The 123,371-nt window shown below is 39.2% G+C and overlaps 1 protein-coding gene across 2 annotated transcripts; it reads right to left on the reverse strand.

Moving 5' to 3' along the window:
- Positions 1–27,524: 27,524 nt before the first annotated feature.
- TMEM245 (transmembrane protein 245) lies at positions 27,525–121,422 on the reverse strand. 2 transcript variants are annotated; one of them, XM_063326269.1, is made up of 18 exons: positions 120,678–121,422; positions 109,056–109,173; positions 107,677–107,778; positions 106,656–106,763; positions 100,476–100,688; positions 95,252–95,421; positions 90,317–90,340; positions 83,847–83,951; positions 82,479–82,561; positions 80,175–80,265; positions 79,307–79,405; positions 75,829–75,960; positions 64,646–64,768; positions 57,893–58,038; positions 40,904–41,004; positions 38,974–39,148; positions 36,273–36,467; positions 27,525–35,260 (listed from the first exon to the last, which is right to left on the reverse strand). In XM_063326269.1, the coding sequence occupies exons 1-18, from the start codon at positions 121,305–121,307 to the stop codon at positions 35,212–35,214; spliced, it is 2,664 nt and encodes an 887-aa protein (XP_063182339.1). In that variant the 5' UTR covers positions 121,308–121,422; the 3' UTR covers positions 27,525–35,211. The 2 variants fall into 2 exon arrangements, with proteins under 2 accessions (XP_063182339.1, XP_063182340.1); XM_063326270.1 differs by lacking the exon at positions 90,317–90,340.
- Positions 121,423–123,371: the final 1,949 nt, after the last annotated feature.

Here is a 123,371-nt window from a genome sequence, read left to right on the forward strand (position 1 = left end):
CCACGGAGAGCTGACATTCAATTTTCTTTCAGCCCGCTCTGTTGGATTCTTTACTCAGAGCTGTGGTAATTGCTGTGCAAAATCTAGAATGGATCTTTGCTTCCCTAGACGTCTACTCTACCCTTTCCTCCCCACCCCCCAACTCCCTGCATCTCTCTGGCACACAGACAACATGGTTGAATCCTGCAATTTAGAAAAGGCTATGAAAACAGAACAACTCGGGGGGTGGGGTCCAAAGTGCAACGCTCACACCATTGCAACCAACCGGGGAATAAGCCAGGCCAACCAGAGCAGTGACAAACGTTCCTTAGCTGTGTCCCAAGATGTGAACCAGAAGACAAACCACCGCCCAAAAGGCATGCTTGCACATTTATGTATGACAGTCACATTTTCTAGTTAATGTTCTTCCACAGTACTATCAAGAGGACATCTCTTACCAACATTACATCTGTTAAATAAAAAAGGATGGGTGGTGCTGTGTGAGAGAGTTATCATTAGTGCAAGATGGGTATTATCTTCTGATTCTTATACCATTTCACACACACAATTGCACAGTACCTGGCAACCAGCTTACTCCAGGAATATTATGCTGGGGCTTCAGCTGAATAAAGAGGCCCCCAAGCTTCAGAGAGGTTACGATGAGAACCGAAAAAGAGGGGCCATAAGAGAATACAACAGTTAGAAAATACATCACCTAGTAAAGATATATGCAGGCATTGCAGGTTCACCTTATCTGTAAAATCACTGCAGACAGCTTTTTAAAAAATATAGTTTGGCCCACAAAAAAGCTTTGTTTCTTTCATAGGATCAACCAAAGACAGGTCACAGCAAATATATTCATCCTTCTCTCCAGAAAGTTAGATGCAATCAAAAATAATAATATATATTAAAAAAAACCATAGTGTAGGTTGTAAAGAAAATGTCTAAGAACTGCCATGTTTTAACCTAATTTATTTATGTGGTTGTTAGTCATAAGTTAGACTATCTACCATCCCACCAGTGATCTTTATTCAGCCCGAAACACTCCAAAGCCTCCAGGAATACACAGTTGGGTTTTTATATTTAGTTTTTAATCTATTATTTAAGCTGTGAGGTGGTTGTGAAAACAGAGAAGTTACATTTCTACTTACAGGTACAAATTGCTTAAACATGTTGCAACACTTTCAGTACATTCATAACTGCTCCCAGGTATACATGATTTAGAAGTGATGTGAAGTTCATTCTCTCACTTCCCTTCAAAAAAATTGAGGAAAAAATGTGAGAAAAAATACTGTACCTCAATGGATGATTGGTGAGTGGTTCACTAAGGGTCGTTGTAGTTAAATTGCAAAAGATCAGACTTAACTCAAATTCAAACACTATAATTGAGAAAGTAAACAATATTGATTTTAGCTCAGTATCTTCTTTCCATCAAGGACAGAGAAAAGTGAGACTTGAAACGTTCTGACCAAATCAATTTTATGTAATTAGCCTTGAAACATTTCTTTGCCATCGTGATTGTATCATGACAGTGGGAAAATAAGACTGCAAACACAAAAGCATATCATAGAAAAAGATGGGCATGCAATACAGGTATTTCCACCACAAATAGATACAGCACTCGTGCACACACTTTTTAACAGCCTCATGGGTATCTTATCAACCTGTCAGGCTTCTCCGGAAGTGTTTCACAAATACCTTTGGAAATAGTACAAAAATATCTACAGAAAACGCTTCCAAAAATTGATGCCTCACCTGTCAAATTTGCCGAGTCTCAGAAATAAATACCCTTATATATATATACATATATATATATAAAAAAGACAATATTTTGTCATTAAATATATATAAGACAATAATGTATGTTCCCTCATTCTGACCTTGGGGGAAAGCTGCTAGTGTGACAGAGCATTATTTGTATGGCAATTAAGCCTTAAATAAATGTGTGTAAGCAACTTTCTTGGTGAGCAAGTTTTTTTCTTTTTTTTTAAAAAGGAAAAAACCAGAACACTAAAGTTGAACTTCTCAGAGAAAGTCGAAACAAAATCTCCCCTGATCATGCCAAAATTTTTGTCTAAATAAAATACTTCGCTAATCCACATAAAGTGTGAATAAAATGAATAAACAACTTCCGAGTTCTCCACCATGTAACAAAATATACAAGAGTGATGTTTCTGAAGGTGACATGGAGAAGAATTTATTTGGAGTTTCTGAAAGCTTTTGATAATGATCATCACAGAAGCTTTACTTGGAAAAGTCAGTCAGTCAAGCCTCCTCTCATTAGCTCACAATATGGAACAAAAGTAGGAGAGTAACAGAAACCAAACAGATAAACAGCCAACTTTTTAAACTTGAGCAAAGTCAACAGCAAGGCACGCCAGGATGGCTGCAGGAACAAGAGGTAATTTATATACTTACTAGTCAATCACAAAGAACATCAAATTAAGTTTTTGGATGACATCAATGTTTTCTAGTTGTTAAACACTGTAAGAAGCTTTGGAAAAAAAACATATTGCATAACAGAACTGAGCAGAAAAGTGGCAGAAAAAATTGCTTTTTTTATACATGTATAGTAATTAGAGCACTAGCAAAGAACAAGCACTCTTCTCAGACATTAACACACTTGGAATTTTCTGACAATCTTCAAGACACGACTGTGATGGCAGTGGTAGGTAATAAGAACTTTTCAGTGAGAAATGTGTACAACTTTGCAGCAGCAGATGAACACAAAGCAATTGGGACACTTAAGTTGGATAAGTGCACAATCAATGCAGTATCAGAAACAGTGACATGAGCAAGGAAAGAAATATCACAAAACATGTTCCTAGGGTTTGTAAGAGCCAACCCTCACTAGAATAGCGAGATAAAACATGTGAGTAAATAGCAAAGGTGATCAAGTACCATTTTTATTAACACTTCTAAATTTACTGGATTAGAACTTGTTCATACCTAGATGATACACACAGCAGAGGGGCAATGAATAAACAAAGGAAAGAAGTCTTATGAAGTCTGTCTGCAGAAAAAGAAGCCTCTGACTGAGCACAGTACAGGTCTGAACAGCAGGAACGGTGCTTGCATTGGGAACTGCTGTTCAACAGGAAATAAGAACATCTGTGTGGTGAGAAACATATTAGGGCTCTCCAAACATTCAAGACAAAAGAGATAGGCGAGAGAAAAGCAAGTCACTATAATTTGGAGTCCCATGAGCTGCCACCAACTCAAGTAAGTAATACTGAGCACAACTTGCAGAGGAAACAGCAGTTATAAAAATAAGCCAGATAACTAGGGTACCCTGTAAAGGTGTCATCAAAAAGGGACATACCTGGAGAATCAGGTGACAACCCAAATGAAAGATAAAGGGCTCTAAGACTCAAAAAGTTCTCAAACAAGCAACAGCCAGATCTTGTGAACTTGTAAACAAAGAGAAGCATTGTTGTTGCAGGAAAGCCTAACTGATCCATGGAAAAGCATATGAGCCATATACAGATTGAAATATGCTGATTAATTTAAGGACTCCTCATTATAATTCCTGTATTTTATTAATTGCGATGTTGCTTGTAAATTCTCATTATTATCACTGTTTGCCTGGGAAAGGAAGACAGGCAGAACTGTGCTTGAAGATGCTCTATGTAGTCAACTGGAAGCAGCCATTATGTTACGCATATTCCCCCTAGATACAGATCAAACATGAAGGCAAGGGTAGACTGCATGGCATATTTACAAATATACAGAGAGGAAGCTCATCACCTAACACTGGTGCCTAAATTATCCAGGTCCCTTTATTCACTGTTATACATGTACAGGGCATTTCCACAGTGTTCTACCAAAAGCAGAGGGAGTTTTCGACACCACGAGGGATAGAAGTCAGGCTACTTCTACACTTGTGAAAAAATTACAACCAATACTCATTCCATTTTCCTACTCACTCCTGTATTCCTTTTAATCTGTAGGCCATTAAGCACTCCACAGCAATAAATTTGCTGATGGAAAAAAAACAAACAACAAAAACCCAAACCTTGCACATGAAATTGTTATACCAGCATCACCACCTAGCAAAGCAACGGCAGAAATGGAAATTAAATTCAAGTTGAAGGAATCTTAGTGAACCAACACAGTAGACACAAAGATGTATGCCACCCTGCCAACTTTAAGTTCTTCAAAAGATCATTAAGTTAATATAGGATGGTTTTACATTCCTTATGCCACAAAGCTGGATTCAGTTAATAACTGCCATTATCTAGGTTCTCTAGGTCACTTTCAAGCATACTTTCAAACCTTATCTTTTTTGTTTTCAGCTGCTGATGTTTTAAAAAGCAAAGCAAAGCAAAGCAAACCAAACCAAACCAAACCAATCAACCAAACCAAACCAAAACCAACAACCACTGTGACACAACAATCACAATAATGGGTAACAATGCCTGCCTTAGGAATGGAAGAAATGCAATTGCTTGAGCTGGGTCTTTCCTTATTGACCGTTTTTTTCTTTTTTTTTTTTACCTTAGATCTGTTACATTCTACTTCCACGACTATCTCTATTTCTGTCAACTCTATTACAGAGATATTGTACATACCAGGTTTTTTTTACTATAAGGTCACAAACTCAATCTGCTTCTGAGACCTCAAAAGAGCAGTTCCACAAACTCTCAAAGGCCTCGCCCATTCCAAGCTACTGTTGCCTTTGAAAAGGTGTATCAAATGTCATCTGGTAGCATTTCCCGAGGCACGCAAGTCTACCTGTTGTGCAGAAGTGGAAAAATGAGGCACTGATCACTCTGTTGCGGATACAATCCTGCAGGCAAGGACTAACCCAAACTCATACCTCCTCCCCTTCTCCCTCCCCCATCAGCACCTCTTATATATTCTGATTCATGGGATACAGTAGTTATTACGTGGTTCTACACGACTTTCCCTCCCCTTCTGTTTCCAGCAGTGGCATAGCTGCATCCAGCCCTCTATACTTATTAAAATGCACTTGAATATTGTATTTGGTACTACAACACAAAGAGATATCACAATTTATGACAATTTTTTGCTTGGGGCTCAATATTGGTTCCAGAAAACTTCACAGCGCCAAGCATTCTTGATGGTCCTAACTCCTCCAGCCTGTAACAGAAAAAAAATATTCCTCTACCATATAAAACAGAGAATTGCAAAAGGCGGATTCTTTTATTCTTTTCAGCAAGGTACTGGTCAGTTTATGCTGTTGCCAGAGATATGAGGCAGCTGCTCCCCTAATAAGACTGGCATATACAACTACCCTAGGCACATCCTGTAAACTATTCATGATTAGCACTTATTTGAAGTTTGTTGATATTTATTCTTTCTCTCCCTCTTTAAAACATGCGAAGTATTTAACATGTCAATCTTCCCCTTTTCTCCTCCCTCCCCCCTGGAAAATTCAGGAACCTGGAAGTTTAGAGGTTCACCACACTGAAACTTGCTGTACACAAAACCTGGATTTCACTTTACTCAAAGAACATCTGTATGTCACATATGTCTTTAAAAAAAAAAGAACTTTTTATGCTGAAGGATATAAATATCCTACAAACTTTGCCTCTGTTCTTCAGCTCTAAGGATAACTAAAAAATGGTCTGGTATTATGAAATACATCCCTTTTCCATTTTCCACCCCTAAATCCTTTATTTGTCTCTTGCTCTGTATCTACCTCCTCCTTACCAATCTCCACACCTGTTTCACTCCTATCTGTCTGACTTGCTCAAAATAATCATGTACAGTGATTATCTCCCCTGCCACTGCTGCTACATCACTTCACTCCTTGAACTCCCTTATCAAAGTGCTTTTGCAACTTTCCCGGCCTTAATTACTCATACAAGGCTCTCCAGTTACACCATAAGTGTACGAAAACTCATCTTCCAGAAAGCATTCACATTTTACTCACCCCCTTCAGTCTCCTCTGCTGCACCCTCGGGTAGCGCTCTCAAGGCTTCAGTTCACCTACCCTCAAATCCTACGTACTCAGACTCTTTTAAATCATCTTGATCTGAACAGGGGCCATCACAACACCTGGCAGACCAATAGGTTTGGAATGCAAAGCAAAGGGGGGGAGGAAAAAAAAAATGCAAACAGAAAAGCCCACGTTCAGCCCACTGAGTAACAGCCAAGGAACAACACTGAAAGGAGGTGAACTAAAGAAATGCTTCCTCCTGAGTTTACTTCTGTCTCTGCTTTCAGTGACACTGTCCTCACCCTCCACAAATACATCATTGCCTTGTTCCAGCTGCACAAAACAGACTGAAGAGGCCTCAGGGATGGTGCTCATCTTGCATCTGAAAAATGTCAAGCAGATCTAGACTGCAGTAGAAGGTGAGAGGTGACAGAAAAGGTTGTATTTTTATTTAGCTCTAATTTAAGTATCTGAAGACCAAATTAACACACAAGTTCAAATACATATGCATGATAAGCTGAGAAGTCACTCTTCTTCATAAGAAAACCTGGCACCAATCACTTGGTTTTCCTTCCCCTTGCTAATACCTCTCTCAGCACGCATTTCAAACGTGCTTGCCATCCCAGTATGCCAGCATAAATGCAGCATGCAAAGAACATCATCCCGGTGGTTGATGTGGCAGAAGCTGGGCTGCTGAAAAAGTCAGTTTGAAGTCTAGGTAAGGTCTGTCCATAATGATTCCTATTTTTTGCCACACATCTTCAGAGCAGCAGCAGACCAGGTCTTCAGACTTGAGGGTCTGGGGGTGCTGGAAGAACCTGGCACACAGCTCCTGCCATTGGGCATCTTACTCTCTTGCAGAGCTGCGCTCTGACTCAGTGCCCTCAAAGCCCCTGCTCACAGTGGCAGAGCCCTTCTGAGAAACAGACATTACAGCCTTGTGTCTGTACACGGGCTAACATGCTCTGCCCATTTCTCCCAGCTGAGCTCATGAAGCTGAATTTGCAATCACACGCGAACAGCAGCAGCCTTTCTCCTGTCAAGGGCAGGATCACCCTGATGACAGCAGCGCTTGCAGACCCCAGGGGAAGTGCTCAAACCCTTCAGATGCTGCAGCATAAAAAAAATCAGAAACACAATTGATCACAGAGGTTGCTGTTTAGTTAAATATTCTCTTTCTTCACATTCACTGGACTGCAAAATCACTTCCCCTTGCCTTGAGCTCCTTTATCAAGTGTTTCCCTAAGGAAATATTTCTTATTACCCAAATCAATATCCACTGAAGTGGATTTAAGAATTTTAAAGGCCTTGATGTTTGCTATTAACATCAGCTTGGGTAGCTACTCTGTTAAACACACATGCTTTCAGTGGTGATTCATTTGCAAGAGCCTGTGTGCCCTGGCTAGTGAATTTATTTACCATCAGAGTATTCCGTACCAGCTTCTAGAAGGCAGCACTCGATTGTCACTGTTTGTGGCAGAGAATTGCTTTATTAGTAACTAGAGTGTTTGCCTGAAAGCATTAGGCTTCTTCCACCTATCCTACCTACACCATCACCCTGAGACTCCTACCTACTTTTGAGATGTTGGCATGAACGAATCATCCACACTGCCTATTGGATCATCATGAAGCATTCAGAAGAGAGAACAGTCACAAACACTTTGCAGAATGTAAGCATCACATTTTTCCAGATTTATGAAAATGTACAATTATTTTCGTTGTAAGCTTTTGTTTACCTAACAAACTGGATTTGTGCCTACATTTGCTCAAAAACTAAACAAAGTTTTGTAAGAAGTTAGAGAGCCTCTGCTCCCCAAACTAGTATGTCTATTAACTACGCATACTTATGTTAATAATACACAATATGACTAATACCTAGCTCTTAAATACTTTCACATCATATGCATGCTGTGTTCACATATTTGTGCATTTTTCTTCGTCAGTGAAGAGACCTAGCCACAGAAGGCTTGACCTCCTGAATGCCAGACACTCCTGGCTGCTACTGAACTTCCACATTTGCAGGTGCTCAACGTGTCACAGAACTGAGATCTACAGCTGTATAAAAGGTTTCAACAAAAATAAATGCACACGCAACAAGGCATCAAAGACTAACTATATACAGGCAAGCACACACTGAGGCCACTCGATAGCTACAAAAACTGCATGAAGCTGTACACATGAATACACACAATACTAAAACTAAAAGTATACCTTAAGAGGTTTTTTTTCATTTCTTGTGACTCTACTGAACCCTTTCTCCTACAGTCCAAGGCAAAGCAGCAGGCTGGATGAGAGGGTAGCCTGTTGGTTACAAAAGGGCCGCCACGCTGCATTCAGCTCACAGCCTTCTGCATCACGTACCCCAGGCAGAGATATTTCTGCAGAAAGCGGCTCGTGACTGAACCAAGGTGCAACCCAGCCTAATTCAGAATGTACAAGCAGATGGTCACCGGAGCTAGATTCTTCTCAAGACATCTTAAAATTTTCGTTCTTAAGGTTCGTTTTACCAGGGAGAGACCCCATCTCAGCTGTTATTTACAAAAGTCTGAAGGGGGAAAAGTGGCTAACTATGCAAAAAAAAAGCAAAGCCTGTTCCTTATGACAATTAGTTAGGCCCAGATTGTCAAAATACACATGCAGACTTAACTTACACTTGCAGACTCTCAGAAGTGTGGAGAGGCTTGCTGTGTTTCTCTCTATGTTTCTTAAACCTACTAGCTTTAATTGATTCCAAAGAAAATCTTACCAAAACCAAATCTCATTTCCCCCTCATATATACCTCCTCCTTCACAATGTATAGAAAAATCAAAGCTTAAAGACAGCATAAATGCAATTAACCTAAATTCACCTATCTATTCTGGGCAACAGAAGTTCTCGTTTATCGAGCTGAACGTATTTAAATTGATGGACTCCTACGCGGTTTTAAACTTTTAAAACTTCCTAAGTTGTTCTTAAATGGTAAATGAATTATTTACTTCAATCTTTATACAAATTCCTGTCTGACAAGTACTCATGTAGAAGAAACTGCAGTTTTAAAATTAAGGAATCTGATAATCCATTCTATATGAATCATTCCAGCTGTGGAATGTGTTCGCTGTGTATCACTGATGCTGCCACAACAGAGTTTCTAACTCAGATAAAATTTGCAGAATTTTACATCCTTAAGTTTTATGGTGGAGGTTTTTCTGGCTTTTTGGTTGGCTGGGTTTTTTTGATTTTTTTTTTACATTATCACTTAAGTTACTTAGATCTTTCAAATTCTTCTTGTGTATTTCCTTATTTAAGTTTTACTGAACATTTTAAAATCGAATATGAAATAGTAATTGCATTATACCTAGTTAGGCAAAATGCACCAACATATTTTACACTAAGAGAAAAAAAATTCTTTAAATAAGAAAATAGATCTTGTGTATTTACATAGCCTCAATTATACTTTGCACTTGTGTAAAAAAAAATCTCTAAAGGAAGTTTAACTCTTCATGAAAGACATACTGAACAGCGACTTGGTTGTTTTCCACAGCACCTCATAAAAAATCCGTGCAAACCATTCACAGAAGTGTAGCATGAAATATTTTGGGATATTGTTTTTTCTCCCTACTGTACTGCTTTTACACAATTTTTCAGGCAGAGCAAGAGGGAAGCCGAGAAAAGTCCATTTGTGTGCCTTCATGGATTCAGAACCACAGTTTGCTAGCTATATTTTCCTCATGAACTAGGTTCACCTTAAGAAATCCATGCCAGCTTCATCTCCCATGCTCCACAAGCTTTTGACTGGAACATACTGCAGACTGTGTTTACACAGCAGCTCACCAGCACTGAACCTCTTTGCATTATGCAGTAATTACAATTGTCATCACTAACCAAAAACTCCTTTAATTCATCGATTGCACCTTGAATTCCTCCCTCTCCTTTAAACTGAAAGCTGCTGACCCTCATTTTAAAAGGAAGGGAATTTTAAATTTCTGCTCTGACACAATGCTGGTAAATTACTGCGAACGGATCACTTAAATCACAGCCAGATGACAGGCAGCTTTGGACCAATAGCTTATATTAATGGAAATCAAATCAGCTGAGGGAAGACGAAAGACATTTGAGAGATACACATGTAATAAATGTTTTGAAAATTTACAGCAGAGTGGGGAAACAAAAAACACAAAAAAGTATAAATTAGTGGAATTTGTACCATTTTTCCTTTTTTACTAGTTCCATTATATAATCTCTAGTGAAGGAATATTTGTAACTTACTCATATAATTCTCAAAACTAAAATCTTTACATAGAAAATGTCAACACAAATTTCATTATCTAGGTGCAACTTGAGTAACTTAAAATTAGGAACAAATCAGTCTTCTTCAAATGCATCGATCTACTCCTTCACTTCAAAACCTGTTCTAAATGAAGAGTCAGGCTATTCAGTAAATAGATTAAGACAAAATAACAAAGACCCTGCTTGCAAAAACACAGTTTCTTATATCAAAAGCAAAGCTCTCAAGGAAGGAGAAAAAAATTCTGGAGTGATTGTGGGTGATTCCCCACCACAGAGAAACAGCAGCACTGAAGTACCTTTTGGTTGATGTTTCGGCAGGCAGCGTTTAACTCGGTTAGTTCCACAACAACAAACTGTATTCTTATACTCTAAAAATCTAAGCTCTTCATTACACTGATTCAGAGGGATGATTACAAATAACCAGTTGTATGCACTGGCTGCATTCACCAAAATGGAAAAAAATTGCAGATGTTTGATAAACACACAGATGTAATTATCACTTCAGATTTTTCAGCTAAAGCTGAAGAAATTCTTTACTCTGCAATGCAGGCACAAATACACAATAGCTATGACATTCCTTGGACACTGCCCTCCAGCTGTTTGCTCATACAATACAAAAAATTACTTTAATTATTATTTTGGATAAACACACTTGATATTTAAAAAAAGCTTTTCTTATTTATTTCACTGCAAGGACTGCAAAAAATCATCTGATCCCTGTTGTCCTCAGATCTCTTGCAGTGGCATAACAAGGCAAGAAGAAACTAAGACAAATTAACGTCTCATTCAATCGGGTTCCCCTTTCTCCTGCATCTCAGAACAGCCCTTTGCTGAAGTACAAGCTGAATTGTATCTTTTCTGAAAGCATTACTGAGGCCTCAAGATTATCACACACAAAGGATATATGTCAGCAGCTCCAAGTCAGCTCTCACAGGCCATACCACACATTTTCTAAATAACAGCATTTAGACTCCATGGGCAGCGTTGCAAACAGTATTTAGAAAATGCAGAATTTTTAAAATTTTACACTTTTATAATCTAGCTATTAAGAAGTAAATCCAGTGGTTTCTTAACTTTTCCCCTTTATTCCTGTTAAAACAGAAATTATAATGCAAAGTTACAGCATAAACTATTTATTTCTGTGCTTCGCTACACATGCAAAATGTATTTTTCTCCTATTTTTTCCAGAGGTGACACCTTAGGGCTCAGACACACAACCAAGTTACCTTGGGCCCTATGAGCACTAAAAATAGCCGACGGGCATGCTGTAATACCAGAAAAAAATGCAAAGTAAGGCAATTGTCCTGGTTTCAGCTGGGATAGAGTTAATTTTCCTTCTAGTGGCTGCTGTGTTTCAGATTTGGTATGAAAGGAATATCAGTAATGCATATTGTTTTAGTCGTTTCCAGGTGATGTTTATATTAGTCAAAGACTTCGCATAGAAGCTGAGAGGAAGCATAGCCAGGACAAGCTGGCCAATGGAATATTCCATGCCGTAGATGTCATGCTCAGTATATAAATGGGGGTTGGCCGTGGGGCAGGGATGCACAGTCACTTCTCTGGATGGGCTGGGCAACCAATTCACCGGGTGCTGAGAGTGGCTCGTGTTGTATTACTTCATGTTGTATATTCTATCATTATTATTATTATTATCATCATTATCATTATTATTTTCCTTTTCCATTATTGTTCTATTAAACTGTCTTCATCTCAGCCCATGAGGTTTTTTTTCCCTTTCCCCTCTTTTCCAGCTGCCAGCTGGGATTAAACCACAACTGCAACTCTGCTGAAACACTTTATTAAATCAACTTCCCTTGCATTTGCCCTGGGCTAAGAGCACACACGGAACGGTGACATGCAGAAATGTCGTAACTCGGTCCCATGCCTGAACGAACGCTTGGCCTTGACAGTGTGACTATCAGACGACTCCACGTTACCTGGAGTCAGAGACTGAAGAAAAAGGCAAATATCTATCCCTGGCTTCCACCTAAAACCCAGTCATCAAACAGGCTAGGGTCTCTGTAGCTACAGCATTTCTCTACTGCTCAAATTAACTGTTAGACACAATAGCCGAAATCTGTACCCTGCCTCTAAAGCAGAGACGCACCACACTCCCTACCTGCACAAGAACTTCTCCCCTACCACTAGGCTCAAGCATAAGCTAAGACTCTGCTCAGGGTTAGGAAAACTAATGGGTGAAGAGCACTCCTCCTTCCTTGTCTCAGGTGGATCTTTCTTGAAGGAAACATATAACCGTGCAGTCAATGTTGTCTTTTATATCTCCTTGTTATAAATCCAACTAAATCACATTTAGACATGTACCATCTTGCTCTGCCTTGTTTTCCTCATAGGGCCATCTATAGCCTCTGGATTTCTAACTTGTCTTCCTTGGGATGCAGCTAAGCTCTCCAAAGGTAACTGGATAGTACACTGTCAAAATGAAGCTCTCCTATACCATTTCAAAAACACGTACCAAGCAGTTCGTGTCTTCTTTCATTTGCCTCTCTTCCTTTCGTTTGGCCAATGACAAGACAGACAGTATAAAACACAGCAGTAAAAAGTTACAGCAACACCTGAAAATCCAGTGAAAACTCTAAGTACCCTTTCTTTGACAGACTTAAGAATGAAACTGGAAGCAGTGTCACATTTTCTATGAAAAATGTACGGCTTAGGGTAGAAATACTCAGCTGCCAAGGGAATATACGTGTCTATATGAAAAGTTGCATAAGAGTTGACTGAACAGCTGCCAGCTCCATTATGTATGTGAAAGCCATAGTTCAGATTTTAAAAAATATTTTTATTAAGACAAGAAATAAAAAAAAATGATTCAAATGCATGCCGGCATTATCTGTTAAATGCTAAAGATTTCAAGTGACCTTTACTTTCAGATGTTAATTATGCATCAGACAACATAGTCTTCCAAGTTCCTGCTAAGACAAAGCAAATCAATATAGATACTTTCCCCACGAAATAACAGCTGTAATTTAGAACAGCGTAAATCTGTTGACAGCACTGCATACTAAAGTCTGAAATAATCCACTGGAAGTAGCAGTTTCTCCAATACTGTTGGCTTAAGAGTTAACCAGTAATTGCCCCTGATGAGAACAGGATACTTGACTGTTCCCAGGAGGAAACTATTTGCTGCTGCTGAAGACCATGAGGTTATTATTATTTATCGAGTGTCAATGAGATAAAACTGTAATATATGCATATACAACACATATCTCCCAAGGTATTTACAGTACATACTAGAAAGATAATACAGTTTATCACACCACAGCAAGTAATTAGATAAACTCACTTCAAATGAGGATGTTTTCCTTGGGAGTCACTGTTTGTTCTAACGATGCTAAGAGACCAGTTTTGCAAACCACACTTCTCCTCAACCAAAGGAACTACCTTTATTTTCTAAGGTCACTGCCGAGTCCCTATTTTACAAAGGCTTTTGGATTAAAGAAGTATATTCAATATGTAGTAGATTTGGAAATTCCTAGCTTGGTAAACTACTACAACAAACAGTATTTTCAAATACTTTTTTTTCCAAATCATCTGTTTGTAAGCTAAGGGTAGGATTGATAACAATGCCTTTATGCAAAAATACTTACATTTACAAAGTCAAAAGCTTATTTGATACTTTTCTGATTTAGTGTCCTTTTGCTTCCAAGATGATGTTGGTTTCCCTGGCAGCACTGTTCTTTTGAGGAGAAAAATATATCACAACTGCAAACTAAGGCAGGCTTTGATTAACATTATCAGAAAGCGGTAATATTGACTAGCAGTAAGGACCCTGAGTGTTAAACACAAGCCTTAAGAAAATTCTTATAACATCATTTGTATCTGTTTTTACTTACTGAAGTCTGCGCATATTTCTCAAATACACCTTTCTACAACCAATCATATTACACTATTTTATATCAATCATTGCACTAATCATATGCTGTGCCTACAACCTTTGCTTACAAGTAACTCCACATAACATACATAACTATTCAAACTAAATTTCTAAATTTTTTTTAACAGTTTGCCTAAATACTTATTTCAGCTACTATTCCAGACTGGTCTGAGAAGGAAGGTAGTCTTGATTGAATTTATTGCTTCTTAATAGGCAGGTATTCCTCCTTATAATTCATGACATTCTAGACCAGCATATTTTAACTCTTTCTTTACTTGACCACACAGTATTAGTCTGGGTCAAAAGTATCAAGGTGGAATAAAGAAAGCGTAGAGTCTTGAAATTTCCTTCTTTCTTCAGACTCTGCTTTAGACTGTTGTTTAAGCACGAAGCTGTATGGAGAGCATCTCTCCCATGGTCAACAGCCACTATAGCAATAGACAGCAGAACTGCCTGGGGCTGGCGTTGATACTGTTCCCTGAGCTTATGGGAACATTCCCCTAATGGAGCCATCATAAGGGCACACAAAGTACCCTGAAGATCAACAGACCCAGAATAATCCCTTGGATCTTCCTTATCAGAAAGGACTTTTCAGAGCAGAATCAATGAGAGCTTTGACTTTCTGCTTCACGAAACAAGCAGCCTATTAAGAAACATTCTTCCCCATCTTTTGTCTGTTGTTGAAGATAAGACAAGGTTTATATTTTAATCTGGTGCGCCCCACAACTTGCCAGCAGTACGTTTTTCTCTGCTGGACTTCAGTTATTCTCAATGATCCTCTGAACTTGGGATAAATTTTGCATAGGTAAAACTCCTCTTAGAAGCTTCTTAACTGACTTTTTTTCCCCACAGAAATGTGACAATTCCATCAAACATTTCAGATAACTGGTGAGGAATATTCAAGTGATAATTATGGGTTCAACACAAATATTTCTTCAATATTCAGCTTGGGAAAAAAAAATTCTGAAACTTGGTCAATGACAGATGAAAGCAACTCTAAATTTAGTTTTTAGGAAAAACACAGTTTTAGTTTGCCATTTCTGGTGGGGGAATTTTGCGTTTTCATTTTGAGCTGTTTTCCTATGGCTTCACTTGCTGTTTTAATTAAAACTTTATTTTGAAACATCAAAATTCTTTGCGAGATGATCATATTTTCTAAAGAACTGCAGCTCCTAGAGAGAACATGGTCAGCAGCACAGCTCAAAGAGCAACATCATAACCTGCTAAACATGAAGGTCTTGACAAGTTTCTATTACGTAAGCTGTGAAGCAGATGTTCATGAGGAATTTCATTTTCAACTGTTCAGTCTCACTCTGCTGTAAGAAGGTTTACTCTTCCATGAAAACAGATCTACTGCTGAAAATGGAGTATACTGCACTGCCAATGCTATGCTGTATTTGCTTTTTGGAGAAATGGCTAATATTTGAAGAGCAGCATCTGCTTTTCATGTAGTTCTAACCCATTCAGGAACCTACTAAGCAGATGTTCTGGAAATGGAAAGTTAAATGGACAACTGCTACAGAATTCACAATCGTACCCTCAGGATTTTTTCTTCCATTCTCCTCCAACACAGACAGACATACTCTGAGCACTACCTACTGGACATTCATGGCAATGATGCATTTTACATGCATTTTCAATGATGCTTAACGAACCTTGCTTGGCAGCATTGTGGCAACACTCTTTGGATTAGGACCAAAAGCTTGGGACCTTCTGAACCTTGACTGGATGGTTGTGCACAAAATGTTGAGTTAACGGCTCGATGCACAAGTGGCAAGCAGTGATGAGTGGTATTCCTCAGAGGTTGGTACTGGAACCAGTGCTGTTTAACATCTTTGTTGGCAACGTGGACAGCAGGATCGAGTGCATCCTCAGCAAGTTTGCAAATGACACCAAGCTGTGTGGTGCAGTCAGCACACCTGAGGGATAGGATGCCATCCAGAGGGACCTGGACAGGCTTGAGAGGTAGGGCCGTGCAAACTTCATGAAAGCCAAGTGCAAGGTGCCGCACATGGGTTGCAGAATTCCCAAGTACAAATGCAGGTTGGACAGAGATTGAGAGCAGCCCTGAAGAGAAGGACTTGGGGGTATAGGTGGATGAGAAGCTCAACATGAGCCGGCAATGTGAGCTTGCAGCCCAGAAAGCCAACTGTATCCTGGGCTGCATCAAAAACAGCGTGGCCAGCATGTCAAGGGAAGTGATTCTGCCCCTCTGCTCTCGTGAGACCCCACCTGGAGTACTGCATCCAGCTCTGGAGTCCCCAACATAAGGACATGGACCTGTTGGAGCGAGTCCAGAGGAGGGCCACAAAGATGATCAGAGGGCTGGAGCACCCCTCCTATGAGGACAGGCTGAGAGAGCTGGGGGTGTTCAGCCTGGAGAAGAGAAGGCTCCAGGGAGACCTTATAGCAGCCTTCAAGTATCTGAAGGGGGCCCTACAGGAAAGATGGGGAGGGACTCTTTATGAGGGATTGTAGTGGTAGGACAAGGGGTAATGATGTTAAACTAAGAGAGGGGAGATTTAGATTAGATATGACAAAGAAATTCTTTACTGTTAAGATGGTGAGACACTGGAACAGCAGAAGTTGTGGATGCCCCATCCCTGGAAATGTTCAAGGCCAGTCTGGATGGGGCTTTGAGCAACCTAGTCTAGTGGGAGGTTGGAACAAGATGATCTTTGAGGTACCTTCCAGTTCTAACCATTCTTTGATTCTATGATTCTCCTAAAAGCACTTTTCCGATGCAGACCGGCAGGGAATAATTCTTTTCTTATAAAGCAGACAAAACAAAGCGGGTTGCATCCGGCCCCTTTTTACCCAACTGTTTGAACATTTGCTTAGGAGGGTTCGATACTCTTTTCCGCCTAAAGAAACTAAAACACTACTCTTTCCTCCTCACTGTTTCCTTCATCTAGAGCTGGGAAGGCAGTTTCCTTTCTCAGCCAAAGCTGAATATTTAAATAGCAATTAAATCAGAGTGAGCAGCAGCCTCTACCCAAGGTATAAAAATAAGTTCACTTATTTCATATGAAGCCACTACCAGCACAGCAGCAAGGAATCAGGATCCTCTTCCACACAATCTGCTCTCAGTAAGAAGAGTAAGCTGAACTTGCATCCCCAATGAATATTTAACTCACCAGGCTAATTTACAAGGGGAAAAAGAATCCCATATATAATGCTGATATTGGCTATGCTTTACAATACAGTGTCACTCACTTCTCTGTTGGGCCGACAGCCCAAATTCAGACATGCAGAGTAGGTCTACTGAGAGCACGTGCACTTCACAGAAGCAGAGGAACAACACCCAGCTACAGTTTCGGGAGAGCTCAGGTCCACGTCTGTTGCTGAGCTGCTCAGCTCTGCCGAGCCAACGGGCTTCTAGGCTCATCCAAGAATAGATTTTGATGAACACAGTAATAAAAACAGTAATCCTACAAACTTTAGCTGCCTTAAGGATTAAAATGAACTCAGTAGTTCATTATAGCAATTGTGGTACTGGGCATATAAATCCCAGTTCCCTTTCCAGATCTGACCATTCTACGTCTCTGTGTGAATGTGTACCGACATACGCTGTATGTACACTGTAACAGCTTCCCTTGCTTGTCAGTATCTTATACTTGTTGGCAAACAAAAGCATAGGGTTGGCTGTAAGAAAAAGGGGAAGGAAACCCCAAAGATAATTAACACCACCCGTGGCCAGATTGAGAGCCCAAACCTTCAAATGTGTGACAAAGCCTGAGGAAACCCTGATGCAGCAACACTGCCAGAACCATCAGCAGAGCCATGATTACCTTTTAGCCTTGCAGTGGGGAAAAGGCAGCTGTAAATGCAATCTGCAGTGGTCAACAAAGGCTATTCAGTAGTTTAGAACTGCTGTGAACATTAAGTAAGCCCACAGAAGTTATGAGGGTGCCCGATGGGCCACAAGGTGAATCCAGACCAGATCCAGGAGGGGGGCCGTCCACTTCCCACCAGCTGCTCCCATTCGACGAGGCCACAGGGAAACGCGATGTCCCGGGGACGCTGGGCAACCCGCACGCACGCCAGATCCCCCTTCCCTCAGCCCCTGCCCGAGGCACAGCCCCACGCAACACGAACGTCTCAGGCCCCACGCAACCCCACAGCGGCCGGTTGTGGGTTTACACAAACCTCAAAAGGCTTTAATCAACAGAATCTAACTGAGAGCTAATTAGAAAATTAACTAGCCAATTAGTTCAGGCAGCGGAAGCAGCCGGGAGGGCGGGGAGGGTGCTGAGGCCTGACCCCACCCCCAGTCTGAGCAGAGGGGCCCGGCTGGTGAGGGAGGCCCTGGGCACTGCCCTGCCATGGGGAGGCCCAGTCAGCCACCTCCACCCCTGGCCCAAGGAGGGGAGGAGAAGCGCGTCTCCTGCCACACACCTCAGGGAGGCAGCAAGCACCATTCTGGGACTCGGGAGGTGGCATGGGGTGAGACGGGAGAGTTTCAGGAGGTTTCACATCCAGTTACACCTAAGGACCCCTTCGGGCCCTGTAACACATCTATCCAAATCGCTCGGCTTCATCTACGCAAATCCACATTATCTGCTGGAGAGGTAACGTTCCAAACTCTGTTTCAGATGAAGCAGCTTTGATGGTAGCAGGCAGGCATATACGTAACAAACACACGGTGTATCCTGTATACAGGTAGAGAGCATTGGAAAACAAAATCCCTGATCCTTCTACTACTGTGCCACTGGCTTCCTCCATCTTCAAAGCAAACCACGCAGGGTGGGATGTTTTCACAGTCACTCAGTGCTTTGGTTCAACTCCGGTGCCACTGAAGTATCTGATTAAACTCCCACTGTTTGTAGTGAAAGCACAGTTATACCAACACTGTTTATCCCACCCTGAATTTCCCACTACCTCATTTTATCTGTGAATAATAAACAATTATAAACAGTCTCCCACTTCTCAGTAGGCTGAGATGTGCTGTTAACAAGTTACCCAAACATCCTCGCCTGGAAAGAAATAAAAGAAAAAGAACTGTCTGGCGGTAGGAATATTCATCTTTTTCCACAAAGGACTCTTTGCATCGGCAAAAATGTTCCTTTTTTATTATTATTATTTTATAAAATACTTGGATTATGAGGGAAAAAATGGTTTTAAAGATAAAAATCAGTCATGAGCAAACAGTACATGAAAAGAGTCAGTCTCTACAGAAATAGCACCAATGCTTCAGTATCACTTAACCATGATAAAAAGGCTGCAGCCAGCACCAGTTTACCCAGTTCCTCTTCTGAACTGGAGTTCATGGGGAGAAAAAAAAAGGCAACAAAAACCCAGTCAATGCCAGTGTGACTTTCTACACTTTTATCAACTCAACATCATTCTTGTGCACCCTACGGCACTATGGAATAGATTGCTCCTTCACTAAAGAGCAATTAGTACTTTGAGGAGAGGTGGACACTACATGTCATTCCAGAAAACTTCGTGACTCTGGAATAAAATGAAGAAGTGCCTAAGCAAGCCAGAAAACTTGACAGAATTTTCCAGCACCACAAGCAACAAATGTTACTGTTAAGAGAGATCAAGGCAAGGCATCATTTTTTTAAAAAAGAAGACAAAAAAAGCAGAATGTTTTTTCACTCAACATCACAGATCTTTATTTGGAAAACATAAAAGTCAACAAGCTAACATCAAAGTAAAACCACACAGAACTGAAAAATTTATCTGGCTTCAGCATGACTCGAACCTATTTCCACTCCTGAATCCCCACTAAAATGCCTTTTTGCAACCACCCTTTTTCTGTTACAATAAAAAGATGCATTAAAGGACAAAGATCAGTAGAACGCAAGGAACTATCATGAAATTTCAGGTGCTGATCTCTCGGCTGCCAAGACGGCAGGCCTTGCTTATCTTTGCAACAACTGCAGATGCTTTAAGTACATCAGGGGATTTAACTGAATGAAACATTCCCTGTTTTAAGCATTCACAGAATTTTGCGAAAAAGGGATTGTTCTAACCCCTGTTTTCCTATGGCCTCTGTTGTGTAGGATGGATTTTTTCATTCAGAAACTCATTTGTCCTAGACAGTGTAATGAGTGATTTTAAATCCTCAAGGATGATTAATACCTTCATCAGTGAGAATTTTCCATTGGTTAATTAGTGTTAAAATATGTGCCTTAAGTCTAGTCCAAATTTGTTTAGAATCAACTTCCAGCCATCTGATACTGACGTTTTTTCCTACTTGAAAGGAGGACACTCTGATTTTTAAATTTACTCTTCCTTAGAGTTTGATCAATTCACTGTCAATAACCCTTTTCTTAGCTAAACTCCGAAGGTGGAGTTTCTTTAATCTCTCATTAAAAGGAAAATTTGTCACGCCTGAATCACCCTTTTTTCTTTTTTCAGAACTTTTTCTACTATCCAACATGCTTTTCAATGCACGAACCTCATGACTAGCCCAATTATTTTCTGAGTTCTCCCATTAATGTCATAGACATATACCTGGTGCTATCATTTTACACCTCCAAGGATCATACTTGTTTTAACCATCATCCAACACCACGAATTCTCATCCTGTGAGAGATCTAAGATGAACCATAAACACTTTAAGGATGCATTGGCTTCCAAAATAAAATCCTCACAACAGATGTATAATTCCAAATGCATCACCTTGCATTTGGACCATTAACATATATATTGTTCAAATGAGACCAGTTTGACAAGTGACCAAGATTTCTCAGAAGAAATTTCTACCCATCATTGCAAACGCTGAGATTTATTACATTTAACCTTCTAATAATAACAATTTTTCTTCCTATCTCAATATACATCAAGAATATTGCGATAGACCAGTAACAGTTTTTCACAGGAACCTACAATGCTTTCTAGAACAAGTATTCTCATTCATGCTTTCTACAGTCACTTGACTAGTGTATAATCCATCTAGTTTTCATGTGTGGTACCAATTTTTTAATCTTGATGCTATTTTGAAATCATGTTTGTCAGCTCTCACAGGAGTCTACCAGGTCAACAAAATTCTTCATGGTCAATCAAAGTGAAAGTATTTCCTTAGACAAGACCTGCCGTGTGCATGACTGCCCAGAAGACAGGAATCCCCTTAACCAAAGGATCATTTCAGTTTAGCCAAAGAATTCTTTTTTCATGTTTTATTTAATTCATATAAATATTTAGAGCACTTCTACTTTGAAAGATGGGACATAACTGTAGAAATAAGCTGCTGTATCTAGGAAGAAGTGTCTTTGCTCTGTGGCTGTGGATATAGTGGATTTTTCCCAGCTGGCAGAACTTAACCTCAGAATCATTTTCTTCAAATATTCATTCCTGAGAGACAGAGTAATGACATTTGGAAGTGCACAGGCAAATCAGATGTTCTCCTACAGGTACTGAGAAATTTTCATTTAGCTACTTGGTAACTACCAGTGCAAGCTAGTTCATTCTGACCAGAAAATGAAATATATTGAAGTTTTTGTCACCTCAGGACATTGATTTGCTCTCATAAGAGAGCAGAAGTGCTCCAAAGGCAAGCTTTTTAGTGCTTGTAAACCAGTGGTAATGGCAAGCAGAGAGTTCAAATTAATTGCCAGCTCCGTAGTTATATTAGGAACACATAGGCATAAGGTTGACACTTTCTTAGATAAATATAGCTAGGAAAAAATATAGGACTTCATTGATTTGCAATAATTGGCAATACTCGAAAGAGAAAATAAAATTTACTTCATCCTTGAGGCAAAAAAAATCTTTAGTTTTGATCTCTCCAGGGAAATTGGCTTTACAGCGTACAGGCAGCTTATGGTTTGTCAGGATGTATCGAAAAATGGGAGGAGACTAACCACTGCTAGAACAATTGTAATAGTACAGCAGTGACAGTCTACCTACAACTATCCACTAGCTGTATTCCATTAAACAAATAACTTATTACATGTCAGTTACAGACCACTGAGAAGCAGACAAGTTCCCAGTGTGTAAGCTTCTGAATTCCCCTGCCGCTGTCTCAGTTCTTGAAGGACTACATTAAAACCAGCATTTGATGAAAGCCAGCAGCCTTGCTCTTCACAGAACAGAATATCTTTGAAAAATTCTGTAGATTATTAACTTAAAGAAAAAAAAAATCTAAAGAAAATCTGCCATTGCTGCCTCCTGATGGGGTTATATACTGGTTATAGGCTTTTACTCAGACATCTGAAGAGGAAGCTGTGATTTTTTTACCTTGGTTGAATTGAAATGAGTAGAACTGAACTGTCTTGACCAAGAAAAAGTTCCGTAACACCACGGGGAAACATGATTTTTTTTCTTTGACAGGGATCTAAGCAACTACTTCCTTTGATAACAATCAGATCTAGATTCCCTTTCTGACTTGTACAGACTGTTTTTTTGAAACGCATCACATTTAAGCAAAATCTTATAACAGAAGCCCATACCACATAGTCCTCTTGGAGCATTGTACTGTTCTCTCTGCAAGACCGATATCCCCATTGTCACAAAACGCTGCAGCAAACGTCCAACCAGAAAACATAAAACAATTAAGTTACCCTTTAATTATCAATCAGTGTCATTCAACAATTTTGTCCTGGTTTTGAGGATCCAGAGACTTGTAACCTGCATGTGGGCACTGTTCGGGAACTGCTATGCATTAACACCTATCTTGATATTTAGCTTATAAAGCCTCCCTGTCATCAGTCCAATGCTAATATCCCTGGGACGGTTCTGGCTGGCACGGCTGCCGTCTCCTAACTTTGCCATCATTAATTTGAGTTCTAATGCTACTGAGGGCAAGTCTTTTCTTGAAAATCCCCCTAGTTCAATAAAACTACCTGGATATAGTCTCCCTTAAGTAGTACTTACAAACATACACATCGTTACAACTCATTGACTGTGGCATCTTAGAAAAGATTAATTATTTAAACTGCAGCAGGTAATCATCTCTGTTGGTAAAACACAGATAGAAGAAAATTATACGGAAATACTTCTTTGCCACAATACTTTTTGTTAATTTGGCAATCATTAACCTGTTTGTATCATTAGTTACTCATTAATTTCCAAATCTCCATATCAAATGCTCTTAGCCTTTCAATCCATAGTCCCACACTGGGGGCAGCAATTTAACTCACTAGCATAAGGGTGTATGCCTCCAGAAACTGCTGAAGTTCAAACAAGCCCAAATTACCAAAGTATGCCTTTTCTAAACAACCCCAATTACATTCACAGACCTGACAATGAAGAGAATTTTATTTCTTTGGAAAACTGAGAAACACAAAGATGCAAAGCTTGCAACCTACAGTGCTTCGAGCAAGCACAGTGTGGAGTCAGCAACAGCAGCGCTGTAAAAAGGATGTGCTCAGTAGGGTCATACGAAGGTTTTCAATTAAACTTTTTTTCCCTCACGTAAATAAAAAACCAAGAAGGCGTTAAGTCAGGCCAGCCAAGATTATGTGAGAGTTTTTCTAAAACTTGTCAGACAACTTCAGCTGAAAGATACTTATCAACAAATTATGAAAGCACCAAAAGGTTCTTACAGCTTTTATCACAATGGTCTTTGCTCTGCTGTTCATCTTCTTGAGTAAACAAAAGCAGGTGTTAGCCCGAGATAATTTTGTTTTTATTTTTTATTAATAAAAAAGATTAGATTCTGGTAAGAAAGGCAAAATCGAAGCAAAGAGCCTGTTTTAGTTATCTAAGTAATAAGGATTTGATTCCACCTCTGAACCAAGAATGCAAGTATGTGCAGTGTTCTAGATCTACAAGAAAAAAAATAAAACACACACAAAAACCCCACAAAACCCACCCCACGGAGCTCAGACCCCAGCTTTCACCTTTATGTATTGCAAATGGCTTCAGTGTTTAAAACTAAGTGATACCGAAGGGAAAAGGAACTAGCTGAGGGAATGGATGGAGTTTTTTTATAGCTATTACTACAACACAAAGAATCTTGTAGAAACTGGTGAAGAGTCCAGTGTGTGTCATTTTGGTTGTGCATTGCACAGGGGACAGATGCAGAATTCCTGCCAGGCAGACCATCAGCTCCGTTGCATGTGGTCACAAACACGAATTTTGGATGGGGTGACAGCGAGGGCAATGTCTCCATAAGGAGTTTCCAATAATTGTTGCTGCTTCCAGGCATTTCCAGATACACAGCCTGATCTTAGGGCTGCTCCTGGATTCTTAGCTCCCTGCTGCACCTTGGTACTGTGCTCCTATCCTACACACCTGTGCTCAAGCTTATTCTAGTCTGAGCACTGGGGAACACAGCACAGATTAACAGAAAATAAGGAGCTTAAGAGATCCGTAAGGGAGTTTGGGAAACAAATACAAAAGATATCCCTCCTTTGCTTCATGGCTCCCATCCTCTCTTTTTCTGCTCTTCTCTGCTCCAAGGCAGCAGAAACTGATGCGACACATTATCAGACAGAGCTCTGAAGGACCGAGAACCATTGGGGTTTTGTTTGCTTAAGACGGAGAGTTTCAGCCCTACACGAGGCTGTGCACTCCACTGCAGCCAACAAATCAGTAACGCTTGCAGCAGGCTGTAACTTTCAGAAATACACCCCTCTCTTAGTTGAGCAGAGCTGTGAATTAGCTGTTTCCTACCACTGCACACCTGCTAAATGCGTTTCTTGTGTCTTTCTTAAACCGTCTTGCACCCACCAACTTGACCAAAACCACTTGTGAGCGTGCATGCTCAGAACTTCAGGGAAGTGGAACTGGATCTTCAAAGAAGTTGTCATGGTCCATCACAGCACAAATAACGGCAGCATTACTCTAATTTCAAAGATTATCTCATATAAAGGAAAAAAAAAAGACAAACTACTTGCCATGATGTGAAACATGAATGTCCTTGTGAAAAGTAATTAGCATGGAGTAGATTCTGATTTGAAATAGAAGAAAGCTATTAATTGTTTGATACAAAGCTATGTCAAAGGATGTAAACATCCTTCAGTCAAAGGTAAGAATAAAATTAATGTTTCATATGGAAGCTCAATTCTTTTTACATTGGATACGTTAGGATTACATTTATATTTCAGTTGCAGCATGCGATTTTATATGGCACCGTGAGATACCATCTCGGTGTTTTTCTGAACTGCTTTCATTCTTCATACTGTTTTCTTTGTTATCATTCATTGTATCTTTGGATTTATGTCAACTAGATGCACTTGAATGTCTAGGGTATTTTTTTCTCAAAACGCCAGTTGCTATTTTTGAGTGGTAAAGCCAAAAGACTGCAATTGCCTTGTGAACAAGGGACTTCAATGTTCATGAGATTAAAATAATAATGATAATAATAAAACCCCCCACCTTACTATTAGTTTTCAGTGTGGTTTAATTAAAAAGCAAAACTTAAGTGTATCCCTACAGTCTTCTGAAGCAGTAAGAATAAAACCAGTTGAAAGGAATCTTTGGAAATCAGTGAAAGTTTCAATCTGATTTTTTCAAATGGAAAGCATTGGCTGTGTCTATTCACTGTCTAGCAAAAGATACTCCAATCTTACAAAACAAACACCTTCACAGCTAATTGTCCAGACCTGACGCTTCGTAAAACTGTCTCTATATTCAATATACTCAAAATAAATGCACCTGAACTATATGCTTTGATTGTACGTACACATACCTGTCCATGGACATACAACATAGTGCATTTTGACACAGGCAAGACACGGCATTTAGTTCAGCAGTTGGTTGCTTTGGCCTCACTAAAAAGGGAGAGGAAATTCATGTGTCACTGCTCATCCTGAAAAAGTTTCAAAAACAGATTAGAAACCAACCTAAGATAACATTTTGTTCCAATTTATAACACAGGCAACAATTATTATTTCAGAACAAATGAAAAAATGCAATATATGGTAAAGGCTGCTCTCCCGGTTTTAGTTAACACCGGTCCCAAAACCCATCAGATTTATTTTGCAAGTAGCAGCCAGCTACTTGCCATAATTTTTTCTCACACATTTTAATTAATTGCTAACAGCTGAAACCATCTGATGGAGGGGCTTTTAATACCGCTTCCCCAGCAGTTAATTTTTAACCTTAAATAAACTGCAACAAGCAGAACTGAGGAAGGAATGGAGAAGGTGTAAGGCCTCCAGAGGCTTGCATATATTCAGTGCTTGCCCCCCTCAAAAGCGACAGAGGCATTCTAACAAACATAGTAGTTCTAAGCAGGCAAAACTGACTGTTCTGAGGTTAAAATATAGGTTTGGGGTTTTTTTTTTCTTAAAAAAAAAAAAGGTCATCAGTATGAGAGAGAAATTCATCTCTAAGGAAATCGACTACAGTGTAAACTACTGTATCAAAAAAGCTTTGCTTAGATTAACAAGCCAATTGAATTGTCCAAAGAATAAATTTGTAGTTTGGAAGTGATGATGACTTCTTAAAATGAAACCATTATCTTTTAAATTGTATCTCTAGTCAAGCTCAAAACACATCAGTAACCTATTTCTTTCAGCGCATTTTTTGCCTATGTATCTGTCTGATAACTCCTTCATATTCTCTGCCCTTGCACCCCCAATATTTTAATTAACTACCTTGGACGTATAACTACTTTGAAGGAACAACTGAGACTGACCAAATCAACTGCTTCACTGATGCTACATTATTATAAAGCTTTATCTGCTATGGGTGTTGAACAGACCTACCTGTTTTCTCTTAATAAAAACAAACACTGTATCTGCACATTAAAACCACTAAAAAAAAACCCAAATGAGAGCTGAGGAGTTCTCACAGAAGTGCACGTGCTTTGGGCTGCCCGATTACAGATGCACCAGTCTTGGTTCCAACTTAAAAAAAAAATTCTGAGCATCTTGGAAGACTTGCCCCAATTAAAAAAAATATATAATAATCATAATTACGTTCGTAGCATCAGTTGCTAACCCACCACCACCACCATCCCCTTGTATGCTCTAAACTAAACAAGCTTTTGATCCCTTCAGAGAATGGCAGAGGTATTAGCCAAAATCGACTGTGCTATATGAATTACTTCAAAGCAATGAGTCTGGTCACAGAACAGTGAGAGGGATGCGAAGTGGAACACCAGCCATATCTCTTTTGAAAAGGTGTGAGCAGTCGTGCAGGGAGGATTTGATCACTTTTGCTTTATAGTCAACAGAATGATCTAAAATTATGCTTAGACACTAAACAACCATTTCTATTTCAGAAAGAAAGCCATAGCAGAACTAACTTGAATTACCTACAGCTGCTGAACGTAAGCTTTGGTAGGGTCGGACGCGTGGTTGTGTCACTGCAGGCAGCGTAGCAAGCTGCCAGATGTCAGCTGAACCACAGTTACTGTTGAGGCACATGTCCTTCCTTACCCCGCGGAAAAAGTGAAGGAAAAAAAAGAAAAGTACAGCTTCTATCAGTGAAATTAAGTTATGCTCAGGGGCTGCAGATCCACTGCCATTTTTGTACTTTGTCTTCAGCAAACCTGTTATTTCACCAGATTAACTGCCGCCTTTGTGGCTCATCCCAAAGACCCCATCACTCAAATCAAACAGTTTTCTTTACATTAACAGCATTTTATTTCAAAATATATTAACTGTTCTGTGCATACAAAGGACTCCAGTGTGAATACAATATTAAGTCAAAAGCTTCTTAAACCTGCTACAAAAAACTTTTTTATTAGGAAGAGGACTGGTGCATACAATCAAAATTATTTCAATACCTCTGCAGTCTACACGAGTAATTCTCAATCTTAACTCACACATTTTATTCTGCCACAGATGGACACAGGGGTTATATTTTTAATATTATACATGCAAAACCAGGTACTGTACCAAAACCAATTATGGTAACATTAGTTTTGAACATAGTTCCAAGTCTGAAGATGTATCACACATACAGTTACAGAAAAAATTTGTGTCGGCAACAGAAGTTATTGCTCCAAAGCCCCACAGGTTCTGGGTAGGGATGCATGCTTTAGAACAACCCGTGCTCTGTAACGTACAAGATCTGCTGTTAGGTTTGAGTAGGGTCTAGCCAGTCTTAGTACCTGACATCAAAAGTTTCTTTGGATTTGGTTTGGTGAAATTTATCAAAGGGAAAAAAAAACAACTTCCCTAGTCTTCCAACCAAAACATCGAACACTAGTTAACGTACATATATATATATATATGTAAAATATATAAATATATAAAATATATGCATATATTCTATACATACATATAATATATATATTTTTTATATATATATATATGTATAGGTAAACACCTAACTGTTAGCATAAAGAGTTAGTTTCCAACCATCACTGAAGCATAGAAAATTTGTTTTTAAGGGTAACAATCTGAACAAATTGTATGCTTGTAGAATATACCAGTGATGACACAGGAAACGGCAAACATTGGTTTACGTAGCCAGTAAGTTAAAAGCAACACAGAAATATTTTTTACTGATACTTCTTGAAAAAGCTTCAGTTTGGGGCTGAGACTGGCAGAAAGGAGGCCAAAAATTTGGGTTTTGTTTTTCTAAGCTTATGGCCTCGATGTCAGTTCTTAAGCTGAATGAACTTTTGGTCTGTGGCTACTTTCTAGCTTTGTGATGCCTCTTACATTCAAATCTACACCAATACCATGAAAAGTCACTTTGCCTTTAGGTCCTCATTGGATCATTGTATAGAATAGTCAAGTGGCAAAAAGTGAGGCTAGGAAAAGAAATCAACATTTTTGCTTTGAAACCATCATGCTGAAATTTCTTCAGATATATACATGGATGCTAGAGCACTCACTCCGCCTTTCTTAGCTTGCAAATGCATCCTGATGCAAGTAAACATGCCCTGCTTCCAACTGAAACCTAGATTTGGTATTGCTACATAGTGCTACAGTCAAAGAATAATCTCTAATTCAATGTAACATAAATTATGTTTGTCCAAGTCTATCCATACGCAGAGCACATCAAGGATGCATTTACCTGCCAATTAGCAATTCCTTGTCCTGAATTGGACATACTTTTTCAGTATGGACATTCAAAGCATGCCCTTCAGGTCTTGGAATCGATCCCAAAAGAGGATGAAACAAGGTACCAGATGAGGTGTCGAAGAGGTTAAGAGATGGGGGAACTGAAGACGTATTTCATGACCTATTAATTTTGGCAGCTCTTTAGTGGATGTGTGCAAATACTTCCAGGAACAGCAATCTCTTAGCAATGGATTACTACTACACGGAAGAACAGGTTTTCCCAATTTTATAGTAACTACAACAAAACAGTTCCAGTCACCCTATCAGTATCTGCCTGGCTCTTCCTCAGCGTTTATCAAGTAAACACTAATTCTAGAAAATGTTGCTTATTTTCACTATATACAGGTACTATTTTGCTCTCAGATATCTTTAAAAAAAAGATAGGAAAAAAATTTCAGTTAAAGTCTGAATAGGACAGACACTGCTCATATTTATATAATACTGCATATTCTTATATATATTTACAAACCCAGTGTAGAATCCCTGAATATGCTCGTCGCTTCTGGCACTGCTTCTGGTTTCAAAATACTGAGTTCATTTTCCACATTGCAATTATTTTTTTTTTAAATTTCCAATTTTAGCATTTAAAAGCAATTTTGGAGAATTTTACTATAAAGCATTAAGGTATTTTCCTAAAAGTGAAAAATACAGTATCAGGTTAAAGATCACACCTCCCTAAGATTTGTTTAGAGTTTTAGGCAATTCTAGTTCTGTGGAAATAGAAATAAGAAGGGAATTGCCGAAGTACGCTTCACAAAAAAGCGTAAGAAATAGTAATAAGATGAAACGCTTTGAAATACAAGCCAAGATAGAGTTTATAAAGATGATGCATCCATGGATTTAAGAGATGCCAGCTGTCACTCAATAAAGATTATTTAATCGCGAAACCAATTCTCTCTTGTAAAATTGCAAACTTCAAGGCAAACAACTGCATCTCTAGAAGAATGGTACCTCCATTATTAAACACAATGAATGCTAACTCCAATCCCAACAGCTTTCAGCACCTTCTGAAAGAAGTCGTAGCTATTTCCTGATGTAGTGTCTATAAATGTGGTACTATCTGCAGGGACAAACTTGAGCCAGCATTACAAGCTTGGGGAAGGGTGGCTGGAGAGCTGCCTGGCAGAAAAGGACCTGAGGGTGTTGGTTGACAGCCGGCTGAATATGAGCCAGCAGTGTGCCCAGGTGGCCAAGAAGGCCAACAGCATCCTGGCTTGTATCAGGAACAGGGTGGTGAGTAGGACTAGGGAAGTGATTGTCCCCCTGTACTCAGCACTGGTAAAGCCCCACCTCGAGTCCTGTGTTAATAGGCCTCTTATCAAGGCCCCTCACTACAAGAAAGACATTGAGGTGCTGGAGTGGGTCCCGAGAAGGGCAACGAAACTGGTGAGGGGTCTAGAGAACAAGCCTTATGAGGAGGGTCTGAGGGAGCCGGGGTTGTTTAGCCTGGAGAAAAGGAGGCTGAGGGGAGACCTTATCGCTCTCTACAACTCCCTGAAAGGAGGCTGTAGAGAAGTAGGCATCGGTCTCTTCTCCCAAGTAACAGGCAATAGGACAAGAGGAAACAGCCTCAAGTTGCACCAGGGGAGGTTTAGCTTGGATATTAGGAAAAATTTTTACAGTGAAAGGGTTATTAAGCATTGGAACAGGCTGCCCAGGGAAGTGTTTGAGTCACCATCCCTGGAGGTATTTAAAAGACAGGTAGACGTAGTGCTTAGTGATATGGTTTAGTGATGGTTTTGTCAGAGTTAGGTTGATGGTTGGACAAGATGATCTGAAAGGTCCCTTCCAACCAAGGCAATTCTATGATTGTATGATTCTGTTAGGAACACAGTGTTTGAATAAAGACAATTTGTGGGAGCATCTTCTAAGACTCTCAGTAGAATAATGGTATTTTGCCATCCTTAGTGTATCAGGTCCATAGGAAAGGCAGCACTCTGCATAGTGTGTCAGCAGTACTAGGGATTGGCAGCACAGTAGTTCTGCTGCTGCTTTTACTGAGGACCAATTTTTTTCGGTTTTGTATTTTTTGTTTGCTGAAAAACGATGTTTAACATGGCAGCCACACACCTATTTCAGAAGTTACACTGATATCCACAATATATGATACTGGAGACAGCATCCAATTTTCCCTACACAATGCTTTTTTTCTTACTTTATTTAAGTAAACACGGACAAAATATACATAAGTATATCTTCCTCACCAAAGTCTTGAAGAGAAGCCACATAGTCCTTGAGATCAGACAAACCTAGATGTGCCCCGAATGAGCTGCAAATACAAAACATTGCACATGGAAATATCGGACTGCTGTTTCTATTATTAGATACGTGTGTATCAACTTAATTTCTGAAAAACGCCTATTGTATATATGACTATAATGTTAAAGTTTGGGTTTTTTTTTTTTTAGGAAAAAAAAAAAAGCGTCTTTTCGAAATAAGTCATTACTGCCCCCAGGTGAAGCCGTAGTGGTGCATCTGTGCTGCAAGTCACCATAATATAGTAAGGCTGACAAAATTAATGTGTGCCAGATTCTTGCCCAGCGCAGTTTGTTTCTTCGTGTATTCAATTAAGTCAGTATCTACAGCAACCCGAAGTCAACATGCTGGGCTGTAAACTGGCACACATTCACTTCTCCTAGCTCTGCTACAGCACAGGAAGGGCAGGAAGGGCAAACTCAGACTCAGTGCAAGAAACAGTTACCGCTAGCCCTACAGCACTACACTTACTTGCAGCAAGCCTGATTTGCTTGAAAAGAATGATAAAAACCAGCACAGTTGTAATTTACAATACCATGAGACCACATTGTCTTGGTTTACTACAAGCATTCCCTTATGAATTGTAAACTGTTTTTTTTCAAACTGATTACTAAGTGTACTAAAGACAAGAAAATACCTGCTCCTGGAATGACTGTTTACAGTAAAGCTAAAGACCATCAACTTCTTGCCTATAAGCATTATTAAAAAGATGGTCTCTCCTAAGAAAACTATAGTTTAATGTCACTACAGAAAAGGGTGTGTGAGGAGTTTCGCCTTCCCACTCCTTTTTTTTTGGAAACATAGAAGCCATTTAAAAGCTTATCCCACAGAGCTGCTGCTTGCTTTTGCAGATGAGGCAATATAATGAGGAACTGGTATGTTACAATGACCAGAAGTCAAAATGACTGGTTTGATTATTTTCACATTAATGTGAGATTGATCTAAATTAAACTGTTCTTAAAAAGGCTGAGTCTCTTCAGAAAAGAATATGGATTGTTAAATATGCAAGGGCAAGTTTTTCTATTTCTACTGGTAACTGTATTCTAACAACAAACCGTAAATAATCAGTATGCTTTTTCATAAGGTGCTGTTTTGGCCTTTTTTTTTTTTTCTCCTAAACATGGCAAAATTCAGTGAACATTTCATATTCTAAGAAGGTATTACTGGAGGTTTTGTTTCTTTTTTTTCTTTTCTTTTTGGCAGTATACTGTTACTGTACCACCACTGAACCATACACTTGACTCCTCCATCTGGCATGGCACGTAGCATGAGCTCTTTAAGCTACATTTACTGAGAAAGACCATACTACTGATGGTTCTTCGAGGCAAGTCTTAGCTGAATTTGAAACAGGAAGCATCAATATGAAGCCTCATTTAAAAGAAGGGCCAACTAACAAGACTACATCAGATATGAATTCTGTACACTAAACAATTTCTCTTCACATAGGGAAAGGAATGTTAGAAAATAACAATGTATCTTCTCAGCTTATTTTACTGATTTGCCATTATTAAAGATAATTGTGTCTGAAATACCATTTTAATCTTCACAGCAGAGACCCTTCTTTGATCTCAGGAGGTTGGATGAAGGGGAGGAGAGGGGGGAGAAAAGGAAAAATTAAAAACAAACAAAAGAATGCTTTATAATGACTCTTTAAAATGACTATGTTGAGTACCATAGGAATCTGAAAGATTGTCTCAGAAATAACTGGTACAGCAAATGTGGACAATAGAATGTCTTGACCAGTGAGTAAAGAGGAGCAATGGAAAACCAGAAATACATTAAAGGTGCATATTTCTTGCTAGTAATCTTCTTTAAATGCTAGAACGAGAACACAACATTTCAGTGCAAAATTCTGTATTAAAAAACAAACGTAAGAAAGAAGTTTCCCAAGTATCACAGCAGTCTTATTCAAGCTGGTTAGAATGCTGCAGGAATACGGAGGGACAGCCTCAGGTTCTTTGTCATCCTCCATCCTAGCCAGCAACAACTATAAAAATGTGTTTCATTGAAGATTTTATGTGATCCACAAAACCAAGGAAATTAAAACACTGGTCAGTTACTCAATTCAAGCAATATACCTTCCTATTTAGTTAGTTGGAACTGATGTGTAGGTCTTTCAGAATTTAAAATATTAAATGGGATGTTTCCATATTTCAATGAACTTGATTCAAACCACTAAATTAGTTCTCCAAACACATACCTGCAGGTTTGCAAGTGCAAAACCAGCATGCTTGAAACCCCCCATTTAAGCAGAAAATTTCATCAGTAAAATTGCAGCAGATAATTTTGAGAATCTGAGGAGCAGGCTATTTGTGTCTTAACAGGCAGCCTGTTTACTGCAAACCTATACCAGGACTTAGTATCAGAGTACTTTCCAATCACTTTCTATGGCAATGTACTTTTAGAAACAATGTAAAACTACATGCAATCTCATGAAAATATGAGCCTTCCGAATCTATCAGCACTTCTGCAACTCAAGCAAAACAAACACCTAAGTTACCGAGAGCTGTTTGTACACAAATCTTAGATATTCTTATCCCTAGACAAAAACATATTTTTCTTCAACAGTTGCATTACCGTCAACAATAAATGCAAAGCATGCCTGTGTTTTGTATAACTCATTATCGGTCAAACTCTGAAACAAATTCAAGAGAAGTTACTGAAAGGTGGTTCTTTGGTTAAGCATGTGCATCTGCTACTTCGTACCTAGGGCCTCAATGTATTTGTGGAAAAGCTGTTCAAGTATGAAATTTCTACCAAAAAACCCAATTCTATTTATAAAAAGGATCCATTTGTAAAGATCCGTTGTGTCAAAATATTTCAACAATCAATACAAAAGGCCTTAATTGTCACAAAAAACTGCAATTTAAGCAAAACTACATATGGAAGAAAAGCACAGGAGTAGTTTGATGCTGTGATCTAGGCAACACACCATTTCAGGAATTTAAGAACTCTGTTTATTATTAAGATACATCTTTTATCTTAGTAAGATATTTGGCCGGAAGCTTACACGGGGAAGAAACAAACTAAACTAAACCAAAATCCATCCTCTCCCCCCTTCCTCTTTGGAAATAAACTTACATTTGTTTGAAAAGTTAGCTGAACTCAGCAACGGCACTTGAAAACCAACATTTAACAATCCCCTTCAACTTCTTCCTATTACTGGAAGTAGACAAGACAATCGTACATTACCTTTGCCTGAAAACACTTGAGGTCTTCAATTAAATTTAGTTGACAAGACGGCTCTACTGGGATGGTGGGTAAACAGCAAAATACTATCAGATTTCACTGCAAATAAGGGCAAGATTAAACTATGTAAACAAGTCCTCCCATTTCAATATGAGGAAACCCACATTTAACAATTTACATGTCTAGCAATTTCAGGAAGATATTAGAAACACCAGTCTCCAACAACATTACATTTCAGTGTTTTCAGTATAAGAAAATAATATTTAGGTGCTATTACAAGTTATAGATGATGGTCAAAGCCTCTAAAGAAATACTTTGAGAAGCAGCAAACAATTATATTCTACTTTCATTTAACAATGAGTGGTTTACACCTTTTTTGCCACCAGATTAACTGAGAATAAATATTTTGGAATTAGCTTTCTTTAAAGCTACTAAATAACCCAATAAATTAAAGCCAAGTTAGTCATTTCAGCAGATAAGATGTCTCCAGTGGATATACCTGTCCTCTTAACCATTCTTTTTATGAAGACAGAAGGTCTTCAAGGTCTTCAGCAAGGCAGTTGAACTGTGTGTTATTATGTATAGCCATGGGAAGTAGACATTCTCTCCTGAAGAGGCAAAGTGCACAATAATGTAAGGCCAGCAGATGTTCGAGAAGTGGTTTCTCCTAAAACCCAAGCTATGCTTCCCTGTGAGCTGCCCCTAGGCACGGCTGGAAAAGGACAGAAGGCCATGGCTGTTGTGAACTCAAGACAGAAGACAGTGATTCTCTCATGTTGAATATGTGCAGCACAGCACCTTCATCACTCTGCTGCAGCCATTTTGATCTCCTCAGGACTCTCTCTAGAAGACCTGGGGGGAAAGGGGGGGGAAATTAAGACTCAAATCTGTTGAGTGATTACAAGTATCTAGTTTCCTACAAATGACACGGGAAACAAATACACATGCGAATTTTTGTGAGTACTGTGGGAAGCTCTACCTACGGCATACATAGAAAGTCTTGGAACATAACTTCTACAAGTCAGAGACTACAGACAGGTCCAATTAGTGGTTTTTCTCCTAAGTACCCATATGAATGATGACAACATTATTCATGTGAATGAAGTAAAGGATTATTTCTGACAAGCACAGAATTCTCTTTAAGATATATGTATAATGAGCTAACCTATGTAATTGAACAAGACAGTAGAGACATTAAAATGGCTACTGTCATTAATAACTTCACAATATGATTTCCAACTCTAATTAAGTATTCAATTAGGAGTTTATTCATCCCATTCCTTAAAGGTACAGTTTAAAGATACATTTCTATATTCCACGTTCGGTAACTTCAATAAACAGATTAATCAAGATCATACTTTTAATGGAATAATGGGATATAATGTTTTATCATCTTTTAAATTCAAGTATGTTTATTTATATTTTGCAGTACTGTACAGGAACACATAAAAATGCAGCATTTGCAGTCAGGCCTCTTATTAAGGGCAATGAACACTGACTATTAGATGTCCACGAATAATAGTTTTACACAGAAAAAAAAAATGTTCAATCACGTCCTAGCACAATGGCAACATACAAATTATAGGATAACAAAGGAACTATCAGTGAATTTTCTAAAAGAGCCTTCTGTAAGAAGCTGAGAGACATCAAACAAACACTTCAAGTTTACAAGTTCCAGGGAGTATTTTACTTTGCCATAATTTTTATTTCTAGAATATAGGATAGCTGAATCCTCTCCAAATACTTCAATATGCACGTAGGTGTGTATGCACACTCTTATATAAAACTCACGCACACATTCTCTATACCTATGCGTATGTACACTGATCCATGTAAAAACATAATGCACATGTGTATATCTTACCGGTAAATCTGTAACGGCCATGCTGCTTGTGATGGAGTGGGCACTGAATTTGTTGGACTCACCAACATGGCACTATATATGTTTGAAGCTACCACAAGTATACAAAGCAGAATTGGTCCTATGATGGCTCCTTCCAGTCCCAGGTAATACGCTCCACCAGCTACCGCAAGACCTGTCAGGTAAGGATGACCACCTCTGGAATTATAGCACAATCAGAATAAAATTAAATTAATAACAACAACAATACTATCAATTATGAAACATGCATTAATCATAAAGTTTTATTAAGCTTAGAAAATAACATAGGTAACTATAGATACCCCTATTCACACTATGAACTGCTGTTTGAATGCCTGCACAAATATTCCAAGCTGTATTCTGCGCTATATTTGCACAACAGATCAAACAATGTTTTATTGCATATAACACTGTTAATATCCACAATGGAGTAGCTACTTTATAGACACCTGAAGAATGTCTGGAGGAGTCAATGGCAAAAACACTTCCATTTTGAAAATGGAAAGATGATTGATTGCAAAGAATGTTTGTGCTTTATGGTCAAAAATTGTTAAACTTAAAGACAACTAGCAGCATGTACTATGAGCGCCCCTGGGCAAAGACATTAATTTACACGATGACAGCAACTTGCATTGCATCTTTCAAAGAATAATTAGCATATATTCTTTAAATAAACAGTCATGCCCTCTCATTTTGTCACAAAACAACCTCTCAGATTGAGTGTTCGTTACCATTATCTTTTAATGTTTTTAGATGAAAAACAAAACCAAATTTTTATGAACATATTACTATTTACTGGAAAGTTGGGGCCAACGGAGCTTTTGAAAAGCTCCATTTTTGATGTTATAGCAGCAAGTGATCCATTCCATTTTTCTTTTCCATGTTTCAATTCAGATGCACAACAGAAATCCCATCAGCAACATTTACATGAAACCTGCTCATCCTGCTTAATCTTTATAGCTAAAATAATGATGGCAATACGGAATTATATGAGGAAAGCTACAGTTGAAACTTAGCACCCAATTTTCAGGAAGTAGTTCTAAATTCTGAATGTAATGGAGTGAAAATACCAGCTAGTCGGTTTAGAGCTCTGCCAGTTTCTGCCTATTTCATCATCTGACGAAACAGGACTACAATATAAATTTAATGCATTCGGAAAACCCTGCATAACCTAATTATAGCTATTTCAAATAGATTTAATCTAATCTGCAAGACAGCATGATCCTTACTGTAATATTTAATGGGGAGAATACAATTTTGCTCCACCATCAGAAAATCTCTTCCTGCCATCTATATTTTCTGGACAGTAAACAGAGCCTGCATCCCCTACAGCCAAAAAATGTACTCTAATAAGCAGAAGAATTATTGGCTCATTAAATAGCTACTAGCCTTAAATTTATCCACAATTTCTTGTTGAAAAAAAATCATAATTTGATTATACTTCACTTGTTAGCTTTAATTCATGCAAAATAACTAGTGCCACAGTCTATGAAAATTACTATTAATATTGTGCATATTACCATTACGTTCTCCCTGTTCAGTGTAATCATATTTGGTGAACAAAAATATTAATTTCTAACTTAACACTGAACTGAAACACTAAATATCCTTATTCTACATTAACTCCACTATAACAAAAAATCAGCACAAATGAGGGACTAGTAGCAACCAGCACGTAACTAAGTCTGGACCATGAAGTTCCCAATTCAAACAATTTACTAGGATTGTTTCTGATGGTCAAGACTGAAGCAGTGACTAGAGGAATACAACTTTATATCTGTTTTGTACACAGTTGTGAACATGTCTTGCACATAAGAAACTTGCCAGTTCATATCTTTGCCAGCTCTGTTAAACAGCACTGCTTTATCTTCTAATCTGAATTGCATAAAGGGATTCACTAGATATTTCAGTAGCAGAAAATGTCAGTGGACATTTCAGTTGCACTCCAGATACAACCGCAGACGTCGACTTTGTCTCCATAGTCTGGAGTTTGTTTTCTCTGTGTACAAACTCAAAGATGAAACAAGGAGACATTTCAAGTCAATAGAGGCAGACAAACACCTAGCAAGGTTTTTCAATAAATCTGTGCCAATCTCCCACAACAGGAAAACGGCGCTGGCTACTGTCTCAGTAAGAGCCTATCTTCAGTTTCACCATTTCATCTGTGTCAACACATTTAAAGATCATTCCACAATCAGTAGATTTTTACACTAGGGTATGGTGACACAAGACAAAGGCTGGCTTCAAAACAATCCTCAGAATTCTCACAATCCGTTCTGAAAAATTAAAATATTTTTTTCAGGTCTCTAGCTAGCTCATGGATCTTGTTTGGTCTGCAACATCATCTGGCATTAGGTGATGTAAAGGAAAATGCTACACATCTTTAGTCAACAATTAGATAAATAGCAAAGGTATTCTTAGAATTACTTTAGCGACCAAAATGGTTGATTTTGCTGACTTTGAGAATGAGTTTAAGACCTCTGAAGTGACAAAGTTCACAGACAAGAAGCCTGGGAAAGTAAAGGCCAGTAAGACTTCTTACTATGAGGTGGTATCACTACACCTATTCCTGTGCTTGAAGATACTCTTCTGCATGCTTCAGAAAAGTAAGTTTAATTACAGGCATCGACAATCATTAAGCATTTTTAAAACGCTAACTTTAAGAAGTCTTCAATGTACTTACCCTGATATATCTGAATAAATTGCTGTGTCTACAAAATAGGTTGGCAAAAGGTGAAAAACCAAGAGCAAAATGGCTTTGCATCCCTGTCCTTGCACAAGCCACAAATCTAGGACTGCAGGGATGGCTGCCCAGTACGTCCCCAGAAACGGCACTGCTCCAAGGATTGCTGCTAATGCTAAAGCACACAGAAGCAGAGGTGAGAAAAAGACCAGAGAAACATATTTCACAAATATATTTACAGTTAAATTCTGACACTTTTGCCACACCGGTAGTCCCACTTCTATCAACGGTTGTAAAGAAGACACTGAAGAAGTGCCACGTAAGGCTATTGGTGTTTTATTGCTGTGATTTAGGAAAAAAAGAAAATTACACTATTCCCCATACAGAAAAGCTTCGCCAACTGTCACTCATAAGGAGTTACTTCCAAAAGAGGCACCAATTCAGAAAAATTTAAAGTTATACCAATCATGCATATTTCAAACTTCTACATAACTACAAGTCAGCAACTGTGTGCAAGGAAGTATACAAGCAGAAGTCTCATTGTAACTTACCAGATCTCCTTCAGTCAACCATAATAAGGTATGTAGTACTGTGAGAAATCAGGCAAATATAAAATCCATGATTTATGTATTTCTGTGTGCACACGTGTACACATAGGCGCACACCTTTCTGATTATACAAATACCCCTTGTAATCTAAAGCAATGTAGTATGGCTGTCATCCTCATTTAATGCAACAAAACTGAACATAATATAAAAAATAATTAATTTTTCCCCCTTTTTGGTCTCATTAACCAGAAAGCAAAAACTTTTTAAGATTTTGCATGTAGCTGAAAGAAAAAGAATGATTATCTTCTAAGTCGGTCTAATGACAACCAATGCCTTTAAGGTAGTTACATTTTATAATACAGCCATTTCCAATTATATTGGGTTTTGCTGCTTTACAGCTTCCCCTTCTGTTCCCTCAAACATGAAGGTACAACATTTGTTTTAATTACTATTATTATTTTTAGGGCAAGAGAGGCAAAAGAGGAACAGGGGAGAAGATTTTTCTGTGAAAACTGTTCAGTCATTTCCAAAGCTAAGATTAAAGAATAACAGAAAGCCAGAGGCTAGTAGTCAGGCAACAGTACTGAGAAAAAGAAGTATGGCTCTATCATACATTTTCCTGACACCACATCTTCCTGCAGTTAGGCATCTTGAGAAACCGGCACCTGTCAACTATGGAAGAAACAAAAGCCAGGGCAGGTAGAATCAAGTTAAAACCTAGAAAGACTTGGGCTGAATAGAAGGGATACAGAATTGCACCCAGCAAAAGAAACAGACAGGAGAAGTAAAATAGCTGTCAGGGGATGTGTTGGGAAAACAGAAAAAGGCAAGGCTCAGAGGTAAGAGAGCAATCGGGGACTTCTCTCCACCCTACTCATGGCAGTCCTGAAACATCCCTGGGCTAAGTTTTCAGCAGCACTACATACATTCACAGTTGGAACTAAGTATTTTGAAATTAAGAGTTATGATAAGGTATACAGTCTTCATAGAATAATTCGATTTATGATTGTTTAAATTAAACTTGGAAGAATCAATCGATACTAAGAAGTTCTTTGGAACTACAATGTGTATCACAAAAGTATTAAACTTTTCATAGGTCTTTCATAGTGGGGTTTGAACAATAAACAGGAAATAAAGATGAGATTATAGATTGAACGGGAAATAAAGAAAAAAATTCTGAATAGCTAGCTACTCATTAAATTCATACCATATTAAGGTTCCCTATAACAACTCTAATTTTGATAGCTGCCAGCTTCTGACTTAATGTTCTCTAAAAATAACTTTGATTAATCTTAACAACATTTAATCCTACTTGTATCTTGTACAATAAATCATTACATAATATTATCTATAAATAAGATTACAATTGTTCAAATTCTTACCAGATGGTATGAAGACTATGTTAATCCCAAATATAGTGTGAGTCAGCCAAGTGTAGAGTCCATAGAACCCAGCCATTTTGAGAGAAGCATCAAATACACCTCTAAAACAACCAAAGAAATTCTGTTAAGTCTTATTGGCAATAGGATTCTGGGAACTATAAAGCTGCTTTGAAAAACTGCAAAGCCATTAGTGCCACAAATACACAACTCAAAACGTAACACTAAACCCTTTATGCATTTGTTCCTTATGAAAAGAACAAGCATCCATCACATCTGTCACTTAAGGCATTTAGACACAAAAATCCCAGACTGTTCTTTACTGTACAATGGGTTCCAGGGATAAACTCCTTGAAAGAAACTGCTCAAGCATCAGACCACATCCTCTGTCAAAAATAACCTTTTACCTATGAGAAGCAGTACCATTCTATGTACAAACTACTTTTTCTTTGCCCTTTTCCACTTTCACATTTTCTTTACCTGCTTACATTTCTATACCTACTCATTCTCACTGGATTAAAACCACTAGTCTGTGAAGTGAAATAGGCTGCTCAAACTCTTACTTCCCTACGTACTTAGATGGCTTTCCAGATGAAAATAACAGTACCTCATATTCATTACTGGATTTCAGCCTCAGTATCTTTATATTTCTAGCTTTTAGGTTGCTTACTAGCTTACATTACTAAAAACCAAATAGCAAGTCTGATAATCTAATTCAATCCTGCTAAATCTTTGTCCACCATGCTGGCCACAAAACAAAGTTCTCCTCTCTTAGCTGCCTGTTTGCTGTCTCAGGAAGCTGTAGTCACAGTTTTACAGCACTAGCACACTGACACATGTGGAGTATCCCATAATTGAACTGAAAACCTGTGCCTTCGGACTACTATCACAAAAATTATACTCTAAAACTGGTATATCTCATCATTGTATTATGACAGTTTTTCACCCTTATTTGAGAAAGGCTTGAACCTTCCCGAAACCACTATTCTAGCTTGGATCTAAACTAAACCAGGGATCAAACTATCCCTGAGTTCCTCTCCCCAGAACAGTCCTAACAGTTACATCATTGCAGAAGTGGTGGCACGCACCCCCTCCTTGCAAAGACAAATGCAAAGTTCGCTGATGTTAACTTCCCATTTTACATTTCACGCATTTTAGTTACACTGCTCGTGTCTTTGCAGTTTTGGGAACTCTGACAGGAGGGTAGAGAGGACAGGAAGACATGCAACAGAAATCACGGAGTCAGATGGTTAGTGGAAAGGTCACTGCAATTTGAAAAGTAACACGGTCTGCACAGAAAATGACCCTTTCTGGAACTAAAGCCTCTAAGATCAAAGTTTTTTTTTCCTCTGGTGAGTCGATAAAGCTTTCTAGAAAAGATACCTTCTCTACTATTAAACTACTAAGTAGAATTTTCTCTTCTGAAGTACCAGTAAGAACTGCAAGACTCCCGAATTTTTGCTTCTTTGGACACTATCCTCTTTATTATTTCCATGGGCAGTTTGCATATTTTTGCCCTCCTTTACCACCTAAAGACACGCGTAGATTCCCAAATGACTGCTGAATCAAAATTATCTTATTTAAAATTCACCCGTTGGAAGTTATGACTGCATAACAAACCTCACACACAAACGCTGGTGTTCAAAATGTGAGATTAATTTAACAGATGAACTAGGAACAGCTGTTGTCAACCATTTTCCCCCAAAAAAGAGGGAAAGGGAGAATGTGGAAAGAGCAAGCTTTAAAGAACAACCTGAAATAACAAATCAAACCTTTGACAGACAAATACTATGTGGTGCATGAAGAAGGGGAAAGAGTATTTACAAATATGTGTTGGCCTCATTGAAAAGCCCCTGAATACTTTGCAGTTTAGATAAACTTCTAAAATAATACAGTGGGAAATCACAGACTAAAATATATAGAATCTACAGATTTTGAAGAGTGAAATACTCGCCTGTGTTTTAGTTATAGGGAAAGTAAGCTTCTGACATAAAAAAATTTGGCAAGGAGAAGACCCCAAAAACCAAAGCCACAGTAAAATTGATAATGTGAGTTTGCATTAAAAACTCAGTATGTTTTCATAGTTCAGCTACTCAAAAGTCTTAATTTTCTGCATTTTCTATGACATTTAATTCATGCCTGCTTTGTCTGAGGATATCAAATGAGCATAATATTTTTGTAACAAGAACCTGTTTATTAATTGAAATGGGTTCTGTCAACCATCAAGTATAAACATCACATAAAAAAGGGTGGAAAAAAAAAATCAATCTATCAACATTTTATTTAAGGATACCTTACAGAGGGCTAAATGCCACTTTAATCCAAACATGCAAGTAATCTGTGGTTGGATTTTAAGAATTTAGAACATAAACAATTACAACAGGGTCTTTGGCGATGGAAGCCTCCAGGCAGCTGGGGAAATGAAGTGCTATCTGTACTGCAATGATCACGAGGGTACAGCAAAAAACCCCCACCACGTCTCCTGGTTGCACTAAAGATACGCTTGTTCAAACTAAACCCTTATGCTTTTGTCAAGCCAACTTCCTCAGCCTTGTTGGTCTCTTAAATCTTAGACCTGTCCCACAGAAATCCCTCTGCACTATAAAGAAGGTAACTCACAGTTTCTGAAACTCTTAATTGGTGACACAAAGTTTTCAACTTTTTTTTAAATGCAATTTGCCAGGTCCTTCCAAAACAAAACCAAAGAGAAAGAAAACCCAACATATCCAGAAGAATTTGTTAGAAGGAGGCATTTTACTATGAGAATCCAGATTTCAGCTTGCTATAATTAAATCTTCAAGTAAATCTTTTTCCTATAAATCAAACAGGAACTGTGGCACAAAGGCATCTCACTTGTCAAAAATATTATAAAATTGTCCTTGAAGTATCTCCTTATTTTTCCTATACAGATGTTCTCTGTACTATAGTAAAATTAACAAGGTGTCGTGGTTTAACCCCAGCCAGCAACTAGGACCACGCAGCAGCTTGCTCCCTCCCGCCCCCCACAGGGTAGGGGGAAAAGGAAAAAAACAGGGGCAGGGGGAAGCAAACAATAAAACCCCTCATGGGTTGAGATAAGGACAGTTAAATAGAAGAGTAACGGAAGAGGAAAGAAACAATAATGGCAAAAGAATATACAAGATGAAGTAATACAACACAAGTCACTCTTACCACCTGGTGAATTGGTTGCCCAGACCAACCCTAGCAGTGATTGAGGATTCCTGCCCCTTGGCCAATCCCCATTTATATACTGAGCATGATGTCTATGGTATGGAATATTCCTTTGGCCAACTTGTCCTGTCTGTGCTCCCTCTCAGCTTCTATGGGAAGCTGAAAAAAGCCCCTGACTAATATAGACATCACTTAGCAACAACTAAAACAATATGTGTTATTCTCATACTAAATCCAAAATACAGCAGCTACTAGAAAGAAAATTAACTCCATCTCAACTGAAACCAGGACACAAGGTCTTAACGACTTCTGTTAGTATGCCCCAAAACTACATTTCAGTATACAGGAGATGAGGCGGGCCTCTGGCTTGAGGCAGGTATCTGAAGTATCAACTTCACTTGAAATTAAAATATCCATCTACAACTACAGGAAAGACTTACTTTTTAAACAAGCAATCATTTTAGATTTTCCCAGAGAGACTACAAAAGAAGGGAAGACATCTTATTATGGTACCCAAAAGACAAACAACAATCCACAAAAATGATTCCACCAGCCAGAATTAACTGCTGTGAATTTGACTATGTTAGGGAGTAACTGCAAAACTGCTTCTCATTCATAAGAAAGGATCCAAAACTGCCATTCTAATTTACACAGATTTCACATTTCAGTTCAGACAAGCAAAATTTTTTATCCTCAGATTAATTATATGCAAATTTGAATTCAACTTTAATGTTTTCGCTTACGTAGTCATGCAGCTTACAAGAAAATTTTACACTGTTAAGTCCATTACTCATTACAGATGCGCTAGCAGGATAACAGGAAAGTTAATCATGGACCAACAGGTATGTCCTGGTCTGATGTCATTCTGCAAGTTGCTACATAATTTATTTCAATAGCAAAATAGCATATACCACTAGAAGACTGTACAACACCTCTCTAGGTCCTTGCATCTAGCACACACAACAAATAAGCTGAAAGGAGAAGGCAACACACAGTCCTGAGGAAGCTGTGAGGTGCCAGTGGTCAAGCAGGAAGCAATACAAAGCTACATCTAATTTTATTCTCCTCCTCTCCTTCACTTTTCTTTGTGTCTGCCTCAACTAGTCAGAAAAAAATTGCAGGGGATCCTACTTTGTGTCAAGTGTGGCCCAGGAGATCTCTAAAGTCTCTGAAGACTCATCTTTGTTACTTCTCTCAGAAAAACTAAGAATCATACCTTAAAGTCTCTAGAAAATCATATCCATTTGACTTCATGGTTACAGCAGCTAAAAAAATAATGCTGAAAACACTAACCAGAATCTTCACCTTCAGCTACTCTGCATCCGCAATACCAGATCTTAAAGATGATGTGGTATGCTAGCTCAAACGCTGAATGAATTTATCACCATCTGTAAAATGCAGACCTTCCTGGTGAAATTATGACAGTAAATTAATTTCATCTCTTAATACATTATTGGCATACATACAGCTTCCTTTTATATACAAGAGTAATTGCATGTTTCAGAAATCAGAAAACCCAATTGCTACTTATGTCTCACTTTGGCACTGTATCTGGATGAACCACTTTACCTGCAAGAGCTGTCATCTGCAAATGCGTAATTTATGAGCACTTCATGGCAATTTGTTGTAAGGCATACTTAGACACACATATTCCATTTTACTGAGCTTTGAAAAGCATGTAAGATTTAAAAAAAAAAAAAAAATCAAAGAATATGGGTTATACTTCACATTTTTCCAATTAAAAATGAAGAAACTTCCATCAAATTGGCAGATGTTTCTGCATAGATGGCCTAATTTTTTTTTTTGTTAAAATTCCTTCTACTTCACTGAAAAAATAGGGAATTTGCTTGTGGATTTCAGAAGGGTAAGTGCCACCTTTTCATTTTATGAATGTTGTGGGTTTTAGTAGATTTCTTTTTTTCCCCCTCTTTACTGAGTCTACAGCTTCCCCTTTGCTTCTACTGAAGTTTACATTAAACGTATGCCCACCTGAATTCAGGTTCACTTCACAGAGCCTGCAGGTAAGATCTGTTCACCACTAGCAACATGGTGAAATTTCAAAAATTTCAAGCTAACACTGCAACAACCCCATCTGAAAGGAAAGAGGCAGAAAAGTGAAGACTCCCATACACGTATGGTACCGTATCTTTGTTGCAAAATGTTCCTGTATACACAACTGACTAATTCAAAACGATGCTTTTAGAAACTCCAACTACTCAATTTCTTTTGAGAATACAACCTTTACATCTTAAAAGTAGAGGTAGAAAAGTGAATGCAATGCATTCCAAACTTCACAGCACAGCTTCATAATTTATTTCAAATCAGGTTAACTCAGAACTGCCACAAGAAAAGAGTGCTCCCATTCCCCTGTTCTCCAGCATTCACTTCTGCCCCAGACCACCCTTCCTCTATCTACCTGCCAGCAGTCTCTTTTATGTGCCACAACGGTTTTTACAATGAATTCAGCTAAGAATTATTTTTTGCTGGGTTAGTTTTAACTAACTAGCTCGGTCCTCTACTCCCCATCCAGCTCATAGAGCAGTGGCATAAATAGCTGCGTTCACACCAGGAAAGAAGCCAGCATGCTCGTGGCTGGAGGGCTGGAACTTTTCTTTGCACAGTAGTGATGTCTTATCCCAGCTGAAATGAACAGCCGCTGTCACCATAACTTCAAAAACCAAATAACTCATTTTCTTCCTTCAGACACCACCAAGACCCCTTGCAAAAGACGAGCTGCCAGTGATGATCAAAGGACAGCCATTGTCTTAAAAAAAGACCAAAGTATTCTTCTACAATGATCCCCCAAATTTCAAGTGATCACCAGGAGAACAGTGAAGAATGAAATGACTCAACAAAGTCCCTTTGCAAAAAAAAACTCCTAAGCTGTTCTTTGACTCCCTCTAAGGGTTCTGTTCTTTTAGCAATAAAAGAGACTCTTATTTTTCAGTTTTAAATTACATATGAAAATAAGGAAAGAGAGCCAAGATATACTCCAGCTATGGATAAAGCAGAAGTGGCAGCGTTTTTACTAACAGAGTAAGATCATCTAAGGAGCAATATAAATATGCAGATGATTTTCAGAGATGACTCCATGACAAGATTTCAACAGTTCTGCTATGAAATTAATTTCTGCATAGGAATGGTACAACTGAACAAAGAGAGGTAACAGCTCTAACAAATGGAAGCAGTAATGACACTAGTGAGATAAAGCGATACAGCCTTGAACAAAGCATAGGTCCTTGAGATGGTGCAACTGATGCAAACATTACACCTCTCAAGGCAGGACAGGGCTCCAGTGACTCTACCAAAACTTCAGACTTTTAAACGGTGGGAAGTAGCCGGAAGGACACAGCAGTGAACAGGCTTTCTTCTCTAACAGAGAAACTTCTACATTCTCTGAAAGAGAACGATTAACGTGTAGTCCAACTTATAAGAAATTCTACATGTGATTATTTCTTTGTAATACTTTGAATGTTTTTAAATGACTGTTTGGGCTTGGTCGTATTTACTACATCAACTTACAATGATTCTTCTGAGAAGGACATCTGAAATTGTTATTTCTGAATCAACTGTTTTTAACACTTCCAGCTTTTTAAAGGATAGTTTCTCATTTCCTATGGTGTTTGTAACTTGCTGTTCAGCTATGTAGTCAGTCTTCCCTTTCACCTTAACTCAAGCCTTTCTTAGCAGTTGGTGTGCACTGGCACTGTACGTCGAACATTTATTATTCTCCACACCGCTTGTAAGGATATAATACTTTTAGATGCCCATTTTAGCTTCAAAAATTCATGAATGAGAGCAGCAGCTAGCTGGCTTCAATAAAGCTTGAGATCCATTGCAGTTTTATATTAAGAAACTCCCAGTCTGTTCATATCATTACTATTATAAAATGATGAATCACAAGCATAAAGTGTTTATTTTGATTACTTATGCTGGTAGAGAGCATAAATAATGGATTGAACTTACAATTTGACCTAAGATGACAAAAAAAGCAAAAAGCTAAGTCTGTGATGTTAAATCTTCGAAATGCCAGGAAATCCTGAAGTTTTCTATCAGCTTTCATGCTGCCTTCTTACATTACAATAAATCAGTATTTTAAATAGCAGAAATCTAAACAAGGTTATAGTAATATATTCTGCAGCCTTAAATACACACATAAAGAATTATTAGATATGCAAGCATAGAATCCTGCAATGTTATACTAAAAATAATTCTCCTACTATCCCTTTATTCTTAGAAATGCCCAATAGAAGATCTCTTTTCTATATATTTAATAATTCTTTCAGCAACCCTTGTCTTTCCATCCCTCCAGGTTAGCTACTAGGCCTGCCTTAGAAGCAAAGAGAAAAAACTAACTGGCTGAGCCAAATTCCAGATGCAAGTGTCACTGGTTTTACTGATACAGTCTATGTCACATACCAACTAAACTTTCATTCAAATAAAGATTGTAAGTTCTGACATACAAATAACTGTTTAAAGAAGTTGGTCTTGTAGAAAAAGCAGCATATATACATAATTGCATAAGTGCAACAAGTAATTAAAGGATTGGTATCCAAGATGCAATGTAGTTACATTATTCTTAAAGACTGCGTGCAAATCTGCTTCTGTGTTTAAACATGCGCAGACACACACACACAATAACCCACATCCTCTACATGTTTACAGATACCTTCAGTCTTAAACAAACTGGACAGTCACAGAATTACGAATGACAAAACCACAATAAGAGAAATCACTGTTACAACATACAGAATGTGCCATCTGGAATACGAAAGAAGCAAACGGTAGAATATCGGCACAGCCTGATATAAAACAAGGAAGCCCTCAATAACCCGTCAACGTGTTTGAAAATACACTGTACCAATCTGCAGGGCGTAGAGAGAACTGTTTGTTTCAGCATCAGATTATGCACTTACGTAACCTTGAGAATTAGGGGTAGCAAACTGTAAAATTCCTACAGACTTTGTGACATGCTTGACCCAAACTGTGTGTGTACAATAATGAGTATTTTTTCATAGTTTCAGGTAAATTTGGAAAAAGAGTAAAGGTTAAGCATGAGCCAATCAATTATTTTCTGAAATTTTCTTTGAATTATTCTTTGAATATTTTTTTAAACATGTATATGTAAAGCAATATACAGACAGCTGTGTTTAATAAGAACAAGTAATTTTGATATAAAAGAAAAAGGAAATAGAAGTAAAGACAAATCTTTTTTTTTTTTTTGCATATGGGAGAATATTTAAGATCAAAATAGTGGTATGAGCAAATCATGTGGTTATTGCTACTAAAACAATCAACCAATAAACACTACTATCTATATAGTAAATAATCAGGTTACAGCTACTCTCAGTTTGGTTCTGCAAACGCACTGAAACATTGCGGCATCTCTTCTAGATTTGTAGACTACATTCTATTTATTATTTTTTTTTCAGTAACTCAACTGAAGCTTTTCCTTTCTTCCATGTAATTAAAAAAAAGTTATCTGTTATTCACAGTTTTAGACTAGGAAATTATTTCATTAAGACAGAATAATTTTCAATTCTATTCCCACCTCATAAAATAAACCATAAGTAGAGCTTATAAAATTTCAGTAAGGTCCTGTTAAATGCATTCCTGTGACAAAAGAGATTTCTGCAAGGGATACTCTTGCTACTAAAGAACATACATTGCATGCAAAAATTCAGTCAAAACATAATCAGTTAACAGTTGTCTTTGAAAAACTATTCTGAAAGTAAAATAAACAAGATCACAAATTTTGCTTTTTCTAAGCATTAGCTTAACATGCTGGAAGATTATTGTTTTCTGTGGGAATTGTATCACCATCTCATTTTCTCCATCATTACTGCCGGGATAGCACAGCAAACCAGGTAGATGCTTAAACAGCCGAGATTGTTTTGTTTATTTGTTTGTTTGCATGTAGATCATTTCAGATCTCTTTAAATGTTAATAAATAAAATTTGAAAAACCATTAAGAACCTATTTCAGCCATCAAGGCACTATAGGTTTTCTTCATATCAAATCTCTCTGACTTCTGGCATATTTCAATTAAGGATATGATTACTATTTCCTCTTTAGAAACGCCTAATATTTTAAGTAACTTTTATATAGCCAATGAAAAATCTGATCAAATTTGAGGTATACGTGGCAAATGAAGAAAATGAAGCAAATAATGATAACCCTTCTCAAATTGAAAACAAACAGTACTCATCTTCCTGGCATTACAGAACAAACTTCCACTAACACATGTTTCAAAGCATCACTCAAAATACTGATCTGGGTCTAAGACCATTTCACAGTGTAATTAGGCCCCACCAAAATTGAAAGCTGCAGTAACTTTAAGCCACAGCCATACCCGTGTGCATGCACTCATGTGAAAGTATCGCACACACTAAATTGCACTGAGGCCGTGACAACATGCAACTTAGTAATGTGCAATATCTCCACCAGAGCAAGCAGAATGGGAGCTTCGGGGAAGAAGGGTATGGTGCATTCAGGAAGAGAACGACATGCTGCTCAGGGAAAGGAAAATGGTTCAGGCAAAGGTGTGCATGCTACTACTTTGGAGACCTGTGAACTGGAGAATTCCTGCTTCATCCATTCAGGGAAAAAAAAAAAATAAATCCAGACAAGAGCACCACCTCCCTATTTCAGCGATACAGGACGTAATTCTCCGACTTATGCAGTGAGGTAGGCGACTTATGAACTAACTTGATTTTACAGAACCTTTTTGAACAAAGCAAGTCTCTCACTGATATGGGCAGATAACAATGTCCCCCCCCCAACCCTCAAAATACTACATTAGCAAGATAATTATAATTACAATGAAAAATTTCACTAACTAGTATTGAGAACTAAAATTATCTAAATCTGGTAAGCCTATCCAAGTGGTTCTCACGTTTCTGAAGTAACTAATCTTCCTAACTCTCACAGAGCACTGCCAAAAGAATTCCTGCAGCTCGACCTACTCTGGCATATCCCTTTTGCCACAGTTGCCAGTCCCCTCCCTATTCCCATTTCTCCACTGGTTCCCACAGCTAACTTTTAGTAGTTTCAGTGAAAGAAAATCATGTATTTACTATATTCACAGGGTACTAAACACCACTGCCAGTCAAAGACGACTCTTATACATGATGAAGGTGCAACACTACCTTCATAATTCATCACATTTTTGTGCTGATAATCACTTACGAAATATGGAAAACTGGAAAAAAAATTAAAGAAAAGAACAGAATGGTAGGAGGGATGAAAGGCAATGTGCAAATGGAGCATTTATCAAGAAGAAGAAATAGTAACTAAGTGTGGCCACGCCAAGAAAGTTAAAATTGGAGTGAGAAAGACCTGAGATTGATTGCAAACCAAAGAAAAAGAGAAACAGATAAACCAACTGGGCATGAAAGAGCAAAACTATTAGAGAACAGAAGCTATTTTGCTACTGAGGTATTAGCAGTATTCAGTATTATTACCATTTTCCTCAATTTTTATTTCCCACCCCATTTCCAGGCAATGGCCTATGAAATTCCAGCACGGAATTTGGCATTGTGAATTATGAATGAGTTCCTTGATTTGAAGTAGCACCAGTACTTCATACATCAGCCAGAAAACCCTGCAGTCACACGTGGCTTTGCTAGTGATCTTCCTCCCAGGCTTTTTACTGTTTTTTACAGAATCATCATACAAATACTGATCTTCCTTCTCCCTCCTCCCAGATTAAATGCTGCCTTCCCCAAGATGCAACCAATCAGATGGAGCAAAGGCAGTATATGGCAACAAAGCATACACAAGTGCTTACTCTGAAATGATCAGTGCGTTTTCATCATGAAAGTTACTCAAAACTGGGAAAACTGATTTATGAACAGTTTGCAAAACCGTATTTGTTCTGTAGTCTAAAGACCGTTGGTCCCATTCTGGAAGATTACTTGGAGGCTGGCAGGACTTACCTGTGAGAACTGGGACAACTCCAGAAAAGAAGGTATCTGGGGCAAAGGCAAATGCTGAGCTTACAAACAGAATCACATTCACAAGATGGGGAAAGACCAAACCGGCAGCAGGCCATCCTTTGTATTTCCCTTTGCTTCCTTGTCCTGGGAGAAGCCTAGAAAGACTAAATTATGCTTCCAAGATGAGAAGTTCCACCCTGAGCAAAGGCGTCTTGCATCCCTCCCTCTCCTCTGGGTGTCTAAAGTCTTAGAAGAGCAAGAGCTTCTTGAAGCCAGACACTCCGTGTCAGTGCACAAAGAGCAGCAACAGATCAAGCAAGGACATTAGAAAGACAGCTGCTGCTTTGGAAAAGCAGAACACTACAGTTGTGCCAGAACGAAGTGCTAGACTTTACCCTTAAGGTCCCTTCTAGCTGTTTCATTACGAGTTCTTTTCAAGAGTGGGCCATGAACCATTAAAAAAACCCCCAGACAATAAAACAACAACATTAAAAAAAAAAACCCACAGTAGAAATGAGGCATTTCTCTCATTTGGCACCTTCATCTGGACTTTTCTGTCCCCTCCTGGTCTCCATAGCCCAGGAAAAGACTTGTAATCCCAGACCAAGTCTTCAAAGTCTCCCCTTCAAAGTCTCAGCCTTTGAAATGGTGAAGGGCACACCAGGGGCAGGCAGAGGGAGCTGCCTCTGGTCTGCATCAAGAGAAGGCTCGGGGTGGACCTGACTGGTGACTACCGCTAAATGAGTGGCACTAGGCCCAGAAGGCATCTCAGCTAGACAAAAGGAAAAGATTATCACCATGAGGCTACTCCACCACAGCACAGGGGGACAGAGGGGCCGTGAAGCCTCTGTCCTTGAGGGTACCCAAAAATGACTAAAGAAACTCCCAAGCAACAGGATCCAAATGGGGCTGCTCTGAGCAGAAGCTTGGACTGGAGACCTCCAAGCGTGTCTACCAGCCTCTGTGCTTCTGTGGTTCTTTGAACATGAGCTGTCCTGCCTTCCCCAGATGGGAAGGGCCAGCCACAGTCCTGTGGAAGGCGGCCTGTCCCACCACCACCCAGGCCCTTACTTCAGACGCACAGCCACTATCTAGCATGGGGGCTGTGCCACTTTGCGGGGCACCGTGTCGGTGAGGGATCACTGAGGACCCCCAACCCTCCTGGAACACTGTTGCTACCATCTTGTCAAGAGGACGCCAGGCACGGGATGAGGAGGGGGCTGGAGCCCAGGGGTCATGAGGGGAGCTGGAGGGTGGGCCCTGTCTCCAAGGGACAGCCTTTCTCTGGGGCAAGCAACATGGCAGACCAAAGCGAGCCCCAGGAAAGGGGCCCTCAGCCCCATCGACCCTCGTCCTTCTCCCAACGTTTGGGCACGTTTCAAGTCACAGGCCCCCCATGCCCAAACCCGACATATTTGGCCACAGGCATCAGCCACAGTCACAATCCACATCACAGTGGCCTCCTGGTGTCACCAGCCACCTCACTGCCCATTACTCAGGACCTATAAAAGCAGGGGCCTATGCAGCTGGCCCACAGTTTGCCGAGCTTCCTGGCCCTCCGATGCCAAGCGTGGCTGGCAGGACAAGAAGCAGGAGTAGCAAGGCAGATGGCTGCCCACCTTGGCATGGGCCGCCCCAGAGCTGCTCCCTGCAACTGCGGAGGAGGAAGGCACCTCCCAGGACTAGAAAGCACAATCAGCAGCAACAGGAGGAGGAGGAACATCATCCCTCATGGCACGAGCACCAGTGTCCTCACTTCTGCCATCAACCACACGCAGTGCCTGGCTGGAGGCCCACCAGGGAACGGTGCGCAGCCCAAGCGCATCTGCCTGCCGGGGAATGGTGTGAGACCCCCAGGCGTTGGCATTGAAGAACAATGCGCAGGCCACGTGTGCCAACCCACCAAGGCATGGCGTGTGGCCAACAGCTGCCATTACACCAGGCAGCAGCGTGGAGCCCATGAAAGTGGCCCCACCTCAAGACCAAGAGGAACCAATGGAAGCACGGCTACCTCAGGACCAAGAAGAACCCATGGAAGTGGATCCACCTGCACGGGGATGACCTGGCACTACACCAGCACACCCTGGCTCCTTCTGTGAGATCGCACTAACGGCCTCGCAGGAGCCACCTGGCCAGATCCCTGTGGGCAGCCCAGCCTCTGCACCCAACATTAGCTGGGAGAAGAAAAACTCTGTGGACATCCTGCAGGCTCACCTGCAACATCTCCCACCAATGAACACTTCTGTTGTTGATTGTCAATGGTTGCATGGGCCCTTCTTTCCCATCCCCCCACCACCACCCCTTGTGAAGAGGTGCCACCTCTTCTGCATCGAGCCCCAGAGGAGAGGAGAGAAGAGGGCCTGGCTTCCATCAAGCTGCTGCCTTCCCAGATGGCAAGGGACACCCAAAACCTTGTGGAAGGTGGCCTGCCCCACTACCACACAGGCCCTCACTTCAGGCCAGCATCAGCCCCACCGCTGACCTCAGGCACACCAGTACGAGCAGCTGTCCCGCGGGTGGGATTTGTCCTGCTGAGCACAAGGCAGTGGTCCTCCCACTGTGTAGTCCCCTGCTCCTGTCCATGCTTCACCCATCTGGATACGGTGGGAGGCTACCGTGGGAGGCCGTGTCATGGGCCTCGCTGAAGTCAAAGGCAGTGGCTGCTCTGCCTTTGTCCAGGCAGGACAGTCATCTCCTCAAAGCAAGGCTCATGTTGGTCCCGGCACAACTTGACCTTGCTGAAGCTGTCCTGGGTGTTCCCTGATGTCACCTTGTCCCTCATGTGCCTCCAAGTCATCTGCTGTCATTCACTGCTCTGCCCTTGTACCACCACTAGGCTAGCCAAGCAAGCTCTTGGGTCAAGCATGGCATCACTTGCCCTTGGAGAATCCCTGCTGGTTTCCACCACCCGATACACACTGTTGGCATTTTGCCTCCCTTCTGTCCTGGACAAGCAGATTTCCTGTCAAAGGCCAGGAGGGCATTTCATCCCATGACTTGTAGAAGGATTCCCTTCAACTTCTTTAAAACTCCTGCAGGGTCACCACAGCTGCATCTTTGTTTCCTCCCACTACTCAAGTGGAAACTTAACACTGTCAGTATTGGGTCAGAAACTCATCACCAAGGGAGTTAAAAAGATATTTATAAAATCTATAGCTATTTATAGTCTGGACAAAAAAAAAAAAAAAAAAATCACAACACAGCTCTAATAAGAGTAACTGCAATGAGAAAAGGTCTTTGTTTGATTAGGTGCTTGCTGGATAACAGCTTCAAGTTAAGGCATTTCTTGAGCTATAGAAACCTTTTGCTGATTGCGGCCTTCTTTCCCCCTTACTCTTCTGCTCACAAATAAATGGCAAAGGACACAAAGGAACAGACTTCCTCGATTGTATCCAAGTTCCCCAGTGCTTTACATGAATGCATTTCAAGCAGATGTGCAACAGAAGTGAATGACAACATTGAAGAAGAGTGTTTTCATGTCACGTGGTCCATGAGCAACAGAGATGTAACTGCGTCTCTTGCCAGGAGGAACCCTGCCCTCCGGATAGGACTAGCTAGATGCACTCTTAGTTTTGTGCACATGCTATGTCCTGATGAAGAGTGATGGGAGTTGGTGACTTTCAAGATTTATAAACTGATCTTTCTATACTTTTGGTTCACTTGAATGCATATTTTGAGGCTGAATTCATGTTGTGTTAATGCTGTCAGTCTATTGTGGAAAGTGACTACAGAAGTTTAATTATTTGATAACTCATAATACAAATGGAGCCTCTTGCTCCCATCCTACCACCAAGCATTAATATCCATTTTGCATGCCTTTTATAGATGAGGTGAACATGCCATTTTTAGGTTCCTATCCCTCCAGCAACATCTTCATCTACATCTTCAAAAACAAAGGATAGCTGCTGCTTCGCGACAACAGAAATGACTTGCACTGTCAATTGTTTTTCAGGTGGCAACAAATTAGGCATGCATAAACTCATGGGAATTTGTTACTATACTCTTCATATTTACATACTGAAGATCACAATAAGTATTGAGTGGAATGCAAGCTAATCTGTAAGCATGATAAATCCTTAGGTACAACTGAGCAAGAGAGAGGAACTTCTGAACATCTCAGAAGAAGAATTCCAAAGAATTCAAATAAGACACCGAGTACATGCTAGTCCAAAAAATATGAACGACTGATTCAGGTTACCTTAGTGAACACACAGACTAAGTATGACAAGCAGCTTCACATTCCGCATTCTCCGGACGCTGGCTTTTTCTCATTGTATTTGCAGTTACTGATGCATGCTGGCTATTTCCTACGTGTTTTCCTGTGGCTTCTCTAACATTATTTTCTTTCTTTCCACCACTCTAAACTCTGACAAATATCCTGGGTCACCTGTGTCACAGACCTATAAACTTAAAATTGCACTTAATACAATCCTCCTTGCAGAGTATCCATGCTCAGAGAAGCCGCACCTTATTTTTTGACACTGTTCCCCTCTACCAAGGGCTAGAGAGAACAATTTGTGAGACAAGTTTCAGTTTCTAAATCTGCCTGCATTTGTCAGAAGAGATAAAACTGAGATATTAACCATGTGATCAATGAAAACACAGTGGCAGTCACTCAAGAGAAGGGCTATTAACTTTTTGGCAGAATTCCAAATTTGCTGCTTTCTACCTGGATTGCCCCTTTATTTCAAACGATGATAGCAGGTATCATCATTGTCAAGATCTTACATAGCATGATATAACCTTCTCATTGTAAAAATGTACACAGAAACAACTTAATTACAGTAATAGATAACAACGCTCACTTGTAAAGTACACCTAAGAACAATGGCAAACATTTGGCAATGAATTCGGAAAGCAGTATTAACACATTGCCGGTTTAAAGTCTATTCATGTTTCGTATGTGTGTGCAAGATGACACAGAAAGCCGTGTTGTAACAGACAATGGCTGTATAGAATTTGGCCTGGAGTCTGTTGACTTTGTTCAGTCCACCAACTTTTTCAAAAAAGTGAGCTATGACTTAAATACCTTATTTAAAATCCATTTATTACGTTATCAACATGTCAGCGTTTCAAGCTGCTAACAGGTGATAGCTGACAGTTTCATTCACCTGTGATGAATGAAATACATTACTGTACCACCCCAAAAATGGCTTTATTGTGAAATCTCAGTGAATCATACTTAAAAAAATAAAAAAATCCTTCTTCAGTTACTGTAGTAGTTTACAGGTGAAACATAAGAATGGTAATTAAGCACGAAACACTGTGGATACACTCTGGAGATGCAGTACAGTAGTGATTTAAGTGGGATAAGGAGAGCACTCCCCTGTTGTTCCCTTTGGTGTAATTTGGATCACGGATATTATCAACTAGATTTCTCTCAGATAAAACTGAACTGGAAAATGCATTCTAGGAGCATATCTAATACACTCCAGCAGCAAATGGGTACTTAGTCCCCAAGATTAGCCTAAAAATAGTTCAAACTAAGTAACTCTGAAATGTGTACAGCACAGGTGTCAGGTCCTCCATTTCAACTGTTTTGCTGTATGAATCTGCTCCTAATGAGCTGCTCTAGCCATTAATGTCAGCATAGCTGCAAACACGCTGCTTCCTCATGGGTTAGGGTTGTCACAAGTGTTATCAATTTTATAAAATACTGGTCTTCGCTACAGCACAGATCTCTGATTTTTGTTTTTAGGCAAGTCCAGTCAAATTGCTCTCTTAACAATCAAGGGGGAAAAATCATCAGTGCTAGGTTCTGGAAAATCTTTGAGATTTGCAACTCGTCTTTGAAACATGAGCTGTTGCAATTGCTAAGTATTTTTTGCTGAACATCAAATTTTAAAAAGAATTTTCCAGAAAGGGCAAGAAATCAACAACATACCTTATTGCTTCCTCCACAGATTGGCCAACTATATTTGAGGAGGGACCTGGCTGAGACAAAGGTGTCAGGCTTATCACCCACTTTACTGGCTTGTAGTACTCATCACTGGAACTCAATAGGTAGAACAACGTGGTCAGAAAAATCACCTGCAAAAAAAAATTGGAGTTTTAAATTAAAAGGCAATAAATACTTTCCAGCTGTGCTCCAGGTACTGAACTTGATTGGAAAGGACAAAAATACTATTCCACAAGCTTGGATTTAGAGAAACACACAGAGCTAGAAGAATAATATTCTCCCCTGCTCCACAAAGGACTTAACAGTTACAACTAAACGTTATGAAACTTTTAACCCTGTTCAGCCTCTTCCCAAAGTCACATATTCCAGTTGGGTGGGGGGGTTTTGTGTTTGGTTGGTTTTTTTGTTGTTCCCCCCTCCCCCAGCATGTTCGACAGATCAAAGAGTTGATGATTAGTAACATCTATTCTTTAAAAAAAAAAAAAACCAAAAAAAAACAACAAAAAACCAAAACAAATCAAAACCCAAAACAAACCAAAACCCACCACATAAATCTGAGTTGTCTCAAGAGTCATTATGCAGCTAGGTATCAGAGATGAATAAAACAAAACCACACAAACAGAAAATTTATAATGTTTATTAGGCTGGCAATTCTGAAGGAATACTCCTGTGAGTCTGAAGATGAGTCTCAGAGTCTCAGTAGAAGTAATGGCAGTTTCATTTTTTCAGTTTAAAGACCCAAAAAATAAAATCAGATGTATTAGCTTCCTGTATGTTTTAGTCTACTATGTCTTCCTTATTTTCCTGTTAGTGGGCTCAGCATACATTACAGAAATGTGTCCAGCTTGAAACAAAATACCTCTAACAAGGAAAATATTTGGATTATACCTGCTTCATCTGCAAGCCTTCGATCTTTATTCTTTCTTCCCAAGATTACAAAGAATTCTTTCACTTTCCTTATTTCCAATTTACTCGTATTGCTAGAATAAACCACATCTTAATCTTTCAATAAGCCAAACAGCCTGACCTCCGTAAGTCTCTTACTTTCAAGCATTTTATCCAGTTTCCGGACACCTCATGCCCTTTTCCCGCATTTCCTCTGAACACGCTTAGAAAAAAAAAACACGCAGACAGCACAACATGCAGTATTCCATTACCAGTCTCAAGAATGCCATCCATTTGTCTCTCTCTCTAATTCCTTTCTACCCAGTAAAATGTCACTGCTGCTTCACCCCCACCCTCCCAGCCTTTAACTTGGAAGTCACACTCAGCTGTTAACCTATTGTGACCCCTTTTCAAAACGTCATATAGAGGTGTAGGCTGTATTCCATCTTCCCAGGTGTGTAACTTCTGCCTTGGGCAATAAATCAATTTATCTATTAAAAAAAGTGATTACATCAGCACAGTTAACATTCATTTTGAGATCATAAAAAAAACCCCCTGAATTAGGTCTTGGTTTAATGGCAAATAATCCAGTACCAGTAGCAATATCAGCTATGTTTTGTTACAATTTCAAATGAGAAAATCTTAACACTTGACTAGGATTTTAGCATCCTCTGTAATGCTGCAAGTATGGTTATTTCCTCCTTGATAGGGCCTGCCATTTCTCCTAAGCTACTGCAGTATTTCCTGATTTTGCTACAAATATCCCTATACCGAAGCAGGCATCCGGGTGACGTTTTGTCTTCCTTCCACTGGGATCCGGCTACAGATCCTTCTTGCAGTGCAGCTTTCAACACAGAAGGCTGCATAGAGCTTTAAGTACAATATCCACTCATTCTGACACTCAAGAAAGGCAAAGTGAAAAACAGCTCCACTGGATCTCGTTTTATTAGGACAGCCTAAGCTAACTTCTGAAGATGTTGCCTTTTGAAAAGAATACGGCAGCCAGGGAACAAGCAAATTAACTGCAGCCCACAGGCAAAGCTTGATTCCCTGTGGTATGAGAAACATACAGGGCTGACTTGAGGCAGGTGGTGAGTAAGAGCTGGGGATTAGTTCAAATGGCAACAACGCACAGCACCTGTACTGACTGGAAAAGCTGTTCTTCCCCAGTATTTACAGAAGAAACTTGCTTTCTTAGGGAGTACCAGCACACCAACACACACATACCCACCTCAACTGTAAAAGCCAAAGGGACAGCTGGGGATGAACAGCAATGGAATAAAATGGTGTTAAACTGAACTACAAGCTAGGAAAACATACACACCTAGCTCAATTTCTGTTAAGGCAAGATGCCTGTAACAACAGCACCATACAAAATCAACTGAATTTTACATTATCTGCAATTTAGAAACTAACAAATTTGCTTTAGCTCAATAGGTACAGAAATACAAAAAGAAGCAGTAGTCACAGAATATAGTAATCTGTCATCAAGTGGCTTGCTGACTCTTCAAACAGGTACAATACCCTCAATAGCATATTCAGCAGCAAAAAAAAAAAGGTATGTCCTACCCAATATCAACTGGAGTCTGAAAGTTTTCAGACCGCTTTTACAGGATATCCAAGATTTCAAACATTACCTAAATTGTTTCCTAAGCAATCATTCAAGATCCTGCTGATGACTATGAGGAGAATTCACCGAAGAGAAAATAATAAGATCCTTCCATTGTTAAAAAATTGATGGATTACTATTTCTTGCTGTAGAATTTGTTCTGTAGCCTGAAACGTTAATAGTCTAATTTGAGGAGGTGGATAGACTGAATTAAAGGAGAAAGCTATGGGTAAAAACACTGTACTAAAATGGTAATTCGGCATTTCCACATATGTCGGGAAACTCATGGCTTAATTGCTTGTGTAGCAAGTCCATAGACTTGGGAAATATTTTCCTACCTGCCTTTCATACTCAATTTTCTGACCAAAAGCTTTGTTCTTGGCTTTTTTATTTTTTTTAATCACAGCACCAAAAATTTGCCTATTTGCCACAGGACTGTAGATGCCCATCAGCCAAATGGAGCTCTTCTCCTCTGATCTTTGTAACAGAGTACGAGCAGAGTATCTGTGCACGCGCGTGCATGTATGCATATCTATACACACACACACAGACATATATATACATCCATGTGCATGTCTGTGCGGGTAAGAACTCATATTCAGAAGTGAAATAGAAGTGGCACTCTTGTCACTAATGATCAGATTTCAAACGTCTGTTGAGGATCTGAATACAGCCTTACTGGATAATGGATGGATATGCTACACAGGTTACCCCCTACTGAATATTTTGATGGAAGATCTATTTTCAAAACAGAGGTTCTGAACAAAGGGTCCATTATTTCCACGCTTTAAAGCTCGATTTTATGAACAATTTATCAAAATAAAATTCACTATTTTAATTTTTATTCAAAAAACGGACTGAAATGTAATCAGCTGAAAAGCTAACCACTTCAGGAATTATCTTGTTGGAAAAATTAAATTAGTTTGTGCCACTTCAAACTAGTAATAACCCTTCTGTAGCAGCTAAGAATTCTGTAAAATGAAAAAAATCAGAGTACAGTTAAAGGTGGAGTAGAGTTTTCTTTTAAACACAGCTCTACCTAGACATAATTTAAAATAATTCCTTCTGTTTCACATTTAGAAAAAAACCTTCCCTCAGTAGCCCATTAAATACATCTTTTGTCAAAACACAGACATAGCATTTTCAAGAGAGTGAGCTTTTTCAGCTTACACTGCTGGCTGGACCATAGAGACACACAAAATATGGTCGAATGCCGACTACCTAGGCTTTAGGGTTCGGTCCATTCAAAATGTAAGAATTCCATTCCAAAACTGCATTTTTTAAAAAGGGGACATGGGGAAAGGATGCGGCAACTAAACTAGAACAATCAAAGAACTCTGAAACCATTTGCCTTCACGTTCAAAATGAACTCTATACAAAAGCTCCTTCTCCTTACTGGAGAACAGAGAGAGTTTTCCCAGGAAACCACGAACTTCGTAATTCCAGACTTTCCAAAAGATAGAAGAAAACAGCTCATGCTGAAATCTCAGCCTAAAGAAAAAAATAAATTCTGAAAGCTATCAACCCTTGGAAAGAAAGCTATTGAAAAAAAAATAAAAATCTCACTACAGCAAAAGATGTAAGTATGCCTTGAGATCCCAGAAGAAAAAGAAGTGTTAAGGTTACTTCTGGTCTTCTCCTCCTTATTTGGAGGGTTTCTTTCTTCAGCTCTGAAGGAAGGAATGTGAATAGCAGGTAAATCTAACAATGACATAATACCAAATGGGATTCAGTAAGAATGCACATCACAAAATTTAAGGAAGCTGCAGTGATTTATCCTAGGGTCACATCTGGATTTTCTTTGCTTATCGCATTGAGCTGTTGCAGCGGAAGGGGAAAAAAAAACCACACACGAGGAAAAATTACGAAGCAGTTATATTATTTCTATATGGACTCCAGGACAGCTCAGTTAAATTATCCTAAAAAGTACTTCAAGGCTCAACTAAATTCTTGCAACAACTAGCATTTTCATTTACTTATTGCCCCGAGTAATGGCCTGTGTTAATCTTTATTTAGTGAATGCTGTTTACTGAACATCCTAAAATTTAAGTCCTTTCTCTTTCAGTTATAAGCTGTTAACAGACCCACGACAAACACTATTAAAACAAGTTCCATTAAGTTACCTTTTTGTGTTTTAAGAAAATCTGTTCGGTTTCTGTAGCAAGAACCTTTGCAAAAGACTTTCATGAAGAGGAGAAACCATACCTCCGAATAGACAGAACGGCTTATGAAATGTACAGCGCAAACAAGACTAAGTTATAGCACTCTCCCACAGCATTAATAACCACTCTTCAGGTGGGCATGCAAATTTTAAATGCCTTCAACAGAGGCAGCTCATACAGTTACAAGAACACCAATACTTATACATGACATCTTCTGTGCACAGAAATGGAGGCAAGCATAACCCTTTACCCTGGCATATTTGAAGAACAGTTAACAGGACAAAGTTGTTCAGTGACTTTTTGCCTTATTTCTTAAAAGTTTAAGTATTTCTAATTTATCAGTTCTGCTGTTTGCATTTCAAAGACTACCATTATCAAGCATCTACAGAACGAACATATACATGTATTAAAACAAATCTTTCCTATATATGTAAGATCACCAGGACTGCAAAGTGGAAGGCTCATGGTCAAATCCAAGAAACCAAGAGTGCAGAACTGATGTGTTTTGGTGGGGAAAGCTTTACATGACCATTTTTAAGTAACGTGTTCAACCTACAACAGAACTGGAGGAAACAGAGTAGCTTTTAGGGCATCTAATTGTTAAAGGAATTCCAAAACAGCAGTATCCCAACTAGGTGTGCTAAACCAGCTGACTGCAAGTGGCAGGACCCTGCTGACACACAAAAAGGGAGAATAATACAAGAGGATGTGATGAACTTGGTATAAGCCATTAGGTATCTAGAGCTAAATTTTCCGTCTGAGCAATGAGTGCATTGAAATCATCTGCAATTATTACCCAAATTTTGTCATTTTTAAGTAACTTCTAAGACGCTGTTTTCAATGTGTCATCACAGGTGAAGTTGTGGACTACGGAAAAAAAGAAATGAAATATTCCCTTGCAGTTTTCACTAACTGAAAGACAACTAGAGAACAACAAAATTAAGCAGCAGTGATTTTTTTCAGTTCAAGACAACCATTCCATTAAGTCTTATTGGGAGCTGTTCTTTCTTGAATTCTGAAGAGAACCCACATAGCTGCCTTGAAATGCTGTTTAACATTATTTCAGTTTTGCAGCGTTGTCTACAAGGATCTCCCTCCTGAGCAAGCATCAATGAAGGCAGTGAAGTTAAACTGGCAAAACATTTTGCTTTCTAACCAATGTTTTTGAATCGCGAACCAAAATCCAGCACATGGATTTTTGGTCAAGCCTCCAAGAACAGTATTTGTTTAGTTAAAACAGGAAAAAGTCCCAGTCTGAGATCAAGGTGATCACAAGCTTTCAGCTCTGTTTCAACTATTACAGGTTGTTTTAGGAGATTTTTATTTCAAGGAACACCTGTCACAGCAAATGAGAAGAAAGAAGATATCTCTACTTTTATAAATTACTCCACACAGCTGTGGCATTTAGAAAGAGAAGAAACTATAAACATCCAGCTCCAGCTCACACAATACACTGAAAATTAATACATCCTTTAAAGAAAACCCCTCTAATAAAAAGGTTTCAGAGACTACTACTTAGTGTGGGCAACAACATTAATATGAATTAACTTTGTGTAGGAAGCATTCTGCAATTAAGAGCTCACAGAGGTTAAATAAAAACACAATAAGCCCCTCACAAACATCTGCTGAAAACTCTTCATTAAAAAAAGGGAATATAAGGTAATCCTTGTGAAATAAATACTTTTGTTGACATTTCTCTGCAACAATTTTTCCTCTCTTCTGAGAGCATTGGCTTGTTTAAGGATATGCTTATAAGGACATACCATCAGATTTTGGTAGTTACATAGGATATCACAAGTTACAGCTCAGTGTCTTCAAGGCCAGAAACAAGAACTTTCCACGAACAGAACGACAGGAAAACTGCCAGCTCCTTAATGTGGAAGTTACACAGATCTTGCCCTTTTTCCTAGAATGTCCCCCCAAATAACAGATCTGAATGTTGCAAAACCTTAAAGAATTTTGGTATTAGATAAGGTTAGACGATGTTTTCAATGCTTTAGGTGTGGTTTTTCATTGCTACAACAGGTGCAATTAGGTTCCTTCAGTAAAATGGACCATGTAAACCGATGACATACTACTTACCACTGAAAGCACAAAATTGAGAAGAGCTGTCCCACTATGGAAGAGGATTGTCACTAATGTTGTAACTGTAGTAAATAAGAGGCTCACGTTGCGACTCATCACTATCCACAGAGACTCCAGGATCTGGAAAAGGAGCGGGAAGCAAAGACAAAGTCAGGCACCATATGGTATTAGCTAGGACAGAGAACTGCTTACAGAGTGATTCACCTCCATCAAGCCATACAAATAAAACATTTTTAAAAAAAAAAAAGAAAAAAATCTTCCTTCACTCCTAAATTACAGCTGATAATATCCAGTGAAAACGTCTCCTTTACTAAAGACAAGTTTCTAGGTAGACGGTTACAAGGTTTTAGAATTTTTCTCCCAATGCTCAAAGCTATTTCATTATGTAAAACTGCTAAAAAATCTAGATGCAGTGGCACCTGTTTTTGTGATTAACATCACCAACAACTGAAAGCAGATCTTGTCTTGGGAGAGAAAAAACATCTTTTCAAAAGCAGAAATGCTTAAACTTGAAAACCATGGAACAACATTACAAGGTAGAAATAAATCTGAAGACAGCTTCAAATCCAATAATAGAATTACTGCTTTAATAAATTTGCTTTAAAAACACTTCATGTTTATGAGATGTGTTAATTTTTATAATGTCTACAGACAACTACCCAAGTTGTGATTTTGAGTAGGGATGGATGCATCAGTTAGTCAAGCAACTATGGAAAATAAATCAAACAATTCTAGACGATCTATTAAATGTTGTACTGGCTTGGGGAACTGATTGCTTATTAGTTACAGATAATAAAAGAGTAGTTTTGAGACATGCCTTTAAACATAGAATACCCACTACACTACAGCCGACTTAGTTTATGTGTGGATGCAGCCACATCTATCCGAATAGGGCAGCAACTTCATGAGACAGTAAGGACATAGTGGCATGGCACATAGAGGCATCCTAAATGCAATGCACAGTAGTTTCATAACAAATATTTCATTCAGAAGTAATACAGTAAGGATGTATCAGCCAAAGTGATTCAAACATATAAAAGAAGCAAGGTTACAAACAAAAAGCCATACCTTCTTTCATACTAACTAATATAACCGGATAAGCTGTAAAAGCTGACACAAAAACCTTTCTCCAGATTCAAAGCTGTAAGTGAAGACTTTAAAACAGTTACTCTTGGTTTAATTAATATCTTAATCAATTAGACTGAATTAAAAACAAACAAAAAAATCCCAAAACAAACAAAAAACCCCAGTAGCTGGCATTTGTAGAGCAGACAAAGGAGTGTGAGCCATGAGATCACCTCTCCTTTAGAACTGAGTGAAACATATAGAAGATAATTTATTAAGCATAAACTTGGGAAGGAGTAAGTGCTGGAAGAAGTGACAGGGAATTCAACACATAGTAAAAACAGAAAGATCTACTTAGTCCATGCTTCTTACTACTTAATGGGAATTATGAATTTTAAGGCTCAACTTTTCAATAGATTTTATTAGTCTCTGTTGAGAATTCAAGTGAGGTTAGAAGTGAAGAGGACATCCTGCTGAAAAATGTTCTCCCACTGGAACTTGTCCCCTTCTTTCTACAAATTAAGAATTCATTCTGCGGGTACAGCAGCGTAAATTCATGCAGCTGCCAGGTAACTTTATTAAATGTACATTACACAATGAGGATTGTAAACACAGAAGAAAGCTTTTTTTTCAAGGGAATAGTCTGTAGTAAAGCAGAGGCCTTTCAGTTGGTATTCAGTAAGAATAGTACTGCCATTGCTATAAACAGGCTGTAAATTGTATGCTAACTGTGCAAGGCTCCAGTCCCAGATGTTTAAGGCTGTTACTAGAACTTGGAATGTGAACAGGAGCTTGGTGCCACAGGTCTCCTGCTATGATGTGAAGTTCAATAACAGAACAGCAGCAAAGGCCTTGAAAATAGGGACACAGGTTGAAAACAAAAGCCCCCGAAAGACAAGCAGTTAATTGAGGAAGAAGGTATTGAAGAGACGCAATCGTAAGAGCTAGGAAAAGACTGCTTTTGCATTAAGAAAAAGCAGTAGCAACTAAGGAAGGGGGTGGGGGTGGGAGGGAATCAAAATCAAACAGGCAAGTAGCAGGATAAGGCACCTATCATGACCTGGAAAAGTAATGCCTCTCCAGGTATCACACAACATATAATCCAGGGCAGAGGTCAAGGAGTGTGTGTTGTCCAGAAACAAAAATACACTTTATGAAAGGATAAACTCCTTAATCTGAGAGGAAAAAGATGTCCATTTCAGTTCCACCCTTCTGTATTTAAGAGCTCTTGAGCCTGGTCACTTTGACTTCCGTGACTCAGATCATCAAGGATAGTGGCTATCAGCATCACCACGTGATGGTATTCTAACCTCACAGTTCACGTAGGCTATGACTGTTAAGGACTGACCACTTTGAATACATAACAATAACAAGTAGTAGATTGGAAAACAAACCATTAGCATGAAGCGTGTTGTTAATGAAAGTTGGTCTAGTAAACTTTCAGTTTAAAGATTAAAACCAGCTTGATTTATCAGTCTTCTAAGTCCTAGCCACAGCAATTGTTATTTCCCTCGCTCGCACACTGTCATCACTGTCAACACAGCAGCTGAGCTGATATTGGTGAGCAGTTCACAAGGAGAGGGACTCATTCCAGCTGCTACAAGGGAGCATACATCTGGTGGGGGCTGGGAAAATTTCCTTCAAAATAGTATGTTCCTCCAGTACAGGCTGTATTTGTTTAACACTTTCCCTAGAAGTTTTAGCCTAAGGAGCTGATGACCTGGAATATACAACTGCTGTTAGTTTGAATGCAGTTATCAGGTAGTTCAATCAATATCGGGAATGGTTCTCCTAGAAGAACATCCTTGTTAGGTAGAGTCATTGATCAGAACTGTTGAACTAGTTATCACTAGCATTTACTTTAGAATAAGTGTGGATATTGCCTTCCATTCAGCTTCGGTATGTCTTATGAAAGCAAGTGCATCTTTTAGGATGCGTCTCCAGCTACAGAGGAAGTTCCTCTTTATGCATATGTACCATTAAAATTTCAAGACACATGCTTCTCATCGCTAGGATGAGCAGACAGACATAGCAGACATTAATCGTTACTGGATACAGTATCACGAAGCGCTCAAATACTCCACTAACAGTCACAAAATCAATATACGTGTATCTGCACCTAAGAGTTCATAATGCCATTTGATTCCCAGAACATACTGCAGTTGAGTTAATGAGCTCAGTTACTACGCATAAACAACTTCTAATACCTTGTCAGCTGAGACCAGTTCTCCAAAACACTACTAAGTGTGAATATTTATGCAATAATAATACTTTTAACATTACTGTTATTAAAGAACTGGAAACCACACCTCTTTCCCCAAAACACTGCTTTGTAAGTAGCAGCGTTTAGAAGAGCTACAGAGTTGTAAAGAACTCAAGACTCCCTTATGCATCACACTGTGATATGCGTGCCTTTCTAATCTGTAACAGGCAAGAAATCAAAATTGCATTTAATGCTCTTAGCCATCTAAGGTGCCCTACTGGCCACTTAAAACTGGGCAATAGCAGAAAGCAAGGTTTAAAAGGCACTTGACGAAAACAAGTTATTTGCTGAGGACTTCAAGTCAAAAAACTTCTGTAAGCCATGTAAATTCACGTACCTAATTTGATTACAGAGATCATTAACAGATTTATAAAGGGAATAAAACCGGACTTAAAGAGTTATTATGAAAAATACTTGACCTTCTCTACACTAAAATTTTTTTCTGTTCATGAAGATGTATCATCCTGACAACTCAAAAATGACAACAGAATAAGTCAATAAACCTTTAAGGTATAAGACAAGCAATGGACTTTGTGAAGAATAATACAGTATGCACAAGATCAAAGGCTTCCTGCTGCAATTAAAAGCCGATTTACAAATAAATGTTTACCCGTAAAGATCGGGGCTAGCCCTTCAGGGCTCAACATCTTATTTTTGAAAAAAACATCATTCGTTGCTTGACCTTTACATGAAACAGAGACAAAACAGCAACAGAAAAGGACTATCCTCCAGCATCATGTCTTTGACTTTCTGATTGTAAAGAAATCAACTCTTTTTCTAAAAATATGAATCAGGTTGAATTTCCCCTATGCCAAAAAAAGCACCACCTATTATGAAGAAGAGAACGCCAAACCTTTGAACTCTTACCTTACCAGCCAAAAAAAAAAAAAAAAGGCATGGTAGTTGAATTATTACTGAGAATAGACTTTATTAGCTATAAACTTAGATTACTTGAAAAAATTGTCAGGGGCAGAGGAAACATTAGGATATATGATAACTCAGTGAAATATTTCAGAATCTGACTTGATTTGGAACACGCAGATCAGCCATGCTAAAGGCACAGATAGAGAAACCTAACTGAGCCGAAGCTTGCTGTGTCAGTCTTAATGGAAGGTCTTCTGTCTTCCTGTCTGGGAAATCTCTGAATGAGATACCGGCTGTTGGTGGAATGATGAATATTCTTGTGCAAGAAGCAAAAAGATCAATTTAAGGAGACATTAGGAGACATCACATACCACCAGGGGAATTCTGAGTGATCATTCACAGATTTAGGCAGCAGTAATTTACTTTTTCAAGGTTTCAAGCCTTCAAGAAATAGAGGAAAAGGGTATGAATGGAAAAGCAGGCAAGTGGGGAAGGAATGAGGCTTTTATGTTTCAGAAATTAAATCTTAATAGCCCAGCCATGTATTGCATATTTCATTCACCTGAAAAACTACCTTAGAATAGAGCATGGGGTGCAAAATTCGAGGCATTAATGAGGATGCACCCTCGATCTCTCCCCAAATTAAGAAAAGGATGAAATAAACCCCACTTTGAAAACACACCACTGGATGAACTGCTTTATAACACTACTGCTTTTAAAGAATTCTTTGACAAAGCCGAAGCTGAAAGGCAGCAGTACTGCTAACAACAAAACTTTTAGAAAAAAGCAAACTGATGATTTGGAAAAGCTTATCTTCATATTAAATCTTCAGGCTATTTACGTGTTTATAGAGTGAATAATTAAGGCCTGTCTACACCAAACTAGAGCTAAGCATACTGCTATAATGAACAGCTCATTTTGAAGGGGGTACAGAAGTCTTCTGTGCTTTATCTGATACTCATAGTTAGAGTACTGAATCAATGCATATTGTTAGAAACTAAATGAATGCCAGTAATTCCCCAGCACAGCTATACCAGGGATTTAATTATATGCTTTCAACTCTAATATGAAAGTTTCTCCCACTGTGGGAAAAGCCTGAAGTGAAACACTTGCATGTGTCTTCCTTTAACATTTTTCTTACAACAAATGCTCCTTCTCTTACTACTGAGGATGAACACTTCCCGATGATTTCCATCAATGGAAGAGAGCTTATCTCTCATGATTGCAATATGACACTGTCAAATAGCTGTATTTTCAGTGTACAGAGAGTCACCTGCACTACTCTGAAATATTTCAGAAAGCCAAGGGGCTAGTAAGACAGTTATTCTACAGTAAACTCTAGCCCCAATCTATGCAGAAGTATTTATTATGTACAAGTAGTGTAATCTTAGTTTATTCTTTTCCAAAGGTGGAGGAAATCTCACTATAGCTGCATATACACAGACAGTTCTTTACAGTTATCTCACTGTCTTCAAATAGTTTGTGTTTTAAAAAACTGTCAAAGCAGGTTTGGGACTGTACTGTGTCTTGTTATATTCTTAAAAATTGCAGGTTAGCATTGATTTCAAGTGTCCAAATGTATAAAATCATAGAGTAGTTTGGCTTGGAAGGGACCTTTAAAGGTCATCTAGTCCAACCCCCCTGCAATGTGCAGGGACATCTTCAACTAGATCCACTAGACACTGGCACAGGTTGCCCAGGGAAGCTGTGGATGCCCCATCCCTGGAAGTGTTCAAGGCCAGGCTGGATGGGGCTTTGAGCAGCCTGGTCTAGTGAGAGGTGTCCCTGCCCATAGCAGGGGGCTTGGAACTAGATGATCTTTAAGGTCCCTTCCAACCCAAACCATTCTATGATTCTATGTTCTACCATCTCTCTGGGTAACCTCTTCCAGTGTTTCACCACCCTCATTGCAAAATATTTCTTCCTTATATCTAGTCTAAACCTATCCTCTCTTAGTTTAAAGCCATTACCCCTTGTCCTATTGCAACAGGCCCTGCTAAAAAGTTTGTCCCCATCTTTCCCACAAACCCCCTTTAAATACTGCAAGATGCAATAAAGGTCTCCCTGGAGCCTTCTCTTCTCCAGGCTGAACTCCAAGTCTCTCAGCCTGTTCTCAAAGGAGAGGTGCTCCAGCCCTCTGATCATCTTCGTGGCCCTCCTCTGGACTCGCTCCAACAGGTCCATGTCCTTCTTATGTTGGGGGCTCCAGAGCTGGATACAGTACTCCAGGTGAGGTCTCACCAGAGTGGAGTAGAGGGGCAGAATCACCTCACTAGACCTGCTGGCCACGCTGTTTTTGATGCAGCCCAGGATACAGTTGGCCTTCTGGGCTGCAAGTGCACATTGCCAGCTCATGTCCAGCCTTTCATCCACCCAAAAAGGACCCCCAAGTCCTTCTCCTCAGGGCTACGCTCAATCCTTTCATTCCCCAACCTGTATTGATACCAAGCGTTGCCCCTACTCAGGTGCAGGACCCTGCACTTGGCCTTGGTGAACCTCATGAGGTTCACAAGGGCCCACTTCTCCAGCTTGTTCAAGTCCCTTTGGATGGCATCCCTTCCCTCCAATATGTCAACCGCACCACTCAGCTTGGTGTTGTCTGTAATCTTGCTGAGGGTGCACTTGATCCCACTGCCTATGTCATTGATGAAGATACTGAGAAGTACTGGTCCCAATACAGACTCCTGAGGGAGACCACTTGTCACCAATCTCCATCTGGACATTGAACCATTGACCACTACCCTCTGGATGCGACCATCCAACCAATTCCTCATGCAACAAACAGTTCACCCATCAAATTCATATCTCTCCAATTCAAAAACAAGGACATTCTGGGGGGACCAACTCAAAGATAGAAGTCCAGATAAACGACATCCATAGCTCTTCCCTTGCCCACCGATGCAACCACTCCATTGTAGAAAGCCACAAGGTTGGTCAGGCAGGACTTGTCCTTGGTGTAGCCATGCTGGCTGTCTCAAATCACCTCCCTGTCCTCCATGTGCCTTAGTATAGCTTCTAGGAGGATCTGTTCCATGATTTTCCCAGGCGCAGAAGTGAGGCTGACAGGGTGGTAGTTCCCAGGATCCTCCTTTTTTAAAATGGGTGCAATACTTCCCTTTTTCCAGTCACCAGGGACTTCATCTGACTGCCATGACTTTTCAAATATCATGCAGAGTGGCTTGGCACTACATTAGCCAATTCCCTCAGTACTCTGTGATGCATCTCATCAGGTCCCATAGAATTCTGTATGTTCAGGTTCCTCCGGTGGTCACAAACCTGATCTTCTCTTACAGTGGGAGCAACTACACTCCCCCAGTCCCTTCTAATGCCTCCTGTTTGTTGCCCGTGCTGTGTGCATTGGTATAGAGGCACTTCAGATGGGTCGTTGGCCATGTCACCTTCTTAGACGAATACCTCTTAATTCCTTTGAGGTTGTATTTCATTGGCATTTCCCTGTTGGCTACTGTTACCTCAGGAGCCCGTGACTCATCTCCATAAAACTGCAAGCATGCTGCAGCGTAGCCACCATGCAACAGGCTGAGGGCCCTCACTTAGCATGCCGTCCTTCTAACCTTGGTGTGTCATCCCACAGCCTCCCATAGGCAAGCCTGGTATTATTCCCCTCCCCCTTCAAGCCTAGTTTAAACTTCTGTCAATGAGCCCCACTAGCTCCAGAGCAAAGATTCTCTTGCCCCTTTGAGAAAGATGAACCCCATCTGACACCAGCAAGCCTGGTGCTGTGTAGGCCATTCCATTATCGAAAAAGTCAAAATTGTGTTGGTGATGGGCGTTAATAGACTGGGCCCATCTGTTTCTTCCAATGTCAGTGCCCACAACTGGAAGGAGAGAGGAAAAAATAACCTGTGCTCCAGATTCCCTTACTAACCATCCCAAGATCCTGAAGTCTCTTTTGACCCGCCTTGGACTATGCATTGCAGCTTCATCGCCACTCACATGGAAGAGCAACAGTGGGTAATAGTCTGAGTGCTGTACCAGGCTAGAAAGTTTCCTTAACCTGGGCCCCTGGGAGGCAGCAAACTTCCCTAAAAAGAGGGTGTGTCCAGCATATTGGACCCCCTCTTCCCCTCAGAAGGGAGTCGCCTACAACTATAACCCATCTTTTCTTCCACAAGAAGGTGGTCATGATAGATGGGGTAGGCTTTCTGACCTTGGCAACACCTCTAGTATAGATGGACCGTCATTCACATCATCACCTACTGCCTAGCCTTCCACGTCCGGAGCCTCGTACATGTTGTACAGGGGCACCTGGGAAGGCAGGGTGGGCAAGGAGGGGGTTCGTCTGCCACACCAAGTGTGAACATGTCTCCATTCACTCCTTTCCTTTAAGCTACTTCCTTCAGCCTGGCAGGGGGAAGATACAGGATTCCCTTATCTTGGGTTTATGCTGGTGGCTGTTCCTGCTTGTCTCAGGGAGGGCAGCGTGGTTCCACCAGTCTATCTCTTTCTCAGACTCCCTGATGCTCCTTAACTTTTCTGCTTCCTCCTGTAGCTCTGCCACCAGGCTGAGCAGATGGCCTACCTGGTCACATCGCACACAGCTGTTCTAACTACTGCCCTCTGTTACCAGCTAAAGGCTCTGGTGCTCCCTGCAGCCCAAGGCATGGATCGCTGTGTGTTTTTGTGGGAGCTGTGTTCTGACGAGTGCAGAGGACATATCTTGCTACCAGGTGGATACTATAGCTAAGCTCCTTCCAAGAGGATGATGACTACCAACTGAACTCACCCCCTGAGCTGGTAGGGTGGCTATGTCATTCTTGCACGCCCTTTCATGCAAATTGCTGTGCCAGGCCCTGGCTGATGCCCCACTCTGATGGCAGTGCTCCTGGTCGCTCGTGCTCCCCAGGCTACTTTTTATAGGCGTGGGGTGTGTCGTGGTTGCTCTGGCAATGCCCAGGCGTCATCAGCATCTCCCACAAGAGCTGCTGGCTCCTGGCAGGTCTCTCCACTACCCTGGTGTTTCCCTTCCTCAGGAAAAACCCCTGTGTGCCAAGCCCCCAAATCTCCCCTTAATCCCCACCATACACAACACACTCAACCAAAAAAACACCCACCCAGAGTCCCACAAAACAGCAAACAAAAAAAATCCAGAAAACCCCCAAACCAAATACAAAAGTAACCCACCGAAAAAAGAAACCCCCAAAACCAACATCCCACAAAAGCACCCACATAATTTAAAATACTGATCCTTCCCAATCCAGTACTCCATTCTAATAACTCATTATTCCTCTTCAAAATACCAAGAGAAAGATTTTATGCTCTGATAAAAACATAAATCCCAAATACAGTTACCTTCCATTTTATCCTAGGATAGGTAAGCAACTTGCTCAGAAATACCATACTTAAGTCAAAACTATTCTATTTTCATCATCTCCAATTTTTAATAGCCTAAACAAGCACAGAAATCGATTTTCATCCATTTTAATTTGAAATACCAGTGTGAGTAATATTTATGCAATGCATTGTGGATGAGCAAGCCAGCAAAGAAAATGCTGCCCAGTAAGGATGTGAAATCAGGATATGGAGCTATACACCATGCTGGCTGGTTTACAGTCTGTTTTTACGGACATGAGTGTATGGAGAAAAAGGACAGGTGTTTCCCCACAGCTGATGAGTAATGAGTTCATGGAAATAAACAGGAAAGCAAGTCAACTGCTGGCACTTTTTTCCCTGAACTTCTAAACCAGATTTTCGAAGTAAAGCAAAGCATGCTAGCTAGATGAAAATTTTAATATTAGTGTATTTCAGCCTAAGATATTTATTCTCTTTACACTGTTTCCCGCATTATTCTAGCCTATTTAGATTATCGAAGCAGACTTATCATGGTTTCTGAACACTGTGCTCCAATGCTGTAAATGACATGGCTAGCACTTACCATGTAGTTTTTCCTCCTCTCCCTCTTGCCTAGAAGGAAACTCCATATTGATTTTAAATAATGATGTGTTGTGCGTTTTTATAACTCTCCTCACTCATGGGTCAACTTTGAGAAAGTATTAAGCAAATTTTACTACCAACTGGAAAAAGGTTCACTGCAATAAAAAGTTTCTCTCAACTTTTCATGACTCACATGATCTTCTATGATAGAAACTGTAACCATTTAAGCAGCAGTTGAGGGGGAGACAGAAAAAGCACACATGCCCATCAGTCCAAACCAAGAACTGCCTCACGGCAAATACTAGCTTTAATTGCACCCACGGAAACATTACATTGCGAGTTAAGTATAAATAATATTCTTCCAAAATGGATAAATAGTAACCTGAAGATACTTCTAGTTTATGAAAAAAGCTCAAGTCAAAGATGAACTATATCAGGGATTAACTATGTATATTAAGCATTGCAGACTTAACCTAATTTTTTAGAGAAATAGATTTGCTTCAGTTTGGATTGCTTTCAATGCTTTTTCCTTTTTCTCCTCATGAGGTGAAAGGTCCAGTGCATTAATTCAGGAATTCGCATAGTGTAAAATATTAATTTCATTCTCCACAGAACTTTCATAAAAGAAGAGAGAAATAAGCTGCTTTCAACGCAATGAATAACAATTTGAGGGGGGAGGGAAAGTAAGACTACAAAAAAAAAATATTGTTTTCACAACCTCTTGGCCAATAGTTTCCTCAATTATAACCAAGACAAATTTGTCTCTTTTTTAAAAAGAAAGGGCTACAATAACATAAAGCATTTTAAACCAGCTTGCAGGTGACATAGGTAACGTTACAGTAAGAAAGAAGTTTGAGAAGCTACTATTAATGAAGATGCTGACATTAGGAGGGCATCTTCATCATGACCAGTTCTGCTTGTAGTATGGTTATATCCTATGTAGGCTTACAATAATGGCTTAGGTAATTGTAAGTAACACCAACAGTGTTTCCATATTTTCCATGTACTTGAATCCATAACCTTAGTGGTAGTCCAAGGAGGAATTGTTACCAGTTAAAAATGAGACCAATTTGGTAATAAGGGCAAAAATACATACCGAAAGAAATGTTTCAATGTTATCATGAACAAATGATGCAACATCTTGCCAGTCCAGAATATCACCAAGCCAGCTGTTTTGGCGGTTTATGTGCCATTTGTGTCCTTTGTGTCTTCCAGAATGTGTTACATTCTTAAAAAGAGAGACAAAGATGTAAAGAAAACAGACATTTGAATAACTTTGAGATATGAGAAAGCCAAAGGCTAATGTTTTCTTAATGAGGAATAGATTCAACATGCATCTAAATACTTAAAAGCTGCCTGAATTGGCATCCTCAAAAATACCTGCAAGTACTCTGCACATTGAGAAAAATTAAAATCTGACAGAAAACCAGTCACTTATTCCATAGAATTACAGTTTTGTATATTGAACTGATTGACCTCAGTTAAACATTAGCTTTATTGCTTGACTGATACAATGGTATCTATCTTGCTCTTTATGAAAGCACACAAGAAAGAGGTAATGATTTCAGTTACTGCCTACGTAATTTACTGTTTGCAATGTACAACTTTTCCCAGTACAACTCACAAAGGAAAATACAAGCAGAAGCCAAAACAACTAGTTTCCTCACAATTAGTGTCTACTTCTCCACTGGCAATGTTCAGTCACGCAAAAGCTAAAAGCTGAACTGGACGCATGGAGGATTTCTTCCGACTACACGTTTGTAACTCCACCACAGCAAGGCAACAGGAAATGGCTGTAACCACAATAGCTGATTCCTTAAGTGGCTTCACCTAATTATGAAGTTGCCTATTGATCAACTGAATCATGCCTGATTACCGTCTAGCATGTGACTATTTGGCTCAATCTGGGACTGCAACAAGTGTTTCAGAGAAGGATGCCAAATTCCTACTGTAAGCAAGTCTAAGCAAACCCATTGACTACAACAGATCTCATCCTAATCTTTGATAGCAAGAGACTTTTCAAGTTCTCAACTCTGATATTTATATAAGCGTCCCACTACTTCTGTTAGAATTTTCCAAAAACTTTTAACCTTACCAGCCTGCGTTCAAAATGACATATGCCAGTTATCTTTTTTGGCATACATGGCAAGTAGTATTCCAAGAAGTCCCTGCACTGATTTATCTTAAGAGCATTACATTTTCTGCTTATTACAATTCTCCCTAGATGCATTGTTACACTTGATGATACACAATTAGCAACGCTCTTTAACAATCCACGGCAACACAGAGGTCTTTCTTCTGAGCTGGCAGTTTATTTACAGCAGAAAAATATGAGTAGTCAAAAACCTTGCTCCAACAGGCCTTCTGCATTTGTAAACTGTATCAAGAACCTATTTTCTGTTCATCTAGTTCTACTTTCAAAGACAGCTCTTGCCATTAACTAGCAGAATTAGGTATCATTTACAAATTTTGTAACATTGTTATTAATACGCATCTCAAGTTCATTGTTATCCAGCAGCCATACTGCTGTAGCACCTAAGGCCTTGGGTGTTGCTAAATAAGGGATTCCAAGAAACTGTCAACTGGTTCATCTTCAACAAATTCACTAGATCTTAAAAAACAAAACCCCACACCTCAGCGGACAAGAAAGAGGAGATACTTGTCCTTGAAAAGAACATCTTGATTGTAGACTTATGCTATCATCTTCCAAGTCGTTTATTACTCTGTTACTATTTTACTTCATTGGGTACATAAATGCAATGGTAATGACCTATCACATCTCTAGAACCTTTTAAAATACACACCATTTTCTATCTACTGATCTTCTCAGAAAGCAGTAGTTAATGGTTGAAATCCACATTTTGTAAGCAACTCTTCGTCAAATCTACAGCTTTCATGGAGGAGTATCACCTGAGTCTGGGTTCTTCAGTCACCTACAGACCACAGCAACACTATGCAGGCCTCAAAATGAAGTGTAATTATTGTGCTCATACAACTGAGATAGCAGGGAGCTTGAAAGCCGTACTGAGAGTTAGATATGGTACAGATGTCCTCCACACTGCGCCATCATCTAGTTTACCAGTTTTCAGATATACTGAAGGACCATGCGAGGCTATATTGACAAATTACAGAAGGAAATAGCCAGGTGGAAAGCAGTCAGACGAGACATTTATGTGGGTATGGAGTGAGACAGAAGGGGCAAGATTAGAAATAGACTCTGAAGGAGATACCTGCAGCCCACAGATAACCGGTTGCAGCCCAGAATGCCAATGGTAATGTAAGGTCTCTAGTAATGCAAACAGCAGCCAGAGGAACAGACTTCAAGACTGTAGGCAGCGAACACCAGTGTGTTCCTGCAGCTCTTTCTGCCGTTTTGATTGCTAGGAAAGCTGTTTCTTACCCTACCAGAAGAGCATCTACAAGAAAGAGGCCTCACAGTATTCCCTCAAATAACAGCTGCAGGAAAGAAATCACATAAGGCACTGAACAGAGACACCACCTGTGCTGCATGCTGCAGCAACAAAAGTACTCCTACAGCACAGGTAGTGACACAGACCCCTAACGAATGATACAGTGCCACGGACCATCTGACACACAGGTTACATTAGTAAAAGCAACAGGTTTATCAGTAGAACTGTATCTAAAGCAGGCACTTTTCTTGGTCAAGCATTTACCACTGAATACTCCCAAGTGCCTAAGGCCAGCAAAATCTATTGTAGACACAGCTTTAACTTCTCCTCAGTTATCCTATATTGCTCAACAACATCATGCTATCTCTCCACATGCTCTTCTACAGCGCTATCTTGTCAGAAAAAGAAACTGACTCTTTCCCCTGCTATTTTGATTACTACACTGAAACTCTTACTTCTTTTAATACAGAGATCTTCTTGGAATTTTAGAGGTACTTTAAAAACGACTATACAAAGAAAAGTGATAATATACTATAATTGCAATTATTTAAATATACAGAAATATTTCAGAGGTACGATTTCTGGATTTTGATATTTCCTTTGCACCATGGCTAATGGATTGCTTGCTTTTTCCGTTAAAAGGCGAACAGCATTGGCAGCATGAAAATGATTTAACTGTTATGACCTTTTCAAGATTCAGTGTGCAGAGCCCATTATAGGAAGGCCAGTACAGTTGGCAAAACTGCATTGTAAGAATCTTAGTGAAGGAATAATTTCTTTCGGAAAATTTCAAATTAATAGAAGTTATACAAACCATGCAGCATACCAGTATCCTTTTCCTAACCCCTCAAGATGATGAAAATTCAGCAGAAAACTCTAAACTATGAATTACTAAAGATAAAAAATGAGCAAAGCATAAATTAAATGGCATACATAAAAACACATGTAATTACTTAAGTGAAGGACATACTTCTGGCTGTACTCAAACTGTGACTGCAGAATGATCTGTCTTATACACTTGAAATTTTTACCAACATTTTATTATTATGACCTTTACTCGGCTTTCCAACTTTTTGATAATCTCTTTCTCAGAAATGCATACTTGGTAGAATTACCTCTAAGCAATAAGTGACAGTCTATAGAACTACCACCTAAGTTACTCACCTTCACAAACCACGAGTGATAAAGCCTGTCCCAGAGCTCTAGCACTTGCTTTTCAATCACAGCGGTGTTATTCACTTTTTCTCCTAAAATCTTATGGAGCTAAAACATAGAAATCTTTTATTATACAGGACAGGATCTACCGAAAAACTCCAACCCAGATGAATCACATAAGGTATAAAGGCATGGCTCAAACCTAAATTACTAGAAAAGATGAGTATCAATATGGAATACACACTTCAGACCACATAGTTCACAACATGAAGATTTTGTCTGTAAAAAACATTCTGCTGCACTGAGCTGAGGACTTCCTTCTGCACTGGAAAACCAATGCCGTCTCTAAAATGCTTGATCCAAAATCCTTGATCATCTTTAGACTAAATATTTCAAACAATTTGAGGTGCGTGCTAGATATCAAAACATTTAAATAAGAATCTTGGCAAGTTCTCCTGAAGAAAGTTAACTTAAATAAATAAATTCAAATTTTAAAAAATCCAATCTACCACACCAGCCCACATAGAAATTAGAATACTGATGGGGGGGAAGTCCACATTGCCTACAATTGGACAGCTAAACCTAGATGAAAAAAATTACTTATCTTTATTTGATGCATTTTCACTGGCAATCTTATTAAAATGATGACAGATTTTTCAACTTTTAAAAATAAATATTCCTCTGAGCAGAGAAGACTACTGAAATCACTCCCACCCTTCCTTCAACTCACAAATTAGAGAGCGGAAAGAATAGATCTCTCAACAAAATGGTTAACAACACAGAAAAGAATCAAAACAAAAACCTTTTTATTTCTTTTTACTTCTATGAAATACAAGAAATGAAAACATTAAAAAAAGGTGGGGAAGTTCACTCTTACCTTATGTGTAATCCATTCTCGGCCATATTGGTATACGTTATTAGCTGCTGAATTGAGTGCCTTCTGAATAACTTGGGCTTCTGGGAGCCAGCTAGTATTTTTTAAAGAAGGAAAACAAAGTTAACTGCTACATACTTTACCCATTTCATTACACATGAAACGCATTACAAATTAACATTTTGAAACAACAATAAACAGTTAAGGTTAAATATATATAAACTTACTACAACTACAATATTTCTTTCTACGTATCATGGAACAGACCTTCTCATAAGCAAAGCACAATTAAATCTAGGGCACGTCATTGCATTTGGAATTCTCCAAGGGTCCTAAAACCTTAGTTAAATTGTTATCTCAACTTTTTCAAAAGAGATCTGCTCTTCGATCTCTATACGTGCTATTTGCATTACCTGCTTAGAAATTTTCCTAGTGTTCTAGTTTTCTGAAAACACTATATGAAGCAGCCTCGTCTAGCTGCAAAGACAGCCTTCTGAATTACAAACTGAATGTAAATTGTTAATGTAGTTTCCCTGAAAAAGCGACCAGATGAAGCAACACGTTTGGGGCACTAGTTATTTCTAAGTCCCCACCAAAATACTTGCTCATGACTTTCTTCAGGGATTCACGTTGCTTTCAAGCAATGGACCTACTGAGTTGCCAGCATTCCAACGCTTGTGAATACCGGGCACACATTCTCTGCTTACTCTTTCTACATCTTGATTCAATGGCACACATTGGAGCCCTTCCAAAACAAGTAAGCATTCCGGAAATAAAGCTGCTGCATTTGTTCACCTGGCTGAGATCAACATGGAAAGTTTTCTATCTGTATAACCCTTCAGAAATGTTCTGCATCATAATTCCAAGACATTTCAATCAGTCATCTCTAAACATAATGTGCACATCAAGCTCTGAAAGCTAGGCAAGCTTGATGGATTTAACAAGAGGTAAACTTACTCCTAATGACGTGAAAGATAGTGTTTTGGATGCTTCAAATTTGGATGCAAACACTGGAAGTTAAAATTTTTAGCTAAAATTACTCAACTAGTATTCCAGTATTTTCATTATGTGAATAAGCTTCTGACAGTCAAATTTACATTTTCATTAGTCCTACTTATTTCCATCTTAGGGCAAAATTGAAAGGCCAAACAACAAAAGAGATGCCATGAAGGAATAAACAAACACATTTTTAAGTACTTTCTGTTCTCTTGGTTGTTATCACTTCAGTATTGCTAAAGCACATATATTGCTATAGCATTTATTAACTGTATCATTTTAGCTCTGTTTTTGAGATTTTCTCTTGCTCTTATAATACAGTATGCACTTTCTTTCAATCCTATTAAGCCATCAACGCTTTTGTTTAGAAAGTGCCCATGAAAAAAGTCAACCACTCTCGTTCAGGAGACAGTTCGTTTTTCCTGGTAAGTGCCTGGACTCACCGTTACTCAAGGTTAAGCTGCCTGTTAAACTGAACTAGAACAAACGCAAACTGAAACAACCCCCCTCAAAAACAAACAAACAAACAAACAAAAAAAAAATCACACTCCTCAGTCTTACCTATTCCCCCTCTGCTGTTCATGCAATCACTTCTTTGCTCACCAGTGTGCCATTGTTTTTCTCTGTATACATTTCTCTCAAAATCTTCTGTTTCCCTTAATATTTGCCTTGGTGTTTGCTTTAATCATTACACAGACGACATCTTATAAACTTCCCACTGTGTAAACTATACACATCTACTCTGAATAGGAGCAGCCTTTACAACTGATTCATACCAAACTCTCCCCATCCACCATTCTTTCCATTCTCAAACTCTTTTTCAGTTCATTCCAAAAACATTTCCTTCAACTCCTGTTCCTTCAAAGGCATTCTGCAGCTGGCTCTCCACATTGAACAAAAAAAAAAAAAAAAAAAAAAATAAAAAAAATTTTCAGCTCTCATCTCGCAACCCTCTACAGAGAGCATTCTTTGCCATTACTTTTCTTTTCAGGTAAAAGGGAAAAGAATATCGACCTCTTTATTCTCTGCACTATGCGAGTTTTTCTCCCAAACTGTAACTAGAGAAGTTTAAACAGCCGTCCTTCTCCACTGAAGTCCAACCAGTTCTCAATTAAGATACCACGTTGACAGTCCTCCAGAGTAACATATAACCACTACTGTTGCCTGAGAGTTTAGCTTTTACACCTGCCTGCAACAGTCACTCCCATTTCTGTTCACCTAGGGGATTTTTCAAATTAAAAACTATGCATAAGAGCACCTGGAAGCTTATTCATCCACCATATACTATTTGCTTAACTTCAGCTTTCTTACTTTGCCCATTCTGGGTGACTGGCTACTGTCTCATTGATCAAGCTGCTTGTGACTTGAATCATGTGAACACTCTCTTGATGTACCTAAATTAAATATAGAGAGGAGAAATGTTATGTAATGGAAACTAAAGAGATGCTTTTTGGGTTGTTGGTGGTTTTTTTTTGGTTTTTTTTTTGGGGGGGGGGGGGGATGGACATTTTGTACAGTTAAAGAATAATTCTTCCAATGCAGACAACCCATTATGAAGAATGAAGTGCCATTAATCCAAAAAAAACCCAGTCAATACAATAATCATCAGTCTGACAATTTTGGTCATACACTCTGTGACTAGAAACAGCAAATGGAAGTTTAAACCTTATCTCATCAGTGGAAAAAATTCTGACAATACAGCAGAGCTGTCAAAGGAAGTACTAAAATACAAAGAACAGTTTCAGATATATCTTTTTTAAGCCATGGATCAAAGAAGTGTAAAAATTAATGAATGCTCAGCTCTAACATGACCAACCATGCTACAAAGTGCCTCACCAAATTAATTCTTCAGTAAGAATGATAAAAGACACCTTTTATAAATATCTTTATGATCCTTTTATCAATATAAGGAAGCTTTAGGCAGGAACATTTGCACAACTTTTAAAGCTTTCAATTGTAAGTACTCAACATTATGTAAGCCTACATTTTGGAAAAAGGAGATTGACATCAGAACCCACTGATTTTCGTTCCGTAACCGTATTCAAGTCAAACATTCAATCTCCATTGACTGTTTCAAGTATGAACACAGCTCCAGTTTAAAAAAAGACAAGGGGGAGGGAAAAAAAGGGACGTGAGTGACCTCTTCTGGTGAGAAAAAAAAAAACACACACCCGAACCACAAACCAAAAATCCATTTCAGAGAACATGTGATCATGAATCTCAGCACATTTAAACTCAGAACAGGATAGCATGAGGTTATTACAGGCAATTACCCAAACAAATTGACAAGCATTTTTCAAGTATCTTTCTGATGTAAGGTAAATTAGAAAGAAAAAATTCTAAGTGGCTCTGACATCGACCAGAAAAGCGTAGCAGGATGCAAACCAAATCTGCTTCTGTAATATGTAAGCTAGTAGTTATTTTACTAGAATAAATATTGTATTTCCAAATATCTCTATATTAGTTTTGTTACATATGTAAATAAACATATAAATACAAATAAATATATAGATTTTTATACATAAGAAGTCTTGGAATGGCAACAAGTACAACTACAGAGCATTCAGCTGATAAATTTTTCAAAGAATTATTTAAGCTACACAATTTTGGATATATAACAATAACTTTCATTCAGTATTTAAAATGAGCTCTATGATTACATTCTTTAGCGCACTGTACCTTTGCAGTAAGGAGCAGGGCTAGCAGAAGGGTTCCTATCACTAGCAAAAATATTATGAAAATGCTGATTATTTTATCTAGCATTTTCTCCAACCACACGATGATCTGTGCAGAAAAAAGAAAAAACATCATAGCATACAAATCAATCTTAAATGAAAGCAATGCTATATGCTATATGACAGTATTGTTATCTTTATTTACAATCTGAGTGCAAAATCAGGCTCTAATCAAACAGCATTTATGCCCAAGCTCGGAGATGAACAATTAACAAGCGATGTTAGCATGATTAAAATCATGGTATGACATGTGATTTTGCAAACAACATTTACACATTACCACAAGACACAGCAAGCTCTCTGCAAAGCAAGCAATAATTCAACATTTACTTACTAGACCTAAAGAAGCTAGCATTCATGTCAGCTATGAACCTAGGTATTTGGCTCTGTTTCCTGTCCTTCAGCAATTTGGAAACTTAGAGATACTATCTGCACAGGACTTGGAAGCTCTCAAGGTATACTGTAAAGTACAACCATGGCTTTCAAATTTGTACAGCTAATAGCCACCTGAACAACAAATGAGATATTTCTGCAAGTAGCCAATTTTTTAAAGCTGCTCATCACCTTCTGAACCGAAAAGCGGCTGGAAGTTTTCTACATTATTCAGCACTGACTATTTCTATCCACTTTCAATCTTGAAAGGATGCTCAGCATTAAACATGCATCAGGTAAACCTACTGATAGAGGAAACATGCGTGTATGTTGTCCTGACAGTTTAAGGAAAGGCCCATTCTATACATGTCCACAAACAAATAACAATACCACTTAAGATTAGAGAAATTCTGATAGTGTCATTCAAAACAATAAAACTGCTCAGCCATGTGACTATGCGGAGTGCTCTAGAACACTGCAAGCTGAGCGTCGTCTCATACACAAATTGACTATTTACATAAAAAGCTGTGAAAGCCCATGCAGGTATGATCAAATAAATTTTTCTAGCTTCTATGGTTCAAATACCAAGGCTATTTCTACTCCATCTGGTATTACTGCAGGAAAAAGCAGAAGTACAGCCGTTAAATTTGTGCTTTAAGAGAACCGAGGTCAAAGCCCATGTCCAGTAGATGACAGTATTTCCAAGCGAGTTACAAGTTATCTATTCAGTGATTAGGCTGGTAACGTTATAGTTAGCGATCTTACAAAACTACTAATATGCTTGCTGATGGTTTACATTAGTTCATTTTTCATTATTTACCCTATCCCTACATGTGAAACTGGCCCTGAGACAAGCAACTTCTACAGTCTGCTGTGTGATGATTGAATTAGTTAACACCGAAGCCTCCTATTTGAAAAAAAGTAAGGGCTTTTTTTTTGGTGCTCATCCTGTAGCATCTGAGCAGTTAATGTACATTAAGCACTTGTTTTTTAACTTCAAGTTCTTTCACAGCCAGCTACTTGTTTGATCTAAATTAACACAATGATTATATTCAGCATTTTAGTATTGTTGTTCAAAATGATGAAAAAAACTGAAGAGCAAAATCCTTTTAAATGAAACAAGTGTTAAGTCAGCAAGTTTTTTTTCAACAAAATTTGCCCTATATTATGACCTGCAGAAAGGAATTCAGAGAATCTGAAGGAATCTGCAAAATTTTTTTTTTAGATATTGTTAAGATTTTTCATCATTCCTGAAATATTTCAGCTACCAGAAATGCCTTGCCAGTGCTAGAGGGAGGTTACCTGCCTGCAGTGGTACTGCAGCTTTCTGAAAAATTCTCAGCAGCCTCTACATGGAGTTGTTACCTCTTTGGAAATAAGACTGAAAACAGGATTTGCTGTGCCCTTCCCAGCCTCAGATACATCTAAGAATTATGCAAGAGAAGCAAGAAATAAGAGTCCCTATTTTAAAGGTCAGAAATCAAAAATATCACTGAAAAAACACTGGATGGCCAGGGGATGGAAATTTTATAGCATAGACTTCAAAATGAGGCTATTAAAAATTAAAGCTGCCCTTGTTATTTCTTAGTTAAAAAAGTTCAAACTAATTGCTGTTTACTTTCTAAGTTAGAGATAAAAGAAGTCCGCTAGTTAGTCTTACATATAGCACCTTAATCAGACTTACTGTATCTAAGAAATTGGAGGTACTGGCAGAGATTTCCAAAAATGCTAGCCTCAGTGATTGTGACAGTGGCATCCAATAGACGAAATCTCAGTGCAGCTGAAGCTGGATGCTTTAGCTGTTTCACCATGGTAACAACTACTAGAAGATCAAGCTCCAAAAGATCAGGATGAGGACTTTCTCTGAACTGGAACATGACCAACACGGTCATCCTTTCTTAACGCTCCTTACTGTGGTGAGGTGCAGCAGCACACGTAAAGCCTGAATTACCTTTAATGTAGTTAATAAAGTAATGGAAGCACTGATGTTGTACCAGTACAGGCAGCAGCCTCAGCCATGCAAGTCCACCTTGCATTTATTTACTTGGGCAGGTAGCCCAAGCTGATGAAAGCCAACTCTGCTGTGCCTACAGGTAGTGAAATTACATCTCTCACTACACTCTTAAACAGATCAAAGTTACACAACTGGTACAGAGAAATCACAGAAGACAACTGAATTAGATTAAGTATTTTAGAGTACTTGTAGAAGTATTGTAGAAGTTGACTGTTGTAGAATAAAATAGAAGAGTATTGTAGAAGTATTGAAGAATTTAATTTGTTTGCTATTAAACCTCCCTTCCTTCTTCTACATTTACCCACAATACTTCCTTAGGAACACTCACCTTTGCACACTCATGCTAAATAACGCGTAGGTGCTATGTTACTGCAGGTAAACTAGACTGTTAAATTCTTCTGTGCTTGTACTTACCGCTGAACCAGGTCCAGACTTTGTTCTTACCCCAACCCTGTCAGACCTCCCTTTACATCCTTCCTGTAAACCATGGGCATGCATACAAAGACAAACGTATGCTGACTAAACACTAGTCATTAGCCAGAGATCATTAAGTTTTAAATTCAGTTCCAAGCTTCTAATCTAAAGGTTAGTCAACAGCAGGAAGCTGATGCTGCCACAACATCCAAAATTACGCAAGGTAAAGGAAGCCAGGCTCCTAAGCTACAGAAGGTCACACTTGTAAAACCAACTGAAACGTTACTGACAGGTGACAGACTGTCCACAAAAAAACTATTCTTTAATTGTCACAGTTTTGAAGGGAAAGGTATTGACCTTTGTTTAATGGTGTTTTTTTTAATTCAGCTCACTGTAGAAAAAAGTTTTTAAGACGAGTTGCATTCTGTTAAAACGTTTCTCAGTAATTTCCAAGTAATCCCTGCTTTCAAACTTCTGGGTGATGATACAAACCATATTACACTGAGCTATAACAGAAATATAGCTCATGCCTAACAACTGGGAATCCTACTATCTAGACAGGTTCTCCATGTTATGCAGTATGATACATCATCTATGAATTCATATTTTTATATGTTTCATACTGCATAGCCATCAGAACACTGTTTTTTCTAATATGTTTTATTGACTGCATTACCCACACAGTGAAGCATACCCGGACATGTACTTCATTTTCAATTAATTCTACATGAAATTAACAAAAATAACATGAAATTAACAAAAATGACTTTTCTTTTCTTTAATCAGCTTCACTATCTGTCACAATTTTTTCCAATACATTTAGACTTGTAGACATTTCCCTTTAGTTCAGTTAACATTTGAGGATATCATCTTATTGTATCATCTGATGAGAATAAGGGGAAGCCTGTCATCAGGACACATCCCAGGATTCCATTAAAATGAGTCAAGATGAGTAGTTAAGTTAGGAAAGATAGAGAACAGTCTACGTGAGGTCTCAAGCATACTCGTACCAGTGTCCCTCCATCAGCAACAGCAGAATTTAGCAATTCTTTCTAAAGACTCCTGCCATAGACAGTGTTATAAAGAACCATCATGCTAGCCCAACTGAACCTATTCTGCATTTTGGGTTATGTATACCATGTTAAACTATGTGATTATATACTATTCTTGTTTGCCAAAAATTTTGAAGCAGCTCTTTGACAGAAGCTCTTAGAGCAGGAAGAAAAGAACCTAACGCTTATCACTAGCGGCCAAAATCAACCATCATTTCAAACTCTGCCATCTTTAGGTGGTGTATTTTTAGTTTCTTGGTGGATTATGAGAAATTTATCTTGGTGCTCTCATGAGTACTTCCCTTCAAAGACGAGCAAAAAGGAGAAAAGTGCAAAGGAAACAACCTTTTAACTGCATCCAGTGCTCTGTATTACCGATCTCCTTTCAATGCCTCTAATTACATTTTTTAAAAAAGTAATCATACTCTACTATTCAAAAAAAAAAAAAAAAAAAAAAAGAAAAAGAAAAAAAAGCCAACAAAAAGAACCTGCAAGAACCCGATACAGTTTGCACAGTGGTTTTTTGCCTTTTTTTTCCAGCTTGATTATAATATTACTACTTGTTCATCATGCACAGCAGTCAGCACTGCACGTAACACTAAAGGACTTTCATGATATCTTCGTCTGAAACTGTGAAGTAAAATGGGAGTTTTTCCAAAATAGCTGCTAGGAACTAAAAAAACCTCTGCTAAGAAACTATATCCACAGGGTTTTGCCCAATAGTTGCAACCTATTCATATTAAGGGAAAAATTGATCTACACATGAATTTTCAAACAAGCAAAGAACTAACTCCGAGCCAGAAAAAAAGTAGTTGGGACTAAACTTTGACCTGTGGCTCACTGAACTCAACTCTTCACCTGATCTGTCCTAACAAACCAATACCTAACCAAAACAATTTTATGAAGGGTTATGATTGCACATATTTACTAATCATAAGTCACTCACATAATACAAGCATTTCAAATTCAGGAAATAAAAATGTGATTTTAAACCAACCAAACTATACTAAAGGGCAAAAGAACATTTGCCCTCTTAGTGGACAATTATAACTGAATCATAAAGCAAGCAACTCTACCCACTTGTTCAGAAACACAGAAAGCCCCTCATCATATAACCCTGAGCTCATGGAGTAAATACTGAAGATGAAACATTCTAAAATCATTATAGCTGCTCAACCTGGACGCTACATGCAGCATTATTCACCAGTTGCCATTCACAGCAGATAACCAGCTGTGCAGCTCCATTTCATGGTTTACAAGAACCTTTTAGAGAGTTGTGCCAGTGTCCCCACGGCCTGCACGCTCTACTCTGCCCGGCTTGTTCTCAACAGCATTCAGAACAACAGTGTTTCAGGTGTCTTTCACAACACGCAAAGCAGATCTATGGTTTCTATTGTAATTGCTACTGAATGAAAAGGATGGGTTGCTGTTTATAAAACCATAGTAACCATTCTAACTCTCCCACTAATACTGAAGTAAGAATAAAAGTTGCTGCTGGAAGCACAACCCATTTCCAGATATGGTGGTTGGTGTTTTTTGTCTTTCCTTTAATCACTCGGTTTTCATATATTTTATCACATACTAGATTCTTTAAAACTCTCAGGTCCTGCTGATGTACACAGGCTACAGGCATCCCTCTCCAGCCCTGTGCTTGTCTGAAGCAATGACACCGCCCAAGTCCCAGCAAGCTATCACTGCATTGAGGAGTTGTCCAGATTTGTCACACATGAGACCAAACATGGACTGAATCAGTTTTAACTTCTTTGGAATGACCGTTCCACAAAGAACAACAGTTAACCCTAGTGGACTAAGATGAACCATGGGAACTGAGGAGTACATTCCTTATACAACACATCACACGTTTTTAAAAGCCACTCAAAGCAAAATTATTTTAGCTATACCAACTGCTTTAATTATATTGAATTTTTTTACTAGCCCTCACTTCCCTTAAGACTGTTGTTAGCGTCAGCAGTTCTGAGACCACGAGTATTCTCATTTCGCTCCTGCTACACTGAATGCCACTGAGCATACAGGCCAGGTTGAGGCTTCAAAAGTAAAAGATTAACAGCACTGGCTAAAGCCAGTCAATGCATTATTTGCAAGCACTTACGTTCCTAGGTCTACAACTGTGCTTCACCCTCACCACTCCCCTGTTAGGTCAGTTGACTGATGCTTCCTCCGAGCAGAGAATAGCTCTCCTGTCTGGGAGAGAACTGGTTTTGTTACGCATGCAAGTGGGGACCAGCAGAGATCAACTGTTCTTAAAGAAAAAGCAACACTAAATCAAACTACTGCTAGGAAGGCTAATGCAATATTCTGCTGTACAAAACATGTAACTATGTGCATTCATTTAGTAGAAGACAAGAGATCAGGTAGAATTATATGACCTTCAGTAGCTTATACCAAGAGCTGGAAGAGACACTTGTGAGAGAAAACTAAGAAGCAAAGCATGTTAAGGAGTGTTCATGCTGAAAAAAAACAAAAAACAAAACAAACAAAAAAAAACACTCCCCAAAACCACAGAATCCATTAGTTGGAATCACGATTTTTCTGTTTATTTACCTTCTTATTAAGCCAGTGCCACAGCTTGTCAGTGGCAGGGGGAGATGGGAGAAAAGGGGAAAAAAAGACAAGAACACAGTGGAAAATTATTGAAAAATGCAGTAATAGAGAGGGGGGAAAAAAAAGCAACGACAGGCAGGCAAAGTCATCCACAGAATGAAAATGAAATTGTTCCAGACACAAAAGGTAAACTGCAATACTAAGAAAAGATCATAACAACTTCTAATGCAAGAATCTAGATTTTACTATTAACATGCACTTTTTGAAACAAAGAGGGATATAACAAATAAGAACAACTTCAGTGATATTAACAGAGCTATCAGCATAATCTGGGCAATTTCAGTTTAATTATACTGAGAGCTAACATTTCAGATTTCAGAGCAGGACTTGTAAAAGTACTCTGAGAAGGGCACTTTACTGAAACACCAAAACTTCACACAAGATACTTGTTCATTGCATTAATACTCCCATTCAGGCAGTTTCCTATGTATTTCAAAACACTCCCATGATGTCAACTACTGTTAAACACATGTTATGTTTTTTCATTACCATATTCATGTTACAACATTCACATTCAATGGCACAACTTCAAATATGTAATTAAATCTGATATACACACACAACAGCAAATTGTAGATCAAATAAACATATGGATTTCATATAATTTTATTGGTTGTGCAGAAGGCTCTTTGCACTTTTCAACAGTCAGTTTCTCCTTTTGTACTACAGTTATCTTTCCTTACTAATTCTCACCCATACTTCTCAAGTACACCCATTTTAAGGACCTAGTTTACATAGGACCATATTCTTAATTCTAGTCATTAGTAATCAGCAGCATAATCGCAACAGTGAAAACTATAATGTTGTTATTCATCTGTGTTAAAGGTTAAGTTCAAGTAAATGAAGTTTGTTTCTCCCTGAAAACAAGATCAGTGAATGCTCAACAAACGTAGTATTTTCACCAGTTGCCAGAAATTATCTTGGCTCCCAATGAACACAAAATAAGAACATTTTAAATTAAAAGTATCTCAGAATGTTAAGTTAGCAGAAGCAAGAAGCAGATTTACAAAGAAACATGAACATCAGGAAACATGAAAATAAAATATGTCACAAAGCACACAGTTTTACTAGCTTATACTACCCATGGAAAGAATCACAGTAATGGAAAGCACTGACAAAACTTCAAAGCCTCAAATTGACACTGTAGGATTTGTTTCTATTTTACCTCTTCACCTATGCAATAATTTATCAGTGAAAAAAGGTAAAGTTGTGTACTGATTCAACAACATACTTTTGCCTTTAACTTTACTTCTGCATATTAAAACCCACTATACATTAGGTTCATTTTGGAAAAAATGTAGGTCTCATGGCTGTATTTCTCTACTTTGCAAATCCAATACAACAAAAACTAGAGCTCTATTTTTAGGCTGACATTTTAGCAGAATGTAAAAGGAAGTCTTTTGTATTTTTCTATAATTCCAGCCTCCTGGAATAGGATGATAAATACAGTAACTAAGAAATAACATTATATGTCAAAAATAACAATTTTTTTATTAATGTTTAAGACAATATCTGGGAGGCTTTACCTGCCTACTGTCTTACCAACACTGATGTTTAAGTAGTTCTACAAATGTAATCAATCTACATTTAAAAATAGGCTACAGCTTAATTCTAATCTTCAAGTCATCCAAAATTAATAAGACTTTTCCAATATTTTATTGGAAAATTATTTATATAAGATCTTACATGTCTGTAGAAGTATCTTCTAGAATAATATATGCACTGGTAGAGATTTTGCCTGGTTTGTGTTCTTGCTTTAACTACGTGCTAAACTTGGTACCAGAAGAACCAAACCTTGACTTTACCCAAATACCAAACTATCTATTACAGTCCTCCAGATATAAAATTCTAGTATGCTACACTTAGAAAAAGCATATAATAACTACATGATTCATTGAGGTCTACCAGAAAGCATGCACACAAAATACTACCACATTCTAATTAATAAAAATGTAGTGCGTGCAGTTGAGCAACTGCCTACAATGCTGAACTCCCTCGCAAACTCTAATCAAAATAAAGCTACGGTCACCATATTAAAAGACAACAGTCTTATTTAAAAAAAAAAAAAATTATCACTGAAGCAAATTACTAGTTCTTGGTTGCCGATAAGAACATGCATGATACCGTATCTACTAAGTTTTAAGATGACTTGATGGATGGCAACAGAAACCTCCCTACTCTTTCCTCCAGGAAGTCTCTACATCTGAACTGCTGTGTTTTTTGGCAAACCCACAACGAGGGACTAAAGAATACAGTAAGGACATTCTACTTCCACGGCCAATATTTAAAGTATGCCTGCACATACAGGCACAGTTTGATCTCCTGTTTATAAAGAAAATGAAAAGCAATGCCCTACTTACTTTCCTCTTGATCAGAACTTTTCCTCAGTTCAAATTTGTCTGCATTTCCAAGATAAGCATAGGTTGATGAGCAGGGGGAAAGAAGAAGAGCAGTTCTTTTCTTACTACTTTTACTTAAGAAACAGACATAATCAGTAAAGCTCAAAGATTTGCATGCATGAGCAGTACTCTCCGATATTTCTCACAATGGGTTATTTTCCAGACCACTTACACAAGCCTCCTAAACTTCGTTTGGGAGAAAAAGAGATGCCACTCTAAGATGGATTTCTCATCCTCACTACCTTTGACTCAAAACTGGAACTATTTCCTAATCAGGCATACGACTTGAGAAAGACCAAGTAGTACCACTAGATACTTGTGTGAAACAGACCTTGTCAATGGCTTGTTGTACTTAGCTAAGGGCCCCAATACATCCTGATGCTGAGATTCAGCCTCCACTATACAAAACTCAAAATAAACGAACAAACAAAAAGATCACTAAGGAGCTTCAGCTCCCAGGAAAAGAAAGTACAAATAAAGTATTAAAAAATTAAACATCTAATTGCAAAGCAAATGTCCTTTAATCTTGTTTTATCTCACACACACAAAAGGTAACCTGTAACACTTTACTCCACGAATTTCTATTTTGTGTTTTCATATTTTCACTTCCTCTTCAAGAGTGCCTACTAAAGCCAAAACGTCTGGTAATCCAACTTAAATGCAGCTCATCCATCCTTTCTAACAAAAAAATTGCAAGGATGTCATTTTCATTCCTCTCCTTCCCCTGAACCCACAAAAAAATCACAATTGCCAACATCCTATGGCATTGCTTCCCAAATTCTCAGAGATAAGATGCATCCGTGACCCTACAATGCACAGAATAAGCATATCCAGTAGAACTTAAAAGATATGAAAGCATTAGTGTGACAAGCATTGGAAGACCACATATAATTCCGGCCACCCATGATAAGGCCAGGTGAACTCTAATTAGAACAGGCACAAACAAGGACAACGGTCATGCAGAGTATCTAGTGTCTTTCTTATAAAGGCTGGAAGAGCTTGAATTGCTTTAATACACACAGCACAGACTCAGAAGGAATATGACTATGACCTAAAAAATGGGGGGAGAGGGGAGATGGAGAAATGAGTTATGCCAACGCTGTTCTTTTGCTTAGACAAGAACATGAATATAAACTGACCTTAAATACATTTAAGCTGAGGAGTGGGAAGTTCTGCTGCACAATACGACAAAAGCCCTACCTTCTTTAAGGAGAAAAGACTTAATGGAATTAGGAAGGATACCGTGTCATATAGTTATGCAATACAAGGATACTAAACTTGACAACTCATGAAATACAATACATACAATATTGTGTCTATAGTTGTCTTACTTACAAAACAAAAGCTTTTAACAAAAAGCTTTGTATAATGTAAGCTTTTATCCTAACATGTTAATATTTCCCACTGCCTTTGGAAACTCCCTTTATCTTGTTCATAGCTGTATTCTGAAAGGCTTTTCCTTTTTCAAATTCTTCCTCTGTGACACTGTTACTTATTTCCTACAGCCACTTTAATGCTTTTGTTGACCTTTTGACATCCGTTTACCCATTAGCTGTGGGCTTAAGCTCTTCCTTTTCCTATAGGAATTCAGAGCTATAAACTGCAGACGGATCTGCCGAGGTACAGATGCTCTGACAAATGTACTTACAGGGTTCAGCTCTTCAGTTACAGAAGCTTTGAGGTAATGACTTTTTCTAAAGCAGAGAATACTTCAGCAACTCAGTTACAGAAAGCACATTCTTACACACTGGCATAGCTTTTACAAACAAAATAATCTATCAGGTTAAGTCAAAACTTACAACTCTGAATAGAGGAGCCTTTATAAATTTTATGAAGCTTTACAACTCTGAAATTTGGAATGCAAATGTGGGCACATTTTGAGTGGGGGAGAAAGGAGGGAAGCTCAGAAGCCTAATTCTATGGCACTTCCCAAGTACCTTATCTCACATAATTCTTCTCTGACAGAGAAGAATTCTTCTGTACCACCATACCATTGTGTTAAACAACTATACTTCCACACAACATAAACAAATGTGTTTGAACTAGCTCAGGCCCTACTTACAGAATAAAATAAGTTTGTTTTGAAATTAAGTTTTCACAACAAAAGTAAGAACATCTCATCCTTCAGATTAAAGCTCATTAAGTTTAACTTCAAAATCTTTGTAATCAGGTAAGATGACTGAACCATGAGAAGTTTGCCTTACTCACATAAGGAATCTTCTAAAGCTAACTCAACATTTAAGTGACTTCCGTCAAGCTTTGCATGCAATCATTTAACAAAGTTTAAATGTGTACTTAAGTGTGAATAGTGACAGAAGAGACATGGTTTAAAATACACCATAAAACAGATATAGTTTTACATGAGAGACGCGTCCATTAGTGACAGACATTTATTTTAAAATTAAAGCATCTCAGCAAACAGTGAACAGAGAATAAAACAAACTTTCAGGTTGCTTAAGGAAATAAGTAGAAATACCTTACTGTCAAGCTTTAGCATGACTCTTCCGAGCCCTCTGATGGGCCGTGGAGCAAGAGCTTCCTGACGTTCCTTCACAAAATTTTCAACAAGTTGCCACCAACTTTTGCAATGGTTTGCCATGAAGTTCAAAACTCCGAAATGAACCACAAGTTTTTTAAGTGCCCAAACTGTAACCACAAGAAGGAAATCAAGTATTAGAGATTTCAGAGGAGCACCACAAGACTACGCATCTATTCCGTTCTGAAAGACCTACAAAAAAAGAAAAATATTATTGAGTTTTATCTCCCATCAGAAACCACTTTCAGAATTTTCAAGTTATTTTAGTACTAATATCCTCATTTGCTTTACAGCCATACTTATCCACATGGAATTGAGATGGCAGCAGAAGAAAGATGCCTACGCGCTGCCCAATTAAGCAGCTAAGACACTTCAGCAAGGCTTGGGATAAGCAGGTGGCATTCCATGATTCCAATACAGTGGAGTTATCACATCTTCACAAATACACCACGCCAGACTACACATAAAATACCAGATTCAGAACTTAACAGTATGTTACATATAAACCCGAGTTTTCAGCCTCGGTTCTTAAGGTTTAGGCCTTCTATACTGTTAAAGTTGTATCTTTCCTTTAAGAACAGACAGCAGATCATGCATAACTTTACAGTAAAGAAGTGTTAATTTAAACCTTCAACTGAAATACAACTACTGATCAGTTTTGCTTTTAAACGTCAAAAACATTATTATCAGCTTTTTATCTCAGCAGGAAGATGATCACACAAAGCTTCAGAAAAATCCATACTGCTGCTCAAAACCAGACAACAGAAGAAATATTTACAACTTTTTTGCCCCCCAAAAAAGCAGCATTTTGCTACCACAAACAGCTTTTCTCCAACACTCTAACATATATCCACTGTAAAATAAAGAACCTCTTAACAACACTAGAAATGTCTAGCATTACAGTTACAGAAATAAAAGCTCATGTCTGTTTACTCGCCATGAAATAAAGCCCAGAGACTTTTGCATAAGGTTTATGGTTCCTATTCTGCGATGTCACTTCTCTCCCTCATTTACTGAGTACACATGCAAAACTTGTGAATCATCACAATCAGGAATGTAAAAGCAAAAAAGCATGATACATATGAAACCTTCCTTTGAAGCTAACAGACCTTTAGTAAGTAATCTTCCAAAGCTACTATCGAATTTAACATCAGAATAGAGGAGTTAGTTAATTCACATTATAAACACAGATTTCTATTACAAGTGATTTTACTGGAGTATTGATGCACTCTGGAGTGCATTACTGGAGTAATGATGTCACAAAAACATCATTACAAAACACATCGACAGACCAGGTCTCACAACCCAGTCCTGCCGTGAACTACTGATACACCAACCTCTAAACAAAACTATACAGCATCCCCAAATACTGAAAAATATGGTTCTAATGGAAAACAAAGTGAAACTATTAGCAACAGAATCACATAATTCTATTTTCTAATTTTTTTTAAACCAGAATTTAGTAACAGTGAATGTCACATGTAGATCAAAAATTACAGTCAGTGTTAAAAATTCTACTTACACAGTAAAGTAACTTTCTGTGAAAACGACAGCAGCATTTCTCCAATTATATTGTATTTATAGCAACATTTGATACCAAATTCCCCATCATTACATTTAAGTGTCCTTTAATACAGCTTTTCTTTATTAAGAAAGACTATTCTCCAAACTAGATTCATTAGTTACTGCCACACATCAACACCACAATAATTCCCTCGTCCTCAAAAATTCACATCATGCTTGGAGATGTGTAAAATGACATACATAGCCGAAAGATTAACTTTTAATATCCACAGGGCATTTATCAAAGTTCCACAAAAGTCTACTATCTGTAAGCCACTTGTAATAATTTACATTCTTGCCCACGGAGAGCTCATTCAACAATTTGCTGACATTTGGTTTACTTACCCTCTGGCACCACCACGTGGCAAATAGGGGATTTATTCTCTTGAAGAAATAGATTAACCTAATAATCAAGATCACGTGGCAAAAATGCAAAAAAGGAGAAAATACAGTGCGAGTGCCAGCACCTAAGTTGCAGGCTGAAGTTTTGTATGATGAAATGAAACTCATGGTAAATACACAAACTGCTGCTCAGCAAACCAGGGCAAGCTTGCATTTTATAAGGTGAACAACATACCTGAAATGGCATTCTAACCTTCTGCTATTATTTTTAAATAAGTGTTTAAATAATATCTTCTAAAATAAGTGAGTGCACTCTCTTTGCAAAGCTGATGCCAGGAGGTGCTACAATCAATCACACAGCTGTAATTACATTAGGTTAAAAAGAGGCAAGAGTGAATAAGCTAAAGGATGGCTGTTACTAGAAAGACGTGAACAAAAGAAGAGAAAGGCTGCATTGTAAGAAATTCCAAACATCTCCACGAAGTAGAAAATAACCTGAAGACAAAAAAAGAACTCAAAAAAGGATGCAACCGAACAAGCAAGGAAGTAAATGAAAGATCTTAAAAAGAGACAGCAACAGGATTCCCAGGCTCACATCACTGAACAAAATGCTACAAGTGTTCTACAACCTAGTTTATTGCTTAGCTTTTGAATTCAAAAGTCATTTTCTTCATCTTTTCATTTTATGGTATAATTACTGTATAATTTTTCCACCCTCTACATTAAGCAATTTTAAAAGAGCATCTCATTCTACCAAAGTACAAATGCATTCAAGGAAAAACATTAATTATACCAATATGCTTCTAATGATCTAAATGCTACTTCACGAAGTCCCGTCTACCAATAATAAACTCTAGTGGAATTAACACCTTTTTATTTAAGGTTTTAGGGGTGGGGTTTTGTTTTGTTTTTATTTTTTCCACATACTAGAAGCATTCTCCTTAAGGTCTCAGACGTGCTTAAGTTATTAGTCTCCTTAAACTCCAGAAGTTGCAAAGAAACTTGCTTTGGAAGTCTTACTATTTTCCACTACTAAATATTTTTAATACCACCTCTCTTTTAACAGTCCTGGTCATCATCATTCACCTTCTGACATCTATTGTGATCCACTGTTCTACATTTGGCTCTGTTCATTATTATACTGCCTTTTCATAATATTTTTGTAGTGATCTAGATATATTCAGTTATATGCCAAGAAAAAGCACTTAATGGCCCAGTGTCACCACTAAGGCAACAGGTCACAAATATTCTCAAAATTAATTTCTATTTTGGCATGAGTTGATTGTTCAGGTAGCTAATTTAGACCTAATAACTGGCAGCAGGAGTATTCATCCATTTCAGTTACGGATGTGCACCTTCATCTAGATTCGTCTGGCTCAAGCTTAAACCCAGTCATTGCTGTCTGCCTAACTGCAAAACTGTTGCACCCGTTTTTCCTCCCACCCAAGTAGGTATTTCTAAACAGTGGTTAAGTCACTCCTTCACTTTTCTCTTCAATGAATTAAGGCACATAAGCTCTGCTTCTAGTAAGTCTAAAATTGATTTTCTAATCCCTTTATCATTTTCACAATGCATTTATGAACTACATCCAACCTGCCTTCACCATTTCCCACGATGCCCAGACACCAAAACGGGGCAGTTTCTTCTGTAGCAACTACACTGAAATGAAACAAAGATCAAAGCCCTTTCTCCTCTTAGCCTGTATTTAGCGATTTATATGCCTAAGCATCATATTACCCTTTAGCTCCTACTACAGTGCCACAACCAAATGTGCAGTTGTTCCTTTCCCTATGCCTCTCAGAGTCCAGAGCCCCTCAAACCTGTAAGCATGGCCCCACGGGAATCATGATTTCTAGATTTCCACAACCAGACAGTTTATAATGGCTTTGTGTGTTGGGTGTAAATTGCAAGGTTTTGGTAGCAGGGTGGCCGCTGAGGTGGCCTCAATGGGGAGAGACCAGGGGCTGCCCTGTGCCAGGCACGGTCAGTTCCAGCTGGCTCCACAATAGACCCAGCAGAGGCCAAAGCTGAGCCCACCAGGCAGAGGTGTGGTGCCTCTGAAAATATACTTAAGAAAGGGCAGAACACAGTAGAGACGGAGAAGAGGAGGGAACACATAAGAAGTGATGAGAGAAGAATGGGGAACAAAGGGATAGAGAAAGGAAATAAAAAGGCCACAGGAGTAGAAGTGCTGCATGGTGGAGCAGGCACACCGCTCCGAGAGACCGTGGCCTGTGGAGGACCCATTCTGGAACAGGTACACCTCTTGAACAGACCATGGCCTAGGGATGAGGAGACACCTGAGGTGGTACCTCCCCAAAGGGTATGACGGCTCACCATGGATGAGCTCACACCAGAAGCCAGGAAAAGAGATAGTGGCTCTGTGGGTACTTGGCCACCACCTGGGGCCAACCCACCACACTTGAATAAAAGGGAAAATAGCTACATTTAAGTGTTAGATACATTAAAAAATGCTGAAAATTAGTGTTTTAACCGAAGCTTAGAGAAAATCCAAGCAAATTAGGAAACTCACTTTGTTTACAGTAGGGAGATGGGAGGAAATGCCTTCAGATTCATAGTAACTTACGCATATTTCCAGAGTTACCATCTTCCCTATTAACCCCCCAAAAAAGTGTTCGAAAAAGTGGTACCCAGTTTTAAAATAACCTCCTTAGATAGCTCTCGTAACTACTCCATTCTTGCTTGATATATAAGAGAACAGATGCATGTACATGTGAAACAACAAAAGCTAATTAACCCCAGAGCTAATTAGAATAAAATTTATCTTGTGACTTGTCCACAGAGCCTAACAACCCATTTTTAATGGAAATTAAAAGTTAGCATGAGCTGTACTTCAGTACTGAATAACAGCTAAAATATTCTTTATCTACAGGTGCAAAAACATGAAAGACAAGACATCAAGAGGAAGAAAAACAAAGTACTCCAAGCCAAAAGTATTCTTACAACAGCACTAAATTATTTCAGGTAGCTACAATATTCAACAGACAAAGCAATTCTACAGAGTTGTCCGCTACATGATAACAGACAGCACACATCAATCTTGCTATTTGAAGCTACAATTCACCAAAAACATAATAATGTTCAATAACATCATTATGTTCTTAACAAAAAATATTGAAAAAGTTTTAATTTAAAACTCATACAAGTCTAAAGCCTTTCCTTCTATTTTATTTAACACAATGCCTAAGGCTACCCAAAGTCATCATTTAACATACATTTCTAGTAATTGGATTATTACCTGCAAAAGGCACTGGCAAGAGCTGCACAATCCAGAAATTTAGCCAGATCTGGACAATGACAATGGCCCACACAAGTGCAACAAAGTAGATATCACTAGTTTTCTTTTTTCTAAGAAAAGACCCTATCTCAGGTCTTTGTCTGCTCCCAGAAGACGATGAAGAGGAGGAGAAAGATGATGAAGCATGTGGAGGCTGATCACCTTCGGTTGTTCCTAAAACAAACAAATGCAAACAAAGAAGTGGAAATTATCATATTAACATTCAACACAGAACCAAATATGCTCCCTAGTCCCAAATTAACCTTTTTTTTGTTGTGAGGGTTTTTTTTGTTTGGTTTCGGTTTTTTGTTAAATTCCCTAAAAGATAGAGACAGCCTTGGCACTGATCTGAATTTTGAAAAGCTAGAACAGGGCTGTGTAAACTCTCCCATATCATGCAACACCATGCCAAGCAGTACCAGGAGAAGGAGAGAAGAAAAGATGCCACAGCCTCTAAGAGGCTTCCTGTTACTGCAGATAAATTACAAGCCAAATATATTTTATAAAATAACCATAAAACCCTGAAAAACTCAAAGTGTAATTCACTGCTAGAAGAAATCTATAAAAGAAATCTTTGATTTCTCTCTACTTCAAGTACTTAAAAAGAAATCTTAGATTTGCACAAAGCTCATTTAAACAAAACAAAAAAAATACAGCAGACATTGAAGAGGAAGCTTGTATCTTACAAATTTCCTACTACACATTTTCTTTTTGTGAACACTCACATTACAAACATAACACTCACACTGTTTTAGTAACAACAGCAAGCGTAAATTAGTGGGTAACAAATGTCATTCTCTCATTTGTAAATTCAAAAATATGAAATTGAATTTTAAAAACATCAACTGGTGTGTTAAAGGCACCTATAAACAAACAGTAAATAGTCATTTCAGGCAAAAATATTGTGTCCAAATTAAAATTCTTGTAGAGAGAACATAGTAAATTATTTATTTAACTTTTGCGCTGGTGCACCTGCCTAGTATCAGACTAGTATGGGTGAGACCAAACCCATCTTCAGTCGCAGTATATAGACTCTATCCCTGAGAACACCAGTATTAACTTTTACTGAGGCCTCATGCTGGTGGCGAAAAGCACACACTTCATAGAATCGTAGAATGTGTTGGGCTGGAAAAGACCTTTAAAGGTCATCTAGCTCAACCCCCCTGCAGTAAGCAGGGACATCTTCAACTAGACCAGGTTGCTCAGAGCCTCATCAAGCCTGGCCTTGAATGTCTCCGGGGATGGGGCCTCCACCACCTCTCTGGGCAACCTGTTCCAGGGTCTCACCACCCTTATAGTAAAGAACTTCATCCTAATGTCTAATCTAAACCTACCCTGCTCTAGTTTAAAGCCGTTGCCCCTCGTCCTACTGCTACATGCCCTTGCAAACAGCCCCTCCCCAGCTTTCCTGCAGGCCCCCTTCGGGTACTGGAAGGCTGCAATAAGGTCTCCCTGGAGCCTTCTCTTCTCCAGGCTGAACAATCCCAGCTCTCTCAGCCTGTCACACACCTTCCCACACACTTTTACTTGAGCAAAATTTGCAGCCATGGTAGAAGAATGTACACACAAGAAAACCTGAAGTTACTCTATGCTGAAGAATAAAAGGCAATTTGTTATGTTGGTACACATTGTAGCAGGAAAGCAATGAACACAACTCTTTCACTGGACTTGTGTCATATCAACACCAACCACTTTCCTCCCACGAAGAAAAATTACTGTAAAAACTGTATTACAATATACTACATGCATATCAGTCAAACAACTCACATCCCACACATGCGCTTTTAGCTGCCACGTATTACTAAAGCCATTCCTAGCCTAAAGCATGATAGCTAGAATGTACAAAAAGCCAAGACAGATTTGTCATACGTGTACAGTAGTGGTAAGTGACAAATTCTGCAGCTTCATACACTGGATGAACACTCTTCTTTTGGTGTAGAAATCTGCATTGGTGTTCTACAAGTAAGGGGAACTATTTTTAGAGATTCTAAACACTTCTCCACCACACTAATACAGTAAGGTAGATCTACTGATTCTCCCAATTGACCGACACTGGGATGATGACACAAACATCAGCTGGTTGCTGGTAACGTATTTGGTGGAATTTCAGAATATTCCCAAAGGAATTGCAGCACACAGCCTGAAAGAAGGAATTCTGTAAGCAGCTAAATGCAGCAGAAACTTCAGATGGAGTGCTCCTTGGAAAATCAGTTCATATCTCAAAGGGATGAAGGCCAGCCCTATCATATACAAACTACACTTTGGAGAAAAAGACAAGAGTTCGTTTTTCATAAGGGGAGTGAAAATTACCTGTGAACAGAAGCTTTCCTAAAATGACAAAGTGTTTTTGTCAGAAGAAATAGACAGTGTCTTATTCCCCTGTACTTCTCTGTCTATTTTTAATGAAGCAGAAGAGTACTAATAGAAACAAATGGATCCAGCTGAAGACGCGCTAAAGGAACACGAATTTGAAAGAAGTATATCCATAATTGAGAATTTTCCCCAATCAATTCAACTTACACAAAACTTTTATTTTTACTTGTTTGCTCCAAAATTAATATAATAAACAGAAGTAACACGACAACAAGCAGAAACTCAAGTATTTATCAAAGGGAAGGAAATGCTAAAAGCCAAAATAGAAAAAAAAACAAAGGAATTTAATATGCTGGAAGCTATGCCTCAAGACTGAAGTTATCAAACACTTTTTGCCCTTAAAGCCCTTAGTAAAGTCACTTTTATCAAAGAAAAAAGCATTACCCCTTCTTTCAGTAATGAAAAATTGGATCAACATATTTTTGCAATGAAGAAAACCTAAACTAAATAACAGTAATGTTAAGAGTAGTACCAATTGAACTGCCTCATTCGCTTACAGTTTCCCTATTAACTTAAGCAGACTGTACACGGAATGTAAAACACAGATGGGAAAGAGCTAACAGGAAAAAAAAGAAAATAATTAAAAAAAAAAAAAAGAAGAAAAAAAAGACAAAAACTCCGAGGGGATCCCAAGGCAAGAAAACTTTTTCAGAACGCAGTTCCACAGCACTTTAAGCCAAAGTAAACTGGCACTGCCAATGAGCCAGTATTCTCCCCCGTGACAAACACAAGACTCCTTAGTATCAGAATTGCTGTTTAGCTCTGTATCATAACTCAGTTCACAAAGTTGATCCACCCAAAAACCCCACCAAACTTTGCAAACAAAAAAAAGTCACACTTTGTCAGTAATACATGTTAAGCCAGGCATGAGTGCCTTGTAGACACAAATAGGAAAAAAAGGTCTATCAGAATATTGATTTAGAGTAACTTCGGGTTCTGTAAAACCTCATTTAGTGTCCCTTATTATATTTTTAGAGATGAAACCTGAAAACCACCTTTCTGTGTTCAACTAATGAAAGTATGAGAGCCTTTCCCAAATGGGAAAGAATTCTTGCAAAATCAGAATGTACAGTACCTATTTGAATATAATAAAAACAACAAAAAAAGTCAATTCTCCAGACTGTCTTAAGACACATTCTTTTCTTTACACAATATATTCTCTGTCAAGTTAACTTCTTGTTAGCACAGCATTTTGAATTATTCTCCTGCCCTTCCTTAACTAAAAGGAAAAGGAAGAGCAGCACAAACAGGAAGGCAAGCGTCTGTATCTCTACATGTATCAGAATAAGATCTCCAGAGTTAGATGAAACAGTGATTTTATTATTATTAATGAAAAAATCTCTCAGAACAGCAGGATGAAGGTACTCCTTCATGAATAATCACATTTTTCTGTAATTTCAAGGGAAAAATAGTTGTGTGGTTGAGGGGTTTTTTTGTTGGTTTTTTTGGGGTTGTTTTTTTTTTTTGAGAAAAAGTCAGGGGGGGAGAAGAAAGGTAAAAGGCATGACTACAATGAAGGATTTCAGTATCTATGATATTCAAAGCCAACAAGACAATAGAATCTTGCCTACAAGGCCAATAACAAAATACTGCAGTGGTATCTGCTTCTTAAGTTGCAGACTTCACATTTGCTGTATAGTCTGGAAAGACTTGGGACACTAGGAAGGACAACAACTTAGACCACCTTCACCTGGAATAATTAAACTCCTCACCCTCAACACTAAACTCAACAACAAAATAAAGAAAAACATGAGTGTTCAGAAAAACCTATAAAATCAATACAGCTTATTTCCTTTCCTGCTTTTTTCATTAAAAATTTTAGCACAAGGAGAACAGTAAAAATATGAAGCATTGATTGTTCTATAATTGATTAAACATTATTATTGCTACTGACAATTAATCAACCTTGACAACCACTGACATATTTACAAGAGATCTAAGGAAGATCTCCTCTTGAAGTCTGCTGTCCACCTGGCTGAAGGTGTGAAAACTTTCAAAATCTTAAACTTCTCATAAAATAGATGTGTGTTACATTACAAGTTCCAAAGCAAGATAACAAAACATCCAAAAATCACTACAGATGAAAACCACAAAGCTGCAGTTTCTTAACCCTGCCAGTTAAACCTTTCACCATTCAAGAACAATGTTTCATCCCCATTCACACAGAAGATCCAAACCAAAGATGACCAAAAGGACACTTAACAATATCACAGAATAGAATGCTAATTTCAAACAGACTGTTACAGAATTATTTGAACTATTGTTAGGAGTAAACAGGAAACTCCATATTCTTTTCCTGCTACGAAGGAAAACAACAACAGAATCTGCAAGACAAAAAACTCATCTGGTTAACTGTCTCAAGAAAATAAGTCAAAAAACATTCACTACAAAGACACATTTGTAGAACTGCCGTAGTTTTCTTTTGGCCAAGAGAGGTCACAACTTGTAAAAAGAAAAAAAAAGTCTTAAAGAAGAGAAAAAAATTAAAACTGGTAAGTTAAAAAACCCCAAACCACAAGCAACAAACAAGAACACAACCACTTACATAGAATATTTATGGGAGACTGTTGCTTGGCAAGATGTTAAAAATTCAGCTAAAAAAAATAATCTCATTTCCAAAATTAAAAATTAGAGATGGCAATATAAGAAAACTGTCACCCTGATGCTTGGTTCTCAAATTTCTGGACATATGCCCATAGGGTTTTACAATTATTTTGATGATACTCACGTAAAATGTAGAAACAAAGATAAGTTGCCTAGAGCTGCCCTTTTAATATTTAAAAATTAAGCATATTTGCATGCACAGCTTACATTGACATATTTAAAATTAGGAAGCTTGTTTACATTTCATCAGAAGATTTCTGAAGAGCTTGTTCTACACCGTTTCACCTGGTGGCCAATGTAACTTTTTAGTTTCAGGAACTAAAACTTCTGCCTTTAGACAGAAGTTTTTAATGCCGCATGCTCAAAGCATTCTCTCCTCCACAATCGCTGTTTCCTCCTCTGGAGCACAATTTACACACTACAGACAATATTAAGAACGTACTGTCTTGAAGCAGATGACTCTTAGACACGGCTGATTTCAAATTCAAGTTTTGGAAGTTCACATTCTGTGCAACGGAATGACCTATTTTCTCTACTTGTAGAAAATGGATGAAACCTTTTAATTTCCAGAGATCTCCATAACAGCTTATTTTTCAAGTATTGCATTCCATCAAAGGCCTACCCAGAAAAATGATGGTAAGGTTCAAAAGCGGTGATCTAAACACCTTTTTTGCAATTCTTTTAAGCCATTTCTTACAGATTTCTGGCTACGTTAATGCAAGTGAAAGTATCGTGATTCAAGCTACAACGGCAAGTAAACTGACTGCAGGAAAGACTTTGAGCATGCCATAGTTAAACAGACCAAAGGTTTTTTTGTCACTGTGATGCACACAAGAATTATTCCAGTCTGTCTGTACCTGGTCCAGAAATCCAGTGCGTATACAAACATGCCCTCACTCTGAAAAAAAACCCATGAATTCTTCTGGTCAGGCCTTCTAAATGTGAAGACAGCCATATAAACTATTCATTTGAAAGACAGGTTTTATATTATTGTCGCCTTAACGTTTCTAAAAACAGATAAACAAGTTTCACAAGGTAAGTATAAATGTGCTATTCTGTACAGGATGAAGAGGATAGGGACCATTTTGAAATTCGTTCTTAATTCCCTCCAATTTCATGCCCTTAGAGCAAATTCAAATGTTTTCTTACAGAGTATTCAGTCACCTGAGGGTTGTGAGGAACGCTCATTACTGGACTCATCTTCTGTCATTGAAATCGCCATGGCAATTGTTGAAGCAGCAATGGAAATCATCTGACCAGGAAGCTCTGCCCCTGTGAAATATATAAGTGCATGTAAACAATGAAAAGCTTAAGTCTTAAAATATTTTACTTGTTGCTTGATATCTACCAAAGCTGTAAAGCAACATAAATTACATGGACAGACACTGTTAGTTTTTAACATGTATTATATGTAGTCAATACGATCAAACAGGAATGAGTGCTATTAATTTTAATATTAGAAAACACCAGTTATTTGCCTGACACTTTCCTTGATAATGAACTGCTACAGACCAAGTCATTTGCAGTTGCTGGCAGTCTGCTTAATCTAAAAAACCTCTAAAAAGGATAATCAATTTTACAAACAAAGATTATGATGACTTTCAAGAAAACTAAAACAGCAAGACAGGAAAAAGTTTCCCCAAATGATCATACAGCTAGTACTAGAAAGGAATGCCTGACATTTGCTTTTGTGCGAAACTAACTCACAACAAGCAAAACCTATTTTTCCTCAAAGCCTAAACATAAACCATACTTTTAAGAAACTGGTATTTTAAAAACAAATGGCTGGATATAAAACTTGTTCGATGGAGTTGTCTCAGTTTCTCTCATACTCAATATTATAGGAGCTACTAAACCCATATTGCTCCTTTCTTTCAAAATTAGCCTCCGATTTCAAATTTCCTGGGCTTGTAACTACATGCAGGATTCTGTAAACTTAAGCAATCAGGCTTGATAATGAGAGTCACTACTTCGCTATGGAAAACAAACCCCAGTCCACTGCAAAGATTTTCTGTAAAGTATCAAAGATTGACTTCAGCATGCGTAACCCGATTTGAAACAAACATACTAAAAATCTTGTAATGCATATGATACTGAATTTACAGGAATATGGTCCAGATTCTTCCACTTGACTTTATAGAACTTTCGCCTCCAACAATAAAAGAAATAGTGACTCATTGCTTACCAGAAGACTCCTTTCCATTCTGCTGTTCATGCAACATGCCTACCGTCATCAGAACAACTATAACCAGAAACACAGGAATCCTCCAGGAGCCTGCCACAGAAGCTGGAAGATACAGGGTTGTGTTGTTTTGTTTGTTGTTTGGTTTTTTGTTTGTTTTGTTTTGTTTTTTAAACAAGAAAAATTACGCCATTAATTAACTCTACATTTAGCAAAACCAAGAAAGGCACCACAACAACAAAGAACAATCTGGGCAGAAACTAACAAGTGTCATAAAGCAAACAATTTTCTATAATCACAGAAAGGAAGAATAGAAAAAACAAGTGAAAAGTTTCTCAATGAATAAACCAAGTTGTTACTGTTCCTAACTTCAGTGACTTTATGCCGATATACTTTGGAGAACAATTTTAAAAACAACATGAAAGATTATACAAAAATACAGACAAAATAAAGCCATTTTCAATATCAGAGACAAATCAAGTCTCCCCCCCAACATCTCTATTTATGTTAGATCTCCACAGAGTGGCATCAAGCAGTGCCTTCTTGGCTTTTGGCTTTTCAGCTAGTACTTCCAGCAAATAAAAGACTGTCAAAATGTAAGCAAATGCAAAGTCATTATGCACAGCTTAAAACCTCAGGGAAGTGTCCTCGCACGGTCAGAACAACCCTTGAAACCTGCTGCTAAAGCAAACTAAATCATGAAGTACGCTGTGAAACTTTCCATCAGGATTGTCTTCTATGATCTGCATAACACTTCCATCATAAACTCTCATAATACAATCTGGTAATCTTTTATATTAAATATGTAAAATAAATCTAGTACTAATAGATTACTATACTCTTACATTTGTATTAACAGATCATATAAATTACCTGCAAATTTATTTTATATTGTTGATATCGTATTGACATGCTCGTTGACTACTGGTTGTTGTTTTTGTTTGCTTCTATTACTACTATTAAATGCATTTTACAGCTTCAGCCTTGACCAATGGCAGGCTCTCAAGAAAATAATAAAATTAAAAATCATCACAAGTGAAAGTGTAAATCCCACCCACATGTGGCCCCAGCCCTTCCCTACTGCCAGGGAGCCTGTACCAGGCTTGCGACTGCAAGAACTAAATAAGGGAAAACCATGGGAAACACAAACTGGGCAGGAGAAGCGGGAGACACACGTTGCTCAGCATCTTCTTGCCTTTCCATTCCAAACTCCAACACTCCTGCTGGCCACATGCAGCCAGAATTTCTGAGCAGAGAAAACAGCCTGCATCTCAGCTAAGACTCCGTTATAAAGATTTAGCAGAAGAGCAAGTGAGCAGCTTTGTTTGCAAGAAAACAGAATCCCAGGGGACTCTTTAGCATAATAACTTCTTGTTACTTACCTAAGTGAAATAGCAGCATAATCCAGACAGGGACAGAGACTGCTTTTAAGTAACGTTCAGTGCTTATATTCCACTTGAATGAAACCATCAGCAGGTAACCAACTACCAACGTCCATATCTTTAAGAAAGAGATACACAGGTATGTATACATACTCAAATACAATACAGAGATATTCTGATATATGTGCATGCACACACATGCACGCACCCCCCCAACTGCCATACTGAGAGAACCAAAGTCAGGTTCTTAATTCTTTAAGCAGCCTACATTTCAGAACTGTCAATTAATTACAGGAGTTTTGCTCCATGTAAGAGAAATGTAAAGTCTGTGCGAAGTGTAAGGACAGGCTAGAGCCTCTAGTACAGTTCTAACGTGAGGGAGTATACACGCTTTGCTGGACACAAACCCTGACAGAAGATGTTTTTGCAGCTGAGACCAAACAATTACTCTGGAACTGCTATTGAAAGGTGAGAATCTAAATGAAACAGGGCCACCAGCAGAGGCCACAGGAAGGCAAAGCCAGCAGAGCATCACTTATTCCAGCACAGAGCAGCGTGCCCCCTCCTCCGTTCCAGTCCAAAGACACAAAGGGGGTTTTAAGCCAAAGGCAGTCATTAAGAGTCACAACAAAAACTGCTGCTTCTCAGCAGTCTTGGTCCACAAAACAGTCATGCCTTTAAATGACATGTGACATGTAATTTTATCAAATATTTAACTAAAAACACTGAAGAGACAGAAAAATGTCTGTGACAACATATCGAGAGGCAGATGTGGTCATTTTGGTTATGCTGTTTCTAACAGCATTCTGCAACTCTGCTCATTGGGTAAATCACAATAGAGAATTCTAATTAAGAATCTTGCAATGAAGAATTTGAGCTGGAAAATGCTGAAAAGAAGAAAACAGAAACCAGAACAGGTAAGAGGAGGCAAAAGGCTGCTACTTAGCAGATGTGAAATAAAAGAGGTATGAAAACCTGTAAAAATAAAAATTCAGTATTGCATTTTTTTTTAAAAAGTATAATTAAAAAAAAAAAACCAAACCACAAAAATTCCTGACACTTCTGGCCCAAAGTCAACAAACATTCCCTATCCATAACCAGTTAACGACACCTTCAAACTTACCCTTACAAATCCATAAATGCCAATAAAGTGTAAACAGAACTTCTATTAGCAGCATTTGCTGAATCACGTGTCACTGTAATAAGTAAGAACGCGCTGGCAGAGACACAAACCAGGCAATTAGACAGAAGACACTGAAAGAGCTTTCACCTCTTTACTCTGCACTATATGACTCTCACTGAAGAAGCAACAGTCCTTGTGAAAGTAGGTTTACGTGACTACTCCCACGTCCCTAATTGGCATAGAGGAAATGTTAATTGTACTGAATTCAGCAGACAAGCAGTGATGAACCCCCTTAACTTCAGAGGGAGTGCTCGTAACACACAAGGTAATTTAAAATCGCTTAAGAAATGTAAACAAATGTATATACCCTTTTCATACTAATCTCTCTCATCAAAGCTGATCAGTCCAGCTTTTCACTGCTATCTATCTCTAGTTTTGCATCAACAGAGCTGCATAATGCTTATAGACCAATGTGGACTCAAGACAAATGTCTAAAACTAACACAACTCTTAGACATTAAGACTAAAATCTTGAAGAAAAAAACGCAAAATTTTGATCTGAAACACAATGCAGCACTCTAACAGCAGAGGTTTGAAACAAACTCGTTCACAAGGCATATTACAGCATAATTGTAATTGCAAGAGATAACTCGGCATGAAGATGCTATCCTACTCCCTAACATCAGCCACAAAGCGTCTTTTTATGATAAATATTCCAGCATCAAGTCAATTTTTCTCTTTAGCTTTTAAATGTAATGATAAATTACAAATAGGAGACTCAGGAAGTTCAATAAATTAAACTTTCTGATTACAAATATGCCAAAAGTAGGAGGCTAACAGGCCTATGTTTAACAACCAACAAAGCAAAACAATGTGTTGACTTTAGCCATGCATGTAGCTGAACTAGAAGCTAGCATTTCAAGTTTAGGATTCAATTATTTTTTTGTGTTGTAAGTTACAACAATTCACCAATTCTCATTTCTAAAAGCTTAGCAAATGATCCAAGTAGAAGTATTTCTTATTTCTATTCAACAGAGAAAAGTAGCTTATTTTAAAGTAAACAAGACATCTTGTTTTGGAGAGCAAACAATAACAATTCTGAAAAAAATGTTAAATTGTAAAAAAAAAAAAAAAACATGTAGTCAATTCACTGGTGCAAGATGTTTAATTTCAGTGACACCATGGAGTAATCAGTTCCTTACTGGTTGATGTTATAGCCAAGCACTTCCCCATGCTGCAAGAAATACACTGCATGGGAACTAGGGTAGCCTACTTCTCTAACTTGGGTAGCCTACTTCCAACAATTCATAGCTGAAAGCAACTGCCAAAGCAAATTAACTTAAATTGACATGGACTAGGATTTCATCCCATATTAACTTGGCATCAGCCTACCTTTTTTTTTTCCCCCCTTAACCATTTAAATGCATGTTATATAACCTTTCACACTTTTTTTCTGAACCATCTCCAAAGGTTTTGGCTACAAGCGCATGAGAATATTAATAGCCTCTTTACTATTATATGTCCATCTCAAAACTGACACCACGGAAATGAAGAATAAAAGACACTGGCTACTTTCATTAAAATTAAGCTACTGTAATTATTGCACTGAAACTAGAATGGATACAAATTCCACGCTAAACCAAAACACCTATAAATTTGATTTATAGGAGCATACAGCTAACCAGGTAATTAATACACACATTTCACATAATGCACAATTAATATTTACAGACATGCACAACTCCCATTATCAGAATTTTAGGATGGCTTAATCCTGTAAGCTTTACTTCTGCTTCCTTCCCTCACTCATCTTCGTTGTCCGAGCAGACAGCAAAGACCTCACTTCTCACACCCCCTTTGCATTTTGTAGCACCCCTCCCAAATTGAACAAAATGTTGTTTTGCCTTTAGACATAAAAAGTAAGACTGCCTGCTTCCCTGAGCAAATAGCTGTAAGATTACAGTGCAACTTGTTGGTCTTCAGTATCCACTTTTGGGTTACAGAGGTAAATTTACAAGGCCAGATTTAGAGCCGTTTAGGCAAGTCTGAAGGGCTTCAGGTCTCTTTAAACTGCCAATTCGTGGCAAAACTCCACCACAGACAGATGCAGCTTTTATGTTAAACTCAAGCATTTGCTTCAGTGTTTTGATTTTTCTTTCAAATTTCAGTGTTGGAGAGCCTAGGATTTATCAGCATGACCATACCACCAATGTTACTGAAAGTCTGTTTCCAGTTACAATTAAAGTTGAGACAGTTTGAAAACCTGAGACACTCTTGGCCTTGGTGTGATTTTTTCATGAGAACAAACTCTTTCTTACTACTCAACTCTTGACAACATTTAGATTGATATATATTGAAGAGTAAAATTCTTTATTTACACAGTTCACTCCCTTTTTTTCCTATCAGCAAGTTGATCTCTAAGGGAGAGGTTTTACAGATGAGCTCATGTAATAGCTCACTGCTATTGAAAGCGGCACCTCATTCTCTGCCACTGCCAGTCAGGCACTCCCACCTCTTCCACACACTGGCTTCAATGTTCATCCACCTGGCACAAGCTCCCTAAACTGATCAAAAACCACCCAGAAAAAACCCTAAGAGTTTACAATCTAATTCAGTCGTAGCTAAACAGGCTCACAGAGATAACAACAGGGCAACTGAAACATATTCCTGTAGTGGAATAAACAAAAGCAGCTCCTCACTGGCCAAAGCTGTCATTCCTTCCTTGGAATGTTGCCTCAACAATGCAACAACCAGCAGCGAACACATTTCTTACCCGCTTCACGTAAACCACTCCATGCTAAAAGCAAGAGTGAAGACTAAGCAGAATAACCAACAGTTACTTCTTTTGATATGTGCCCTGCCAACCTTCCAAAAGTTTCCAGTTTTTAACAAGTCAGGACTTACCAAATGGCATGTTTCAACCCTTTCATTTTCTAGTTGTAGCTCTACCCTCTCCCTTTGCCATTTCAAAGTGTTGGGTTTTTCCAGGCTGCTCTTTTTCACTTGGAAATACACAAAGTTTTTTAGGGTTTGTTTTGGTTTGGGATTTTTTAATTGACATATTTAAAGCTGTTCGATGAAACTTTGGATCCAATTCAAGCAATGTCCCATTTTCCATTTTGTTTCAGGGTCGTGACCAAACAAAAGAGTCCTAACTATGTCACCACTTCCCTTTAACACTTAAAAATAAATTATTCATTTGGAAAGAGAGATTTTTATTAGTTTTTCTTAAAATAGGAAATCCTCAAAAACATTAACCAAACATTCACATGATACTTTTGCAAACTTTAAAACAGTGCTGCACTGAGTGAAGCTGGTTGAAGAAGGGATCTTTTAAAAGCAGTTCATTATTTCTACCTCTTCCTCCTCAGTGGTGCTGCAGATCATTGAAGGAAAATGAACCTACCACAAAAGCTGAGCTGAACAGTGTTGGACTTGAAAAAGGAAGTGATACAAGGCATTAAATACATTGCCAAAAGCCCAATTTTTTGACACTACGAACATCACAGTGTTTATCTGTCTGTTCATTTGAAAACGCTTTTCTAAACAATAAAAAAAGATAATAAGGAGGCAGATGAGGAATTATGAAAATGTCACTTTGATTCCAACTTTCAGAATCAAAATTAATTCCATGTGGCTCCACTGTATATTCCACAGTACACAAAAGGAAATATCCCACAATGTGCAGCATTCGGCAGAATGAAGAAAGTTCAACTGCCCTTCATTTAGCATGGAGACAGGCTTTGTCAAACAGATACAAAACCAAAAAAAAAACCCAAAATCAACTAATCACACTAACACTACTATTGCCCACCTCAAAGCAAACTCAACCACCTCTTCCCTTCACTAAGGAAGCAGTCATTTACCTAAGCAGGTAAAGGACATCCTGATTTTTTTTTTTCCTAAGTGAACACAAGTAAGCATAAACCTAGCAGACTGGGCTATTCCTTGTCCTAAGCCCAAAGGACTAGAACAGCTTACCAGTTCTGTTTCTTCTTGAATCCCCAATTGTGACATATATCCATGTTTGGCATTAACACACACAGATTGCTAAACCACCTGAAACAGAAGCCTGGTGTTTAGCAAGACTACCCCTTTTTGAAGGGACAAAAGTATGAAGTTGTAACTGGAACCTTGGGGCAGGGGGGAACTGACCATCAAAATCAACACCGCCCCACACGGGTTAAAAGTATTTTCAGTGTGTCCCACAACATCTCCTACACTGTGAATTTAAGGAAATCCATTACATCCAAGATATCCAGAAGACTGCAGCTATGGACGTTGAAAATGCTCCTCCTTTAGTTCACTTTTCCTGTCTTAATAAAAAAAAGTTATTTAGGAGAAACTCCGTTAAGAAAAACACTACTCAGAAGTCAAACTTTTCGAAATTCACTTGTGAAAAGGTGTTTTTCAGAGCATATCGAATTCTCTCCCTGCAGACAGAGCACTACTCCTCTGACATGCTTCATGATGACACTTTCACAAGAGACGGCTCCTCAACATACACAACTTCTTCACCTTCTTCCTTTATTAGAGAGAGCACAATTAAAACTGCTGGACAGTTCCACGACAAGCATTCCTGTCAGAGGTGTTAGAAAAAGAAGTATCATTGTGTTCAAATAACACACATAAATACCAAAAAAAACCCTAACTTTATGTAGTATATATCATTAGGTTCAAGGCTACTGTCCGCTTAGTTGCCTGGGGCTGCAGTTCATACATATAAATCTAAGAAAGCTCACGAGCCTTTTGAAGAAAGGTACCTCACAGCACGTTCTCCCAAAACTGAGGATGGGTGTGGAAGGGAAACACAAAGGTGGAAAAGAAAACACTATCAACATCTCAGTCTGCCCCTCCTCATCCTGTTTTTAAATAGGCTACATTGTGGTCTCTACACAGTTGGTCTCTACCAAGTTGTGAAAACAAACCAAAACCTGTGGTTTTGGTAAGATAAGCTGTATAATTTATAAGCCATAATACCAAATAATGAAAGATTATAAACAGCAGAAAAAAAATACTTAAGGGCTTTTTCAGGTGTGGGGTTTTTTTCTTATGCTGGACACGTTTTAGAAACCTGCAACCCTGCTCTAAGAAGAAAGGGAAGAAATAAGAAACACCCCAAAACCCAAACCCTATCTGAAATATTAAAAAAATAGGAATTATATGTAACTCAAAAATCAGAACTGTGTTTTTCTCTTTTATAGTTATTCCAACATTATAGTCAAACTTAACCCTTTCCTTTGCCAGAAGAGAAATTGCCCCAAAGTGAACTTGACAAAATGTAGATGCTTTTTTGCCTCCAGAGGTAGCATTCAGTAGCACTGTGGAAGCCAACCATCTTGGAACCTGTGTCCCAAAATGTTTGCCAAGCAGCATGTTTGAGAATTTCAGTCTGCAAGGGTTACTTTAGGGACTGCTGACATCTGGTGCCAACACAAATGGAGGTTTCCCTGGAGGACATTTGACAGCTTCCCTGACAGGGAGCAGACAGTCAACCGGCCAAAACAGACACCACCTACTTTGACAATATTCCAATACAATGGTCGTGGCAAATGGTATTTCCAGATTTGCCCAGCACTGTAGTGAGGAAAGGGTTGATTAGGTCCTTTAAATACATGCTAGCCACTACAACCAAACGAGTTGTACCTAGTACAGTCAGAAAGATAAAAATACACTGACATACACACGAGTACACAGTTCTGACCCTGACCAATAACTTGTGACAAACGAAGGAAGAAAAACTGGTCATGGGAGAATGATTCTGACAGCTCTGCAATCAAGTTCACTCCAGAGAATTCTGCCAATTATGATTATATCAGATTTAATTTACTAAGATGAATTTGAGAGTCAATGTAGAGTAGCTGTATAATTCACATAATCTGCTGGAATCTACAAACTAACTATTTTCTAAATAAATATGAGCATGTGAACCCTGCTGAAAAAAAAAAATACAACCAATAGCCGCCCTTTCCTGTACATTACCGTAAGTGTAAAATGTCAGGCTGTCCTGATTTGAGGTAAAACAGAACCAATTTTCTTTTCAGTAATTTTTCAGTATTTTTTCAGTTAAGTCTCTTCTAACTCTCTGAGATTAACGGCGTAATTTTCATACAGTGTCCGCTTCTAGCGGAGCTAAAGCCTGATATTTATAGTGAATACCAAGGAATGGTATGCAGAGAGGCTCCTGCTTATGTTTATTGCTATAACAACCAAGATCAGCTAATCAAGATGCACCAACTTGGAGGATCAGAAGCAGAAAAGCTTAGAGGGGTCACACCTGTGGGGAGGAGCTGAGAGGACAGGCGACCCAAACCTGACCAACAGGGTATTCCATCCCATCTGCCCATGCTCAGTATAAAAGCTGAGAGATCAAAGGGGTCAGCCTCTTTCTTCAATGGCCAGCGTCCGAGAAGGACTCTGTTCATCTGCCTTTGATCCTGATCCATGTGTTCCTGAATCCAGATACTGAGTCCAGTCAGGGACTTTTGCTGTGTCCACTAGTGACGTGATCATCACCATGGGAGCTTGATACGGTTTTGTATATATTGTATATAATTCATTATTTTCTTATTAATATTCTTATCTTTCCTCTTATTATTAATATTTCATTGAAGTAGTTTAGTTTCTTTTCAACTCATTCTTCTCTGACTTAGGAGAGAAGTTAGAGAGTATCCATCATTCATTTAGAGGTCAGCCCAGCCCAAACCATGACGCACACTAAAGTAGGCTAAAGAACTCTTGCCACAAAGCAGAAGACTTTCCCATACCTTAGATAAAGTCCTGGACACAAGCATACTTCCCACAAAACTAGGACTAGAGGGCAGTCCAAGATTAGTCCTCAGAAGGTATACTAACTGCAAGGGTAACCATGCTGAAACTGCCACAGCCTATAAACATGTAAGGGTATATTCAGTCTGCTATGGAACAAACTCCCCTCCTTTTTATGAAAAAAGGATACATAAAAATATTCTCCTTCCCTATGTAACTGAAGTTCATGCAGAGTGCATGTCCTCTGCATAAGACTTCTGCAACAACCCATAGAGAAGGCTGGAGTCAGAGCAAGGAACTCATCTGGAATTTATAACCAGCTCCTACCTTTAAGACCCAGCAGCCAACTACATTGCTTGAGCAAGCAATGCCTAAGATGATGCAGGAACTGGAAAGCACGAAGGGAAAGAAAAGGAGAAGGTGGGAACAAGATGCTTGTAGACTAGCCTGTGATCTTGGACTTGTTCTTCAAATGCAGTGTTTTGCAATCCCCTATCAAACAGGCCTACCATGGAGGTTATCTAGGATTCCTAATTCCTAAATTGCAGGTGTGACTTAAGAACTGCAGAGAGGCATACAGCCATTTGCAAATCTTCACTCATTAACACCATTTCCCAAGTTTGAGGACAAGAGTGACAACAGTACAAGAAAGTTCTGTAACATACTGGTGCCAAGATACAGTTTACTATGTCATTATCACATGCAATTGCTGCATTTGGAGAACTTTTTTTTTTTTCCTGAAACTGTAGAGAATTTCTGTCTCTGTATCACGGCCTAGTAGATACCACAAAAATACCTTCAGTTAGAGAACACCAAATTGGTATCCCAAAATCCCATCATTGTTCTCAGTCAAATTCTAATCAGAGGCATCGTCTCACTTCTCCAGCACAACAGAGGGAATCAGAAAGGGAGAAGATAACCATGCATGTTCTTCTTCTCTGTAAGCACCAGGGCCGTGCAGGTGGGGCAAAGCTCCAAATAAGAAAAAATACAGTGTATGTCTTTGCAGCCCAAAGCAGACTCATTGGTAGCCGAAGCACAGATATTCACAGTTCACAAGATGAAAATTACCATAAACAAATGTACTATGCTAGTCAGATACTGGTCTCACACTTAAAACAAGCCATGCTTCCTCATCTCTTTTATGCTTCTAGTAAATGATTTATGTACCGTATTCTTGGCAAGAAAGTATTCCTTGCTGTCCAAGGGAAAAATGTACTAATTTTATGTTACTTAAGTTACTCCATATCAAAATATTTCAAAACACAGAAATCTAGATTAGTGTGCTGCTAAGCAGCAGACCGCACACATGGCGGAGTCCTGTAACATAACATGGCAATGAAACAGCTTTAAAATGCTTAACTGAAGTTAAAGCAGATACTATTAACTGATCCAGCTCAAGGGTCTTCAGCAGCACAGACAAAATTAAGCTATCCTGCTACAGCTCTGAGATAATACAAATCAGGTAACAGCAAAATTCAAAAAACTGGACTAGGAAAACACTGTGAAGTGTATAGATGATGCCAGGCTGAGCTGAGGTTATTTACAAAGGAAAGCTCACAGCTTCTTTCTCGTACAGGGCCCTAGAGAGAGACACAGGCAGCTTGTTTAGAAAGCTACTGCAACTGGTTTGCTTAAGGAAGTCCACGGTCAGTTATTTTGACATCTATTTTCTATCTTTTGCCCAGTTAAAGTCTTAGGGCACTTCAATGAACACAAGTGTCATATCAGAAACAGCAGTGCAAACCAGAAATATCAGACACTGATAAACAAAATTGCCCTAAGCATGCACAGACGTCCAGCAGTGCATTACAACCATAGCTGTGAGGTTAAATCGGTGCAAATTCCTTTGGTACCCTTATACTTACCCAGTGTAAGTACAGTTTAATTAACAAAGTTTGAATAAAGGACTGGACTTAGCCAAGTTGGTTAGTATAGCAATATCATGGATTTGTTAAAAATAAAACAGGCAGGCCAATGCTTATCAAGTAAATTGTGTGGCAACTAATCAAAACTTTCCATCAGTGCCAAACCATGCTTACATTCTTCCACCACTCAGCTGAAGGTAAAGATGATTCTATCTTGCCTCTTTATAAAGAGAGCGTGTCTATCTTTTCAGTCTTAATTATACTTCTGAAGACAAAACAGACCAGAAGCACACCTCCTCTGACATCTTCCAGTGTCAGAATAGAAAGCCAAGAAAATCCCTTCTTCCAATGTTTACCTTCAAGAGACAAAGCACGTTCTCCGGTCCATCCTATTCACACTAGTAATAGCTCAAAATATACTTCATCAGTACATTCAGAAGAACTATTACTTTTTTGTTTCTGGTATACACCTCTAAAGTTGTGTTTGGGATATCGGCATGCACGGGCTCCACCAAAGGAATAAAACTAGTATTCAAAGAACATATGTAAACATGTGTAACCCAAAATGGGAAGCCTGGACAAGCTTGCTACTGTTATTTTTTTCTTGACAGTTTATCTCTCTTGCCATGTAAGAAGATCAGGTTTAGACAGTTCTTCAGTTTTATCTCCACATATATCCCCATTAAACCAACTGTGTATGTCATTTTCCACCTAAGCGGGGGGAATGTTGTTTTGTTTGTTTGTTTAAAAAACTAGAGCAGCTTAAAAAAAAAAAGTCTTTGACACTAAGCAATCTGAGCATGCCAATCACGCATCAGCATTTAATAAAAGTAAAACTTACTGATCTTCCGTGCTTTCACGTATCCATTTACTTCAGATACGTAGTTTTTTGGGTTTTTTGCATTTTCAACTGTAATTAACAAAGTGAAAATGCCAAAGGTTTTAACGACTCCTTGCTGAAGACAAACCAGGGAAAAGTAGTCTCCCAGAATCTTTTGTTACCATAAGTAACACCTGTAGGTTAAACAAACAGCTATACTTTTTAACGTCCAAAGTGAGTTTGCACCGTTTGATACTTTAAGAAGAAAAAAAAAAAAAGAAATCAGTACACCGAGAAACCAGCCTTAACGCCGCGTTTCCCTCCCTCAAGTCACCTGGGGAGCTGAGCTGCAATTTCACAACTCCTACCATCCACCTCGCAGCCCAGCAGAGCCCATGTTTGCCCAAGACCTCACCTGAATTACCTGTGACTTACACAGCATCTCGGAACCGGGGCACCACCGCACCACCGACACGAAATACCGCCAGAGAAAACGCCTTTGCCCCCGCTGCACCCACTCGATTGTTACACAGCACCCCTCCGCTCCGTGGCTTGTAACTCGGGAGCTTTTTTTAAATGCTATTTCACGGCGGGTTTTTACGGTGAAGGCGAGGTTTGCCCTGCCCTGCCCCGCCGCCACGGCGGGCGGTTGGCCCCGGCACCCCCCGCCCCGCCGCTGCGGCCCGAGCCTCCTTCACCACGCACCTTCAGCGTAAAAAGAAAGAAGAAAAAGAAAAAGAGGGGGCAAAAAAAGAACGCCTACATCAAACAGGCCACTTCAAACAGGCGCCTCACGATTTTCAACGCCCGCAAACCCCTTCCCGCCGCCGCGCAACAAGTGAGATGGCGGCCGGCGCCGCGCCCGGCAACCGCCCCCCCCGGGGTGGGCAGCCCGACAGCGGGAGGGAGACGAGGGCCGGAGGGTCTACAGCCCTCCTCTGCTGAGGCCCGGAAGAGGCAACTACCGCCCGCCTTCCCCCCCTCCGCCTCCCGGGGGAACCCGGCCACCCCCGGAGCCCCCTCCCGCCCCAGGCGGGCACTCACCCACTGGCTGCTGAAGTAGTCCAGCCCCTGGCAGATGAGGCGGGCGGCCTGGGCCAGCAGTACCTGCACGCCCAAGGAGCTGCCCAGGCAGTACAGCCCGTAGAGGATCGGCCCCCCAGCGCCCAGCAGCAGCAGGAGCCGCCGGCGCCGCAGCACCTGCTCGCCCAGCGCCTCCACCCCGTAGTTGGCGAAGCAGATGGGGAGGAGGAGGGCGGCCAGCAGGACCGGGGTGCGGGAGCGGTGCAGGCGGCCCAGCCAGCGGCGGCCCAGCGCCGTCAGGGAGCTCTTGAAGGGGTGTAGGAAGGTGCCGCAGAGCACGGCCCAGAGCAGCGGCCGCAGGAAGGCCTCCAGGATGAAGTAGACCAGGACGGCGGCGCCGCAGCACAGCCCCGCAAACAGCAGCGCCCCGGTGTTGTAGAAGGCCTGCTTGATCGGCTTCTCCAGCCGCGGCAGCGACATCCCCGCCGCCCCGCCCGGGACGCCCAGCGGCAGCCGCGGCATGGCCGCCGCCTCCGCGCCCTCCGCCCCGCCGGCAGCCGCCCTGGGGGAGCCGCCCGGCCGCCGCCTCTGAGCCGGCGAACCCGGAGGGGCCGCGGCCGGGGCCGCCGGAGTCTCTCCACTGTCAGCCATGGCTCCCGCCCCCTTCCCGCGCAACGCCGGGCACGGCCGCGGCTCCGGCAGAGGCGAGGGCGCGGAGAAGCGTCCGGGACTGCCGGGGGCTGTAGTGCCGCCGTGCGGCTCTGGGCACGGGCCTGCGCCCAGCCCGGCCCGGCCCAGCCCGGCGGGGAAGGGGAGTTGCCGGCGGGGGAAGGGTGCTGGGAAATGTAGTTCCGCTCCGGGAGAGCCGGCGGCCGTGCTCGCCCCACGGGCAGAGCCTGCCGGGGGGGCCCGGGGGTCCTTCAGCCCTGTCCGTCCCGCTTCGGCTCCCGCCGAGTGCGGGCCGAGGTTGCCCGGCACCTTCTTTTGCTGAAGAAGGGTGCCGAGGGCTAGGGCTTGAAAGAGCCCAGCAGCTTCCTTCAGGTCCTCACCCCCATCCCAGCATTGCAGCCCCGTGTGACGCTCTCCCGTCCCCACTGCTACTGGAGTCCCTGGGAGCTGGATTGAGAGCAGCCCTGAAGAAATGGACTTGGGGGTGTTTGTGGATCAGAAGCTCAACATGAGCCATCAATGTGCGTTTGCAGCCCAGAAAGCCAACCGTGTCCTGGGCTGCACCAAAAGAAGCGTGGCCAGCAGGTCAAGGGAGGTGTTTCTGCTCCTCAACCTGTTGGAGCAGGTCCAGAGGAGGGCCACAAAGATGATCAGAGGGCTGGAGCACCTCTCTTACGAAGACAGGCTGAGAGAGTTGGGGTTGTTCAGCCTGGAGAAGAGAAGGCTCCAGGGAGACCTTATAGCAGCTTTCCAGTATCTGAAGGGTGCCTACAAGAAAGCTGTAGAGGGACTTTTTGCAATGCCATGTAGTGATAGGGTGAGGGGTGATGGCTTCAAACTGGAAAAGGGTAGATTTAGATTAGACGTGAGGAAGAAATTTTTCTCTATGAGGGTGGTGAGACACTGGAACAGGTTGCCCAGAGAAGTTGTGGATGCCCCATCCCTGGAAGTGTCCAAGGCCAGGCTGGATGGGGCTTTGAGCAGCCTGGTCTAGCGGGAGGTGTCCCTGCCCATGGCAGGGGGGTTGGAACTAGATGATCTTTAAGGTCCCTTTCAACCCAAACCATTCTATGATTTGGGAATTTGCAGTGTCATCTCAAGGTGGAGAGCGAGACTGGTTAGACCAGCCAGAGAATTTTGCCTTGTCTGAACATGTTCTGGAATTAAACTATTTAACAAGGAACAATCTGCCCTTTTACTAGGAATTGGGCCCAATGCTAAAGAAGTGGTTGTTCTGTCTGGTTTTTTTAGACCTGACCTTTGTGACATTATGTTGCATCAAATATCTTTTTGCAAATAATCTAGGGAGGAGCTAATTTCCTGCTTCTGGTGTACACCAGCCCTCTGTCCATACATAAGGGTGACAGCTAACATTTTACAGGCAGTCTAAATGCCTCTACAATAAATATGCTTGGTCTGAGCAAGTTTTATCAGGGCAGGAATCCACAACATTTGAACTGCCAGCACTGTGCTACTCAAAGTTTTCCTTTTACAGCTTAACAGCCTTTCAGCAGGTACTAAAGCTGTTGGTAATGCTGCCATAACCCCCCCCCCAGAGGAATCTTCCTCTTTCTTCTGAATGAAAAATGCAGCATATCCTTGATACTGTATTACAGAGGTTGTATACCTCTGAACATGTAAAAATCTGGTTTCCCCCCCCCCTTTTTTTTTTTCCTTTTTAGGATTTACATATGAGTTTAACATTATGTAATTTCATGGTACATTTATGTCCACCAGGACTTCGGTGGAGTGTTTTTTGCATGATGCAGGTGTCTAAAAGCTGAAATTAATCTGAGCACAATTGTCTTTAACTTGGACAATGGGACTATAACTGTTCATAGCCCAGCTTTTAAAGGCAGAGCAATATAGAGACAACAGGCTGTAGCTGAGACATACCCCTGTCATCATCCCACAGAGGAAAAGGTAGAGGTTTTCTCACACACTTTCTATAACCGTATTGCATCCTACAACTGTAGGTGGGGCTGGGCCAGGCCAGTTTCCTTGAGCTTTTGCTCTGCAGTCCCAACTTTTCTATGTAGCTCCAAC

This window comes from Chroicocephalus ridibundus, chromosome 2 (assembly GCF_963924245.1).
Source record: "Chroicocephalus ridibundus chromosome 2, bChrRid1.1, whole genome shotgun sequence".
NCBI lineage: Eukaryota > Metazoa > Chordata > Aves > Charadriiformes > Laridae > Chroicocephalus > Chroicocephalus ridibundus.

Bases quoted from the DNA above. Each gene is read 5' to 3' on its own strand.
- TMEM245 (XM_063326269.1), bottom strand. From the start codon at position 121,307: ATGGCTGACAGTGGAGAGACTCCGGCGGCCCCGGCCGCGGCCCCTCCG. The intron at 82,562-83,846 runs GTACAGTGCGCT...TATTTAATTTAG, and splicing joins CCCTGCTCCTTACTGCAAAG to GTACATCAAGAGAGTGTTCA. The intron at 35,261-36,272 runs GTAAGATATACA...CTTTCCCCCCAG, and splicing joins TGGCCGTTACAGATTTACCG to GTCTTCTAGAGAGAGTCCTG.